We start from the raw sequence: 144,179 nt of genomic DNA on the forward strand, positions 1-144,179 counted from the left end.
AAGTTGGAAATTATTAAGACGTTGAGGCCAACATATGTACTAATCAATATTACATCAGACAGATGTGTGCATATCATTAGATTAATGAATAGACAGATCAGAAATATGTTACTGGCTAAGTGGTATTGGCCATTCAGTCAGTTTGTTTAGCCTTGTCAGATGGCTCTAAGTAGGATCCACTTCTGTTCCAAAATATCTAACTCTGGTGAAGTCCATATATTGAAACTGGGAAATAGCATATCTATATGAAGCCTCCTTCACTATGTGTATTCCCAAAGAAATGTGAAACCAGGCTTTCCTGTTGCTTGTCCTTATTATTTTTCCTCAAATATACAAGTTGCCACTTTTGCAGGATGCAGGATATTGCATTTTTTATGTTATAATGAGGTGCCTGGTCAGATTCCATTGTATACTTCCATCCAGGAATAGGACTGTTTTTTGTAAGTGCTCAGACTGAGCGCTCACCACACGATAGCCGACCTATAGTTAAGGTGAGTCAGACTTGCATAGGAACCCTTCAAAATTGTTAATAACTTTTAATTTGAGTAACAGATTTGACCAAAATTTCGAAAATGATTAAGGAATCACCGCCCGCCCCCCCAAGACTGCAAAGTTTCGTAAGGACCCTAAGTTACTAGGCGAATCCAGACGTGGAACCCTTGCTCACTATTCATAGAGAGGCACAGATCCACCCTACTGATGAGGTCCAACCAGACCGAAACACGTGTCTGGAGTTTCTGTTGGCACTCTTGTTCAGAGGAGAATTGCCTAGCATTTCGGTGCTAGACTGCCCCAAGGCAGGACAAAAACTGATATGTTTGGGATATTTCTTCTCTGTGAAAGCTAGTGAGCTAAAGAATCTGGGTAAGTCTCTCGTAACCAGGACTAATGTCTGGCAGAGGGACTCCCAGGACCCCCCTTATTAATTTTTATATTTAAGTAACTTTGGGTCTCACCCTAAGTTACTAGGGGAATCCAGACGTGGACCACTTGGTCACTATTCTTAGAGAGGCACAGATCCACCCTACTGATGAGGTCCAACCAGACTGAAACACGTGTCTGGGGTTTCTGTTGGTACTCTTGTTCAGAGGAGAATAGCCTAGCATTTCGGTGCTAGATTGCCCCAGGGCAGGACAAAGACTGATATGTTTGGGATATTTCTTCTCTGTGAAAGATAGTGAGCTAAAGACTCTTGGTAAGTCTCTCGTAACCAGGACCCCCTTGTTAATTTGCATATTTAAGTAACTTTGGGTCTCACACTAAATTACTAGGGGAATCCAGACGTGGACCCCTTGCTCACTATTCTAAGAGAGGCACAGATCCACCCTACTGATGAGGTCCAACCAGACCGAAACATGTGTCTGGGGTTTTTGTTGGTACTCTTGTTCAGAGGAGAATTGCCTAGCATTTCGGTGCTAGACTGCCCCAGGGCAGGACAAAGACTGATATGTTTGGGATATTTCTTCTCTGTGAAAGATAGTGAGCTAAAGACTCTGGGTAAGTCTCTCGTAACCAGGACTAATTTCTGGCAGAGGGACACCCAGGACCCCCCTTATTAACTTGCAAATTTAAGTAACTTTGGGTCTCACCCTAAGTTACTAGGGGAATCCAGACGTGGACCCCTTGCTCACAATTCTTAGAGAGGCACAGATCCACTCTACAGATGAGGTCCAACCAGACCGAAACACGTGTCTGGGGTTTCTGTTGGTACTCTTGTTCAGAGGAGAATTGCCTAGCATTTCAGTGCTAGACTGTTCCAGGGCAGGACAAAGACTGATATGTTTGGGATATTTCTTCTCTGTGAAAGATAGTGAGCTAAAGACTCTGGGTAAGTCTTTCATAACCAGGACTAATGTCTGGCAGAGGGACACCCAGGACCCACCTTATTAACTTGCATATTTAAGTAACTTTGGGTCTCACCCTAAGTTACTAGGGGAATCCAGACGTGGACCCCTTGCTCACAATTCTTAGAGAGGCACAGATCCACCCTACAGATGAGGTCCAACCAGACCGAAACACGTGTCTGGGGTTTCTGTTGGTACTCTTGTTCAGAGGAGAATTGCCTAGCATTTCGGTGCTAGACTGTCCCAGGGCAGGACAAAGACTGATATGTTTGGGATATTTCTTCTCTGTGAAAGATAGTGAGCTAAAGACTCTGGGTAAGTCTTTCATAACCAGGACTAATGTCTGGCAGAGTGACACCCAGGACCCCCTTGTTAATTTGCATATTTAAGTAACTTTGGGTCTCACATTAAGTCACTAGGGGAATCCAGACGTGGACCCCTTGCTCACTATTCTTAGAGAGGCACAGATCCACCCTACTGATGAGGTCCAACCAGACCGAAACACGTGTCTGGGGTTTCTGTTGGTACTCTTGTTCAGAGGAGAATTGCCTAGCATTTCGGTGCTGGACTGCCCCAGGGCAGGACAAAGACTGATATGTTTTGGATATTTCTTCTCTGTGAAATATAGTGAGCTAAAGACTCTGGGTAAGTCTCTCCTAACCAGGACTTATGTCTGGCAGAGGGACTCCCAGGACCCCCCTTGTTAATGTTATTAACAAGACAAAAAGTTTCCCATAAGTGTGGCTTACTTCCCTTTCATTTTCCCATTGACAAACAAGGTACATTTTTGTGAAAGCACACAGTCCAAACGGCTGGACGGATTTGGACCAGGTCAAAACAACTTGGGCACGAAGTGTTGACTTGCGATCCATTCATGGTTTGTGGTTATTCCGTCCAGCAGTAATTTAAATAAAGAAGGTGCCCCCTTCTCAAAAATAGATAGCTATATCTTTGGCATTTACCCAAAACTGGGTGTTTTTAGAAATGAAACAGCCGGCATATTGTTTTTTCTCTCGATGCAAGAGTTTACAGCGGCTTACAGTCAAGGATATGGAAAAATGAAACGTAGGAAAAAAGCTATTTGCAGGTCAAAAACATGCAAATGCCATCAGGCTACAGGTGGGGTTGGGTGGCTAGGGGGAACCAAGTGACATTTGGGAGTTGGACGGGTTCTAGGGAATGAGTTCGCAACACAACGCTTTCTGTAGCCTTGGCTATAGCCACAAATAACTGACATCTCAAAGTAAACTGTGTCATAGAAACAATGTGTCTGGTGGGGGAAGGGAAGGGACAGGAGAGGCCATCTGGGGCATGGGGGAGCTGGCACAGATGATGGGTGCATTTGGTGAGGGTCTGGGGGGTGGAAAGCACTTGTATTTTTTGGTCATTTGGCGATATAAGTGGTTATAAAGGACTATGGGTAGCCAAGGGTATGTGTAGTTCAGTACCCGCGGTTACAGGTTTTTAAAAAAATATATATTTGTACAGTTATAATGACATCGCGGGTGAAAAATCACTGGCCATGGCCAAATGCCATTTCCAGTGACATGATTGCCATTCAGGTCTTTCATCCATGCAGTGACCAGAACAGAGCCTATGTAACTAACTTCAAAGTGAGGAAGGGAACAGCTGCCTCAGGCCATGTTGCCTGATAAATGAGACAAAGTTACAAGACCATTCAGAGAAACGGGCAGGCCCTTTCCTTGCTTTGAAGCTAAGCAGGGTCATTCTTGATTTATAGCTAAGCAGAGTCAGTCCCGGTTACTGCATGGATGGGAGACAGTCCACAGTCTCGAATGCCAGGTGTTTTCTTAGTTTTAAATATTTCATAACAAACGGCATCCACATAATTTGTTTTTAAACTGTGCTACTATCAGTCCTTGAAAGTTTTTCACTCAGAGACCACTTTTTTGCCTTTTGCTGAATTGAATTCTCTTATTTGTAGTTTCACAGTCAAGATCAGGAGAATAATGTCACAATTTTACACTTTTTCCCTAACATAGTTGTATAAGGATTTATCTATTTGAGTGACACTATGGTATGTGTACTTTTCAATTTAGCTTAATAAAGCAGAGTATTGTTGAAAGCCAGACATCGGTGTGAGGAAGAGAAATTATGAGAGGTCAACTAAGTCATGTGAATTTGCCCATGGTGTGGCAAGAGAGATTGCAATCTTGGACACTGGTTCAATTATTTGCCCTGGATTGTGTCTGATTTTCAGGGTAAAAGTAATGGACACATGTGGGTGGACACACTTTTTTTAAGTGGGCCAATGCAACCCCTTTTGAGATTGACAAGCTTGCTCAATTTTTTGGCTGCCCAGGTTTCACTCAGGTTGTTATGTTCCCAGTTCAGACACTTACCAACAAGACCACAAGCACTTGTTTTATATTGAGATTTTGTTTTCCAGGGAATATGTCTCGACAGATTGCTGGGTTTAAAAGGTGAGCACCGTTTATACTTTGCCTACATATTTATTTGAACATTTCCTTTTCGGGTAATTTTTCTGGTGTTCAGTAATTATTTTAAACGTTCAATGCTATTTTGTCTTGCACACTTTCTTCTAAGGGGAAAGTCAATTGAACTACATTTGTATATTTCACTTTAAGATAGATGTTCACTTACTGTGCGTATATGTATGGATGCCAGCTTTTGATTTTCTCTATGGGGCAAATGTACCTGGGCATATGCTATTCTTGTAGCCAGACAATTTTTTCCCTTTTCCATGCTGCTTGAATGTGGTTAGTTGGGGCTCATGCGATGCATCACAAGAGTCACTAAGAGACGGTACATAAAACAATGGGCATGTAGCATGCTACTTAACCTAAGTGTGTGATCCGTGTTAAATAATTTATATCCACTGCACATTGCCTAAAACATTGTGATTTTTTAAAGTGTCTAACAACATTTAGAAAGGGTTCCAGGAGAGGTAGCCACAAAGTTATTCCTGGTATGGTATAGACAAACCTTGAACAACATCAGACTTTGGGCAAATGTATATTGCATCAGTATTTTATGATGCAGATCACCTAAATCTCATAATAGGGTAAAACATTGAATTACCCTAAACAATAAATTGACTATAACATTTTTATTATCAATCGTACAAAAAGGTTAAAAAGTAATAATGTCCTTCAAAATAAAAAAATACACAATTTTACCAATACAAAATGATTCAAACCTCAAAAGTGTTTTTCTCGCAATACTGACATTTGACACAGCTAATTTAATATATATATATATTAATATATATAAATTGTCACTTTGATACAAACAGAAATAAGTCATCAAACCATACACCACATCACCTAAACATCTCCTAAAAATAAACACATATAAATACAGATTGGAACGATGTACATAAAACCTACGTTTTGTTCTTCATTCATGAACTGCTCATACAACTTAGTAAAATACAAGACTTACCTCATTTCAACTTGCTCCACAATCATTCAAACAAAACTCAACATGTTTCTCTCTTACAAGAAAATTAATTTATTCTAAGGAAATTCATCAGGGGTATAATGGTGATTTTATGGATGGACACATGGCAGATCATCAGGGTCCACCACCTGAATAGAATGTGGGACATGTTTCTTTCCAACACAACAATTACTTTAGTCTAAGGAAATTCATCCGGGATATAATGGTGATCTTATGGATGGACAAATGACAGTTCATCAAGGTCCACCTCCTGAATAGAACTTGGTCAGTGACTTGTATTTAATAATTTGTGTTAATCCAATTCTCTTCATACAATCCTGTTATGGGTGGTTCACTGCATCACAAAAGACACAAAATAATAGAGAAACAGCAATTACTAATGCTGTTAATAGTCAACATCAGTGGTTAATCAATAAATGGTAAATGTGACATCAATGGTCAAATTATCATACACGTTTACCTCAGACTATATCAATTAGAAGCTTGGTGGGCACGTAAATGAAAAACCTTTGTAAAAACGTCCTGCAAAGACACAAGTGTGCCATAAGTACGTCCATTCATACCCTGAATTTGGGTCACGTATTTAGTTTAAAAAGATTAGCAGAATTTGGAAAGGTTATCCATAAACCATTATCTACTTACATTGTGGTGTCCATTGGAAACAAACTGTTCAGATAATCAACAGAATAGGACCCATATGCTGTTATGCATATTTCAAATTGAATTCGTATTAGCAGTATCCAGGGTCGTTAAATTGGGCTGTGTCATTCAGCACCCACTGTTGGCTTTAACGGGGACAGAGTGTGACCAGACGTGCATTAGTAGATGTTTGACGTTGTAATGCTTTTCTACTCAGATCGTGTTAGTCACTATTCATCTATTTAATAAGATCTCTGATCGGTCTAGAATCACCTAACTTCATTTTTCATCACACAAAACACGGTCTAATACAACAGTTAGTCGCAGCGCTATATCTCACACTTACACATAGACTCTCCATTACACGGTAACTTTCATAAGGCGCGCTGCACATCTCCAATGGCTGTGTTTGCAATATCATAGAGGTGCATATTTAAAGTACTCTATGACCTGGAGCCAATCTGACAATTTTATGCTCCATGATAATGAATGACTTGGAGGTCGGTCATCTTGATCTAGTCAAAAATACTCTGAACATAACACGTCTTGAGTTTAGTTACTGATAAAAATAATAATTTAGCATTTATATAGCTCTAGGAACCCTCAGGTATTTGAGCGCTGCTTTGTATTACTACCCATGGTGTGTGGTGCTCATCTATCAACCTCGGAAGGATGAAAGGCTGAGTTTGACCCTGCCGGGATTCAAGCCTGCATCAGCAGGCTCTGGACGGATGTCAAAGTGAGCGCTCTACTCGCTGTGCTATCGGACCGGCTTAATTCTTGTGCTCAAAAACTGTTCACACTATTAGATAAGTATCTATATGTTAGAATAGAGCCTGTCCTATCATGAACTTGATCAGAATCATATAACGTGGGCGGATGAGTAGGAAAGATGCGTTATAGCATTAGTATTTTTATATAGCAAACAAAAACAGCATATTAGTCGTATAGTATTCATGCAATTTCTAGAATAACATTACAATCCACTGTTATATCTTTTAATATATTGACGACCAAGCAACAATATCATTCAGACCGACCTCATGACTTTTGGTCAAAAAGTTTAGTCGAGTCTCCATTGATGAAAGTGTTTTTTGTTTCCGTCAAGGTTTTTCCATCTTAATTCATCACATGTGTGTCTGCATGATTTGAAATGGCTGGACAGAGGTGCTGTTAATACGCTATTCCTGATATAGCTTTTGTGTTCTGTAATTCTTAATTTAACTTTTCTTTCTGTCTTGCCAATGTACATTCTGTTACACGGGCAGCAGATCACATATATGACCCAACTGGTATTACGATTAGCTAGTTTCAGCTCTTTCCATGGATTCTTCAATCCAATATCGACCTATAATGTTCTATTCTTCTATTCATTTTAGCACAGCATTTACACTTATCGCAAGAGCTATGTCCCATAGGTCTTTTCATTCCCCATGCTCCCGTTAATATCATCTCATTTGTTCGCTTTAAATAAACATTGTTCCGAGTTAGCATTTCTTTTAAATTCCTTCCTCTTTTGAAGGCACACCTAGGTAGTGTCCAGGTGTTATCTCAACATCGAACAATACCTTCTTTTCGAATATTATAGACTCTGGAGTATGGCTGGTAGTAGGTGGACAAAAAGTGGAGGATTTTTTCAAACCTCTCCTTCATTTATATGTTCAGCAAAGGATTGTCTAAACAATTGTTCCAACTCGATCCTAGTTTGAAAACTGTCATATTTTTCTGTTGGTACAAAACCAAATCCTATCTCAAGTTCAGCTATTTCGTGTGAACTAGGATTGCATTTGGTTAAGATATGCAATAAGTAGTCCAGCTTCTGGTCTGACGTGGTCCGTAGTACCACACTGTTTGGTCCCCATCCAAAAAGTGCTGTTGGTTGGAACCTCTGCTCCTCTATCTTGTTTGTTGGTAGGGACTTCTTCTATTGTTCGCCTTTTGAATTAGAAGTGAATTATTACTTTTTAACCTCCTTGTACAATTAATAATACAAATGTTATATTCAATGCATTCTTTACAGTAATTGTATTGTGTACCCTACTATGTGGTTTAGGTGATCTGCATCATAAAATACTGATGCAATATACATTTGTTATTGTTATTGTTATTGTTATTTTGCACTTATATAGCGCCTTATATACCATTGGTATGGTCTGAAGGCGCTGGTAGGTTGAACGCCCTTGGGAACCGAAGTTCAGATCAGTAGAGAGAGAAGGGAGAGTCAAAAGGTGCGTGTGTGCACCGGATATGTGTGCAGCTCGTGCGGTACACATGTAATAGCTGGTTCTTATCGGTAGGTGTGGTGGTTGAGAGATCAGGAGAATGTGTTCGTTCTGGCAGGATTAATCCGGAACGGATGTGGCTGCGTTAGGCCTGGGGAAAACGCCTGGCTGAGGGTGTGAGACCAGCAGTGTTTACATAGAATGATGTGGAGTAAGCGGCGGATGTTCGTATGAGAACAGTTATACCGAATGGTGTCATAGTATCCCTGTGTTCTAGTTGAGTGGTGATGTAAAGGAGAGAGTAAGCGTGGGGTGTGGTATGAATGGTTATATGCTCTTTCAGTGTGCAAACTTCAAATGGAACTTTCCCAGATAGGGTACTGGGCGAACCTCTAAGTTCTATTTTCCACAGAGAGGCTACTAGGCAAACCTTTAAGTACAATTTTCCATACAGAGGCTATTGGGAGCATTTCTAAACTCAATTCTTCAGCGATGCTACTGGGCACACTTCTAAGTGTAACTCTGCAGAAGTTATTGGGTACACTTCTAAATGCAATTTTCGCACAGCGTCTACTGGGCACATTTCTAAATTCAATTTTCCAGAGAGGTTATTGGCGAACTTCTAAATGCAACTTTCCAGAGTGTCTATTGGATACACTTCTATAATCAACTTTCACAGATGCTATTGGTAGCACTTCTAAATGCAGTTTTCACAGCGTGGCTAATGGGCACACTTCAATGCAGCTTTCACAGAGGATATTGGGCGCATATCTAAATTCAGTTTTCCAGAGAGAGGCTATTGGGCGCACTATTAAAATCCATTTTCATCGAGGCTATTGGGAGTACTTCTAAATTCAATTTTCCAGTGAGGCTATTGGGAACACTTCCAAATTCAATTTACCAGGCTATTGGGCACACTTCTAAATGTAACTTTCACAGTTCTTTCTAAGAGTGGACATGCTAACTTTCACAGTTCTTTCTAAGAGTGGACATGCTAACTTTCACATTTCATTCTAAGAGTGAACATGCTAACTTTCACATTTCTATCTAAGAGTGGACATGCTAACTTTCACAGTTCTTTCTAAGAGTGGACATGCTAACTTTCACAGTTCTTTCTAAGAGTGGACATGCTTACTTTCACAGTTCTTTCTAAGAGTGGACATGCTAACTTTCACAGTTCTTTCTAAGAGTGGACATGCTAACATTATGGCAGTCTATGTTATTTGGAGGTAAAATAGAGTGGCATGGGCTTTCTGGAGTGGAGTGATTGCTCTACTCTCCCACCCATACCATACTCACGGTTTTGGTGGTGTCTGTTAGTTGCTGGCTTCATTGGCTTCCCCAGCGGACACCTGCAGACACATCTTGGAGCCGCCTCTGTTGGAGCCGCCCTTGGCCTTGGGGCCCTTAGCCGCTGGGGGCTGCCGGGCAGAGGGCTGCCCTGGGAGGACCAGTGATAAAGGACGAGGGGCCTATCAGAGGATGGGGCGGGAGGGATGGGATCAGGAAGAGGATTTAGAGGAGGGGAAGTGAGGTCCGACTCACCTGCTCCTAGGATGGGAAATAGGAGCAGGTGCAGGAAGCGGGTCGCTACACCGACGCTGCCTCGGCCGCAACAACCAATCAGGGGCGGGGGGCGGGATGGGAGGCGGGAGGGAGAGGGGAAGAGCCAGGAAACGGGGCTGGGGAGTTCGGGGCATGCAGGGGCCTGGGGGCACTATTTAGGTTTAAACACATGGAGAGGGGGGCGGGATGGGAGGCGGGAGGGGGAAGGGAAGGACCAGGAAGCGGGGCTGGGGAGCTCGGGGCACGCGGGGGTTGGGGGCATTTTGGCCATACAAAAAACACATGGAGAGGGTCGCGCGGGATGGGAGGCGGGAGGGGAAGAGCCAGGAAACGGGGCTGGGGAGTTCGGGGCATACGGGGACCTGGGGGCATAATTTAGGTTTAAACACATGGAGGGGGGGGTGGGATGGGAGGCGGGAGGGGGAGGGGGAGGACCAGGAACCGGTGCTGGGGAGCTCGGGGCACGCGGGGGTTCGGGGCATTTTGGCCATAAAAAAACACATGGAGAGGGTCGCGCGAGGGGTCCGACTCACCTGCTCCTAGGATGGGAAATAGGAGCAGGTGCAGGAAGCGGGTCGCTACACCGACGCTGCCTCGGCCGCAACAACCAATCAGGGGCGGGGGGCGGGATGGGAGGCGGGAGGGAGAGGGGAAGAGCCAGGAAACGGGGCTCGGGAGTTCGGGGCATGCGGGGGCCTGGGGGCATTTTGGCCATAAAAAAACACATGGAGAGGGTCGCGCAAGGGGTCCGACTCACCTGCTCCTAGAATGGGAAATAGGAGCAGGTGCAGGAAGCGGGTCGCTACACCGACGCTGCCTCGGCCGCAACAACCTATCAGGGGCGGGGGGCGGGATGGGAGGCGGGAGGGAGAGGGGAAGAGCCAGGAAACGGGGCTGGGGAGTTCGGGGCATGCGGGGGCCTGGGGGCACTATTTAGGTTTAAACACATGGAGAGGGGGGCGGGATGGGAGGCGGGAGGGGGAAGGGAAGGACCAGGAAGCGGGGCTGGGGAGCTCGGGGCACGCGGGGGTTGGGGGCATTTTGGCCATAAAAAAAAACACATGGAGAGGGTCGCGCGGGATGGGAGGCGGGAGGGGAAGAGCCAGGAAACGGGGCTGGGGAGTTCGGGGCATACGGGGGCCTGGGGGCACTATTTAGGTTTAAACACATGGAGGGGGGGGGCGGGATGGGAGGCGGGAGGGGGAGGGGAAGGACCAGGAACCGGTGCTGGGGAGCTCGGGGCACGCGGGGGTTGGGGGCATTTTGGCCATAAAAAAACACATGGAGAGGGTCGCGCAAGGGGCAATTTGCCCAGAGTCTGTTGTTGTTCAAGATTTCTCAAAGTGTGCAATCTTTTGTACATAACAATACCGTTGTCAAGACAGGGTGATTGATGAACGTCTCTGAGTGATGTGTTGTAAGTGTTTTAAAATATAGCGTGGTCATGTCCATTGACCATGGCCGGAGGCAATTGCTAGTGGTATGGCATTGTTTTAAAATTGATAGTGGGCACGATTGAAGGTTGTGGTCACTAGCCATGGGTGAAAGCCATGGCTAGTGGTGTGTTAGTGTTTTAAAATGGATGGTGGGCATTGCCAAAGTCCATGTCCACGGGCCGTGCCCAAAGGTCATGGCTAGTGGTCAGGTAGTGTTCTTAAATATACAGTGGGGACGACCAGTGGCCATGTGCATAAAAACTCTATGGAATAACAAAACCCTTGAAATTCAAGGAAAAAAACTTTAGTTGCAGGGTTGCTAGGGTGAGCAATACATTGTAACAAAACCTTTGAAATTCAAGGAAAAATCTTTAGTTGCAGGGAGCATAAGGTGAGAACTTAACACAACAAAACCCCTGAAATTCAGCTAAAGTAATCGTACCTTTGCACCCCCTACTGCGCAGCCTATGACCACAATGATGACATCACATATGACATCACAGATGACATCATTAATGACATAATCTATGACCGCATCTATGCCATCACTGATGACATCACCGGTGACATCGCCAGTGATATCACTGCTGACATCACTAATAACTTCAATGATTATTTAACTAATGGCATCAGACATAAGATCACTCTAAGTATTTGCCCATATTTAGACCACCCTTAAGTTTCTACACATGTGATATCAACATTTTAGAATTTAATAACTATGAGTACATTGTTTAAAACAGTAAAGAGGTACTCAGGAGTCATATCACTACATTTGAAGCATTCCTTTGTAGCACTTTGTTAAAAAATATCTGAATTATGAATAGTACATGCTGAAATGATGCTGTTTGTGCCAAATATATCTAAGACATGCTCACTGCAATATGATCTGTGTGTACATTTACAAAAGAAAATAGTAGAAATAGAGACACATGTTGAACACGAATTATTTACTATGTTTTAAAATAAACGTATGTAAATACACAATTGTTTTATTGTAAGCAAAATTTGCCCACGTATAATTTTCTAAATGACATGAGAAGTGTTTTAAAACAAGGAACAACTATGTATTAGGATATATTGTAAGATTTCCCTGCATGGGTATTGAAATAAATAAAAGTGACTATTACTCTAAATGTAAATATGAATAGAAAAAAAAAGTTTTAAAATTCAACATTTGCTTGAAAACATGTACATAGATGTATATTTCTTTCTTTGTGATCAAAGTGTTAAAATTGAAATAAAACACATAGGGCCTCATTACGACCCTGGCGCTGATAGAATGAAGGGGGCCGGTACTGGACCGGCCCCCTTCATTCCGTCAGGGCTGATTACGAGGTTCCCTTTGCGGGACCCGGACCCGGGTCCCGCGAGGGGAAGAGGGAGGTAACAACGGGACACTTGTATTGTGCCCGTTGTTACCTCCCTCCTCATTCCCATTGAGCCCTATGAGGGCTCAAATGGGAAAGGGGGAATGGTTCCTGCAAGGAGGACTTACTGTGTCCTCCTATGTTGGAATGACCCAGTAAGTCCCCATTGCAGGAACCAAGTAATGGAGCCCGGTTTGGAGGCAGCCATGGTGCTAATAGCACCATGGCTGCCTCCAAACTCCTAATGAGGCCCATAATGTACCAAGTAAAAGTGATCTTTAAATAGTATCCCATTTTTTAATACAATGGGCCTCATCACGAGGTTGGAGGTAGCCATGATGCTATTAGCACCATGGATACACCCTTACCGCATACCGGGTCCGGGTTCCCTGAATGTGGAATTACCGGGCCATTCCAACCTTGGAGGACACGTTATTTCCCCATTCAGGGAACCCATCCCCATTCCCATTTGAGCCCCCATAGGGCTCAATGGGAATGGGGATCATGCTAATAACGGGCCAATTAAAGTTACTAAATCAGCCCCATATATCTTTCTCTTTCAGAGAGTTACAGGGCTGGCTTATGGGATTGTTCAGCTTATCAAACATACAGGTTGAAGAAAATTCCTCTTTGAAGAACCTGCTCAGTTTGCCAGCCTCTGCTCTTACTGATTAGGTGCCAAGGCAGTAGGGATGATAAATCTTGAAGATGAATTGCACATGGAGCCTGTTAAGCTGTGACCTAAAATGTTGGCTGGTGAGATGCCGATTTTATCTCACTTAATTTTAAAACATGCACTTCGAAATATTTAACACTGATAACTGCTTTTGGAAGTTTTGATAATATTTTGATGGTAACTGACCGAATTTCACAAGCAATGCAATGAATTTTGAATAGTTATTTGAATTTGAACAAAAGCAGAACCAACTCATCGAGCTTTCATAATTTTATCTGCCAACAAGATTTCTGATTACTTGTTCTGGTCTAACTTTAAGAAAGAACACATGCTCATTACCAGGCCAAGGTTCAATCTGCTACCACCTGGGGAGCCCACATGCATGTGGCAGTCATGAGGAGCAGCTAATGCAAGGATGTGAACTGCCTGCTATTTAATGCCCCCATTTAGGATTTTTCCCTTACTTTTCCTTTGCCAGGCATACTCAGCTGGGATTATAACATCAACATGAAAACCCCTTTTAAAATTACATATTTTCGACAATGCAGGCTGACCATACTTTTCCTTCTGCATGCTGATTTCCATTTGGTAGCCTGCATTGTGCTAATGTATTTACGATGCGCTTAAATGAAGAAGAACGTGAATGAACTGTATGCCGTAATTATTTAACATTTACCATGGGTCTGTGTGAACGCAAAGAGTGCCGAGAATATTTTCTGTGCACGCCTCTTAGGGATATCCACCTCCACACCATCATATATCCTGCACTTAAAGTTGGGTATGTATCACTTGACAGACAGTCGTTCTCCTCATGGCCAATCTTATAATGGCGGGCCGTGTGGACAAATGAAGAGGAGTCATTAACAAGATTGCAGCTAAGGAATGTTCTAACACTGGGGAGTTATCAGACCATTGAATGGCTTGCCTGTGTAAAAAATAACTATTAGCACCATGGTTGCCGCCGGTACCATACCGGTACCACCATGGAGAAAAGGGTCATTACCACCCCACTCCAAGGTTGGCGGGCGGTAATTCTCCCTTTCTCCATGGCCCTTCCCCATTCCTATTTTTGCCGCATAGGGCATGATGGGAATGGGGAAGGCGGTAATTACGGTACCCCAAATTGCGGTACCGTAATTAGCACCAAGGTCCCTTTGAGGGTCCCAACTTTAACGGCTGGTCTACACCAGGCGTAAGGTCGGGTCCCGCAAAGGGACCTCTTAGTAAGGCGGTAAGGGTTAACGGTCACCGGAACCCTTACTGGTGACCGTTAACCCTTACCGCCTTCCGTGTAATGAGGCCCAGTGACTTCTAAGTGGTCCCGGCACTTAAATGGGGATAGGGTCTGTTTCTGCAGTGAGTGGGTATTACTTGTCCATTTTGTCCTCTTTTTCCGACTCTATAATGAAGTCCTCAAATGTTTGATTTTAAATTCCTTGAATTTGGACTCCGCCATTGGAGACCAGCATTTCTTAGGCTGCTGCCCCTGCCCGAAGTGGGAATGGCTGTTGCCCTTGCCAGCCCTTATCTTTATTCCCTGCCCTGTGAGCATGCTCTTTTAGTTCTCTGTGCTATTTGCTGTTGGATATGCCTTGGTTTTATTGATTAGTGGTGCTGCTCCATGAATTTTGTTGTATGCTCTGTGTATATTTTGGCACTCATTTAATGAACTGGATGATGTTTTTATTTAATGTGTGTACAGTTGTTTTTTTTTTTATTGACATTTGTGTTCTCAGTGACCAGTGGTGGTGCTCTAGTCTTTTTAACATATTTGATAATTATGATCGTGTTTTAACTGTTCACGTTGATGGACATGTTTTTTATACTTCACGTTTATTGTCACTTTTATATGTGTTGTTTATTGAATTGATACAATCCGAATAAACTTAACTACTACACTACCCATTCAAAGTATTTTTTTTAGGAATTATCTTTTTATGAAAATATGCATGCGTTTATGATGATTGTTTTTGGATGAACTTTTATGGATTATTTTATCTGAATAAAATATATTATTGATGGATATATTTCTCTTTCAGAGAGTTACATTCACTATAAATGAGTTATTGACATCACATTCTAAAGTTTCCTTTAATTCTGCCATATAGAAGTTTAGCAGTTTAGGGGCAAATGCCACCACCATGGCAGTACATTTAATCTGGACATATAAATTCTCCTTGTGTATGTGTAAGTATTTATATGTCAAGGCAATTTGCCGCTCCATAGCATCCCAAGATAGTGTACATGTTTCCTCTTTCAAGTTGCCCAACCTCCCTTCAGTACTTGTGTAGACTACCATCAATGCAGCCATTCATGTCTGCTGTTCAGTCTTTAGTCTTCCATGGAGCCAGGGGGCTTCAGCACCTCTGCCACAGGCTCTCAGGAACGTCCTCTAAACTAGGAGTCTGTCACCTTTGGCTCTCCAGATGGTTTGGACGACAACTGCCATCAGCCCAATCCATAATTGTCAATAGTGAGGGATCATGGGAGTCTTAGTGCAAAACATTTGCAGAGTCACAAGTTGCAGACCTTCCTAGACTAAAAACCCTGTTTGTGCCAGTGAAGCAGTACTGGAACCTGTTAAAATGGATATATGCTAGATCGCATACACATTAACCATTTACTCTTTTATGATCAGTGCTACCATGTGTTTTGATCATTCTCTCTTGACTCTACAGTCCTTGCAACTATCACAAACACAATCCCTATTTCTCTTTCCTTTCTTGATCAAATAATTCATGCGTGTGTTGCCTTTGTTTCTCTTTCTCCTCTCCCCATCTCTGTGGCCCCTATTCATTCTCTTGATTAAAAAAGTTCTGTATACCACTGGTGGGGGCACAATAAACCACTCTCCAATTAGGAAAATGTACTGTTAGACTACTATAGTGGTGACTGGCTCAGCAAGAACCTTTCTTAACATTACATTAATGGCAATAGGTATTAGGTTTGGTCCAGTTGCCAACTGTCAAGATAGTGAAAGTGAAATTTCTTTATTGCCCTGCAAACCTCTAGCTGGTTCCCCAATTAAATAGACCCCACCTATCCAAGTCAATGGTACCTCACCCTTGCATGACTGTGGAGAGTAGACATTCCTTTGAAAACCTTAAACATGTTCTAACTAGCGCCCTGTAACATAAAACACAATCTCTATCTAATGCCACTAATGGGCACCAGAAAGCAAAGTCACCCTGTCAGTGGTAACTGGTGAATTTTTCAATTGGAGGAGCGCAAATATTTCTTACAACTATGGCAGAGTGACCAAGAGTAACTACTGAGTACAAACCAAACAAAGGGCGATTCAGGGGGGATTCTCCTACCAGAGAAATTATTTAGAATAATGTGTTAAAATGGTGCATTGTACAGCACACTTTAAGTGAAAAGATTGTGTAAAAAGCCAGACAGTTTGCAATTGGCTTTATACAGTAAACAATGAAAATAATTCAATACATGCAATCACCAAATGTGCATAGGAGTATTTCCCAATGCATTTTCATGATGCCTTTGCACAAAATATATGCCAGTATAAAAACATGGCCATGCTGGCTTTGCCCATACGTTTACATGCTGTCTGCACCAAAATATTCCAGTATTACCTTAGAAGAACGCACTCATGTTTGCTTTGTGAATAATGCCAGGAATTATACCATAATAAAACATGTCCATGCTGGTTCTGCCAATATATGCCAGTATACCCATGTAGGAACATACTTCTGTTGGCTTTGCCATTAAAAATGCCATGCCACTATATGAAAACATGTCCAAACTGGCTGCACAAAAATGCCAGTCTAGCCACTTAATAACACGTCATTCTTGCTTTATTAGAGATGTCCTGTAAACAATTCCATCTCACAATTATACATAGCTAGACTGGCTGCATTAAAATGCCAGTCTAGCCTTTAATAGCATATCATACTTGTTTTTTCATAGAAGCCAAATATAAAAAGCCATGCCAAAGAAATCACTAGACTGGCTCCACCAAAACATCAGTCTAACCAGGTAATAACACTTATCATGCATTTAGTATAGAACCCAGTAAAAACAATTACCATGACAAAGAATTAGCAAGACTGACTTCACCAAAATTCCAGTCTAGCCACATTACATAATAACACATATCATACATGCTTCAACATAAATGCCCAGGAAAAAATACTGCACCCTCCCTCACACTTTCCCTCCCCCCACCAAAATCAACCCCGGCCCAACAAATTCAAGTGCATGCACACACATTTGCATGCAGCATGCAGCATTCCCTTGCTCATTTACACATGCACCCATACTCCATGCACTCACTCATTCACATGTGCACCCATCATCATACACTCTCTCATTACCAAGAACACAAACATGCATACTCTTATATACATGTTAATGGTAATCAAGCAGGAATCGGGAACCAAAGAGTGCTTCCGGTGTCCTTCCAGATGAGTGCAGGATATTGAGCACCTCTGGCACAGTGCCCCAATATGTTGTGTGTGAATGCACAGAACAGCCCAATTATACATTTGGGCATGTAGTTTCCCAACTTGCATTCCCAATGGGCTGAAAAGGTGGTGAGGAAAAACGCCCCAGCCTTGCTTGGTCCATTGGACATGTGTACTGGGAAACAAAACCTTTTAAAGGGAAAAAAGTCTTCCCTTTCACAACTTAAGTTGGATTCCTACATAATGGGCTGGGGTTCTGGTGAGTTCACAGCCCCTTGCCCATTATAAATGAGCCGCCCCTGCACCCTGTTAACAGTTTAGTCAATCCATTTGTGTGCAGTGATGAACAAGATGTGTAATTTGTTGTCATTGACGTGTCAGAACAATATCTGCAGCCAAAACAGCATGTCTTCCCATAACGAAGACAAGACTCTGTGAAACACAATAAGTGGCAGGATGTTGCAGCAGGACCAGTGGACTCTTGGGAAAAGGGACCCAGGAGAGGAAAGGTACTTCCCATCAGTTGGTGTCCATGCAGACTGGAAAAAACATCACATTACATGATATCACATCTATATTAGCAATGCACTGATGGAGAAATGAAAGTGAAGGGCACGCATCTTCTCAACTAGCTTGTTGGTGAAAGCCAACTCAGTGGGCCTCATTACGAGTTTGGAGGCAGCCAGTCTTTTAAGAAGGGTATGGCCGCCTCCAAACTTGGGTTCGGGTCTGGGTTCCCTGAATAGGGAATTACCGGACCATTCTGACCTCGGAGGGCCCGGTATTTCTCCAATCAGGCAACCCGGACCATTCCCATAGGGCTCATTGGGAATGGGGATGATGCAAACAAGCATGCTGGTCCCCTCGCCCCCTGACCAGACGTCCAGAGCAGGTCCCGCGAGGGACCCTCGTAATGACGCGGAATGGGTTTAACGGCGCTGGCACCGTTACCAGCACTGTTAAACCCATTCCGGAAGGGTAATAATGAGGCCCAGTGTCTTTCGCTTGAGTATATGTTATGGAGAATGTTTGTATCTGCCTTCCAAAGGAATATGTTATCTGCTTTGCTTAGTCCTTTAGCTTGTTACGCTATAATTCTAACTGTGGTATTATAACTGAATGCATGGTAACTGAATTTATAGAGTGCAAAAAATATTGCCTCGGTAGCGGCATCATGGAAATATCACTTCTTCAACAACTACTATTACCGAACAAACTATTAACAGATATTACTAGACTACAACTAATTGATAGTTATCTGGGGAACAGAATAGTCTTCAACGTTTGTCTAAACTGCAAATGAAGTTCCTACCAGTGAATAGCGTATGCCAGTGTGCTCCAGATCTTTTCTGATTGTACTAAAAAGGTTCGACCACCCCACCTCTGATGTCTACATTTAAATATCTCTGAATGGCCTTGGAACTTTGTTCTAATTCTTTATGTTAGCCGTGTTGCCATCTTAAACAGATGAGAGAAATACCTCCCCTCTGGCACCTGATATTATAATCACTCATCCCTGACTTCATGAAAAATAGAAATAGGAGGCAGACGCCCCCTGGCCATTAGGTCCAAGGACAATCACTTTCACTTCTGCAGAAAACCTAAAGCTCTTCCTTTTAGAACATCCTCCAATCTTGCTGTCTGCGTCCCTTAAGTCACAATGACCCTCTCTGGTGTATTGATCTGATTGCTGGTCGTTCTTTGCACCCACACCCAACAAGCAAATCACCTTGATCCTCCATTGCCTAACTGCTTGGTCGATGCATTGTCAATGCACGTACTGTATTGTTACGTTTATACACTGTATTTTTATGCTCCGGTCTATCTATTTTCAGTGCACTTATTGTATTGTTATGTTTCTGCACTGTTGCGTATCTCCAGATTCCCCGCACTGCACTGAACGGAGGCTGTGAAAGATCAAATGTCCTCCTCCCATTGTCTTTTTTTTTTAATACGTTTTTTTATTAAGGATTTATAATGAATGACAACCAAATGTTAAATTCATCAGTTAACATAGTTATACATATAATCTTAACACATGATCTTGAATAAATACAAAGACTTTGTTAACAATTTAGAAGAGTCAACGTGATGTCTTAAGGTTATGAATACAAATGAAACATTATTGGTAATGCAATTACAATTAATTGCAAAACCAATTAGAGTTAATAAAAAAAGATTGACAAGACACATATGGCCATTGAAACCAAAGGAATTTACAGCGAATAGAACATAAAGCACAATGAGAGACACAGAAGGGGGCGGGGGACATGCAATTGGTTATGTGATATATTAGAGAAGTCCCCTTCTCTTTTGCTTTGGGCCCGGTAGAAAAGCGCCTTGAGTTTCATTGAGGCCGCCACCTGACGAAACTCAAATAAATAACCAGAAACATCAATACAGGTGCATAAATGCTAAAGTGTGTACAATTGACACAACAGACATATATGTTATGCAGAATATTCATTTCCAATGCCATATTTACGTACATGAACGGATTAAGACCCTCAATGTAAGTTGTTCATTGATGTGGTTATTACCATTACTGCATGCAGCAGTCATGGTAACCTGCTTGATGCTGATAACGCTGAGGTGATGGTGGCAAAGGCTGTGGGTTTTCAGAAATACTGCACAGAGTATTTCCAAACATTCATATTGTTTATTTTCCCATTTTGTCGGCCATTGCCATCCTTGTTTTGGGGTGCATATGGATTTGGGACAGCAGCATTACAGACCTCCACTGTACAATTTTAATAATACAAAGAAGGGTCACTACCCATCTTTCTGAGCATTTTATTGTAAAAGAGATTGAGAAGGCGGCATCCGAGAAGTCCACTTTTCACTCCCTCCACTGGTCCATCTATAGAATTCTTTTGCCTGTAGAGAAGGGATGCGCACTAGTGCATCATTTTACTACAGAACAAATACGTTTTTAAAAGATCCAAGGAGTTGTTATAATTTTCACTTCCAACTTTTGAGTGGATGCACATATTGGAGGATTTTTGATAAGGTACTTAAACTCATGCAGTGCTCCTAGGTATCTGATCGGTCAGGACATGCTGGCTGGACACCTTAACTGTGAATATTCAGTGTATTTCACAAATTTGCTGTAATTCCAGTGCGATTAAGTGTGAGCAGAAACACTTTAGTGATAGTAAATCTGCATGCGTTCTTAAAGTGCAGACGTGTACGTTTTCAAGGAAAAGCTAATTTTTCATGGAATGTCTTCAATTCTGCCCCCTTTAAACGCTTTTGTGGGACTGCATTCCCAGGGCTGGCTGAAGAAGAGCAGGGGCCCATTTCAAATGTCTTCTTGGGGGCTCCCTGTCAAGACCAGGAATCAGGGCCAGCTGAAGATATTAAGGCCCTTCCCAGCTTAGAGCAAAGGAAAACAGTCTGAAGCACTGGTGGGGTGTATACATTATAGTGAAGACAAAGAAACATATTATCGATAGACTGCTATGGAGCATGTAGCTGGAACACTAGGGGCCCTATTCATAGAATATTCTGTGCAGGAAACAAGAGACGTGCGCGCGAAGTCATGCACAAATCCCCATTTGTCGATTCATGGAAAGCAATATGCAGGGCCTAACCGGGACTTGCAAGCAATCTGCGCCGGTCTACCACATCAATGCGACTTGATGAACACCTTGCACGATACTCCAAGAGGAGGGTTGGCTGCGCTTGCGCACCCACCTAAACACGTGGCGGAACATACGGAATAAAGAAAAACAAGCAAAAATGCAGGCGCTACGAGAGACATTCCACTGTCAATCGCACCGCCCATATGTGCGCACAACTAATGTATTCAAGGAAATGAACAGGGAACGCCGGGTCACAAAAAAGCAAGTGCAAATCCAGAAAACACCTACGCCGCGCAATAGCAGGTGTAAACGTCAATGCGCACACTAACAAATGCATAAAAAGCATGCTTGCACAACAAACGCATAAATACAGCCATGACGAAAGCACAATTTGTTGCACCAATCATCCTGGGACACTGCAGGAGGAGAAGGATGTCCAGAGCCCGGATCTTCCTCACAAAGACCAGCCTTTTTGGGATGCCTGATGACCAGGTCTATGGCAGGTATAGGTTCCCCCCATATCATCTTTGACCTGGTCAGAGAGTGAAGATGACCTCACACATGCATGCATGTTTCTCACAGACCAATAGACACTGTTAAAAAATTACAATGACAACCATTCTCACATCTACAGGGGAAAGCGCCTACTCTATGAGCACATACATGATGACGCCCCTACACATCCCCAACACACCTGCAGAGATGAGGCACAACACTGCCCATGTTGTGACTCATTCGGAGTGCTCAAGTCACGTTTCCGTTCCCTTGGCCACTCTGGTGGTGTGTTGCTATATGCTCCACCAGTAGTCTGCAGGATCATTGTGGCAGCATGTGCACTGCACAATGTTGCAACAAAGCGTGGCGTACCGGTGGACATGGTGGTGGCACACCATCCACACCCACATGCACACTGCTTGCGTATGGCTGGGCAAAGGGCACGTGGAGAGGCTACACATACCTAGCTTGTGCAATCTTTTTTCACCTAAATTCCTTCCCCTGTGGAGTGCACACGATCAAGAAAAATCCCAGGTGCCATTCAATGATGACAATGGGCCAATCCACTGTGCCCACAAATTCCCCCCACTCACCCTCGGAAATGCCCTTGGAAGGGCACATTTGTTTGCATCCCTTAGTACTAAAAAAGACATTGGGCCTCATTCTGAGGTGGGCGGTAAGGGGTTAACGGTGCCGGTAAGGGTGACGTGCCGTTAACCCCTTACTGCCGCATTACGAGGTCCTTTAGCAGGTCCCACTAAGGGCGGCTGGTTTTACCAGGCTCCCTTAGTGAGAGCCGCTAAAGGACCAGCATGCCAACAACGGGCCCGTTATTAATGGGCCCGTTGTTAGCATGGTCCCCATTCCCATTGGGCCCTATGGGGGCTCGAATGGGAATGGGGATGGGTCCCCTGAATGGGTAAATACCAGGTCCTCCAAGGTTGGAATGGCCCGGTAATTCCCCATTTAGGGAACCCGGACCCGGTATGTGGTAAGGGGATAGCCATGGAGCTAATAGCGCCATGGCTACCTCCAACCTCGGAATGAGGCCCATTGGGCCTCATTACAACCCTGGTGGTAAGGGGTTAACGGCGCCGTAAGGGTGCCAGTGCCGTTAACCCCTTACCACCGCATTACGAGGTCCTTTAGCAGGTCTCGCTAAGGGTGGCTGGTTTTACCAGGCGCCCTTAGTGGGCGCCGCTAAAGGACCAGCATGCAAACAACGGGCCCGTTATTAATGGGCCCGTTGTTAGCATGGTCCCCATTCCCATTGAGCCCTATGGGGACTCAAATGGGAATGGGGATGTACCGGGTCCGGGTTCCTTGAATGAGGAATTACCAGGTCCTCCAAGGTTGGAATGGCCCGGTAATTCCCCATTCAGTGAACCCAGACACGTTATGCCGTAAGGGGGTAGCCATGGTACTAGCAGCGCAATGGCTTCCTCCAACCTCGTAATGAGGCCTATTCTCTTTTGTGTTTCAAAAAGAACCACTTTGAAGAGGGAGGACACCACTACCACCATGCCAACCATTGAATAAAATCACCCCTTTGGCACCAAAATCATCCAATATGACTAACTAACATACCTGTCAAATGTTTTAGCAGTAATACATCCTGAAACTCATCAAACATCATGCCTGAGCTGCAAGCCATACATGGTCTCCAAAAGTAACATATCCACAAAATCCAAACAATGGCATATTGATGCACACATGTCCTAGAATGTGCGTGATGCACAAACACATGTCCCTATTTTGGGGTGTTGAAAAGCAGCGCAATAATAATCCACATGTTACAGAATCTTGCAATATGAACACAATAAACCCCATCCCAAAAGAACAAATGAAAAAGAGGTCATTGACAATTGCGACAAAGAGGGTGACACACCGGAATGGCCCCATCCTGACATGCAGCAACTAATGTAGCCATTCTATAAGGATCAAGATACATGCACATCTTACCTCTACACTCGGCATGCAGTCGACAGTCAAAATTCATCCCAGGAAATAGCCATCATTCCCTGACGGAAGGATCTGCAAAATGAAACAATGTGCAGCCAACACATCCATGCACCCAAATGTCCCCCTCAGTGACATACAACACGTGCATACAACAACTCAAAAGACAACCATCAACATATGTCCCAGCAAACATGCAGCAACACATGCACACTGCATGCAATTCAAACACACAAAACACACACACTGAGAACAACAACAAACCCCACACTGCCTGACCCCCTGAATGACATGTTGCAAATGTGCATGTCACATATCCCCATTCCCAAGCCGATGGCACATACACAACACACGTATCAGTCAACATGCTGCATGAAAATGAGAAGACATCAGATATGCTGATAATTGAGCCCCCAAAAAGCAGGGACATCCCTGGATGACAAGCAATGACTTGACAAGGCATGCCAACACCAGTGTAGTATTGGGACAGTGCAGTGACACAGTCATGGGCGCCCATGATGCAAAGCAGATGTCAGAGTGGAAGCTGGCTACTGAGGCAACTCTCATGGAAGACATAAGCAGGCATGACAAAGCAATGTGATACTGCAAGCAAGGATAAATGCAGGCAAAAGGTAGGATGCAATGGAAAAGTGCAAGGTCAATGCAGACTTAATTGTGACAGCATACAATTTGTCCATTTGTGCATTCAATTGAATGCATCTGTATCATGAACGCAGCTCCGGTGAACTTGAAGTTGCTAACACCATGGTGCAGCATGCATTGGACATGCATGTGAAAACACCAACATCGCACAAAGTAGTGTGCTGGTCCTCATCATAGCATCCAAAACATTTGCATCAATGGTTCCATGGTTGTGGATCGTAACTGGGGCTGCACACCATAATTGGGGAACCCTGAGCAAGGGAGGCCAAATATGCCGTCAAACCATTAGCCCACGCACATTGCAAGGGATGTGAAGTGTCACTCAATACATATGTGCAAAGTGCAATGAGACACACACCAGCACAACCATCAACACCTGTCACAGTCCGCAAACAGCTTGCGCTGCCACCCACTTCCAACCTCCCTAGAAAGGTTCACACAGTTGGAACTCCCACAATTTGAAATCTGAAACCTGTGGCATCACCAATCCATAGAAACAACACCATACCCAGACCTATGACCAGAACCACACTATGTGACACATGCACCCATGAAGTAGTACCGGTGCCCCACAAGACAAGTCAATCCCAAGTGATCACACACGGTGCATGACTCCTAGCCAAACACCATACATGTGTCTGCATATGCCCTTCACTTACCTGCACAGGGTACCCAGCTGCCTTGCATACGATGCAACCCACCGGGAGACACATCCCCTAAATGCTATGACATGCATAGTAATAACAGAAAGAACCTGCACATACATGACAACACTACATGACAACACATTAATGGAGCATGCAAATATGCTGAGACCCCCCACTGCAGAAGGACCACAGAGTGCAAGAGGGTGACAGGACATAGTTGTGATCTGCCCATGAGTGCAGCATAGCACAACAGAGAGAGAGATTGACAGCGAGAGGGAAGGCCAACTGAAATACACATCAAGGAGTACACAGCCTGGATTGGAGATGGCCAATGACATGCAGTACACCACAGTAGGTGTGAGCATAGCTGAGTTGATCGAGGGAGGAAGACAGTGACATGAGTACCACTTGAAAAAACCATCCTGGCATCGTAGCATGCAAAGCACAAATATAGGAAACTTCCACATGCAGCAAACACGTGGAACAATGATGCATGCTGAACATGCAAGACAGTGCTCATGCTTGCCCACTGACTGAGCCGGCATGGTGTGAATCACCCATCACCTTCACCGGGCAATGTGCCTCTGAATGTGTGACACAAGAGCTAGTGCCTTTCGGAGGGCATGGGGAGCATGGACGTCAAAGGGTGTAGGGTGTCTCTCCCAGGACAGACGTCACCACCTCATTACAGATTATTGAAACAAGATGGGACAAGGCATTACAGCAGGCAGAGTTAAGTACCATTCACACAACACACATGTGCGATGAAACATTGAACAAATAGTTACCTGCACATGCCATCCTGAGCACCACCATGCAAACATGCACCTCACTCTGCATGCCTGCATGTCCACCACTGCAAACGTCATGGCCTTGAGAGGGAAACTACCAACTCAAGTATAAAATAAAACACCCAAAAATTAAAATAAACCTGGAAAGGGCAACATAAAATAATAAAATAAATAAAAATAAAATAAATAAACATGCTAACATCCGGGCCCGGGGGCTACAAAAGGGGCAAACATTATAAATAAATAAAAAATATCCACCTAGGGGGGAGGGATAGGGGTAGGGTGCATGTCAATGTCCACATGGGTGGACATCCCAAAAAAAAATAAGAAAATAAAAATCCCCTCCATGGGCTCACGCACCGTATGGCTACGATGAACCGGGAGCAATGTATGTGCCATCCTGCATCTAATCTGCAGTTGAAAGTGATGCTGGAGGCTCACCATGCAGTGCCCTTGCTGGGTCCTCAGTGCGAGCCGCCATGCATGACACTGATGAATGCACCAGCAGACTAAGGGCTGTGAGGTCACTATGCACAACCTCACGAGTTGCACAGAGTTCCTCCGAGATTGTCTACCTCAATGCTAACACCTGCTGGTGAAACATTATTCAGGTGGCTACATGTTCCTCATGGATGGCATTCCTGTGGCACAACATCTCACACCTCAGGGCATCCCTGTGTGACCGACCCTCTGCAAGCAGGCATGCCTGAAGACACTGCAGACCTGCCCATCGGCCCCTGATGTTGGCCTCCATGCGTAGTCTGTGGAAGCAGCATGTGGATTACATTACCTGAAGCAGTTGCTCCACCTATGTTGCTGGGAGGATCATGGAAGTGGCCACCTGTCCATGCCCTCAGCCAAACTCTCAAAGGCAACACCCTGTCGGTGTGCAGAACTCAACATCTGCTACTCCCACTCTGTCTACCCATCCTGTACACGTCCCCCATGTGTGCGGGGCCCACACCTGCCTGATGCAATGGAGCATGGCCCTTGCTGTGATGCCCCTGTCCTTGTCTGCAGGTCTGCAACACTCCCTTGGACAACTGTCCCAGGACCAGAACCCAATACAATTGGAGGGTGGCCTTGCACTCGTAACCACCACAGACGGGCGTGCCAACACTGACTGGCCTTGTGAAGGCACCAGACCCCCTGCAGACCCACAGGCTCCAACTGCTCCACCCATTGGTAGACTCATCTCCACCAGCATTGCGGACTGTACATGCGGTTCAGCATTAGAGTAGGTTGAGTTCAAAGAGTCTGAAGAGTCTGCAGCATGGCTCATGATGATCTGTAGCACCAGTGGGTTCTCACCACGCCATGTCCTCCACTGATGGACTGACACACCACTGAAAAACAAAAAGGTGATGGAAGGTTTTGAACTAATCATAACCACGTGCATAGCTCTGGGCAACCCTCCAGGCCATCGTTTTTCAGCCTGCCAAGCCATTACAGAAGGGGGAAAAACATATGCAACTCAGGCTTGGTCCTACTCCACAAGGGGCGGTCCAGCCCGAACTACTGGTCACATCCCTTCTGCACAAGACCACAAGCATCCCCAGACATGTTTCAGCCTTGTTGGGCATCATCAGTGAGGAGTAGCCAAGATACCAGCATAGCCCCCTATGGACCAGTCCCACCCACAACGCCCCATCTGGTGGAGCTCACATCTCTGCCCGTGTTGGTAGTCCAAGGCACAGCAGCTGTGGTGATCACCGTGCCTACCCAGGCACCGACAGGGCACATGCAATGGAAGGACAGCAGGCAACTAGGAGCAGTGCAGGTGCCATACGTCCCCGGGGATCATCATCAGCTGGAGGGCATACCAACGTAGCAGGCACCGGGCACTGGGGCAGCAGGTGGCAATGAGGAGGAGGTGATTTTTGGCAGGGCAGACAACCCAAAGGAGGCAGGTGGAAAGAGTGAGGCAGGAGGCACACATGGACACAAGGTACATAATGTCTTCCGTTTTCCAGCGTTATGAAGGGCAGATTGTGGCAAAGAGGCAGTGGGCACGGGAAGCATGAGTAGTGATGGCCAGGGTTGGGATTGTGCTGCGTCGAGCAAGGAGGTGGACTGCCATCGTGGAGGCCACTTGCAGGGAAGCGCGAGTGATAGATACACAGATACTAGATGACCTGCCAGCCCTCCAGGCAACAAAGGAGGCCCACCTGTAGGGCGGGGGGACATGGCGTTGGACCCAACCCTGGTGGAGTGGACGTGTAAGATCAGAGAGGAGGACTAGCCTGCTTCCTTTGTACACAGTTATTTAGGTGTAGGTTTCCTTTTTTATTTATTATTTTCCCCGGACTTTGCAGATTTTTCCTTCCCAGGTTTTCATGTATATAGTTATTTTGGCGTAGGGTTTTTATTTCATTTCATATTTTCCCCTGAACTGCTTTGACCTTCATTCCCCGTTTTAATTTGTGCATATTTATATTTAATACATCTTTCATTTTGTTACATTCCATGCTTCATGCTGTTCATTTGTGTTTTGGCAAATTTGATAGTTCACTTTTCCGCAAGTGCACCTCTCCATTGCAAATCATGTGTCTTGTGGCGGGTATGCATGTGTGTTGCTGTTGTTGCTGTGATGGTTGTGGAAGAAGGATGCACATGTGCCTGACATGTGGAGATGGACCCATCATTTGCATTTAGCTGTGCAGCATCACTGTGTATTTTCCCATCAGTCTGGTTGGGGTATAGGGTGGTGGAGGTGTTCCATGGTAACATTAATGGCACTTTTGTGTGTCATTTCTGTGTTAAACCCATCTCAGGCAGACACACCCACCAGCATGTGCAGTCACACTTTCTTCTCTCTTGTGTTGCTTCAACTCAGAGACTGGAATGCAGTAGTGAGCCATGTTTGCTCTTTCGGAGTGGCAGCAAAATTCTCCAGTATCTGTGACTCATGCACTCTCTGACTGCCCTCCCATCACCCATGCATGGCCTTGTCATGTTATTGTTCCTTGACAGGTAATTTGACACCCCTTCCACCCAGGTCACTGATGCTCAGACGGTGATGCACATAGCCACTGTGTGTGAATATTTGAAATGTATTAGTAGGTTTACTTCTGTTGTGGGCACACATTAAGTTAGTGTGCTTTGATGCCTTGGCAATGTGCCATGGCCAACATGCACATGACACTTGCCATTGCATTCACTTGTCACATGTGTATGAGGTGGGCTGATTAAGGTCTTGAAGGGTTTGTCGGCAAATGCTCATGTCCTGGTGGGTCTCTGGTGCTTCCTGTTGATCGTGTTTGCAGTGGACATATTGGTGTTCCACTTCATGGTGCTGGCAGACCACAGAGGTTCAGGTGAGCTACAGACATGCATTGCACTGGTAGTGTGGGAGATTGTCAGGGGGCTGCCTGGGGTGGTGTCACAGGTGAGGGGGGGCTAGGGTGTGGTGTCCAGACTGGAAGGGTCTGCCTTCGGTGGTGTGACTGGTGAGAGGGGCTGGAGGGTGGTGTCCAGGCTGGAGGGGGCTGACTGGGGGGGTTCACAGGTGAGGGGGGCTGAAGGGTGGTGTCCAGACTGGAGGGTACAGACTGTGCTTGCGTTGGAGGGCCTGTGTTGTCCTGTTTGGCTGGGTCCTGGTCATTAGCTTTTCTTTTGATTCGCACAGTCTCTGCACCTTCCTGTTGCGTGGACTACCATGAGGTGATTTAGTTTAGTCCACAGCTGATTAAACTTACCTAGATTTTTTGGGTCTCTGATGAAAGTGTGTGTATCAGTTGTTCTCCCAACAAGTCCTGGGTACTTCTCGATTACTTGAAATAACAAATTAAATTCAAGTTCATCAATGTCTACTGGCGGTGGAAGCATTTGTGTCCTCTTCGCTGTGCTCGGGTAGCTCGGCGAAGGCTTCCGTGATGACAGTCAGCAGTTGTCTGATTACTGTTTTGTTAGCTGGATCTTAAATAAAGTCTGTGACACTGGTTTCTCTCCCTATGAGTGAATGATAAGATAATCCCACGAGTTGAAAATAAGTGAGTACATCCCACTTGAGACTTCTGCTGGAATATAGCATAAATTCTGTGAACAAAGTCTTGATACTGGTTGCTTCAGGATACTGTGTTACACTCTCAAAACATATTTTGTTTGCAGTCTATCAGAGTCTTGATTCTTTGTATTACTTGGGCATGACATGCTTTCAAAAGTTTGCTTTATCAATGTTGTTGTGACTTTGGATGCGCTTCTCTTTACCCTGCAACTGGAATGCACAGAGTGTTTATTTTATGACCTTTATTACCTTTCACTGGTTTGAGAAAATGTCTTGTTCATAAGCCACAATTTAAATCAGTGTTCCTTTTGCCTTCATTGTGCTGCTCATGCATCCTTCTTCCTCGCCATGGATCTTGTCTGCACGTGCTGAGGTTCTTCCCCGTTGTCTGTGGTTTCTTCGCAGTTGGATGCAGCAGGAGGGCTCTCCCATATATAGGGTTTAATGGCATTTATGAAGATCCATGCCCTTCTGCCCTGGAGCTTGACGGCGGAAGGGGTGCAGTTCTCTACGATGAAAGGTCCATTGAATCGTGGCTCATCCCACCTCTTCCTGGTAAAGTTCCTCACGAGCACGTTGTCACCAGGGAAGACGAGGGGCGCATGTAGACCTTGCGCTGAATCTGCTTCAGCACTTCCTGATGTGTTTTGTGCTGCACTGTCCCCTTTTCGCCGTTGCTGCAGTTGGCCTGAAATAACAGAGGCGCTGGATGTCATACAGTTAAGCTACTCCTGCATCTCTGTTCCCAGAACCTCTCTAGTCGGCTGGGCATCACATCTAGCTCTATCATGGGCGGTGGGAGGGGTCCTCATCCTTCTGCCTGTAACTATGTTGTGCGGCGTAAAATGATGGTCGGAGCCTGGTTGGTTCTGAAGTGCATACAATGCCAGTGGTAGACAGTGCAACCATCCCTTTCTTAATGTGAGCTTCAACTTGGCTATCCTCTCATTAACAGGCCGTTGAGCTGCTCGCATATCCCATTCCCCTCCGGGTGATACGCCGACGAGAACTTGTGCTTTATACCAAGTAATAAGCTGATCTATTTGAAAACTTCTTTAACAAAGTGAGCCCTGTTGTCTGATCTCATTACCTCGCACACCCCCCATCTAGGGAACACTTCCCTCACTAGAAATTTGGCAGCACAGGTAGCGTCTTGGTGTGTACAGGGACCTGATTCCATCCATCTACAGAATGGACACACCACCACAATTAAATATCTGTACCCGTTACACACTTGAATCATGTCGACTTAGTCGATATGCAAGTGCTGGAATGGGCCATTTGGCCAGGGATAACTCCTCTCATTACTTTTAATGTGTGCCCAGAGGTGAATTGCTGGCAGATTATGCAGTTCACCATGAAGAACGCAACGTGCTCTGCTAAATTCGGTGTTAACCAGTCTTCTGCAAGCGTTGCAGCAATATTTTCTTTGGACATGTGTATAGGGTAGTGTTGTTGTTCTAATGCTACCTTTAGCAGGGAGACAGGCATTACTGGTTTACCAGTGCTGTCTTGCCTCCACAACACGTCAGAGGGGTTTAAGGAACACCCTCGATGCTTCCACACATTTTTCTCCTCCTGAGGTGCCTCCCCTTGGAGTTCCATTTGCTGAGTCTGCCCCATGTTACTATAGGCCTCAGGTGTGGCTCGTGCTACCATCATCCTCTCATGGGTACGTGCCACCTCCACGTCCGTCCATGATTGTTTCATTTTTGGATGTCATGCGCTTGGCTTCCGTGTCCACTTCATGGTCTCCACGTGACACGAAATCTGTCCCCTTGGTGTGGGTGGTGCATTTCACGACCGCTATGCCCACTGGGAGCTGTAGTGCTTTTATCAACCTGTCCAATAAGGCTGCGTGTTGCACTGGCGTGCCGTCCGCTTGGAGGTAGCCCCTCCTTTTCCAGCATGCTAAGCCTGCGTGCACGGTAGATGTCACATAGGCAGAGTCACTGTACACTGTTACTTCCTGGTCTGCATGATTCTCAATGGTGAGTATCAGTGCCACTAGTTCTGCAGCTTGAGCTGAATAGTGAGATGGTATTCACGCACTGACGAGTACCTGAAACTTCCCATTCTCCAGGTGTTTCACTACGGCCACGCCCATGTACCTTTGTCCGTCCTGTTGGTCGATTCTTGATGAACCGTCAATTAACATGATTTCACCACCCGCCAGGGCGTTTTCCTTTACCCTGGGGATTTCATCATAGAATTCCTCATAATTTGCACAGTCGTGTATAGGTTCACCTTCTGTGACTGGCTCAGCTATGAACGCAGCAGGGTTAACAGTTTTACATCAAACTATTTTGATCGATGGGTTGGAGATAATCACCTCATAGGCAGATGCGCTCTGTGATGTCTGCGTGCCCTTTGTCTTCTCTAGTATGGCGAATAACGAGTGCTCGACGTACAATGTCATGGAGCACCCCATCACAATAGACGACGCTTTTTAAATGGTGAATGCGGCAGCAGCTAGATTTTGTTCTCATGGGAAGTGGCCCTTCATGACCGGGTCCAGACTCCCACTGTAATATGCTAGGGGCTTGTACCCCAGCGAGGTTCACTGCGCGAGCACTGCCATCATAAAATTGCCATCAGAGTGTGAGAACAAGTAGAATTCCTCTGCATAATTAGGAATCCCGAGAACTGGGGCCTTACAACATGCCCTCTTAAATTCTGCAAACCCCTTTTCCATTGCCTCAGTCCATTCGATTTTTCCCTTGTCGCCTGTGCCTTCCTTAGGGCCTGAAGCAAGGGCTTGGTATATGAGCTTTAGTCGAAGACCCATGGTCTGACATAGTTGCAAAGGCCTAAGAAGCTTTGCATTTGTTTTATCGTGAGTGGTTTAGCCATGTTCATGATAGCTTCAGCCCTTTCTGGGGTTCCCTTTTTCCCTTCGTGTGAGATAAGCTGGCCTATGTACAGCACCTCTCGCTGACAGTATTGTAAATGTTCCTTATCAACTTTATATCCTTTCTCAGCCAGGATTGTCAGTAGCTGGACAGAGTCGCGCCTGCATTGTTCCTCAGTGATGCTGCAGATCAGAATGTCATCCACATACTGCAAAACAACACTGTCTACTGCAATATTGTTTAGGTCCATCTGCAGGACTCTGTTGAAAATGCATGGAGACTCACAGTACCCCTGTGGCAACCTCGTACTTGCATTTGTCTGAAAGTAAATGACGTCAGGTCTTGAGAGTCACGGTGCAATGGGATTGTTAAAAACGCATTTTCAAGTCAATCACTGTGAAATATTTCGATTCACTGGGTATGTTGCATATAATGGTGGATGGATTAGGGACTAGAGGGAACTTGGCTTTGACTATATCGTTTAATGCTCTTAAATCTTGGATTAAATGCCAAGACCCTCCCTTTGATTTCTCGACAGGGTAAATCACTGTGTTGCAAGGTGATTCTGACGTCACTAGAATTCCCTGCTCCATCATGCGGAAATTGTCTTCTCGATTCCTTCATCTGCCTCTCTGGACATAGGATATTGTTGTGCTCTTGGTAAAATTTCTCCTGGTTTCAGTTTAATTTGCACTTCCCCTGCCCCTTTCAAAAGGCCTACGTCATAGGGCCTTGTAGTCCATACTGTGGCAGGCACTTGGGCCATGTTGTCATCAAAGTATTCTGGACGTATCAGCGCCAACATCATTATCTCTGACACCTCCCGTTTGATCATTTTGACCCAAAATGTGAGACTTACTTCTGCCCTCGTCTCTTCCAGGTCACAGTGTTCTTCGAACAGATCGTCATTGGTGACGTCAGTCACTCGATACCCTTCTTCGATGGCGATAATTGCACACCATTGTCTGCCTTCATCATCATATCCTTCGACCAATACCACTTTCCCTCGCACTACGGCAGATTGTATCATTAAGGGAAATACTTGTCCCTCATCTTTGTGCATAGGTATTCTGGGTCTGAATAGAAACTCATCGGGTGCCCTCATAGTTCTATCTGTGAGGCCTGGCAATCCCACCATGAGCACCCGCACCCCATATGCGAAGACTTCCGGCTCTAACAGTGTAGCTCTTATGGCTATGCGTCCTGAGTATGCTCTGATCATTTCGCACACGTTCGAATAATGCATTCCTGGAGTGGAGCACACTATACCATTCTCGGTAAACAAGATTGTCATATTCAACTTAGTCATTAAGTCCTGACCCAGGATGTTTACTGGGGTCTGACGTGAGTATAATAAGGGTACATTCATTTCGCGCTCTCCCACAGAAACTTGGAGTGCGTCTGTAAAGGTAACTCTACTGTGAGCTCCCATGAAACTCTGAGTATCTATGGCCTCGCCGGACAAGGAAAACTTGCCTTCTCGTATGCATAAGCGCGTCGCACCCTTGTCAACTAAGAAGGAATAATCTTTACCCCCTAGACGACATCCACCCTAGGTTCCCTATTAGGGTCTGGTGTCACTGATAGGATAGAACACATCATAGTCTCCCGTGAGCTGTCCTATTTCATATATAAGTTCTGCCCACTGTATGCTTGTTGATTTCCCCCAGCCCCAGGGTTGACTCCCCCTCCTGCGCTAGTGCTCTATGACATTTGCGGTGGTGCCTGCTGGGATTGTCCCTGCGGTACATTCCCCATGTGCGGGGGTTGAACCACTTGCTGTGAACCTTGCTGCAAGCCTGGCACCTGCTGCTGCACTGTGTGATTTTGTGCACTGCCCTACTGTGGGACGGCAGGCTGATTCACCCTGCCTGCCCCCATCCATTGGCTATTTTGCCACATGCCTTGGCTTCTGCACACGCGCGCCACATGTCCTGTCATTCCACACAGCCAACACACTGGCGTTGGTCGGGCCATCTGTCCATCTGGAGTAGCTGGACTGCCCATCTGCATGTTCTGAAAGTCACTTTGATTATTTTGAAAACCTCCCTGGTTACCTCGAAACACACCCTGATTACTCTGCCATCCTCTTCCTCCAAAACCCCTTCCCCTCGGGTAAAATCCTGCGCTACCTTGGTTATCCTGCGCTGGTTTAGTCGCCTGCTGTGCACGTGGTTCAGCTGGGCTTGTCAGCATGGCTCCCTCGAGAGCATACTTTGAGAGTTTCTTTTGCACCAGCTTGGCCTCCTCACCCTTATGGGTTGCTTCCTTTTTCCGATTCTTTTCTTGCAGCAATCTACAGTAATGTGCAATTGTCAACTGTATTTCAGCCCATGGTTTAGCTTCTATTCCTACCAATTTCTTGAGCTGTTTTTGCACTGGCTCAGGCAACCCTTGGCATAATATATGGTAGAATACAGGGATAGATTTCGTCCAAGACTCATGCGTTTCGAGCACCCACGCGTCTCGCAAATTCTGGATATAATTCAATGGATCCTCTGACTCTTTCATTTTCCGAGTCATTATAGCCCCCATATCAGACGTGTCTGGATATAACGTTTGCAGCGCTTTCCAGACTGCAGCTCTACAGTTATTAAATGGCGCTCCGTCATGGGAGGTGTTAGTTCGGGTTACCCTAGGGTAGCCTGCCCGTTTCCATACATCATCTGCCCTTTCACCAAGTATGGCAATTATGAGGCCCTTAATGTCCCCTTTTGCTAAGGTGACACCCCCCGTCATTTTCTCTAACTCATGTATCCACTTCCCGGCTCCCGATGTCAGCATTGGAAGCTTATTTTTTAAGTTCTCTCGGTCCATGTGTGGCCATGGAATATATTGTGGTCTTGCTCCCCCCTTTTCTAGTAGTGGGAATTGGAATACGCAGTCTTCCTTTTCTTTCCCCATAGCTCTCCGGGCTGTCACTAGGGTGGCATTTCTGCCTTGCCGTCTCCCTGGCAATGCCCTTAATCTATCAGCATAGGCAGGTGCTGAAGCCTCCCTCTGACCGTGGGGTGTTCCTGCATGTCGGCCGGACTGCGCGTCAGAATTCGGTGTCCTACTTGTGGACCCGCTAGCGTCGGACCATCATACCCCTTAGTCCCCTGGGAACCGTTTTTCGCACCGTCTTCCTTCCTCTTGTGCCATATCCTCCATTTCCCGGGAGTCAGACTCTGAATAGTCTCAGTTCACACAGCTCCTTGCATCTTCTTTATTCCGCCCAATCTCCAGCCTGTCCAGGGACAGTCCCCTGCTCCCACTACTTCGGGTGACATCCTCATATAGCTGAGTGCTCTCCAAGCGCTCATCTTCCCTTCCCCCATCAGATATCTGTTCTAGCCCCATCTCATCGTATATTTTATCAATCGTTTCCCTGATACTTCTGGTGTCGAAGTCATCTTCAATATTTGTCCCACTTATACCTTGCACCGAGTTGCGCACAGGAAGGGATTCTTCTATTTCTTCCCATTCTACAACAGGATTGGGTTTTTTAACTTCCCGCTCCAGATATTCAAGATCCCATGCCCTCTGTCTGCGCTTCCGTTCTGTTTCCTCATCTGCTTCCTTGCGCTTCCTCGCTTCTTCTCTAGCTTTGTCTACTTCCCTCATCCTTTCGTTTCTATGTTCATTTGCCCTTCTAATTTCCTCCTCTTCTCGTCTCTTCGTTCTCTTTTCACGTACCCTTTGCTCTTCTTCCATCCTTTGCTTAGTCTATCTGTACTGGTCGTAGGCTACCACTTGTTTGTGATCGAGCTGTTTCTCTTGCTCTTCGATATATAGTTGTTCTCGCTTTAGCCTATCCTTCGTTCTTGTCCTTTCATCCCTTACTTCCATCTCTCTCTCTCTTTCTCTCTCTCTCCTTTGCGTCTCATCAGACCTCTCTCGTGGCCTTATGTCATCACTTCCTTTTCCATCCAACTTCAATAATATCTGACCTCCCATCCATTCGTCTTTCGTGAATGCTATCTCATCAACTCTACTTTCATTTCCCTTTCGTTTATTTCCCTCTTTCTCCTTATCAGGAGGTGCACAACTCTGTGCCCGATCTTTTCCTTCATCTTCGTGTCTCTCCTTGTCCCTTGAGACCGCAGAGGCGATATTGTTTTCCTATTCCTTTCCCTTATTGTCGTCACTATTGTATGTAGGCGACTCACATGCAGGGTTGCTATACCCTGTGGCTGCCTTAAGTTCTCTTAGTGGGTAAAGCCCCTCTGTTTTACTCCCGTCAATGACTGGCTCAGGCGGGGCTGGTAGGCATCTCACCCCCCTCCGTACATACATTTAGTATCCAGTCTGTGGGTGGTTCTTCCACCTTTGTTTCTTCAAACATCTTCCACATTTCTAGAACAGCAAGACGTTTCTCTAGCTTCTTGCCTGTATATGTGGTATGTAGGAAGGTTGTCATATGCTGTAAAATGGTCCTAGAAAGGGACCCATTCTGTGGCCAAGGCATAAACATTTTGTGGGTGGTACCCTTAACCCACTCTGTGCTATACTTCTTGAGTTTTGGTGCATGCTTGGGTAGCTGCTTGCAGAAATGTGCAAGTGGCGTAGCTTCCTCCATTCTTCTTTTCGTCACGACAATGTTTATACATTATTTTATCCTTCCAATAGTATGAGCAAGCACCAAATACGCAAGCTCCAATCCAATCTTTTCCCACCAAAATTTTATAATATCAATTTGCTCAGAAAACTATCAATTCGTTGGTGATTCCCTCTTAGTTACAGAATCGCGTAAAGCCAAATTACATTTCACACAATCAATAATACAATTATTTTACATTCGACGTACAACAGAACACATATGACAGACACTTGACAGACTAGACGGACACCAGCTGGTCATACATATAACTGCCTTCTAATCAATACCCCGTCATGGAGTTCAAACAAACTCCTTTGATGCATCTTTAAACGTCACCGTAGTCTAATTGTCCCTATTATATGGGCTATGAGTTCACGTTTCTTCTGACCGCTGTATTAAAGCGCAGGAACAAGGCAAATCCTTACGTTTTTATCTCAGGTACCCCCCTGGTAATCCTTCGTTTTTATCTCAGGTGTCCCCCTGGTAATCCTTCATTTTTATCTCAGGTGTCCCCTTGGAACCCCTTGTTTTTCTCTCGGGTGTACCCCTCGTATCCCTTGTTTTTCTCTCGGGTTTCCCCCGGAATCCACTTGTTATCTCTTATGCTCGAGTCATTACTCCCTATATTTAAACAGTCTTCTCTACCTCTGACTATTTTAATTTTTTCTCCGCCACCCACTGTTACCTTTCCCTTACTTGCTCTAATGCCTACAAGACATTTGCCAAATTAACGAGTTTGTTGTTTCACTCATCGATTGCATATTTTCCTCTCTGGAGCTTCGGGATCACCGCCCCTTCCTTTTCCAGCCTTTTAAGGGTTTTCGTCCGATTGGCTGCCCGTGGGAATGAGAAGGGTTATGCTTGGAAGGCCGGTTCCTTCAGACCCACTGCAGTTTTTGAAGTTTTACTCTACCATTGTCCACGGGAAGCTTCTCAGTCTACTCAGCCGGAATGGCGAAAGGTCTCGCGATATTGCCGAAGGCCCCAGAGTTACTTCGTTCCGTCGGCCTAACGGTGTCTTAGTATTATATAATCAATAATTAATGGCCAAAACCATCCTCTACTACCAAGTGTACAGAGGAGCAGGGTTTCACTGATGGGCCCATAGATCAGTGCACACCCTCTAGTACTTATAAGACAAGATAGCTGCACCATGTGAGGACTGGGGGGTGCAGAATTCACTTACTCCAACACAATCCAATAATGAGGACTCAGTAGTTTGGCAAAGCGAAGTCTGTTTAATGACAAGTACATCAAACAGAGAAACAAATGGAAATCAGCTGCATTGCGATCACCTGTCTCGCTCCGACTTCCTCAAATTTCAGTTGAACAGCAATTCTTATAGCCAATATTCGTCATCATTGACGTCTAATTCTACAAAACTCGGCATGCAATATAATTGGTTAGGAAAGGTAACTTAAGTATAGGTGCTATATCTGTATATGATAATAGAGCATGCGGATTGGATAATTCTTATCGGGTGGGCGTCTACGCCCTTCCCACTACATCACACGTGATTGACGTCACTACAAGTACAATGTCCTATTGGTTCTACTATCTATAGGACTCCAGATAACTCGGTCCATTGTGATTGGGCAGGTTACACCCCTAGACATAAATCCCCATTTTAATTAGCAGCATGCAGCATGGACACCCATGTGCCTGGTGTCCCAAATTTCACCCTGCCTCCATCCATCAATCAGTATCTTAGGGCTATGTGTCAATTAGTTGGCTGGGTATGGCCTCGAAACTGTAGCCTCTTATCAGGAAAAGTTATGGCATCCTCGGGTCCTGGATGACATCAGGTGGTGGTACCTCTTTGCGCCTGGCTGGTCACATGTCTGTTCACCATGAATCTGCTTCAGTTTCCAGCTTTTCGTGTTTTTAATTCTGTTTCGGCCTCGCCACCTGCATGGGCCCCCCCCTTATCTTCACCTTCATGGGGCAGGCTGGTATGCTCTGAAGTCTGAGCCTTGTTAGCTGACGCTCTCCTCCCTTTCTCGGGTTGACCTCGATTTCCCCAGCATGAGCCGCTCTTTGTTGAGTTTCGATTCTGCTCCTTCTCTTGACTCTGGCTGGGTTCTAAAACTCGGCCAGTCAGGCCCCTGGCAACCTGGGTACATTTCTGCTTTTACAAAATGGAGTCGCACTTGTATACTGTGCCTTATTGAGGTAGATGTATGGTTGGCGCTTGCCGCTCTAATCGTCTACTAAGCATTGCAAGCAGTATCGATATCTTTAGCTTCTTGCGTTCCAAGCCTATTTACACACGTTTAACTTGTTGGTTGCTTCCATTTTGTCTTGTAGTAACGTTTCCTCCTGTTTTAACATTGTCTCTTTCCTGCGTCCATTACATATATTTTCACAGTTGCTCGCACTGGCGTGCTATCTTCAACAGCCATTTTTGTTCATTTGCGAGTCTGTCCAGGCTCTTATGTCATTTCCACTGGCCTTCCATTAAGGCTCTTTGGGTCGCTTCATGGACAGTCTGTAGGTACTCTTCATTTCGTCTCAGCGGCTGGTACGGCTGTCTGATAGGGTACGGTGCTGCCCAGGGTTGTCTGGTTATGGGCGCTTCAACAGGTATGGATCTTCTGATGTATACTGGGCAGAGTCCCAGTGCAGCTCTTTGTTGGTTCATTTGCTCCTCATACATCACATACCTTGGCGAGTACACTCCTGGTACCTCGAAATGAGGGGATGGGGTGCAGGCCATGTCTGGGACCTCCTCTACACTGGCATATTGACCTAGAGCCATAGACCTATGGCCTAAGTGCTAAGCGTCTTTGGGGAGGCAGAGCTAGGAGAACTCACCCTGACTCTATATGAGCCACAATGTTCCAACAGCATAGAGTTCTCTATACATTAGCAACCATTTTCTCCAAAATGAGGGTCTGGGGAAAGGAAGTGTAGAAACAATGTGGCGCTCCGAGAAGACACATACGTTCTTCAGCAATTAAAATGCACACTTTTATAATTCGGTGTCACCGATGCAAACTCCATTTCCTCTGTTACTCCACTGCCACTGGAGGATGCAAAACAACCCTCTCTCTCCCCGCAATTGCAGCTGCTCATTAAGGCCTAGCCGCATTCTGTGCTTCATCCAATTAATGCGTGGTGGATGCGAAATGCTGGTGAGGAAGCAGGTTTCCGATGTGATGTCTCTGGGCATTAATAAACTCATATTAGCGGAAGAAAACATGTGCGTTCAGTAAGAGCCGCTCTCCGGTTTTAATGTCATTCTCTGCTATTCGCCCGCTTTCTCCATGTAATTAAATATACGGTTGTAATAACGAGTCGGGTCCTCACTGCACACTCCAAAGACTTCTCTGCATTGTGATCGCAATTAGTGGGAGGAGTGGGGGCTGGCTGTTCCTATACACGCGCACTGTTATACTTGATTACTGTAATTAAGGATGTGCTGAATGGTACATATTGTGATATTAGGCAATTATATGCAAATAATAGGCTTCATGCATCAGGGCAAATGGTATAATTGTGAGCCGCAGCGATTTGAAAGCCGTTAACGGGGGAAAAGGACAAGTACAAATGTCAGGACATTGCCCAAGTCTTGTTCTGGAGGCTGACGCCAGCTGTTAAGGATCATAATGACGTCACAGCTGCACTAGCCAAGCAGAATTCAGAGCAAGTGGCTGCTACTCGATCTCTTCCAGTCGATTGGAGCCAAAGACATTATGGATCAATGCACGTCGAGTCGGATCAATTTATTTGGGCAGGTGGCAAATTGGAGGTTGTGCAATCTTTGCACCATTTCGGATAACATTCAATGGCCCTCATTCCGAGATTGGAGGTAGCCATGGCGCTACTTGCTCCGTGGCTGCCTTCAATACCCAGTGGCGCCCCCAGAAATGTTTTATAGGGGTGGCCTGATGATGCCAAAGGAAATCTTGGGGTGGCACACCAAAACAAACACAACTGAATTTCAGGAAATCTATTATGCCGATGCAGTATACAGTCTAGTTGAAAACTATGTATATATGAGAGTTAAGAAATTGCATATTGATATAGTTCCATTTATTATTTAACTGTTAACTAATTAATATACCCGATGTGCTTACACGAATACCAGTACGGCTCACATTTTGAGTTCCACAATCCTGCTTGTGCTATGTAAGGAATATGTGATGTGTATATGCATGTTGGGCAATTTATTGTTCTTCAAACAGAATAGTTGTTCAACTTTGACTTGAAAAGTCATATATACAGTTTTAAATTAAAGGAGCACATTGATTGTAAGGAAGAAAACATTTACTGAGAACCCGCCTACCACCTGACACCTTGCTGGCTGCACTACCTTTTGTATTGTTGTACCCTTTGCTCAGCACTTTCTACTTTTCCCATCTCCCTTGCACTTCCCCCCCTAAGCTCCACCCTGCACTTGCGCGTACTCAGTGTCACTGGGCCTAGTAAGATCATTATTTTGTCTTCCCTTGTTCCCCTCCCTTGCCTTGTCGTGCTCTGAAACACTTGTGTATGAGCAGGATACAGCTAAAATATCATATTGTATCATAGCCAGAGAATCCTCTAAATCCTCACTCACAAGTTTTTAATTACCAACATGCCTATCGAATATGGTGCACTCAGCAGGGTTTGACTTATGTAGAAATAGAATACTAGACATATCTTGTTTTTGGACTGCATTTACGACGTGAATACACCCAGTACATTTTACGCATTGTCTCCACTGGGCAGCCTTGAGGTAATTCAATTTAGGCTTCACTTTAAAGCAAGGAAGGGAAATAAAGTGCAACATTTCTCACCAGAGCCAAAAGGCAAAACAGAAGGTGTTGATTGAGCCACTCACAGGATAGGCTCTGTTGTAGCCGAGAAAAGAGAAGTGAGGGTGCGGGTGCTGTGTGTGCACCGCAGACATAGATGGGCGCAGGGTAACTGCTGTGCCACTGGAAGCAGGTCAAAACATCTATTGTGTGGTCTGCTGCTCGGACATGGTGCCTGCACGCTGCTACATGGGTGTGACGTCTGCCAACCCCAGAGAAACAGGCGGAAAGAACCTGGAGCCACTCAGCACTGCCCAACACATGGGCCACACACACACATTGAATACAGTGGGATACACGTTGCAACGACTCCCGTCCTGCAGGCTATATGTTCTTGGCATACATTTTTTATGTCATAATTAATTCTCTTGTCCCAGACCATCACAGGCTGTGGGACACGGCAAAAAAGGAAAAAAATAAATCCTTTTTTTCGCACTGAACTGGGAATGTTAATGTCTATGCACAATTCAGTGCGAGAAAAAACAATGTTTTTGTTGCTTTTTCACGGGGGTGGCCAATAAGGGGGCCAGCCTTTCTATAAGGGTGGCCGTGGCCCCCTTTCGCCACCCCTTGGAGGTGCCCCTGTCAATTCCGGGTCCGGCACCGGTCTGGTTGAATGGGGCCTTACCGGGTCATTCCGACCCAGGAGGATGCGGTAAGTCCCCATTCAACCAACCATTCCCCATTCCTATTTGAGCCCCCATAGTGCTCAATGGGAATGGGGAAGGCACTAATAACGGGCCCGCGAATAGCAGGCCTGTTATTAGCGCCCTGGTCCCTTAGCGGGACCCGTAAAGGACGTGTGGTCCGACCACACGTCCTTTACGGTTCCCGCTAAGGGACCTCGGAATTGGGTGGTAAGCGATTACCGGCACCGGTCTCCTTAACAGTGCCTGATATCCCTTACCGCCCAACTCATAATGACCCCCATTGTTTTGCTCTGTTTTTATTTTACAGAGATAGGAGATTGTCTCACATAAGACACACGCTGGCCTCTAGTTACCCCATCATTCGTTCATAGGTGCCAACGGATCCACAGAGGCTGTAGACATAACTCGCGGCACAGAGCCTGTGCTAGCCTTACACTTTCTATCTATCTTTCTTTTCAAGAAAGAAAGAATAAAAGAATGAGAGAAAGATAGAAACAAAGAAAGAAAAAAAGAATGAAAGAAAGAAAAAAGAGGGGAAGAAGGAAAAAAGGAAATAAAGAATGAAAGAAAGCAAGAAAGAAAGAAAACTGGAGAGAAAGAAAGAAAGAAAGAAAGAAAGAAAGAAAGAAAGAAAGAAAGAAAGAAAGAAAGAAAGAAAGAAAGAAAGAAAGAAAGAAAGAAAGAAAGAAAGAAAGAAAGAATAAAAGTAGGGAAGAAGGAAAGAGGGAAAACAAGAAAGAAAGAAAGCAAGAAAGAAAGAAAGAAAGAAAGAAAGAAAGAACTTGATTTGTTTCACATATCCTTATAGCGCATACACGTGAGGTACTGTGCAGAATGAAGTGCACCTGGGCGCAGATAGAAAGAGAAGAAGAGACAGAGAAGGCAAGAAAGTGTGAGATTATATTCTGACCAGCGGTAGTAAAAGAAGGGGGCAGGTTTCTTTGGTCTTTATGCGTCCTCCAATAGGCTGACAAAGGAGAAACGTACAATGAACAAACACTGTATACATCAAAACTTATATGGAGTTTCATTGAACCGACTACTCCAGTTCTACTTAATAAAACACAGACTTAAAAGATGACTACTGTATGAGGGGGTTGCAGATAACAGAATGTTATTTGAAACATTACTTAATCAAAAGTAAACATTTTGACTGAAATAGTACACTGACCAGAGATTGACTCCATGAAGAAGCAAGCATTTTAGGCCTAAATATTATAAGAACCTAATTAGTCTGAAACACGTGTTGGCCAGGTTTATATCGAGTGAAATAGGTCAGGTGTTTAGTGAATGAAATATATCTAATTGTCACTTGTTTTAAGTTGTAAAGAAGGGATAGGATGATTCCACTGGCAAAGAGGAGACTTGCTTCTGCACTGTTTATGCTATTAAGAAGTTTTGAATACAACGTGTTTTTTATTCGTCGAAAAAGTAAATATTGGAAACCTGGGGTTCTAATGGCAATGGGTGTTATTCCCATGATAGGATGTTTTCCTGTGCAGTTCATCTGGTCCAGCCTATGGTCGGTATGCGCTTCCATTTCATTGTTTCGTTTTTTGATAACTGCAATGATGCTGTCTGTACTGGTTGCTGTGTCACAACCCCTCTGTAAACTGTATGACTCAGGCACATTCATTTTCGATAACTGCTAGTCTATGTTATTAACTCTCTTAATACAGTGCTTTCTGTTTGTTTTACATTGTTATTGACATTGCCTCAATGTATGGAAAGTTTTTATAAAATGTGTGTGGATGATTTATTGTTGGGATTTTGAAATATTAGTCATGTTTTTACATATTTGCATCAAGGGGATCTCCAGCCATTCAAGTGGCCTGAAACATGGGCTTTACTATTTTTTTGTACATTCACCTAAAAAAAAGAATGTGGTCGGAAAGCCGTGGACTCTCACCTTTTTAGAAAGCACAGGCTTGCAGAGCTCATGGTACCATAACACAGGGATTTTGATCTGATTTTTTCTCCATGGTTAAATCTACCTTTATAAACAACCAACATTGTATAGAGCAAATTAAACCATGTTTGCCGGGCAATTCTCTCTGCAGTGTTTGGGAATGTCTAGGGAGTCAGGCTCTCTTTGATGGCACTGGTTGGGGTTATCTGGCACTGAATGATGCAAAGACGGAAGTAATGATGATAGGGACAGCTTCCCACCTGCGGAAACTGCCCCCAGACTACAGGGAGGTGGTAATTGCAGGATGTACCATAACTCCCCTAGCGAAAATGAAGACATTAGGAATGGTGATTGATCAAGAGCTGAACGTGAAGGCTCATGTGAGCTTCCTGGTTTCGTCCACCTCCTATTACCTTAAACTGCTTGCTCAGCTGAGACCTTTTCTGCCACAGGATAGTTGTGCATGCATTGGTAGGGCAATTATCGGTACCAAATTGGACTACGGGCCAGTCTGTTGCAGGACGAATGGCAAGGAGGAATTATGTGTCTCCAGGTGATTCAGAATAATGCAGTCAGAACAGTCAAATGTCTGAAGAAGCATGAACATGTCTCAGATACTAGGAGAGCACTTCACTGGCTACCTATACCCCGTAGAGTGACTTTCAGCCTATTGTCTACTACACACAAATGCCTACATGACTAAGCCCAGCCTACCTATCTAATCTCCTTGTGTGGTTGCCGGCTAGGGGGACATTAAGATCTAATAAAGTGGAGTTACTCAGTACACTGTGGTCCAAACTGGTAGAGGTCAACCAGAGGTCATTTGTTTACGATCCCCCTTAGAGTTGGAATGCACTGCCTTTCGATTTGAGGCTATGCCAATCTTTCGCTACATTCAAGATGGACCTGAAAACCAAGCTGCTTGGATTAATTCCAGTGTAGCGTCAGCTCTGCTGCTTGGCTAAGGGCCCTCCTTCGTTCTTAGGCACAGTTTTATCTGTTATGAATGTTTGTTGTACGTCCTGTTAGCCCTACTATGCCTTTGGGCCTATGACATGCGCTTTATAAGCAAACAAATAAATAAATAACTTGAGGCTGCTCTGACTCTCACTATTCTGTGTCTGGAGAGGGTAAAGGCTACCCAGAAATACCTGTGAAGACCCCCTGAGGTATGAGTGAGGCCCAATGCGGCCGAGGCTAGAGTTCTGTGATTGCCCCTTGCCCTGCTATGAGGACCAAAGGAATGTGGCTGGGGATTCTTCCCCTTTTGTCCCGGGGCCCAACATTCTCAGACTTCAGGGACACGCGGCCCACAGACTGAACCATGTGGAAGTCACTACTACCAGCCAGGGGACTTTGCATACACATTACTCTCTATCACACATCTCTATACCTTATAAAACAACTAGCAGGGAATGATCGTGGGTTGTTCACAACGACTGAATAGAGCCAATTTTAGGTTGTTTCCTGTATTTATTGTAGTCATTTCCTTCTCTTGGACCTCTTTATCACGAGTGCCAAGATCGGGTCCAGGCTCTGGTCCTTAGGCTGTGCGTTTGGGCAGCTAAGAGGTTAACTGCTGCGAAGTAGCTAATGAAGTGGCAAGAGGGACTAACCATTTGTTTTCAAGTTCCCCGGTGGTGGGTCTTGAATTATTATTGGGTCAAATATAGGTTTCAATGTGTCCCTTGCAGCTACCTTAGCTGCCTAGAGTCCACAGAGATGCCATCCTCGGGTTCTTGTTTATTTATTTTTTTTTCTTACCATTGTACTCAGGGAAAAAGCTAGTACAGCGAATTCTCCTTAACTATAACCCATTGGCCTAATTAAAAAACAGTGCTACTACAGAGCTGCTGATTAGTATCCCCATTGGAAGGATTTGAGCCAGTTTTATTTTATAGCACTGCCCACAGATCTTCTGTAAACCACCTGAGGTGCCATCATCAAATAGAATACATTTTAATGAGAAAGCAATACAGAAATCGTATTGACACAATTGCCAAACTGCGAAATTACAGGAAGTGCTTTGAGAAACATCGAGAATAGATAGGTGGTAGAAAAGTTCTTTTGTTGCTGGTATGCAATTTGTTGCATTGTACATAAGCCCTAATTTATTAAATCATCGTTAAAATACACTTAATCCTGGAAAGCGGTCTCTAAGCACAGGCCTAGTGTGTGAAACGGTGTTGTTCTGTGTTGTCTTGCTTCCAAGACAAATGCATTGCACCTGAGCTATCCCCCTAGCCCTAGCCAGCATAGTCAACAGTGAGGGTTCATGAGAGCCATAGACTAATACATCTGGAGGGCCAGCGGTTGCCTAGCACTGTCTTATGTATTACTAGGGGTTTTTTTTATAGATAATTTAGCGTGCACAAAAACAATATGTTCTTTCATGATCACCAGCAGGTCAGCTAAAAGAATAGGCGAGCAATGCTGCAAAGTGTAAGGTCATTGAGCAGGGTATGGAAGTATAGCTATTACACTGTCAAAATCAGTCCCAGCAGAGAGCCGGGTAGGCATCAGAAAGCAGCAGAAGCCAAAAGGTCTTTGCCATTTATCAGGTCAGAAGCAGGGGGTGGATCCTCTTTTATCGTAGGATTGGTTGGAAAGGTATCACCTGCTAATGTCCATGGTTATGTCTAGTATCGATTGGCACTAAAGAGGCATTGGTTCATAGATGTCCCCATTGCAAGACACTTGACAGAAAACATATCCTTGGGGAGTGTGCTCTTGGATCGCCCTTTCTTCACTTTGGATCCAGATTGCTTCCAGAGTGTATCTATTGTATCCTTAACATGTGTGTGAGGTTTATTCATTGGCTGTAGTTCTCATGAGCAGTGTTTCATGATGCTCAGAGCAGGTACGTTATTAGCTGTTTCCTCCACTGCACAGGGTCTGACATTCTCCTGTGTTGCTTTGATAATACATTCCAAAATCGACATTGATGTGCTGTGTGTTAACCTTGGGAAGCAAAGCTAAGTGTTGTCAGGAGATGATGTGTGTATGTGGACCACCAAGGGCAGTTTGTATCTTCTTCCTTTTCCCGGATCCACTTGGTCTTTGTCCTGTGATGTATTTTTCCAGTTTTTGGTATATTTTCCACTTCTCCTCTTGGTCTGATGGTCCCATCTCCTGTACCTGGTCAGGGGCAACAGTTCCCACTTACTCAATTGGTTGAATCTTGACTGAAACTTCCTTCTTAGACCCATTTGGGGGTTTTGTCTTGATTTATTCTTTTAGCTTTTAATGTTCACCTGTTAATGAGTGCTTTTATTTGCCCATATCTCCTATTGAACCACGGGAACTATAGCTCAGTGGCATCACGCTCATCTTGGAAGCAGGACGACACAGAGCAACACAGGTTTGATACCCAGGTCCAGGCTTAGAAACCTCTTCGTTATTAAGCGCATTATAAAAAACAATTATAATGATAGAATGTTTTATCCTTTAAGGACGTTGTCAAGCCACATAGTAGACAAAAAAACTCGAATGTATTTTGAAACATGTGATATCACTCAACTCATCAGTACACATTTGATCAATGTCGAAAGGATGGATAGCTGAGCCTTGTTGAAATTGGAAGATGTGACTCTCCTTTCGTTACAGAAAGTGAATTTGACATTTTTTTATTTATTTAAATTTATATAGCGCGCAAACAGCGCATGGGCATCGAGGCGCTGTTACATGTGATGATCTTAGCTACATAGTTACATTTGGGCCTCTGAGTGGCCTTTGGAATCAGTGCAGGCTAGATACATACATTATATTTTCTTTGCATACATTATATATACAGGCAGGTAATATTGACATTACACTGCCCGCGGTAGCGACCGTGTAGTTATGGTTATGGTGCTAAACTTATAGGAAGAGCAATGTTTCTGCGGTTTTGCCCGTGGGGGCATGGTTGGCGGAGTTATAGGGTGGGTCCCGAATATTTTTTTTTTCACTATAGACTGAATCGGGAAAAACTTTGCTACTGCTCGAACAGCTGGATGGATTTTCACAAAATTTGCACCAGGAGTGGTGGCTTTGGGCAAAAAGCGTGCTTTAGCGTGTTCGGTTGCAATCAGACCGGTAATTCTTTTCCTACACATTGAAATGTACGTCCCAAAAAATTGGACCGCAGACCCTTTTCCCTGTATGCTCCGCGGTCCGAAGTGTCATTGGCCTGCGGTACGCCATGCTGCCCGCGAACAGTGGACGGGGCCCATGGTTGGCTGGAGAAAAGCGTGCTGTGCGTCAAAGGTTTCGGGAAATGTCGCCATTGTGTATAGGAGGACAGTGTTGCAGTGTGTGTGGCAAGGGTCTACAGTGCTGTGTGCATGACTGGGCCTTTTATACATAGCCATGTGTGTATATTCAAAATAGTCATATGTGGAACCGATCCACCATCCTATTTCCCTGTTTGCAGCGTGGCCAACAGTTTGCTTGCACTGCAGTGTGCAGTGACGGGATATGTGAACAGTGTTCCATGTCGGCAGCCTGTTGTATAGGAAGGCAATGCGAAGGGAAAAGAATTTGAAAGTAGCACTGTACGGCATCTGGTGGTGGGAAGAAGGGATAGAAAGGGTGTGGGACTGGGAGACCCTTCACGTGATATCTTATCCATATATACAAGAAGACGGTGGTGTCACAGTGGTGTCTGGTGGCAGGCTCATTTGCTGAAAGGGAGTGCATTGCATGACACATGACGATGTACACATAGCGTGTACTATGGTGTGCTGTGTGAGGTAAGTCCGTAGGCGCTTGGCTACATGCCTGCAGCCGTTCTACAGAAAATGATGTGCAGTGGTTCAAAAGAGAACTGCACTGAGTCAAAGTAGGTGCCACATTGTTGATTATTGTGTCTCATTTGGCTGCAGTGCAAAATATGTTGGTTGCATGTCATGTGCACTGGTTCAAAATGGAAGTGCACTGGGTCAAAGTAGATCCCACATTGCTGTTCTTTGGGTCCCATTTGGCTACAACACAAACACTGTTGGTTGCATGTAGCATACATATGGAAGAGGTCCTGGTGCAAAGGTTTCTTGTACATGCGTGTGTAGTGTCCATTACGCAGATTAGTAGGTGTTGCCACACAGTATGCACCATTGCTTCTATGCACGTACTGCATTGGTGGAAGCAGGCTGAAAGCTGTGAAGACTATCTTATTTGGTTGGCTTGCTTGTAATGGTTTCTGATTGGAAGTGGGTAGCGGTGCACAAGACACTGGTATATTGCTGCATTACAGTGAGTTGAACACGTGTCCTTGTGTCTCTGCTTTATGGTGTGGAGGTTGGGTGGAAGTGCTGATGCGAATGTTGGCTTTGCGATATTTGGCACATGCGTAACTGGTTGCCTGCATGGCTCTGCTATGATGTGGTGACTGTGGCCTAGGCCTAGACTGTTAGGTGCATGGCCGAATCACAGCTTCCACTTAATAATACAGCAATGCAGTTCTTACTGTGCGTGCATGCTTCTAGAGTTGGTGAGTAGCACACAATGGTTGCGGAGGACATTGTGCACTTGGTGGAACAGCAGAAGGTAGCTGTTATGCATACATTAGCCTATGGTACACATGATTGCCCCAATTGCACAGTAACGAGCCACATCTCACTATCTGCATTTGCAATGGGTAGGCACTATAAGACCCTTCCTTGATGAAGGCTTTCACCACATTGCGCCATGAAAGGAAGCCATCAGAAAGTTGGGAATTGAACAATGTATACAACCACTCACATACCGGCATGCAGAGACAACACAATGTAATTGAGCAACGTATGTACATATCTGGCCAGAGTGAAAGTTGGTAGGGTGATTTGCAGATGGGGCCTGCATTACACATGAAATAAGAAGTACAACATAGGTTCAACTAGGGTGCTCAGTGTGTGGTGAGGCCTAGCAGTCAATGCTAGTACAGCAATGATAGAAGGGGAAAACAATGGAGAACACATGAAACGTGGAACCTACACTGCAATACAATGTGCTGTGTGTGCTAAGCCTGTAGACCTGTCCATGCATAGGTGGCCACCTTGCACTTGCAAAAGAGTGCTCTGGGGTGAAGTTGGTTTTACATTTTTTTTTTTTTATTTTCATTTAGTTTGTACAAACTTTTTGAAAAAACAAAATTATACACACAATTTCTCCCCTATCTATCTATGGGGTGCTTCAGAAATGAGTCAATCCGGTGCATTATTTCATAACAGAGTGTAGCGTTCCATGCCTTATTGCTTCCCCCCGACTTGGTTGATCCCACTTTTCATTAACTCTGTTCGCTACAGATGATTCATTGCTCCATTACCAATCCTTTGTCTGGCTTTGCTTCACCTCATCACCTCATCTCAACATTTTTGAAGCACCCATTACTTTTTAGATTCTTTCTCCAATTTAGTTCTCTTTTAGCAAACTTTCGAGTATTTCTAAGAAATATGTCGACCCGAAAATGTCTTTTTCACATGGGTTATGAAATTTTCGCCATAGATCCTCTCCGCTTAAGGTGGCGTATTTCCGCACTAGATGTCCCAAATGTACAGATCTCTGGTCTTTCAGAGCCTCACAATACAGTGTAAGATGTTTAAGGGTTTCTTGGTGTTTATTACAGAGATGACACCTGAGTAATGCTTTCAAATTCCGTGTTCTTATTGCTTGGCTTACTCTGGTGTTTATTAAGTTCATACGAAATTTCATATAGATTGCTCGATGTCTTGCATTAGCAGATCTCATCAAGTATTGAGGCAGTTTCTTTCGATCATTTGCCTCAATAGCTGCATCTTCCATAAGTTTGTGGCGATTGCGATCATCAACTGTCGAGCACCAATCCTGTTCCCATAGCTTTTTCTTCACATAATTCGGGTTGTTTCTCAGGGTATCTTGATCAGTTCCCAGTAGCTCTAATTGCTTTTTACACCCGACTGCCCATTTACATAGTAGGGTTTCTTTGTTGCCCTTCATGGCATTTTGTAAGATCTTGAACTGAGGAAGAGATTCTACTGTGATGATTTTCCGATATATGGATAGCATGTTCCATAACACTCGGGCATGCATGGATATTAAATTAAGTTCATATCTCACACATGCACTCGAGATTCCTTTCTGTAAATGCAAGACTCTCCTCCAATATTGATTTTCTAGTTCTGGCCATAGAGTGGCAGACACTCCTAAGGCACTTTCTGCCCCATAGATCAGTGATGGAATCACTTTTTGGTTATAGTGGGCTATTACTGGTTGTAGCGAGAATTTCCCAAACTTTTTATTTATTACTACTCCTTGACTTGCTAGTTGTCTACATTTTTGTTTAGCATTATCTGTCCAGGGTGCGTCATTTATGTTACTGTTGATCCAGACACCTAGGTACTTTGTCTTTTTCACACATCTTAAGATGTCATTTCTCAATCTCCACTTTGGGATGCTTTTTGTACTCCGTTTATTATTTCGTGTTAAATCTTGCAGGATTATTATTTCAGATTTTGCAGGATTGATTTTTAGTTTGTGTTGTTCTACATATCTCTCTAGAGCCGCTAGTTTTCGAGTTAGTCCAATCGGTGTTAGGTCCAGTAATGCAATGTCATCTGCATATAGCATCCAACTTATTGCCTGCCCATTTATTTTCAGTGGAAAGGAATTTACATCTGCGAGACTATCACCAATATCAGACATAAATAAACCAAACAGCGTTGCTGCAAGCGGGCAGCCCTGTTTCACACCTTGATTCATTTGAATTGGCTTGCTCAGCGTTCCACTTGAATCAAGTCTGATTTTAATGACTGTGTCCGTGTGGAGTTCCTTTATAGGTTGTAGTAGATTATCTGGGCACTTCCATTTCTTCATCTTTTCCCAGAGCATCTCACGGTCGATGGTATCAAAAGCGCTAGATAGATCAACAAATGCTACATAGATCTTTCTGTTTTGTCGGATAGCTTCCATTTTCAGAAAGTTCAGAATTGTTAGATTCAGCCCGCAACCAACCCCTTTCACGAATCCAGAGCTGGGAGGCAAAGATTTTGCCGACCACATCGAGCAGAGCTATCGGCCGGTAATTCTTGGGGTCAGTTCGAGCACCTTTTTTAAAAATTGGTACTACAATGGCACAACGCCAGGAAGATGGTATCTGTTTCATCTGGAGAATGGTCCGAAATAATGAGTAGCAGAAATCTGCCCATAATTCTGGGTGTTGTTTTAGGTGTTGATTTGTTAGACCATCTGGTCCCGGTGCTCTAGATGTACTTAATTTTAGAATATTTCTGTAGATGTCCTCTTTTTTTATTTCAATTGACCACTCATGCTCCGAGGATGGTAAAATTCTTATATTGGGTTGATTGTTGTTGAATGTTCCTGCGTAATGTCCGACCCATTGAACTTCCGGAATCATAGATTTCATAATGGCTCCTTGGGGTGTTGAGATGTTATTCAGCAAGGCCCAAAAATCTCTAGTCTTTCTTTTAGCAAGTACTTCCATCATAATTTCAGCATCTCTTTGTAACATGATGTGTTTGTGGCTAATTAGCGAGTTCTTATAAGTTTGTTTCAGATGTCTTATCATGCTTTGGTTATTTGTATTGGACTTGTTTTTGAGCATTCTCAGTGCTTTTTTCAGGTTTTTTTTCTTTTCATTAACTTCTGCATCCCATGCATGGAGCTGAGTGAAATCCGATCTTGCCTTAGTACGTTTTTTCTCCCGATGTATCTCTAATAGAGTTGTGTACTCAATTTGTTCCAATTCTGTTGTATTTTCAAGTGATTTCCTTAGTGAGATGATATTATTCTCACTCAATCTTAGCCTGTTACGACCATGACCTACTTCAAGTGTCAGTGCTTCATTGACAGCTGGTCTTCTAGGTTTGTTTGATTTCAAATACAGTTTTACTAGGCAGTGATCGCTGACCTTCATTTCAATGATTTTGAGAGACAAGACCTCGCTTCTTAGGGTTCCGTCTACGAACATGTAGTCAATTGTCGAACTTTGCCAAAGTCTTCGCCAGGTTGGATGGGCGGGAATGTCCCCTGGCGTGTTGCCATTCAACAACTGTAAGTTCCAAACTTTAATTTCTTGCATCCATCGCCTAGCTGCCTGTTCACCATTGGTTATTTTTTCTTCAAGGGAGTCGTTTATAATAGACAGACAATTTATGTTTAGGTCTCCACATACTAAGATGTTTGTATCCTTTTCATTCCTTTTGATATTACAAATTAATTCTGAAATGGTTTCCATGAAGTTGTCTAATAATATTGCTGCATGTTGCCAATATATATTAATCAGTATTAGTAAATTATCTTTGTTCACGTATCTCTCTGGAAGTTTCACTTTGCACACTTGTATATATGGTGACACAATAGTATGAGATAAGATACGTACACCACTTTTTACTTTTGTGAGCGTTACCATTCCTGACATGGGTCGGCCTTTTTCCCCTTTAATTGCTCTGTTGAAGGCTATCTCAAAGCCGTCTGCTACTGGCGATTTCAGTAGCCAAGTCTCTTGCAAACAGAGCAAGTCTATGTCCATCAATTCATTGGATGTATTTTCAAAGAGATGTGAATGCCCACGTGTGTTCCATGAAGCGATGCATATATTGCCAGTCTCCTTTATCTTTGGGCATTAGCTATGTGTTGTGTTATTGATAGTTTTAGCAACCCATGGCCAATCCATGTCTTCCCTTTGTGGATTGATGGTTTTCTTCATTTTGGAGTAAATCTGCTCAGTCGATACTCCGGCTAGCTCTGTTTCTGAAATTTGTGTTTCATTAATGATGTGGCACTTTGAGGGGACATTTTTGCTTCTTGAGTATTGTTCTTCGACACATTGCACACTTTTATTGTCAGTTTCAGGATTATAGGCTAGTACCAGTCCTTTGTTCATCGGTTGATCTGCCTTCTGTGAATTTTGGATTTCATGTATATCAAACCCCATAGAGTTCAGAATGGTTCCAGTGTCTAATAGTGAATCGCAGATAATTTTAGAAGCTATATGCAGGATCACGCAGTCATTATTTTTCTCGTCCTCAAATTGTACTATTAGGATGTCATCAGAAGCCACAGTTCTTAGTTGTGGAATATGATGTAGTAGCCACATCACATTATTCCTGTTTAAGAGAAGGCCATCTTTTTCTCTCACTATGCGTTCTAAGCGCAACAGATATTTCCCCATTTTCTTAGATCTTCGAGCTTGTAGGCTATATTCAGAGCCATCAGCGTCGCTTGCTCGTGCATTATGCTGTACTTTCGGGTATGTCGGTTTTTGCAGAATCCATTGGCTCTTTTGTAACGTTGATGGGGCTTTTGAAGACTGTTCCAAAGGAGGTTTAAGATTATGGGGAGATCCTACTTTAGGATCAACTTCTCTTATCGGATTAGGTTCAGTTAATCCTTTATCCATTAGCGCCATTTTGGCTTCCAAGATCTCAAGGTTTCGCTCATATTTCCACAAATCCGAGTTACTCGAGTTATGCTTTTCCTCAGACTGTGCGAGTTTCTTGGTGGCTAAAGTTAGCGCTCTTTTAGCCTCAATTGTCATACATTCAGAGGAGACATCCTCTAAGGCAGGTAAGATTATGCCAGAGTGTTTGGGAGAATCGCTGTTAGTGTCTCTTTGTTGATGTGCATGTGTCTCATGATCTGGGCAACCAGGTTTGGAGGATGGAATGGTTCTACTAGCTGGCTGCTTTGCAAGAATCTTCGTTTTAGGGAGTGCTTGATCTTTTTTCCCATATTGAGGTCAATGTTGATTAAGGCGTCTGAGGGTAGCCGATCCTCAGACGTAGCCGATTCAGGAATCTCAATCCAATCATCTTGATCACTTTCACGAAGCTCATATGTTGAGAGATCTAAAAGCTCTTCAGAAATGCTCACAGTTCCAACAGGTTGGTCGTTTGGTGCTTCTTTTGGGTTTAGTTGCTCAGCTGGTATGGAATTCTTCACTGTGCTTAGATTAGCCTTAGCGGCAGTTTCATCCACTTGCTTGATGTTTATAGTAGAACAAAGCCCTTTGATGTTCCTTAAAAATGATCGTACACTCGATCTACATGGATTTTTTCTTTTTTTCTTATTTTTGGATTTTTTCTCCATCATCTTGTCTCTGACATTATTATTTAGTGCTGCATATGATTTTTCTGATTCAAATATTGGGAACATCCCTTTTTGTATTGAATTTGACTTGGCAGGAGAGACTGTCGCACCAGGTCCCTCAGTCACAAGTATAGAGTTCATGGGATCCTGGTTCTCAGGCTCCTTGACGCCTTGTTCTGATTGAGAAGCTGAAACAGCAACGTCCATTATGCACTTGCTTGCAGAATTTGCTGACGTTAAGTCCTCATCTCTGTCCGAGGGAGTGTCCTGCGTTTGAGGTAGGTATGATTTCTTATTTACTTCGCACCTTTGTGGAAGATCTTTTAGCTGCCTGGTGAGCGTAATCGTTTTTTCGCTACTACAGATTCTGTTGCTCTCATTTATGCAGATGACGGCTTCTCATGATCGTTTTGATTTTTGTGTACATTTCCTCGGGGGAGCATTAGCACCTCTTTTTTCACACCTTGTCTCTTGCGTGATTATCTCTGCATTTAAACTAGTATCTGGGACCATGATTTGGGTCTCATAGTCTATTGTATTATTCGCAGCAGGTTCCTTTGCTTTATCATCATTCTGCACTATGATCTCTTTAGGTATCATTGATTTAAGAGTGGGATTTAATTTATGTTGTTGCAGTAGTGTTATGGCTTCTCTAGCTACTTCGGCGAACAGTCGTTTGTCCATCACACTATTTTTGGTTTGTTCCACAATGGTCTTAATATATGCATCAGCTCTTAGATGGTCATCAGTCCAAGTTTGTCTCATCCAATTTAAATCTTGATCCACATTGATAATTTTCGAGTTCAACAGAGCTATGAGAGTTGTTTGATCTTTAATATTCTCATTCAGCTGTTCGTATAGTTTGATATATCGCAACATCGAAATTGTATGAGCAGCCATTATGAGTGTGTTTAGTTCTCTCGTGATTTCTTTAGCCAGAAGTTCTGCCATGTTTAGAGTTTGGCTATTCTGTTTGTTACTTTTCTGAGATCTTATTCGAGAGAATCTAGATTTTTTCTTACGTAAATTCGATCTTTTCTTGGATGGAGCATCTGGCTGTATATCTACCACAGATGATGGACAATAGGTTTCAAGTCCAGTGAAAAGAGAGTCAGCTAGCTCCTTTTCCTCGGCGAGCCTTTTTTGTGATGTAATAAGTAGGTCACTATAGTCATCATCGATGGATTCTAGACGTTTCCTTTTCGTCACTGGTTTTAACCAAGGTTTAGGAAGTTCATTTGGGCTTAGTGGGCCAGCTGGAAGACTGCAGACGTTCTCCTCACAGGGCGAGAATACCTCCATCGGCATCACTTGTTCTGAGGGGTTGCGGGATCCAATCAAAGATATTTCCGTTCTAAAATCTGCGCGGCTCATGTCTACTAGGGCCAGCGGGCTGCGTCGGTCACAGCTCTTCCTGACACAGGGCGAGCGGTCCGAAGCAGATCCAGGACGAGGCCATGCCATCAGAGCTATTTCCCCGAGTGCAGCATCCATTAATGGTGTTTTTCTGAAGTGCTCACTGTGGGCCACGATCTCGCCAGTTTTTCGTTCCGCAAACGTAAGGACTTTATTGGGGCTATGCAGAGATCCGACAAGCCGTTTATCGCTAAGTTCACAAACATCACTGGCCATACCACTAGCACTGTCTGTAGGGTCTATGCAGTTGGTCATGTCTCCGCTAGTGGTATCACCGACAGCAATACTCATCTCCTGTGCGGCTTTGTCAAGGTCAATTACCGTTCCGGCCGTGCATGAAAGAGTCTTAGTGATCAGCAGTTCATTACCTTTCTCCACATTAACTATTGTGTTATCCAACCGGGTGTTTGTACATGCACAATTATCGATTGCAGAGTCCAAAGATGCCCCATGAGCATCTTCAAGCACAGCGGACTCTCCCTCCTTCGCCGCGTAGGTTATGTTGGGCTCTGTTTGTAATGTTTTTAATATAGTCGGATGCGGTGGAGTTGGCGATGCTAGTGGATATAAGTCAGTACTGTACGTGGCTAAAGTGCTGTACTGACAATCGAAATAGTTCTAAGAGTCTATGGAAGTAGAAGAAGCACAATTCTTTTTACAGAACTTACAACGGCTTACCGTTAGGTCCAAGCGCGGGTCAGTGGGAGCGCAGCCGCCTGCAACCAGGAAGCGTCATTGCCGCCGTGTGAGCGGGTGAGTGGCACCTTCTTCTCCTTGATACACCACAGCATCGTCCATGTTGACCCCCGAGGGGCCAGGGTCTAAGGTGTACTCCACAGAAGTCATAGGGGTCACGGAGAAATAAAGTTAAAAATTAAAAATAAAAATAAATGCATTGAAGGGCGCGTTCAGGCGCAAAACACGATTGGAGCTGATCCGAGGAAAAGCGAGCAGAGTTCGGCACAGAGGCGAGGGCGGGGGCCGTGGAGGCTCCCAGCTCCCCAGGTGCCCTAGGCACCCCAGGCAACACTGCCAACACTCAGCGTCACTCTGCGTCGCTCCGCGACCTGTGCTGGGTCTATGAAGGGAAAAGCAACTTCCTTCCACAACGAGGTAGTCGGGCAGCAAAACAGAGTTCCCAACACTGACAACACTCAGCGTCACTCCGCGTAGCTCCGCGACCTGTGCTGGGTCTATGAAGGGAAAAGCAACTTCCTTCCACAACGAGGTAGTCGGGCAGCAAAACAGAGTTCCCAACACTGCCAACACTCAGCGTCACTCTGCGTCACTCCGCGACCTGTGCTGGGTCTATGAAGGGAAAAGCAACTTCCTTCCACAACGAGGTAGTCGGGCAGCAAAACAGAGTTCCCAACACTGCCAACACTCAGCGTCACTCCGCGTCGCTCCGCGACCTGTGCTGGGTCTATGAAGGGAAAAGCAACTTCCTTCCACAACGAGGTAGTCGGGCAGCAAAACAGAGTTCCCAACACTGCCAACACTCAGCGTCACTCCGCGTCGCTCCGCGACCTGTGCTGGGTCTTTCCGCTGCAGATGCTGCTACTGCGGGAAGCCCTCTCTCCAATGTAATCAGACACTAAACACGCGAAATTATGACGCACGGCACGGGTTCTGACTCTTGCCTCCCACTTCTGGAATCGGGCCAATTTTGTCCTCAGTGTGCGGATTGTGATCAGTGCATACAATGTTGCTTTTACGGTTGTGGGATTGGTTGCATTTATTACACTGTGTAGCGTATGCTTGGACATGATGGAGTGCGGACTCCTCCAGTGTGTCCTGCGGGAGAAGTGTTGAAGTAGTGGATGCTTAGAAGTGGCTAGGGGTGACCTGCATGTACCTGGCTACTTGTTCACCTGCATATGTCTGTTATGGTGAGCTGGGTGTGGACAAGGCCAACACTTTTGGGTGTATGCCAAACAGCCTGTAGCCCGTAGGGTAGTCTCCGAAGAGGCTAGGCTTGCACAACAGTACGCCACCACAATGCTGACGTGCACTTTTAAGTAGGCATGTCTCTGCTGGTGGCGGCATTACAAACATGGTTGTGCAAGACCTCGGAGACGTGGCAGAACAGCACAAGTGACCTGACATGCATCTGGTACCATATGGTGCCCATTATGTCGCCACCTGCCACATTAGGGAGCTACATGGCACTGCTTGAGGTTGCTGTCAGTTGCCTTTAGCATCACTCGTCATATGTTACATTTCTGGATTGTGGTATGTGGGAAATGTTCTCTTTCATGAGTCCATTATGTTGTGCTGGGTGCAGGTAAGGCCTACAGTATTGGGTATATGGCCAAGGGCTGTAGGCTGTTGGTTATGCACCCAAGAGCCTATCCCTTGACGACAGCCAGCATAACAAACTGCAGCCATGTACAGTTGCCTCTGTTTGTCTCTGAGGATGGTGACCTTTGAATAATGGGTGTGGAGAGCATTTCACTCTTGGTGGAACAACCACAGTGAGGTGCGATGCGTTCGCAAGCACATGCTTTATATAATTCAATGTGCAGCACACTAGGCCGTAATATGCCCACAGCTACAGGTCGAGAGGTGTTTCATAAACAGAATCATGTGTGCAGTGTTGGGGTGTTCAGCACCGACTATGACAGCATTAAGGAGCAAGATTTGCACTGGGTGCAAGGAAATTGAATTTTTGTGCCGTCCATTGGCAATACTGTTTTATTAGACACTCTGCACATAGCATTGCATACAATCCTGTAGAACTGTACGAGAAGAGTTGACCTTCTGTACGTACAAGTGTGAGGAGGAGAAGGGAACAGGAGTACATCGAAAAACATAAGAAACAAAAACAAGTGTAAGCTAGCATGCGCATAACAAAAACAGGTAAAAAAAGAAAGTACTACAGACCCAACTCCTTATTCTGTTTTACAATTACCCCCAAACCCATTCCCTCACCCCTGCCTCCCTACCACGAAAAGTCAGCGGTTTACACTGAACGTTACGCTTTCATGTGGCATGTCCAGCCATTTTCTGGATGGGACCCATGGAAAGGAAAATGTGGAGCGAAAGGCACTGTTCATAAGGTTGGTGGGTAAACTGTGTACTGAAAAAGTGTACCAGAAGGATTCTTTGCACAAAGCAGTGCAGAAGGCTAAGGTGGAAGTGAGCAATGTAAGGAGCAGGAAGCCTGGGTGTATGCAGCAAATGTATGTATTTCTTTGGTAACATGCTAAGTGTGCTGCGTGTGCCCAATATTTGTTGACAAGTGTGCAGTAAGGGGGGGTAGTGTCAAAACCAATCTGCACCTTTGCAATGCACACAGTAAGTGGCAGGCATCCCACTGTTGTGCATGCATTGTGTGCATGATGTAATATGATGTGCAAATGCATGCTACGGCATTCTTAATGCACCTACACACAACAAAGCACAACAAAGCAAAGGAAGGCCCACAGAGGGGAGACAGAGACAATGAACCTACTAGCCTAGGTGTCACTTACATCCCCCAGAGCATGGTTGGAGGGAGGGGAATGTAGAGTAGATGGGAAGAAGAAGAAATGACAAGTAAAAATGTAGGCCAATTGTGCCAAGTGTATGGATAGGTGCACACACCAGGTGGTGGATACACTGTTAGGCATACATGAACCGGTTGTCAAGTGCGGGGTTTGCTTGAAAGCCAGTGAAAGAGTTTGCCTAGAAGGGAAAAGTGACATGGGTTTGACATCACAGAGTCGAAAGGTAAGTAGTGCAGATTAAGTGTACGTCATGCAATTGGCTGGTGAAATGAACAGAAACAGCAGACGCACAAAGAGAAAGACTTTGAGGTGCTTCCAGACCCGGCGTTGGTTCTCGTCTAGTGTCAAGGAGGCAGGGAGCATGTTGCAGAGGGAGGCCTCAGGTGAAAAAAGCACTTCTACCAACAATTGCTTTTTTGTAGAAGTGCATGATCCTGAGTGAGGTGGAAATGAATGAGGGAAGAGCTTGCGCACAGACATACATGAGGAGTTAGATTTAAAGGTATTGTGGTCCCAGGGGCTAGAAGGCCTTCTGCATGATGGATAGTCATCTACCTTTACTGCTTGCAGCCACTCAGAGATATTGGCGATATTTTAAAGTAGGACAGATACCATCCAAAGTCATGCACTCCCTTTCTGGATGCGTTGCAGAGGGCAGAGAGTGCAAGGGCCCACATTTACCAAGAGCCTTTTGTAATAGTGCAGCCTACCCAGAAGTACAGCTATACAGGCAATGATCTTTTGGAAAGTTGCTTTCCCTGGGTGCGATACAATCAATGCTGCTATTGATGCCATTTTTGTAAACTTTATGTAGGAGGTGGGTTACTGGGGAAAACATTTCATACCAATGTGGGAAGGGAAAAAAGCAATTCCTGTGTGGACAATATACACTATGATATGGGTCAATGCGAACTTTGGAAGCACATATCACTAACATGCTACTTCATGGTAGGGGATGGGAAAAAATGAGTATGGGCCTCATTCCAAGTACGGCGGTAAGGGTTTAACGGCACCGGTAAGGATGCTGGTGCCGTTAACCCCCTACCGCTGCATTCCAAGGTCCCTTAGCGGGTCCCACTAAGGCCGGCTGGTTTTACCCCTATGGGGGCTCGAATGGGAATGGGGAATGGTTTTCGGAATGGGGACTTACCGGGTCCACAAAGGTCGGAATGTCCCAGTAAGTCCCCATTCCGACACCACGGACCTGGACACGGATTTGGAGGCAGCGATGGTGCTACTCGCACCATGGCTGCCTCCATACTCGTAATCACCCCCTATGCCTCTATAGACTGAGCACAGAGATACGTATAACACAGTACTATGCATAATGCACAAACATTTTTGGTACCTTACATTTGTGGTAGTGGGTGCGCAGGTGGATAAATGTGGAAGCACACATTGTGGAGTGTATTACTGACATTTGTAGTGAGCGTGCTGGCAAGTGACAGTACAGTAGCAGGCTGATTTTCTAACGGTACCTATGACGTGTGGATAGAATCGTGTGTGGCCATTTACCTGTACCCAATGAGGTGGTGCTGGACAAAAGGCAGTGGAAAGATAAGAAGGACTGCCTCTTGTTTCCTGGGGTGTGGCCCTCGCAGTACTTTGGAAAGCGCACGTGCGAGAATCTGTGCTTTTCATGTTGTTGTCCAATGAACATGGGTTTTTCGGCATTATCCAATCAGGTACTGTGGGTGTGGTTCGCTGGAAGCGGCGTTCATCCAACTGTACATTATTCTCGTTCTGAGTCTGGTTGACATGGCGAAACGTATTGTGTTGTGTATAGGTGATGCCTTTCTACTACATCTGCATGATTATGCCCTGGAAAGAAACTTTGCTAGGAATGTCGGATTGGAAGTCGTGGTCGCATTGTGGAACGGCGTGTACGAGTGCAGTTTTGCCGACATGGATGCACTTTGCAAACACATGGCAAATTTAGGTAGCGGCGACGTGATCGTCATCCAATACGGCGGTATGCACATGGGTTTCATGACTTGTTTAGGCTTGATCCATCGACTAAAGAGGTTGTTAAAGCTAGTGAAGAGGCTTTTCTCCACTGCCAAGGTAATGTTTTCATCGCTAGTACCATGAAGAGTGTGGGCCACTGATCATGGGTGCTGTTTCGAACGAGACACAGGAAGGTCCCTCATCAACAGAAGCATGAATACTTTTTTGTCCGCTGCTAGAAAGTTCTTCTGCCACAATGACCTCATTAGTGGTGGAAATGCAGATTTTTCCCTACCATATGGCATTTCTTTGCCGCCCATTGGTAATGCTGTTTCCTTTGCCCGTCTACAAGATGCGGTGAAGAGTTTGCTTCACAAATGTCTGCACAAGGAAACAGAAACATTTTTTTTAAAAAAGGAAAAGAAGGTCTTCCGCTAAAAGCCTTTACAATACAAAAACTACAACTACAAAAGCTCTTTTAAGAGCCACCCCTTACAGCAAACTTCCCCTACCGTGGTTGCATGTTATGCCCCCATGCTTGCACGCAGCACGAAAGCCACATCGGGCATTTTCAGGATGGCGCAATGGAAATGGGACTATGGAGCTATCAGCATTGAGCAATAACATATCTAGGAGGCCTGTGTACACAGAGGAGTATTGTACACAAATTCTATTGTTACATGCAGACATCTTCATTGTCATTGGTGGAAGCGTGTGGAACATTTCAGCAGTACGCAATGACGGCATGCTGCAAAGAAGAAACTGGAACTGCTACAAGAAATGTTTGTGCTTCATTTGGGAAGGCTGTCGCCGGACTTGGGTGCAAGCACATGCGTATACTCCCTTTTTCTGGAACTTACCAATGACATTGCGCCATTGGGGACTATCGCTCCTGCGGGTGTGGGTGTCAACAAGGCTCATGCATAATTTTCGGAACTACTGTGTGTACCTACCTAGGCACAGTCACATGGCTGGTACTAGTTGCAGACGAACTGTAGGTGAGCAGATTTGGTGCCCCATTACTTGCAGGGCACACCTATGAGCTGCACAAAAGGTGGAAACACATTACAAAGCACTTCTAGGGTGTGTCGTTTGGGTGGATTGTTGTGGAGATTTTTCACGCAGAAAGTAGCCGTATATTGTTCAGAAAAATGCATGCATGTGCAATGGAACATAGTGATATGTTTGTAAGCCTGTCCTTTCCAAAAAGAACTGTGCACATTGCTCAGACATATGCTTTGCCACTGTCAGAGAGTCTGTCTCTTGTACCCGAACAGAGTACGCACGCGCACCGTCGGTGTGGTTGCCTGGTCAAGTTGACAATGGTGTTGTTACACATCTAGAAATGTACTTCTAGCGACTTTGCTGATGGCGGCTATGGCAATGGGAGTGTACACGCAACACGTAACACGCAATAAACCATCATAATGTCCAGAGATATCGATCATATGCAAAGTTCACTCCAACCTAAATGCTCATGTAGTCCTCCTCCATTTTAGCTACCCAGTGTGAGTTCAGGGGATTGCACTGCCTGTGTCTTGTCCATTTGGTATTGTCTATACGGGGGCCAGTAATCAAACGGCCGACTGGCACTCGGGAGTGTTGAAGCAAACATGGATTCCCTTCGTTCACATACACCCATACAGTCTAGCCACTTAGCAAATGTGGGGTGTCACCTTGCCCCATGCTCTAGCCTCAAGATATCTAGCTATCACTGATGCCATGCCCATCAGTTTTTTTTTCCACCCTCAATCAATGCTAAAAGCCACAGTTCAGGTAAATATATTTGTAGCGATGGTAACATTATCGACAATTTTCCCCCAGAAAGCCCTAATATTCGGGCAGCTCCAACACACATGATAGAAGTCTGCTCAATCTGCCCCACACCTTTTACATATCGACGGTCGGTTCGGGAAGCATCTGCTGAGAGTGAGTGGGGTGTAGTAGGCTTGATGGATATACTTGTAGTGGATCAGCCTATACCGGAAGTTTAGTGAGATTTGTTGCGTTTGTGTGCAAATGTGCTTCCATTGCTCCTCGCCCAGCGTTTTCCCCAGAGAGGTCTCCCAAGTGGCCCTATAAGAGCGTTCTTGCATAACTTTCCCATCTCTTAACAACTTATAAATGGTGGATACTACCTTTGCAAGGGATGTGGGGTGGACTATGTAGCACAAGGCCGATTGAAAGGTTGGGGCCTGTGGTAATCCCGGCCATTTGACCCTAAGTATGCTCCACAGCCTATAGTATTGAAGTAGGGTCACTGCGTCCGTGTCACCTCTAGTGTTTAGTTTGTCCCATTTTATGAACCGCCCATCCTGCACTAAATCCCCCAGTGTTTGTATTTCCAGCACCTGAAACTGATCCTTAAAGGATCTCTCAAATATAAGTGGAATTCCTATTACATTATGCACTGCCAGATCTGGTACAAAGTGGGATGCGGATTGCAGTAACTTGTTAATCCTTTCCCAGGCTCTACATGTTATCTCCACCGGCTGGATCTCACTCTTCGGCACTGTATCTCTGTCGCCCCATAGCGTACCCAGCAAGCCAGAGGGATGGGTGAGGGCCTTTGCTAGCATAGCATGCGGGGACTTAAGGTTTGCAGGCTCCCATCCTGATATGTGTTGCACTTGAGCAGCTAGGTAGTAAAGATATATGTCAGGGTATTCCAGGTCCCCTCCCCCATACGGTCGAGGGAGAGTGGCGTATGCAATTCTGGTTTGCTTGCCCGCCCACACCAATCTTGTCATCAATTTCCTAATACGAGACCAATAATTGGCAGGGGCCATATTGGAACAGTATTATATAATTAGAGAAGTTTAGGAAGTATCACCATTTTTGCCAGAGCAATTTGGGTGGCCTGGATAATGGAAGCCATATCCACGTCTCTACCTTTTGCTACAACCTTTCTAACGGTTGGAGATAGTTATCTTTGTACAGCCTATCACTGACCGTGGATAGCAAAATACCAAGGTAGCGGATGCCTTCTGGACACCACCGGAATTCCTTGCCCACATTCCTTCTCTGCACCACTGGGGTCAAAGGGAGCACCTCTGATTTCTTCCAGTTGATCCTGAGCCCGGATAGTTCCCCGAACCTAATCACCTCCTGCAGTAACGGGGGCAAGTTCAGGCGCGGATGCTTAGCATAGAGGAGAACGTCATAAGCATATAAGGATATAATGGACAGGTGTGTGTATGCATAAATACCCTGCTGCACATGCAATTCTCTAACATGGCATGCCAGGGGTTGCATTGCTAAAGCAAATAGAACCGGGCAGAAAGGGCACCTCTGAATTGTGCCACATGAGGGATATATTGGTGCTGAGATGGAGCCATTAGTGTATTTCGCTGTTCTGGGAGCCGAGTATAATAGTTTAACCCATTTTATATAGGTCAGTTCCAGTCCAGACCGCAGAAGGACTTCAAACAGAAAGAGCCATTCGACCGAATCAAACGCCTTTTCAGCGTCTAAGGCCGCCACCACCATTGGTATGTCTGGGTTGACGTTATGCAAAAGGGTGACCAGGCGCCATAGATTGTTTTGAGTAGAACGCCCAGGGATGAATCCCACCTGATCTGGCAAAATCAAGGCAGTCATATGGGGGAGTAAACGCCTGACAAGAATCTTGTCCAGAATTTTATTATCCATATTATAATCGAGGGTGGCCGATAAGATGAAAGGCACAGGGGGTCCTTCTCAGGTTTCAACAGTACAGTAATCAGCGCTGACCTAATGGACTTAGGGAGGGTACCATTGGCCATAGCGCTATCATACATGGCCAGGAGGTGAGGGGTGATCAGATCAATATAGGCCTTATAGAATTCGGCATTGATGCCATCCACTCCCGGGGTCTTCCTGTTAGGGAGCGATTTTATAACCTCATGAATCTCCTTTTCTGTGATAGGTTCATTGAGGGCACTGCCCTGCTCTGCGTCCAGCCAGCCCAGGGCCACTCGTCCAAATACTGCATCACAGGATCATGCCTAGGTGTTTGCAGTGACGTATATAGCTGCTCATAGAATTGTTGGAACCTCTCATTTATCCCCTCAAGATCTCGTATACGGGTCCCATCATGTCCCTCTTTTTCAGTTATGCTGATAGAGGGTCTCTCTTTGCGAATAGCCCAGGCCAGTGTCTTATTGAGTCTATCACCCTCACTCTATTTCACTGCTTGTATTGGATCCTCCAAATATCTGTCCTCACCAATTGCCAACTCCCGCAGTTTCTCCCTAAGCAGTTTCAATTCCTTACAAAGTTCGGGTGTATCCTGGGCACTTTGCCGTTTTTCCCCCTCCCTTATGGCGCCCTCCAACTTTCTCATGGACCCTCTGATGGCTTTCAATACTCCGCCCTCCTTGGAGATGCAGCACCCTCGTATGTAGACTTTAAATGTTTCCCACACTGTACCTGGGTCCGGGACCGATCCTACATTGTTCTGAAAAAACGTGTCTATGTCCTTTTCTATCTCAGACCGAAATGCCCCATCCTCGAGCACCGGCGCTCTAAAGCGCCAACACAATAACTTAAGAGAGCTTGATGTGATTTTGAACCTGACCACTACCGGAGAGTGGTCAGACAAGGTCCGGGGTAGGATACTCGCATCAGTGACTGCCCCTAGCATGGATGCCATCACGTAATCAATTATAGACGAGCTCCCATGTACTCCCAAATAGAATGTGTACTCCCTATCAGTGGGGTGTAAAGTACGCCATACGTCATGTAAGTCATGTGTCAATGCAATACTACCCCATGCTATAGCCGCCTGCTGCAGGTTCTGCTGTGTTGACATGGCCCTATCCATAGCCAATGTGAGCGCCAAGTTAAAATCACAAGCCCAAATAATTTCATACCCCGAAAAGATGGCTGGCTCATATATGAAAACATTCTGGGGAATCCACGTTCGATGCATAAACATGCAAAACCAATAGCCTAATTCCAGCACCTGCCCTACCAGTATTAAGTATCTGCCCTGCTCATCTCGTATCTGTTCGTGAAGTCTGTATTGTAGCGACCTGTGTATGTACGTGGCAACTCCCCTGGAGTGAGAAGTGTAGGACGAGGTGTATCTATGTGTGCCCCATCTTGCCAAGCTGGGAGGAGTGACACCTTTGGCAAGATGAGTCTTCTGCAAGCACATAGGAAGTGTACCAGCTTTCCCCCTGATGAGGACAATCAACCTGGGTGCAACATCTCCTTCACCTATTACTTTCCTCCGGGTCATAATGGACATCATGAACAAAGTTAGAGACTTCCCACCTACACTAACACAACATGTGGGGACTACGCCCATCTTGAACAACCCCCCGTCCCCTCCCATGCCCAAAACAATTACCTGCTGACTCCCATTCCCAACTCGCCCCGTACCCCCCTCCCCGAACCCACCCACGCCAGAAACCATAACTTACAGGCTCTCCCATCTCACCCCTATCACAACTTGCCCAAGAACTTAACAAACCAAACTGTCCGGCAGTGCCTGCAGGAGAAGGAGCGCTAAGGGCAGCCAGTGCGCTACAGGCAGCCGAGGCAGTGTATAAGTGCCTCCGGGACCAGCCATCAGAAACCCAGAGATCGCTAATGTGCGTTTCTTAATTGTACACAGTGGGGACAACCTCCATGACCAGGAAATCTATGGGTGTTGTGGTGAATACGTAGGGGATCCACCGGGCTCAGGGAGATTCGCAGCAAAGCACTGCACCGCCTCAGGGGAGGTAAAAAAGACAGTGGATCCATTTTGCTGTACTCAGAGTTTAGCGGGTACATCATTGGATACTTGACACCCTTTCTGCAAAGCGCGTTCTTAACAGATTGAAACATCTTTCTTTGGTCTTGCACCGCTGGACTAAAGCTGGGGAACAATTTGATTACAGCTGATCCCCAGCGTAGATCTCCTATTTCACTAGCGGTAGAAAAGATATTGTCCCGGTCACAATAATTGAAGATCTTTGCAATGATCAGGCACTCTGAGGAGCCCGTGTGGGGGTAGGAGGCGGCTCGCCGCCAGCGAGCCTTGGGCCCTCTCCACCATGAACATTGAAGTCAGTGGGGGTTGGTCAAGGATTTCAGTTAGAAGCGTTTCAGTACATTTTTCCATGTTATCTATGGCAGTAAACTCAGGGACTCCAAGTATATGTATATTGTTCCTTCTAGAGCGCCCCTCCAAGTCATCATTCTTTGCGGACACCTTTTTGACGGCTTGCTGTAGCTCCGCCACTTTCTTTTGTAACATAGCCACATTATGTTCCCCCTCTCCTATTCGTTGTTCGGCTTCTGCCATGCGTCCGCATAGTTTATCAATTTGTATAGCTGAAATGTCCATTTTGCATGTAAGGGCGTCTATTTTGGCACCCAAGTTATCCATGCTACTTTTGAGATCTAGGAATGTTTGGTTCAGAGCAGCAACATCTATCTGAGATGACTGTTGACTCAGAGAAGGGGAAGGTGGGGAGGAAGGATGGTCAGATGAGCAAATTGGTCGATTTTAGCCTGTTTTTTGGGATTACCAATGGTGGTGTAGCCCACGGAATCAAAAGCTTCGGGGGTGGCGTCGGTCAGATTCGGGAAGACGTCCCAGCCCACTAGTGTGGCCCGTGGCAAGAGAGCATGCACTGATATGATGGAGCACTAGTATCGACCCCCTGGGTCTGCTACCCGTATGGGCTGGACACGTGGTCAGGTGGGCTGTTCCCCTGAAAAAGGTATCTATGTTACGTCCCGGCCACACAGCCAAATCAGGAGACAGTCGTCCGTAGTGCCGATTCCGACTAACTCCAGTGAGGACAGAGATACCTTGCGGCCAATCTGGATGTACAGGTCAAATTGCCCAGTTATGGAGCCCCACACCTACCTTCCAGCCGACCAGGCATACAGAGTGACAGGATGCGCGAGGTAGAGGCAGCCGCCTTGTAGGGCAGGAACAAATTCATCATGTGGGTGTCATGACCCTTGCCCCTGACCCTCATAGGCAAGGCATTGGGACTAGGCTACAACCATCCATCATGGCCTTAAATGCCCTGCCATCTCATCCGAGACTCTCCTGGAGTCAGTCCTGCCGCCTTTGGCACCAGGCACATACATAATGTGAGGAAGACTTGAGAACTGGGCATGGCAATGGACTTTTGTACAATATGGATGCCCACGCATAGCTCAGTTCAATGAACCGAGCTATGCGGTCTAGTGTTTTGGGTGTGGTCAGGCCTAGGGATACCTGGGATACCTGAGGGCTATATAAACCACACCCAGGTAGAGAAACACGCTTCGCATTACTCTGCTCTCTGCAGCATGACGCTCACCACGTTCTGCTTGGATCTTCACCTCCCGGAGCTGCATATCTGAAAGAACAAGAACATCATCATCTCAACACTTACCTGTGAGTGAATCCTGTCGCCATCCATCGCTCCTTTGGTCCAGTGAACACAGCATCTCAACGTCTCCTCCTCCATCTTTGGAAATGTCGCAACCTGAGAGAAGAGAATGAAAACAGCATTAGTAAGAGTTCATATTCCAACTCTGAAATCAGCAGGAACAATCGCATGCTTACCTGGGTTGGCGTCACTCTTGGCCAACATCCATTCTAGGCCATAACAACGACCTGCAAAAGAGAGGAAACACAGATTAGCTCACGAAAAGTCAAGAAGGCGCCGCGTACTGCGCATTACTCACCGCTTACTATTGTCTCAGCCAGCATCCATTCAGGAACATTGCAGCAGCGTGAAAGAAAAGGATAAAGACAGGTCAGCACAATAAAGGACATATAGCGCTGCGCATCGCGCTTTCAGTTACCATCTCGTGCTCAGCCCCAAACAGCACGACATCACTAACGACCTCTTCCTGCACCTAGAGGAAGAAGAAGAGACATTAAAAGGGGCAATTGAAAAAGTAAAGGACAAACAGCAGAACCAGCAAACCAACCTTGATGGACTGGAGTCACAGCAGGTCTGGACTCCTAGGGCCTGTACCAGTGAAGCAACTAGGTCGCGGCGTGCCCACATCAACAACCCACCTCTGCACCGAGAGGCAGGATGGAGAGAACATCATACAAGAAAGCAAGGTGAGAAGAGCACATAAGGGGAAGGTTGGGTCCTCAAGGGAGGTGGGATCCAAGCAACAAGAGACAGTAAGATTAAACCTGAATTCCTGTATTATCGGCCCAATCCTCGGCCGAGCAGATTCCAAGGGAGGGGTTCGAGATTGCAAGCGGTCCAGTCAGACTGAGTGGCCTACCCGTGGATATCAGGTGAGCATTACAGAACGTGAAGCCTTAAAACCACAATCCACCTGGTCGTCATGGAAATGTCAGATACCGACCAGTTACCTCAAATCTTGGGGCAGTTACGTGCTGAGGTACATTCAGCCAGGCAGGAGACCAACGCCCTGTGGAGGGAATTGATAGTTTCTAAAGAACGCACTGACGATTTGAGTAGGCAACTCCTCCAGTCACAGGTGGGACAAGCTGCAATACCTTGGAACATCTCATCAGTGCCAACACCATCAGCCAATCCAGTACAAATAACCCTTCCTGGAGCAGTTCCTTTGGCGCCACCTGAAAAATTCACGGGAGATCCCAAGAAGCACGCAACATTTATGAACCAATGTTGCCTTAATTTCCTTTGTAGGCCTGGAGCCTTCCCTAACGACCAGTCACTGATTGCTTTTGTGCTATCTTATTTGAGTGGCAGTGCTGCGGACTGGTCTGTACCCTTTGTAGGTAAGGATGATCCTCAGCTACATGACTTCAGGGATTTCCAGCAGGAGATGGAAAAGCTTTTAGCTTGTTGTACCCATGGACAGGCATTAAACAACAAACTTTTGTCCCTTCTTCAAGGAAACCAAGACTTATTAACATTTATAGCAACCTTCAACAGGCTCGTGGTCAAAGCAGGGTGGTCTGAGGAGAAGAGAACCACGTTTTTCCATCGGGGCCTGCGGGGGGAGCTAAAAGATGTTCTTGCACACGTGTCCGATCTACCAAAAGACTGTGCAGAGTTCATTATCTTGTTGTTTAGCTAGATCATAGGTTGCAAGACCGAAGAGCAGATCGGAGTAGACTGAACACCCGCCCTGTGTACGTATGATCAAAAGACAATGCCCCATGAGCAACGGAAAATTTGGTGGAACCAATGCAGATCGGAGGGGTAAGAGCCCCTTCAACCAGGCTGAAAGGGACAGGATAAGGCATCAGCAGTTCTGTTTATACTGCGGAAATAGAGGCCATTTCCTTAAAGAGTGTCCAGTGAAACCGCTGAGGAGAACCGTAGGAGCCATTGATAAAGATGATGCGAACGAGGAGTCGGAAAAATACCAAGCCCGGAAAGTGTAGGGGTCCATTTGTTGAGCAAAGAAGGTGAACTACAGCCCTCCTATTTTGCATTACCAGTGATCTTGCTCAACCATCAGCAACCATCTCGGATGCATACCATACAACCACACATAGACAGCGGAGCAGTGGGAAACTATATGGATCTGGATTTGGCAGCAAAGATGGGGCTTCCTTTATGCCCTAAGTCGACCACTGAAACAGCCACCACCATTGATGGTACGGAAATAGCTTCTGGTCCAGTATCCCAATATACAGCGGTCTTAAACCTTCTGTGCCAGGATGGACACCAGGAATCTATTGCTTTTGACCTCATCATGCGCCCAAGTTTAGGATGATCTTAGGGATGCCGTGGTTGGTAGCTCACAATCCTCAAATAGATTGGCGTGCGAAAGAGTTGACCTTTTCTGAAAGTTGTGCTTGCACTTGATACCACAAAGAAAAGTAGTCAATAGATACAAGTACATCTGTTCATGGAACAGCGACAGTAATTCTGGGTGTAACCGGTACCCTATCAAGTGAATACCAGGACTTTCAAGATGTATTTCAGAAAGAACAAGCTAATACCTTACCGCCGCACAGGCCATATGATTGCCAGATTGACCTGGTACCCGGTGCACAAATCCCATGTGGCCGAATCTATGCACTCACAGAACCAAAAAACCTGCATTTGAAGACCTATTTAGATCAATACCTGACAATTGGTTTCATCTGCCCTTCGAAGTCACCAGTAGCATCTCCTCTATTCTTCGTACCGAAGAAGGAAGGAGATTTGAGGACTTGCATCGACTACCCTCTCATTAAACCAAATCACCAAAAAGAATCGCTACCCCCTACCGCTTATTCCAGAACTGTTAGATCAAGTTAAAGACTCCCAAATCTACACTAAAATGGACCTTAGAGGAGCGTACCATCTTGTTTGAGTAAAAAAGGGTGACGAATGGAAGACCGCCTTTCGTACCAAATACGGCCTATTTGAATACCAGGTAATGCCATTTGGGCTTTGCAGCGCTCCTGCTGCATTCCAGTATTTCATGAACGATGCCTTGAGAGAACTAATCAACATCTGTGCCCTAGTCTATATTGACGATATTGTAGTATATTCACGTCAAGCATGTTGGCTCCGTTCTTGCAAAACTCTGCCAACATCAACTCTATGCCAAACTCGAGATATGCTCATTTCATGTCACCGAAGTGGAATCCCTCGGTTTCGTCCTCACCCCAAATGGCATGCGAATGGATGTGCATAAGATCGATGCCATTCTAAACTGGCCATCGCCAAGTTCGTTCAAAGTGATCCAGAGCATGTTGGGTTTTGCAAATTTCTACCGCCGATTCATCCCGGGGTTTTCTCAAATAGTGCATCCGATAACATCACTATTAAAAAAAAGTAATAAGAAATTCCAATGGACAGAAGAAGCAAAGAAGGCCTTCCAAGAACTCAAGGTGAGGTTCACTTCCACCCCGAACCTACGACATGCTCGCCCAGACATTCCTTATGTGGTAGAAACGGACGCCTCAAGCATGGCAATGGGTGCTGTTCTCTCGCAAAGAGACCCAGAAACTGGTCAATTGCACCCTGTAGCCTTCTGGTCATGTAAATTCACACCACCTGAACTCAATTACGCTATCACGGATAAAGAACTCCTAGCCATCAAGTCTGCTTTTAAGGCCTGGAAACATTATCTCCTAGGTGCCTGTTAGGCGGAAACCTGTGCAGTTCCCTCTGGGACCACTGCAAAAGATTTAGGACTACAGGCGTTTGGCGGTGAACCCACTTGGTAGCAGTCTGTACCACACAGATTCACTTGGTAGCTGTGGCTGAGCAGTCAGACTTCCCTCAAGAAGAGTTGAGCAGTATGTGGAGTATACAATATAGGGCAATTCTTCGCAGTAAGACAAGCAAACACGCAACAAGGTTCAGTGTAAAGATATTAAGGTATTTATTTATAACGAAACATCTATCGAAAACACTATGGCACTATCACGGCAAACAAATCAATCACAATTACTCTATGAAGGAGAAACGATCAAACCCCCTAACAATATTTCAACAAGTCTAGGTTCTACCGGCACCACTTATTTACAGACAGAGGTGTATGCCTCAACCTAGATGGCACTCTAATATTAGTTAGGACGGGAGAGAAAAATAGGCAGGTTATGAAATCAACACAGTTCAATACTTCACGGGTAAAATGCAAGGCAAGAAGGCAAGAACCACAATAGATCATAAAGTTCAGAGGCCAGGCCCACTCGGAGAGAGGCAAGGCGATATGTCCCAAAAAGTCTCTAGTGGAAATGCGTTCGAGTCTTTGTAGCAAATTGTTATCGGCAGATTGAACTAGTTCAGAACAATAAGTGAGGAAGCTTGGAGGCGACCCAACGGAAAGGAGAGGATTAAGACACCTCACTCGAACCGATCGAAAGGGAAGCTTGGCGGACACGCTACCTTGTTGTGGAGGGCAGCTCTGGCGGGGGCAGCTGTTCCTGGTGGTGGATGCACGTTGGGTCTTTGCCAAGAGTAGAGATGTTCTCGTCGTCGAAGAAAAGTGAAGTCCGGTGCACCACCAGGGAAGAGACCAGCCGCGGAGTGCTCCGTCACAAGGCACCACCTTTTGGTCGCGGTACAGGGGTAGTGGCTATCCGGTTGCCGGGGTGCTCTGCACTGGCAATTCGACCACCGCGTCCTGAGGCGAAGAAAAAGCAAAAGGGGACTGGTTGTTCCCACCAGTCAGGGGAAGAGACTCTCCGGCAGGGATATCTCCTCTGTCATCGGGAAGTGGTGAGTCGGTTCAGCAGGGCTCCACCGGAGGTGTCATCGTTGCAGGTCGGCTCAGCGTTACCCTTGTCGGATTCTTCAGTCCTGTGGCGACTTCTGAAGATCCAGTCCCAAAAGCCCTGCTTTTATGCAGAAAACCCCCATTCATTCAGCCTAGCTGTCAATCAACACTGTTTAAGTGGTGAGCGGGGAGGCTCACCACTTGAGCCAATCACTCAAGAGTGCGACCGGAGTTCGCAAGGCAACTCGGTCCAGGGTGCCTAAACCCCCTCCCACACCCCTGTGGTAATCCAGACAGAATGGCACCACTTTGGAGGGTCTCTGTACAGAGGCCCGCCAAAAGTGGAACAAAGGGCTCAACCTTTGGTTTAGGAGTCACGGAGACGAACACAGACGCCATTTTACAAATCCCAGTTCTGGCAGAAAATACCATCCGATAACCTTATTTAAGATAAGTAGACCGGTGGTACGTTAGAGATTAACAAGGAAAAGCATCAATCTCCAACAATGGGACGAATCCCATAGGGTTATGTTCGGGGTCGAACATAACAAGTAGTTTCCACTGCCACCAGCCAAAACTCGACGAGGGGGGACGGGACAGTGCCCCCTCGAGTAACAGACCCAGGAGTAATCAAATTACCTCTACTAGCACGTCCACAATAAGATGGTTTGTACTAGTTCTGTTAATAAATTTAGGTCTAGTAAAGCCAATGGTGACTTTACATGCCCGGGGAGACAGTAGTCGGTCCCCGGGTATGGAGTCTATGGTGGGGGTCCGCTAGGATGCCCCAGTGTTACGGCACGTAGGGTGCGGTGTAACACACATAGAAAAACATATGAGACCCTATGGAGTAAAAGACCCCATAGCCCATAGAACACATTGACATTCAAAGGAATTATACACATTCATGTCCAAGAGTGGGAGGAAAAGAGTCTCACTCTTGGCAGGATGGAAAAAACAAACTCCCAAATCCAGCAAAGCTGCTGGGGGACTCACTAGGTTAGGAAATTCAGCCTAAACAGAGAATTCTCCCTAACAGTGCCAGGCATGCAATCACCATAACAACGGACCATCGAAACCTACAATACCTAAAAACAGTGAAGGCTCAATCCTCACGACAACTATGCTGGGCCCTTTTCTTCGTGGAGTATGATTACGTGATCACGTTTCGACCAGGGGTCAGAAACGGAAAGGCTGATGCCCTTTCCCGTATGGGAATTGATGAGCAGTTATACACGACCCCCGATCCATTGGCCATTATACCTAGTGACAAGCTCCTGGGCATTACGACAACAATGAGTCAGAATGAGCTACAAGAAGAGATTCAATGCTTGATGAGTCCTGAGCTGTTACAAGAGTGGAATACACAAGGAGAACACTATACCATTAGAGACCAACTATCAAATTTCAGGAACCGTTTATTCCCGCCAAAAAAAGAACTACAAGAACAGGTAATCTCGGGCTATCACGACTCTTTAATTGAGGGTAACCCTGGAATTGCTAAAACTCTAGCCAAGGTAAAACAAAGCTACTGGTGGCCCACGTGGTGTAAGGACATTATTCAATTCATACAATCCAGCAGCGTGTCTGCGCAAAATAAATCATCAAAGCAAAAACTAGCTGGACTCCTTAGACCATTGGAAATTCCGCCGGTACCCTGGCATACATTATCTCTCGATTTCATCACCGATTTACCACCCAGTCAAGGATTCAACACCATTCTAGTGGTCGTAGACTTATTTTCAAAAATGGCACATTTCCTTCCTTTTAAAGGTCTCCCAAATGCATATAGCCTGGCAAAGGTATTTCTTGAAAATAACATACGACTCCATGGGTTTCCTTCGGTACTGATCTCAAACCTAGGTACCCAATTTGGGTCCAATTTCTGGAGGGAGTGCTGTTCTATGGCCCAAATAGATATCCGTCTATCTACTAGCCACCATCCCCAAATGGATGACCAAACAGAAAGAACGAACCAAACACTCGAGCAGTACCTATGCTGTATGCTACATCAAGTGGAAGAAAGTTGGAAGGACTTGCTGTGGATAGCCGAATATGCCTATAATAATTCTTTACACACCAGTATAGGGCAGACTCCTTTTTATACAATATACAGCAGACATCCACGCACTGCCAAACTCGATGTTCCTACTACCCTGGAAATGCAGCAATTAAGACCTTACACACAATTATCTCTCAGACCTTCAAAAAGGCAGTCGAACATTTACTCTAAGGTAAGAACCGTCAAAAGAAATTCACTGACCAGCGTCGTGGAAAGGCTCCTAATTACCAGGTTGGAGACGAAGTCTGGTTGGCATTGAAGGATGTGCCTATAAAAGGAACCCATGTGTTTCGGCCACGATATTTAGGTCCTTTTACCATCAAATCTGTAATAAATCCAGTAGCTGTTAAGATGGCCTTACCATACAACATGCAAATCCACCCTGTGCTCCACGTATCTCTTCTGAAACCCGTCCAACCTGGAACTCGTGTTACAACACCACCCAAACCAGTAATGATCAATGGAGAACCGGAATTTGAGGTAAAGGACATTCTGGACTCCATGTATGTCAGATCTAAACTATATTATCTAGTAGACTGGAAAGGGTATGGCCCGCAGGACAGAACATAGGAACCTTGTGATTATATCCATGCACCACATTTGATAAGGCGGTTCCATCAAAATCATGCCACCAAGCCAGGACCAGACAGAAGAATTACCCTGAGAGGGGCCTTGGGGGGGGGGGTGCTGTCATGACCCCTGCCCCTGACCCTCATAGGCAAGGCATTGGGAATAGGCTACAACCTTCCATCATGGCCTTGAAGGCCCTGCCATCTCGTCCGAGACTCTCCTGGAGTCAGACCTGGCGCTCATACATGATGTGAGGAAACTTGAGAAATGGGCTTGGCAATGGACTTTTGTACAATATGGATGCCCCCGCATAGTTGATTTCAATGAACCGAGCTATGCGGTCTGGTATTTTGGGTGTGGTCAGGCCTAGGGATACCTGGGATACCTGGGGGCTATATAAACTATGCCAAGGCAGAGAAACACAATTTGCGTTACTCTGCTCTCTGCAGTGTGACGCTCACCACATTCTGCTCGGATCTTTGCCTCCTGGAGCCACGTACCTGAAAGAACAAGAACATCATCATCTCAACACTTATCTGTGAGTGAATCCTGTCGTCATCCATCGCTCCTTTGGTCCAGTGAACACAGCATCTCAACGTCTCCCCCTCCATCTTCGGAAACGTCGCAACCTGAGAGAAGAGAACGAAAACAGCATTAGTAAGAGTTTATATTCCAACTCTGAAATCAGCAGGAACAATTGCACGCTTACCTGGGTTCGAGTCCCTCTTGGCCAACATCCATTCTGGAACCAACACGGGTGACCACACTTGCACACCAAGGTAAATACACTTTAGTTAAGACTTAAAAGGAAAATTGACATTAATTGTTGAATTGTTTAAGGTGCGGGGGAGAAAAAACACAGCCTTGGTATCTCGGCTGGATCTATACAAAGAACAAAAGGAAATCCAATATGGATAACTACATCCCCTGCACACTTTCTGTAAGGCTAAGTTAGCCTAATGGAGATAAATTATATTAAATGAGGATCTAAAGGAATTATTTCCACTTCAAAGCAATAGTTTGAAAAAAGGATTCAGTAATACATTTGAGTTAGAAGAAACAATCTTTTTTCTTTTTATTTGTTTCTTGGTTGGCCCAACGCGCTTGGAGTTATATACACTCTTCATCAGGGGCAGGATATTCAACAAATATAGTCTAGAACAGAAAATTAAATGCAATTTGTTCTCAACATCCATTCTGGGCCATAACAACGACCTGCAAAAGAGAGGAAACACAGATTAGCACATGAAAAGTCAAGAAGGCGCCGCATACTGCGCATTACTCACCGCTTACTACTCTCTCAGCCAGCATCCATTCTGGAAAATTGCAGAGGCCTGCAATAAAAGGAGAAAGACAGGTCAGCACAATAAAGGACAGATAGCGCAGCGCATCGCTCTTTCACTTACCATCTCGTGCTCTGCCCCAAACAGCACATCACTAACGACCTCTTCCTGCACCTAGAGCAAGAAGAAGAAGAGACATTAAAAGGGGCAATTGAAAAAGTAAAGGACAAACAGCAAAACCAGCAAACCAACCTTGACGGACTGGAGTCACAGCAGGTCTGGACTATTAGGGCCCGCACCAGAGAAGCAACTAGGTCGCGGTGCGCCCACATCAACAATGCACCCCTGCACCAAGAGGCAGGACGGAGAGCGCATCATACAAGAAAGCAAGTTGAGATGAGGACATAGGGGGAAGGTTGGGTCCTCAAGGTAGGTGGGGTCCAAGCAACAAGAGACAGTAAGATTAAACCCAAATTCCTGTATTTCAGGCCTGATCCTCGGCTGAGCAGATTCCAAGGGAGGGGTTCGAGATCGCAAGCGGTCCAGTCAGGCTAAGTGGTGTCCCCGTCGATATCAGGTGAGCGTTACAGAGGACTGGCTTCGGGTGAGTCTCAATACTGCTAACGCCTCCCATGGCCACTGCTCTATCACCCCCAGTCGCGACTTCAGGTAGCCCACAGGTTGGTGACCAGGGTATTTTGAGGGTAGGGGCAGGCATACCGAGCTGCAAGTCTATGTGAGTTACAATGTCCAAGATACCTGGGCTAGCCCGTGGCCGGCATGTCCCTTCAACGTCCAAGCCAAAGAGGAGTACTGTGGATGGAAATCCAAGCTGCAAGGTGAGGGGGCCCGCACTGTTTATTTTAAGGGTGCTGCAGCACAACCGACCCGTCATTCAGCGTGAACCGGGCCACCCGTCTGAGCCCCAGGAAATTATGCAGGCTGAGAGGAGGGCTCCCGTGATAGCATCAGCCTTGCAATTAGAGTTCCGTTCAAGGTTATGGCGACCAGCTTAGTATAAAGCAGCCAATATTCCAGAGTGGTGTGTACATGGAAGTCCAGCTGGCCAGTGTCCCACTGCCAAACAACACACTATCAGACTAGGTGGGAGCAGGGTTTAACTAGAAGGGGCTGTGGGGCCTGCCCGTAAATGCAGCGGCTGGTTTCCTCCGCGTATTGTGAATAGCAGGAAGCGTCTTACCATTTCAATTATGCGGTCCTCACTTATAACCCACGTTTGAGGCAGGGCATCAGAGCACAGCAGTGAGATCTCTGCTGCAGCAGCTAAATAGCCTCCAATGTTGATCCACAGATGTGGTTGAGCAGGGACAATTCAAAAGGAGGGCCCAGCAAGTGAAGTTCATTGTGGCCAATATGCCTGCACCCCCGTGAATCTCAACTTCGGGCATCACAGTACAGGTGGGGGGGTGCAAAGACCAGCCTCCTTCCCTCACAATGGAGTCCACTCCTCTCAAAGTTAGAGAGCGGCAACGGTGTCTGAGTGAGAGGTAGGAGGCCCGGTATGGCCGGGTGCAGGAGCAGCTTCCTGGTCCACGATCCGTATTCTTCAGCTCGCAGGGGGTCCAGGCACTCGTCGGGTACAGTGGCTGAGAGGTCCGCAACAACCCAGTGCCGCAGATATCCCCAGATGCCGCACAGCAGAGACAGCGCCCACCGCTCTAACTGGTCTCCATATGGTATGGCTAGATCGGGCACGGGCCCAACAGTTCACATGGCCGCTCACTCCGCTGATGGGGGGCGAGGCCACCCCAGGGGTCGACCGCACTTGCAGAGATTGAGACGGCGGCAGCGTGTGGCCGGATATCAGGCGCCAGAAGTCCGCCCTTCCCCCAGTCTGACCGCTAGCACACACAGACAGGCAGGCCGCAGCTGGACCGCTTCCCGTTCCACTCCTCCCGGGTGCTGTTCCGAACGAGTTTTCAGTTCAGGAGATGCCCCACTTATGGATGATGCCGCTTGCGATCTCCGGAGGGGTAGCCGGACCCAGAAGAAGAAGGTAATTGTTAGGATGTCAGTGCCTCAGCCAGAGCTTCTTAGGCAGCGGCCATCTTGCTTAGCCGTGCCTTGACATGGAGAGCTCTTGAATGTTTTTCGTGGAAGAGTGTGTACGTTTTTTGAGTTTAATTTTTTTAAATTACTTTTAAATAAGAAAACAGTGATGTACAAGAAATAAGGGAACTGAGAAAAGTACATCGAATTTGCAAAGAACATGTCAAAACCAAGTACAACAGAGTCAATAAGCGTTATGTAAATCTAAGTCAATAATCATATTGTAATTGTGTAAAGGGGAGACAAATAGAGTAAGCAACGTCGCTGTGCTGCAAAGAAGACACTGCAAATGGAAGAAGTAATGTTTCAGCTTCATTTGGCGAAGGCCGTCGCCATCCATGGGTAAACGCAGTGCGTACATTATCTTTTTCTGCAAGCTATCTACGACATTGGGACAATGGGGACTGTTCCTGTTGCGGGTGTGGGTGACAGGAAGGAACATTCATATTTATCTCCCGTACTGTGCGTATTCAGCCAGAGTGAAATAGTTGGTGGTAGTTGCAGATGCACTGTAGGACACCACTTCTAGACATTCCACCATTGCGGAAAGTGAAATACACCCAATTTTTTCTAGAAATGGTTTCAAGAGACACTCTTGCACCCCAGCCTACCCAGGCATGTGACATGCATTTGTGACATACTGCTGAAGAATATTCAGAGGCCTCCTGCAGTGTTTGTGTACTGTGTGCGGCCTGACGCAATGTATAAACAACTGACTGATATCTTATGAAAGTCGCTAATGAACTTTGCACAGACCCCCACTAGTGTATGTGTACCTTGTGAGGTGTGAGTGACTGTGTACAAAAAGCCAGTGATGTGTTCTTTGAGCCTTTGTGCACCTTGCACAAATCCCCACTACTGTCTCTGTCCTTGTGAGATCACATTGCATGTGTAGGAAACTGAGTGATATATTATGTTTTTATTTAATCGTTAGAATTTCCAAAGCGCACTACAGCCAAAGGGCTTTGAGGTGTTGTTCCATGATATTGTCTTAATTACATGTATTTGTGTTAGTTGCATAGGGATACTTGGCTCTTGGTTACAGTGATGTGATTTTACAAAGACCTTACACACAAGCCAATTCTTTGGCCAATCCGAACCCACTAGATTACAATCAATGTGCAACAGAAAAGCCACTTTACAATATAAACTGTCCTAGCAAAGACACCCCTGCTCACGGCCACCAAGGACAGAAGTTGCTCCTTCTTCCTCTCTATGCAAGAAACATTGCATTATGAAACCCACTCCATTCAACTAGTACAAAATGCATTGCCAACTTGTCTGCTTGAAAATATAAAAGGAGCTGGGAAATCATACCTACGATAAATCAACCTAAGAGTACTTCGCACCTCCTGAAGATTCACACTTTGTGGTGAAACCTGTGTACAGGAACTATTTGCGAATAACTAAGGACTGTTTTCTGGAATTATTTTGATTTGATGTTGATGTGTCATACTGTTTAATTACAGATTGTTACATATTGACATACTTGTACTTGTTTGGCAGTAGTTGCTGTGGCCGTGAAATGTAGCTCCTGCTAACTGTTGACTGTTAAGTTGGGCAGTCCCTTCTCTGCTACAAGTAGCATGTACATTGCTCCCAGCTCCCCTGATTTTGAAACCCTGTATTGTATGTTTGCTCACATGATGGCTCCATTTCTGTGATGCTTACTTATTTCAATGTAACATTACAGTTTGTAACACCAAGTACAAGCCCCTACCACATTAACGTTTCTTTGCATATTCTGCAGAGTGCTGATGTTACCAGGACATAAAGGCACATATTCAGATGCCTGCACTTGCACTATGCCCAAACGTCTGTTCCCACACGCATTGCCAGGTGGTGGACAACATGCAACCATGCAGAGCCTGCTGTCGTCGTACGGATGCGTCATTTGTGATTGTGGGTATTCCAAATGCTTATTTGCAAGCATTTCAAGGAGGACAGTGCGCTGCTGAGTCTGAGCGCAATTACAGGAAAGAAAGCATATCAACCAAACATTTAGCAACACTATCATTATTAATGTTCACTTTTGCACATTCCTACAACCCATTAGGGAAGGGGTAGCAGAATTATATACTTAGTGTGTGGAAATGTGGATTAGCAGAACTTGGTTTTTAGGGAAGGAAGAGATTGCTGTGTCACCCACACGTCTCCCATGACAACGTTTTTGAGGGGATGGCGGTCTGCGACATGGGGAAGATGTATACATGCAGGTGTGCCACAGCCATTTAATTTCATACGAAACATTTGTTTGAACGCAATTTATCTTAAGGCTTCATATTACTATAAGTTAATAAACCAGCTACTGTATCTGTATATGTATATGAACAACAAATTTGTCATGTAGTAACCTCAAAGATTGTACTAAATGTTCATAGTGCTAAACCTATGAAGGCAAACTATTGCTCTTACCTATTTTTGTGTTGCTTCATGAATAAAGTATGTACTGTGCAAAACATAGCTGAAGCCATGTTTTCTATTTGAAATGGTTTCAGATAGTCAGCACAATACCTGTTGGCCTCTAATTGAGTGGATTGCGAAAGGGGTAGTTGATTTCACCTGTTCACTTTTCCGTTACGCACCTTGTAAGGGGGCACAATTGTTCTCCATTTATTTCCTCTTTGCCTTCCAGCCTCTTTTGTTTGCTATTTGCATAATTTCTTTCCTTTGCTATGTGCAAATGGTGTTGTGCAAGTATTGCGGATTGTACTGCCTTCCTTTCCTTTGCTTTCCTTTCTAATATGTTTTCTTATAGAAAACAGATTGTGCTTGCTGTACATGTAGGAATATATAGTACATAATGTACGCTTCACACTACAGTGCGTACCAATAGGGTTACTGTACAAAGTCATTCTGTTATGAGGGACATTTTCTTCCTGCAACTCGAAAGTCCTTGCCATAGCTGTGTTTCCAAAAACTCACATTACAAATATGTACTATTGCATACTGCAACACCTGTGCAATCATTACTGACTGTTATGCATCTTTACTACATTGTACCAATGTTTTGCTGTAAGCTCTTACAAGCTGTTACTCTGCCCCTTCCTTCTTTGTTCCCTTGTATAGTAGCATTGAGGTACGATTGGTTGAGGAAGGCATTAATTCTGTTGTTGATGCATTCCCTTATGGTGTCATCCCAATGTCTTTGTTCTGTTTGCTTTGTACGTATACTTTTGCAACACCTACTCCATTTTGTCTTGCCATTTTTTGCCATGCTGCTTTTTTCATACATTGTTTGTGTTTGCTGATTGGCACCACTATGTAGGGGAGCAGGTGCGTTCCTGAGCAGGTTGCATGCCACCCAATGTGCACAACTAGACGCATAGTTTGCGACTGCTGACTGCGTTACCAAGCTGCCAGCAGTTTCACTATGTTGGAGAGTTCTTCTTTACCCTGGAAAAAAACAATAACATTCACTGGCACAAAAACGTTGTTAAAAGAACGTTATGGTTAAGTTGCACTATTAAAAATCTATGCAATTCAATGGACAACCGTTGTTAAAGGGACATTATGGTTAAAGGTAAAACCGAAAAACAAAACCTAAATTTGCAAGCTATTGTAAGCTAAGCAACCATCACTCGCGCCACGAGTGTACACTGCAAGGACTAACACCGAGGACCTCAAAGATGCCATCACAAATCTCTTTCATGACATCACTGATGACATCACATGTGCATTTCGTTTTCATGGGAAGCCTCCACAGGGGACTGTTATTGTTATGGTGGCAAAAAACTATGCAACATCATTGGAAGAACTACCAATAGAGAAGTAGGTCATTGAGCAATGCAAACCTATACACACCATTGTATTACACACTTCTTTGCAGTACATGACCCAACTCGTGTGGGAACAAAGCCATTCTCTGCACCATGTCACATTGAGGTGTACCATTGAAAATGTTCTCATGTCACATAGTGGCATCATGAATGTTTTCCTTTTACAATTGCGGGTACTGTGAAACATTTAAGAAGTAGCTACCATTCTCTAAATAACTACATAATTGCACTACTGTACAGAAAACATAAAGACACCACAATGCATACCAATATGAGCATATACAGGGAAGTTTAATTAGGGGAAAAAGGAGCCCTATTATTAGTAACTGTTAATAACATAACTGATTACCTTCATCCACAGAAATGCTTCCTGTGTTTTACGCTTTCTTCATCACCTATATGTATATGTATGACATCATATCAGTGTACCCCAAGCAAAGAAGTGGCACATCATATGAGAAGGGTGCCGTACACAAAGACAGAACCTTTTGAACTCTTACTTACTGCCTTTTAGTATGATAAGATATGACATGATATTATGGCATTTATAACGCGCCTATACACAAGTGTTTCGAGGGATGCCTAGGCAAGGCAGGGGGACAGAGGGAAGACAGACAACAATCTTACTAGGTTATGGCAGAAAAAGTCACAAGTCCACAGCGCTTATACAGTGAATAAGAAAATAAACATCAAGGCTGCGGGTATCTGGGCGGTGTGGGTGTACTGCCAATACACATCCACAGGAATAGTTGAAGAAAAACAAAGATGTTCCCAGTCTCACTGCGCCAAGAAATTATAATTCGTTGTTTGTGCAAAGAAAAGCCTTTATTGTTTGTGCGAAGAGAAGCCTGACACGTGTTTCAAGCTGTGTACAGCTTTTCATCAGAGGCTTAAATTGCATAGTACATCATTTCCATACAAATTGGGTAAAGTTAAAAATAAAACATACACATGATTGTTTTGTGCAAAGAATTGTTACATAAAGAACATAGGCACAAGTTGTGAGCAAGCAGTCCAGGGCGCGATGCAACCACAAAAAATATAACACATGTACATCACATGTAGGAAGAGTAAAAAAGTAGAAATTAAGTTACCACAAATTAACCAATTTCATTCGTAGTAGTCCGTTGACAGACAAACAAAAAAAGAAGAAAAAGAAACATGATTTTAGAAACAAAAGTTGGCCATAGCAGCGCAATCAAGTTCCACTTAGTAAGCTAAGTCTTAAATCAAAGACTGTAATGTATTCCAAAAATAAGTACCTTAGGTTGCAGCAATAAGAACTCCACATTTAGAGTAGGACAATGCAAGATACAGTTCTGTAGGCAGATAGATTAAGTAATTACTGGAAAGCCAATTGCAGAAAAATATTACGTAAGTTACCAAAACAAACCGTAATGCTGTCAATAAAATCAATAAAAACATACCTCAAAATGCCTCGCAGTTGCGGAAAGCTAATTTAGCTAAAGAAACCAGGAAAAGAAAATAAATCTCAAATTAGTATTAAAAAAACCACCAAAGTACCCATTAGATTAACTCCAATTAACTCGTGATTTAGAAGGACTCTGGACAATTCCTGACTGGTTAACCAAAAAAGCCAATTAAAAGTTAAAACTACAACATGGGGAGAGCAAAATAAACAGACCTACCTCAATGACCGCTTGTTTCAGTCTACTCGTGTTACCATTGCACAATACACGAAAGAAAGGTAGGACTAAATATACTGGAATGCAGTATAGCACAATGCATGGCCTTCCAAGTAAGACAAACAGAAAGGGGCAAAAAGGATCGCCATGTTGGGTGAACTAAATGCACCTTTAGAAAAGCCTAACTTAGTGAAACCGGTCCATAAACCCAAATTAGCCAAAAAATAAAAAGGAGAATTTAGCAAACAATTATTACTCATGTTTTGCTGATGAAATTTATTTTTTGTTTTTTGTTTAAATGTATTTATTTATTTAAATATACATATATATTATTTTATTTAATATTTTTTTGTATTTTTTTTTGTTTTTTTTAGAGACAAAATTAATTTAAAAGTAACGAGCCACCGCTAGTCATGAATAATTGAAGTGGTATTTAAATAAACCAACAATTCCAATGCACTAAAAAAAGTGTGGGGCCTGAGTGCGCTGCTACTGAACACCATTACAAATAAAGGCACATTGCACAGTAATAATACACGTGGAACAAGAATATAATTACAGGAGGGGCTCCCCCCAAGAGGATAATTAAAGGCACTTGTCAACCCCAACAGAGGAAATATGAATTATAAAAATATGGCAAACTCATGATCTGAATTAAGTCCTTCAGAAACAGTGCGATATTTACAAATTAATTTGGCCTCCAATTGTCGTAATTTTAGTGTAAGGTTACCACCCCGTGGGAGCAATGAGATTTTGCACAGCCCCACAAAACGAATGTCATTTTTGCAGTCCATTTGATGAGATTTTTGCCAACGATAGGCAAGGGGGTATTTAGCATCTTGCCTCCCAATGGAAGCCAGATGTTCACAAATTCTAATTTTAAGTGGGCGAATAGTGCTCCCTATATATTTCAGGCCACAGGTGCATATAATGCAATACACTACAAACTTAGAATTGCAATTGATGAAAGACTTGATTTCATGATTACCTCGTAGCCCAAAAGAGACTGCGGACGTTTAAAATGTAAAGTTGCACATATTACAAACACCACATTTATGAAAGCCAAGGACTCTGGCGGAATTGAGCCAAGTCTTGGGTATAGATAAGGGGCTCATAAATGATGGACTCAATACATTTTTAAGGGATGTACCTTTGCTGTAAGTCACACTGACATTAGTGTCCAACCAATTTGAGATGTCTTTGTTGAGATGTAACAAGTGCCAATGTTTACTTAAAATAGCATGTATTTTGTGACTATCAGAGTTATATCTTGTGATAAACCTGATATTTTCAGAGTTTAATGATTTAGACCGAGTTTTCGACACCAATAGATCTGCTCTCTTAACCTGACGTACTGTGGCTGATGCTTGTTCGACACACTTCTTATGGTAACCTCTATTCAAAAACCGGGATTTGATAAGAGCACATCCTTGATCATAATCCACTGATTGGGAGCAATTTCTCTTAGCACGAATGAATTCCCCTTTGGGAATATTGGCAATGACATGTTTTTTATGGCATGATTCTGCATGTAACGTGGCATTCACTGAGGTCGATTTGTGAAAGGTTTTGGTAATTAGGCCGTTAGGGGTTAGTTCTATGGAAAGGTCCAAAAAGTCAATGTGAGATTGACTAAAGGTTGAGGTAAACTGTAATCCCCAATCATTATTATTTAAACAGGATACAAATTCAACAAGAAGATCTTTTGTACCAGTCCACACTAAAATAACATCATCGATATAACGTTTCCACACATAAATAAAAGGTGAATACATGGATTTAGAGAACACACATGTTTGCTCGAAACAATGCATAAAAGCATTCGCCAGTGCAGATGCAAAGCTTGCACCCATGGCTATACCAATCAATTGCTTAAAGTACATCTGATTGAAAACAAAAACATTGTTTTGCAAAGTAAATAATAATAATTCCTTGACCATTTCTAGATGCTCAAAATAAGAAGCATAAAATTCTCGAAACAAAAAATCAACACTTTGTAATGCTTTGTGGTGAGCTATTGACGTGTACAGAGCTTTGACGTCTAAGGTAACCAACCAACAGTCTTGGTTAAATTTGAGGTGATCTAACATTTCCAAAATGTGCATGGTATCTCTAATAAATGTTGGGGTCTGCAATACCTCTGGTAGTAAAAATTCATTAATGTAGATGGATATTGGCTCAAGTACCCCACCGCCTCCACTAACTATCGGTCTCCCCTCAGGTATATCTGAGAAAGCCTTATGGATTTTCGGAAGAAAATATACAGTGGGCATGATGGGCCCGTCAACTGTGAGGAAATTCCTTTCAACATCAGTTAAACAACCTAATTTATGCCATTTCAAAATAAGTGCATTAGCCATTTCATGAATAGAATGTAGAGGATTGTGCGGAATGATTAAGTAACAACCTGCCGAATCTAAGTGATGCATACCCACGGCAATGTAGTCACACCTATTCATTATGACCACATTGCCACCTTTGTCAGCCTCTTTAATAATCAAATCTTCGTTACGAGACAAATGATAGATTGTGATGTACATGTGTTATATTTTTTGTGGTTGCATCGCGCCCTGGACTGCCTGCTCACTACTTGTGCCTATGTTCTTTATGTAACAATTCTTTGCACAAAACAATCATGTGTATGTTTTATTTTTAACTTTACCCAATTTGTATGGAAATGATGTACTATGCAATTTAAGCCTCTGATGAAAAGCTGTACACAGCTTGAAACACGTGTCAGGCTTCTCTTCGCACAAACAATAAAGGCTTTTCTTTGCACAAACAACTAATTATAATTTCTTGGCGCAGTGAGACTGGGAACATCTTTGTTTTTCAACAATCTTACTAGGCCAAGTGTCATTCACATCACGCAAGTGCATGGTAAGGGGAGGGAGGAGAAGTGCATGGGGGAGGACAGTGCAGTACAAGGGATAAGAATAAATAACAATAAGTAAAAGTACGGCCAGCCGGTGGCAAGTGCAGGGTAAGTGCAGACATCAGGTGTTAAGTGCTGGAAGTGGGACTGTAGGGATACAGAAACAGTCCCCAAGTGCTGGGGTTGCCAGGAAGGTGGTGCAGGTAGTAAAGAAAAGTACCTGGCCTACTTATGTCAGTGAACAAAAAAGAGACAGCCACATATGTGATGTCATCAGTGATGTCATGAATTAAATTTGTGATGGTATCTTTGAGGTCCTGGGTGTTAGTCCTTGCAGTGCACAACGGTGGTGCGAGTTATGGTTGCTTAGCATACCATAATATATATAAAACAAAAAACATTGTTAAAGGGACGTTATGGTTAAGTTGCGCTACTAAAAGTATTTCCCCATCATTGAAAATACTAGCCTAAAGCAATGTTATGGTTAACGTTCCCTATTAAAAACCTCTGAAATTCACTAACAAAAAACCTTGTTAAAGGGACATTATGGTTAAGTTGCACTACTAAAAAACCTTTGAAATTCAATGGAAAAACGTTGCTACAGGGACGTTATGGTTACAGGTAAAACCACAAAACCCCAGAAATTCGCCAGTTAGGGTAATGTACGCAACCGTAACTTGTGCTGCCACTCTTCACTGCAAGGACTAACACCCATGACCTCAAAGATGACATCACAAATGTCATTGATGACATCACTGACCTCGGATAGTTTTGTGACAACATTACATTGACAATCTCTTGTGGAGCCTTGTTATTAAAACTAAAGGCACATGTAATGGCATGAGTGATGTCATCAATGACATTTGTGATGTCATCTTTGAGGTCATGGGTGTCAGTCCTTGCAGTGAAGAGTGGCAGCACGAGTTATGGTTGCGTACATTACCCTAACAGGCGAATTTCTGGGGTTTTGCAGTTTTAACTGTAACCATAACGTCCCTGTAGCTACGTTTTTCCATTGAATTTCATAGGTTTTTTTTATTAGTGCAACTTAACCATAACGTCCCTTTAACAAGGTTTTTTGTTATAATAGTATATAGTTAGCATGGCAATGGGTTAGCTGAAGAGTAAAGTCTTGACATTTCTGCAGAAGACTATGTGTGTGTTTTCAGCTCTAAGGGATGGAGACAGGGCATTCCATTGAAGGGCTGCTAAGTAGTGCCCTGTCTTACTATAATTGTGAATTCCTGATTGAATTACAGGTAAGTTCAGCCCATTTTCTTGCCAAATTCGACTATTTTTGCAGTTTTTGTGGATATCACTTTTCTTTAATTGAATTGAATTTGAAACATGCCACAGACAAACATTCACTCATCTTTGTCCAGAAAGATGTACGTTTTTATGGCTTTACGAAAAAACTGGAAGATTGTTAATGGAACAGATTTCAATAAAGAGACTGCTCCAGAAGTGAGAGGCCACGACTGAGCACCTTCAGTCACCTCTATATTTGAATTTGGATTTTGGAATCACCAGCAGCAAATTACCTTTTGAAAGCAGGACTCTTGTAGGAAAGTAAGGTTCAATTTCCTTTTACAAGTTGGTGGTGGGGGGAGGGTGAGGGCAGAACATGCAGGCATTTAGAAGTAAGGCATAACACCTTAATCTTAATCCTTGCTCTAAATTGGAGCCAATGAAGAGTATTTCAATAATAGGAGACATGATCTGCTCGTGACAGCCTATAAATCAAGCTAATAGCTGCATTTTGGATTTTTTGCAGATGTTCACTTTGATAGTCTGGGATCCCTAGATAGAGGGAGTTGCAATAGTCTATATTTGAGTGGATTAAATAACCAACTACTATAGGCACAATATTTTCTTCCAAAAAAAGATGGGCTTGTCAAAGGAGCCGTAATGCTAGAAAAGAGGATTTTGCGTAAGAGTTTATTTGGAATCCAAGCTCAAACCATGTGACCAAGTAAAGCCACCATTTTTACTTTAGGAACGAAAGACATAGGGACATTGAATAATAGCAGAGGGGGCATATGTTTGTTGACTCAGTAAACTTATGTTTTGGAACTAACAAAATGACCTCTGTTTTGTTAGGATTTAATTGGAGAGCATTTTGTAACATCCAGTTTTCAAGCTCATTGAGGCAGGCGTTCAGAAAGTCCAGGTTAGTTTTGGGAATGTCTACAGTTCAGTAGACTTCAGTGTCATCTGCGTAAGCATAGCAGTGTCAAATGTATTGAGAGAAAATGTCTTCAAAAGGTTTTACATATATTTCAAAGAGCAGAGAGGCAAGCGGGGAACCCTGAGACACACTATACTTTATTAACTGAACTGTGGACAATAATTGGCCTAATTTCAGCATGCAATTAGTTCTAATCGGTTAATAAGAATTTCAAGGTTGACTGTGTGGAAGACCGCCTATCTATCGAGCATACACAATAAGGTAATGTCCCCTTTATCCGCTTGCTGAAGAATGCCATCCTAAAAGTTAAGCAGGGCAGTTTTGGCCCATGGAGAAGGACAAAGATCTGATTGAAATTGATTCAAGATGGAGATGGTATCCACAAAATGTTGCAGCTGTGCGAATGCCACTTGTTCTAGTATTTTAGGGAGCCATGGCAAACCTGCAACAGGATGGTAATTATTCAGATCCCCTGGGTCCAACAAAGATTTCTTCAAAGGAGGACTAATGATAGATGACTTGAACTGCCTTGGCACAGTACATTCTGTGAATGATGTACTGACAACTATACATTCTGCAATTGGATCGAGAAAGGTTGAATGGCAGGAAAGAGCTTACTAATTCTATGGGCAAATTGCTCCACTGTAACTCCATTGAACTTGACTCTAGGCAGGCTTAAATCAGAATGAGAGTTAGCTACATTAATAGTAATCAGTGGAATACGTTTAGACATCAGCCATGAAAATATGTCGTTTTGAATGTCAGAAATCATAGACACAAAATGATCGCTGAGAGACTCACAATTTTCATGAGTGGTGGTTATGGCCTTATGAGTCGCAACAAGGTTCACGAAAGAGTTTAGTATTTGAAATAGTTTCCTGGAAGAGTTATTCTTTTGAAATGTGTTTGTTAAACAATTTCCTTTTGCCGTTAAACATGGCACATTTATATTTTCTTTGGGTATCTGTATTAAAAAGGGCGTCCATTTATCATGCATTTTCCAAAGGCGTTCATAACTATGTTTGATTTCTTTTAATTCTTGGTTAATCCACGTGGCCATTTTCTTGGCTTTATTCTGGTTCGCTATTTGTAATGGTTCCAGTTTATCGCACAATTCATGAAATGATGTGCAGAGTACGTCAGTATAATGGTTGCATGGGAGAGCACTTAATCAGAAATTATGTTTGAGATTGTTATAGTGTCTGGGGTTGCTGTTGGTACTCTTGTTCAGAAGAGAATTGCCTAGCATTTCAGTGCTGGCTTGCCCCAGGGCAGGACAAAGACTAATATGTTTGGGATATTTCTCTTCTGTAAAAGATAGTGAGCTAAAGACTCTGGGTAAGACTCTTGAAACCAGGACTAATGTCTGGCAGAGAGTCTCCCAGGATCCCATTTGTTATTTGCATATTTCAAGTAACTTTGGCACGGCTACACCCTACTGATGAGGTTCAACAAGACCGAAACACGTGTCTGGGGTTGCTGTTGGTACTCTTTTCCAGAGGAGAATTGCCTAGCATTTTGGTGTTGGACTGCCCCAGGGCAGGACAAAGAATGATATGTTTGGGATATTTCTATTCTGTAAAAGATAGTGAGCTAAAGACTCTGGGTTAGACTCTTGAAACCAGGTCTAATGTCTGTCAGAGAGTCTCCCAGGACCCCCCCCCATCTTGTTATTTGAGATTGTTATAAAGGCTGATATTGTTGTCTTGGGTTCTTTAAAGCCTTTGTAACCCATGCACAGCCATGGGGCACGGGCACCTTTCAGATAGTAAGTACAGGAGAAGCATCAGATTGTACATGGTCTTCCTGTGAATGACAGATGCATTCCTTCTGTTCAGCAACATATTTGCTTTCGATAACCAGACAGCAACATGGAATTGCAAGAGGACGGCAAGGGGGTCTGCAGTGAAGTAAGTAAACAGGACCGTTCCCGGGGCCAATTAGCAGCGTTCCCTCAGGAGCCAGCAATGCTCTTGGGCCTCATTACAACCCAGGCGGTAAGTTCCCTACTTTACCACCATGGTATAAACTGTGTTTACACCATGGTGGATGGCGGATTTACCGCCCCATTCCAAGGTGAGTGGGGCGGTAAATCCCCATTCCCAATTTACCCTTCCCCATTCCCATTTTTTTTGCCCCATAGGGCATAATGGGAGTGGGGAAGGCGCTAATTACGGCACCGTAAATTATGGTGCCGTAATTAGCACCAAGGCGGGTTAGCGCAGGTGCTAAAATGGTAAAGCAGGCGTTAAAATGGTAATCAGGCGTTAAGGGTTAACCCCTTAACGCCTGGGTTGTAATGAGGCCCCTTGTCTTCAAAGGAGGACACACAATCTATGAAGTGAACACACATGCATTCCCCCTCTTTCCCTTTACAAGAAAGGCAGGAAAACTGGACAGTATGACATCTCCTGCATACATTTCCTGTTAGCAGGGTTCCATGGAGTTGTATCAACATGACTTTGGGCCTCATTAGGACCCTGGCGGAGAGGGTTTTACGCCAGCGTAGTGCATGGCGTACCTCTCCGCCATACTACGAGTTCCCGTAGCGCCATGGAGGTTTTCTCCGCCTGGTTTTACCAGCCGGAGAAAACCATGGCGCTACGGGACCTCGTTGTTAATTACGCCACCGTATTTTACGGTGGCGTAATTAACTCCTTCCCCACTCCCATTATACCCTATGGGGCAAGAATGGGAATGGGGAAGGGCAGAATGGGGATTGGGGATTTACCGCTCCGCCGAGGTCGGAATGGGGCGGTAAATCCGCCAACCCCCATGGCGCTATCGGCGGCTTTCCGCCATGCTTCGCGGTGCATTTAGCACCGCGAAATCCGCCTGGGTCCTAATGAGGCCCTTTGTGATCATTTACTACGAAGTTATTCCTTCGATATTTTACATCAAATGTTTTATTTATTTATTTTATTTTGGGTGGTCGCTCCCATGCCTCTCCTTCCCCTTCATTACTACCCCTACTCAAAACCCTGCCACCTCCTTTTTACCACTTAACTCTTAAATACCCATATTTTTAAATGTAATTTCGAAGTAATGACTTCGTAGTAAATTACCACAAAGTAATTGGTGAATGTACACGATACCAGCAGAATAAGTTTAGTCTTGTTGAAGAAAACGTCTGTGCTGATGACAAGCTGCTCCCCCCATTGACTTCGACGCGTGGCATGTTCCAGTCCACTCGCCTATTTCAAGACTGTTAGCCTCTTACAACCTAATTTAGCCTTCTATTAACCTTATTCTGCAGCACGTACAACCCAAATCAAGCAGGTCCCTAACGTTCTGGAACTGCAAAGGCAACCTACAATGACTTTTTGATCCGTCCTCCCGCCCAGGAGCCCATACATGCCCATACATTTACGCTGCCTCACTCTACCACTTGACACCAGCGAGCTCCAACGCTCTCCTCTGAAGAGCATGAAAGGCAGCCCCTCGAGAAATGCTCTGGGTTCAGAACCACATAGACATTTTTGAAAGTGTCGCAGCCGACATTCACCGAAATCGATTCTGACTGACAGGATGTAGGGTTACAGAAACTGGAAGCCCTGTGCACCTAAAATGGCGCCCACACTTCTTCTGGCACCCAGCATATGCTCAAACATGTCAGTACAAGGCAATTTCCTCAAATATTTGAATCTAGACTTGAATATGGGTGTCCTATAGGAGTTATTTTCTCCCCTAAAGATTGGGAGTGGGATCGGAAAAGGGATGGGAGAAATGGAGGCGACGTCTGCTAATGTAAACTCAGGTAGCCATGAAGAAAGAAACGCGTAAAAGCAATTCATCACACTTGGCTTCTTGTCTTGCAGAAGAAAAATCGTTTTGAAAATGGAACACTACAGCGAAACAGCGTCCCCCCCGGCCCCCCGCCCCCCAGAAATGTTATGATTCACTGCAAGTCAATGGCACAATACAAATGACTTGGGAGCGAATGCACAATTATGCGGAGGCCAAGGAAGTGGTTGACAGAGCTGGTAGTGTATGCAATATTAAGAACCCGATCTGCTGCAAAGTGGGGAGGATTAACCCCTTGGTAGGCTTGTCACATAAGTGGGTGATGCTGATGGATGCCTCTGGTAGACAGGGGCCTCCTGGAATAGATATTACAGCCAATGAGGCATCTGTGTGGAAAATTCGCAGCGACGATACAAGTGGGGCACATTGATTTTTTTTTCACCTGTTTATCATGCACTGCTATTGCGCCAAATATGTCAGCCCGAAATAACCTTAATTCTACACAGACAATACAGAGAGCCAAGGATTTTGCATAAAAAGTGCCTTTTGGGGAGGGCCGTGGGAACGAACAGCTTGGGTTTTTCTCGCAGTCGGGAAATTGCTAGAATCAGGCACCATGTGCAGAAATGATGCTGACGTCAAGTGCGCTAATGCAGAGTAGTCGGTAGGAGGCAGTAGAAGCCCTCACAATAACTAAAGGACTCTTTGCTTTGAAAGCATTGGGTCCTTTCAAAGCACCTTTTCAAAGCCCTGGCACATTGGGGGCCGATGTAAACGCTTGCCATGGCACTTTCTCAAAATGCATTTGTGGGCCAAATAAAGATGTAAAAATCAGTGGGTAAAAAAACACCTGGGGCCAAATGTACAAACTGGCGGCCCATTTACAGTGAAACGTACAGGGGCTCATTTTGGGCCCTGAGTGCTGGAAATGGGGGTGGGAGGGGCTAAGGGGGCTATAACACCGGGTCTTTTTTTTAAAAAATGTGTTTAATTGTGTTACAATTTTTACAAAAAAAGAAAAAAGGCTTTTAATCCTATTCCATATGATCCTTGTATTCTTTCCCTCTTTGGGCTCATTGAACAGATGAGTTCATTGTTTGTTCATTATTCGTCATGTTATTCTAACATCAGAGAGTGGAAAAAAAGAGCTACCCCTATTGCCCATCTTGTGTTCGACCGGCTTGCCAAAGTATTCCACCATGTCTCTGCGTTATAGGAGTCTTTACTTGCCAACATTTTTGACAGATGTTGTTCTCTTTGTAGGGTGGTACCTGGGCATACCAGAAGCAGATGGCGAGAGGTTTCAGTTGTATCATTTCCTGTGCAGAATCGGCAGTTATTTGTAGCTGCTTGGTTCCTTCTTGCCTTCACTTCGTTTGTCAGAATCTGGTTAAATCTGAACCTCAAGAATAATCTGATTAACATTTTATCTGGAAATTTAGCCAAAAAGTTCCTTACTGTGTTCACTTTTGCAGGAATGGTTGGAATGTCACTTGTTGTCTTGTTCTGCTCCGCCATATCCAGGGTCGTAATCCAATCAATTTCCAGGACTTTCTTAGTGGCTTTGTTAGGATTTATCGTCAGTTCATGGATTGAGATTTTTATATCTGACACCATCTGCGTGTTTTTTGTTGCCCATGTACTCATAAGAGTGTTCTTTCTGCTTTCCATTTCTGCCTTGATGATTTGCATTATCTTTGTTTTGGGTTCGATGAGCGTTTTCCTGAAAAGCATCAATCTGTTTCTCGCCGCCAATGCCCTTAAAGATGGTAAACAGAGTCCTCGCCGGATTAATGTTATAGATGTGGTTTTCGATAGACCGAGGATCTTCCTCCAGAAAAAGCTCTCTATTTTAACCAAAATTTGTTCGGGGAGTTGTGGCAAAGCGTCGGTTCCATATAATAAGCTTGTAGTTACTTTCGATTTATAAAAATCAATCACTGGAATTAGGGAGAATCGGCCATATTTGTTGTCAATGGCCGTTGCCTGCGATGTTAGCATTTGTACTTTTGAAAAAAGGACTTCCTGCATTGGTTGTTCCAGAGCTCTAGTGCTGAGCGATAGGCTTAGGTATTTGAACACCTCAACTTTTTCCATGGCTGTTTCATTCGCAGTCCATCTCTGCTTTTTTCCTTTTTTTTATTTTCTCCAAAGACTAAAATTTTGGTTTTACTTTGGTTTATCTCTAGCTTGTTTCTTTCCAAGTACTTTATCAAGTTGTTTATTTGCCTTTGTAGGCCCACCGGTGTAATGTCGAGCAGAATGATATCGTCTGCATGGATAATTCTAGAGACCTTTATGCCACCTGCTGTTGGGGGAACAATTCTCAGCTCTTTCTCAGTGTCGGCCAAATCTGCGATTTAAGCATTGTATAATGCAGGGGACAACAGGCAGCCCTGATTCACACCTCTGGCCGTTTTATTTTCTTCAGATAGTTCCCCTGCTTTATTCAGTCTTACTCGCATTGAGGTGCTATGATACAATGCTTGTATTGGCCCTAAGATTTCCTCTGGGCAGTTGTTACTTTCCAGTTTTCTCCAAAGCCTATCCCTACATACTCGGTCAAACGCTTGCACCAGATCTATTAGCGCCAGATAAACAGTTGGGCCTTTCTGGAGTGTTTTTGCTTTAATAGCACTCACCAGCAAAATGTTTGTTGCGGTCCCTGTGCCCTTTATGAAGCCATATTGAAAGGGATCGGCCACGTCGGCTGCTTTTAGCCATGTCTGGAAGGCGTCCAAAGCCAGAGACCCAAACACCTTGCCGATTACATCCAATAGTGCAATCGGCCGGTATTGGGCTGGGTCGTCCCTTGCCCCTCTTTTGAAGAAAGTAATTACCGTGGCTTATCTCCAAGAGGCTGGAATTTCTCTTGTGTTGTTACATTGTTTGAAAATTTCACTCATTAAATTTGCCCAGACTTCCAGATTATTCTTCAATTCTAAGTTGGATATCCCGCCAGGACCAGGAGCTCTTGAGTTCGACAATTTCTTGATTTTTAGTAGAATTGTTTCAAAATCCTCTGGGATCCCCCATTTTGCCTTGCTCCGTGGCAAGGTTTCCTTTGTTCTTAGCTCTGGAGATTTGTATAGACTGGTAAAATGTGCGACCCATTTAGCTTCCCCAACAGTATTCATCAAGACGTCTTCTGTTGAGCTGTTGGTGCTTCTAATGAGCGACCAGTAAGCTTTCGCGCTTTTTCCATGTATGGCTATGAGCATTTCCTCAGCGTCTTTTTGATAGAGGGCATGTTTTCGCTGTGTCAACCAGTGTCTATACTGTATCTTGGCCTGCTTGAGTCTTGCTTCATTTTCCAACGTCAGAGATTTTTTGGTAATTCTGGTTAGTCTCCGCAAGATTTTTCTTTTCGCTACCAACTGCATGTCATAGCTATGATGGTGAGGCTTCGTTCTTTCAGGATGATTTCCTCTTTTTATTGTGTGAGCTTGAAGAAAAGCAGTATATTCAATTACTTAATTATCTTTGTTATTTTTCGTTTTGATTAACGAGTTTTCAAGATACTTGTTTGTTATAGACTGGATTGCTCTCTCGGAAAGCTTCACTCTATTGCCTTGGTTTGCCGGTTCTATTTCATATTGCATTTTTGCTTTCCTATCTCTTAAGGTTCTCCAGCATGTTTTTTGGATGTTATGATCGCTGTTGGAATTTCTGATGACTGTGAAGTTTTCTATAAGCCCCAAAATTTCTGTGGACACGTATGTATGATCTATTGTACTGATTTGCATATTACGTTCCCAGGTAGGCATGTTCGTGTTCGAGCTTTGATGGGTCCAATGAAGATTGTGGAGATCTTTTCCAGCCATCCATTGTTCTAGCAATTTGCCTCTTTCCAGAATTGGAGCAGTTCCTGCAAGGTGCTTTTTTTGATCTCCTATGTCTGCACAGATTGCATTGAAGTCCCCCGTCACAATAATATGATTCAGATGGAAATTTGCAGAGGCTTCATCTAGGCTATCAGTTAGTGTGGTTAGGTATTCTGTATTTGTGATGGCCTCCAGGTTCCAATATGTGTTTATTAGGGCCGTAGTTTCCATAGCCATAGATTCTTCCATATTCTTTCTTCTTTTCCATGAAAGTACTACGGCTTGGATAAATGGCGAAGATGAAATCTGTGAGCAAATTTCGAGGTCTGATCCTGAGCGGACTGCAATTAATAGGCCCGGCATTGGCCGGCCTGTCAGACCTTTTTTTGCAGGAGTTAGTATTGTGACACAGCCATTCATAGAAAGCCTTGTCATGAGCCATGTTTCCTGTAAACAGATAATGTCATTTGAGCCCATATCTGCATCGTTCGGGATTGTCAAGTGGCTAAATCCTCTTGTGTTCCAAGATGTCATTTGAATGAGTTTGGGGGTTCCCTGTTCAGCTGTACTTGTCGCTCCCTCCTCCAAGATTTCCCTGTCGTTGTCTGATGTCTAATTGCCTATGTTACATCTAATTTGTGGTGCAGTCCAAGTCCATTTTTTTGGATCGATCTTTTTTGAAAGGTATCTGTTTTCCCTTTCCCTTTCGACCTCGCTTTCCTTGTGTTTCCTTAAGTGTATGTCACCTTTTTCTGATCTTACCGGCCCTGCTGGGGCTTGCCTTCTTTCTTTTAAGTCTTCGCTCCTTACCCTCTCCCGTGGTATTTCCGAGCAATTTCCACTGAGCCTTCGTGAGTTGTTTATATTTTGTTTTCCGATGGGCTCTTGATTTTCTTCCGTCATCTTGTATCCCAAAATGTACAGCCTCTGTTCTTCCTCTTTTAATTGATTTTGTATGATTTTTGATTTAATGTGAAGGTAAGAACAATCTCTTCTGCCTGTTTGGCAAGGTTCGACTATCCAAATATCCTCGTTTTTCAGTTGTTGAAGATTTGGAACATGTTGGAATAAGCCCATAATAGTCTTTCTGTTCAGCGTCAGCTTATCGTCTGATTTTTTTATTCTCTGCATTTTAAAGATGCATTTGCTCTGTATTTTATTCGACATTTCAGCTTTTGGATTCTGACCCCTTTCATTCCCTTCTCTTTGCTTTTTAGGTGAAATGCTTCTCTCTTTGATGGAACGCCCTTTGCTTCTTACTCTCTCCTCACAAGTGGATTCATCTGGGGATCTTCTAGAATGTTTTCTAGTCTCCCTTATCAGTCTTTTTCTGAGCGGTGAGAGTTGTCTGTCACTGTTTTTTTCTTTACTTTTAGCTGTTTTATGGATTTCTTTTGGCGGTCTTGGGAAAGGGGCCTCCACCTTTCTTGGGCTCCTTCTAATCTCAAGAGCGCTTTTGACTTTATTTTGCTGCTTCACTTCTTTTTCAGATGGGGCTGGTTCAATTATAAAAACTTTCTTCTTTGGTTCTTCATGTAAAAAAGATTTTCCATTGGGGTTTGCTTTCCTTTTCAGTTCCGAAGTTTGGTCTTGTTCAGATTCAGCCTCTGAGATTGTGTACGTGCTTAAATTCAACAAGTCCCTTATGCAAGATGGAGAAACATCCACCATGACTGTTGAATGGTTTTCGTCATCATCTTTGTCTTCCAGGTCATTTTGATTCAAGCCCCCAGATTCAGCATTATTATTTTTTTTATTTGTTTGCTCATTTTTCCTATGTCTTTGGTCTCTTTATGTTTTTTTGCAAATGTGTCCGGTCTTTTGGCCATTTAGATCGACTGAAGATACCGTAGGAAAAAGGATTCTGCGTATTAATTATTTAATTTTTTCTCCGGTCTTCTAAGGTTTCTTCTGTCATCTTGAAGACCGCATCATCGCCCCTCGAGATACATTCGTTTCCTTTACTTGTTATCGCAATAGTTTTGTTTTTAGTCCCCATCTTGACGGGGCATTTTTGTTGATTTTTTAATCCGACCGTGCTTGCTATTTGGGGTGCTGAATTGTTCTCAATTCCTCCTGAGCTTACCGGTAGCATGCTCAAGTTGGGTGGAGGGACTAGAGTGCTCTTCAGGTTTGTTTGCGTTGCAACTTCGTTGGAATCTTTGGTTGTCTTTCCTGATGCATTCCGAGGGAGATTTTGTAGTGATGTTTCATGTCCAGGTTGTATAAGATTTTGATTTAGAATTTCCGTGGTGCCCCATCTTTTTGCCAAAATATAACCCTCGAGAAAATGCATCTTGGTGTGCATCAAGGCAATCATTGTTGTTTGGTCTTTTAAAGTATCGTTGATACTTTCATACAATTTGCTAAATGGCGCCAGTGCAATTGTGACTGTGGCCATTGTGTTAAGAATGTCTGTTTTTTTTCCTGGGGTATCTTTTAGTTGAGAGGAGTCGCTTTGTCCACGTTGCTTCCTATGGGGCGAGTAAAGATCTTCTTGTCTATGCAGAACTTGTTGCGTGTTTCTCCCTGATGGTTTTTGACTCAAAGGAGCAGTTGGCGGGGCATCCAATATTTTCTCTTTGGTCCGGGGTACTTTTTCCCTTGTCTCCGCTTGGGGTCCTTATTCCCCAGTTATTGTTGCCATGTCTTTTGCGCCTTCATAATTGTTAGATCCCCCAATGTCCAGCTGTTTTTGCCCAATCGTATGATTCCGAGGTGTTTCTAATTGTTCTTTTTGAATAACGTGGTCATCTGCTGTTTTACCCTGTTTTTCCTTCGAGGATGGCATAGTAACATTTCTGTTTGTGGAGTTTAGATGGGCCGAATGCTTTGGATTTTGTCCAAAGTGCCATTTTATCAGTGTTGATGTTGAGTGTAGTTGGCGATCCTTTCTTGATTCTGTAGCTGATTTTGTAGCCGAAATGTCCTGCTGATTCTGGTTATTCTCCAACATGTCGCTATCTGAAATATCATTGGGTGCTTTATTTGACTCAGAGATTTTCTTCTTAAAGAATTTCTCCATCATATCATGATTTGATGGTTTTGGTATGAGATTTTTCCTTGTGCCGCTTTGTTTTCTATGATTCATTGTTATTAAGCAACAATGTCCGGCCCGTCCCCACCTTCTTTGTTCTATCAATGTATTTGTCCGGGTCTTTCCTTGTCTTGATGTTGGGCTGGGTTTAGTTCCATTTCCTTTTTGCTGTCGAAGGCCATTCATCATCGCTTTCGAGGATTGAGGCGCCAGGTGAATCTTCTATGGGTCTTACTTTATCGGTTACTTGGGACTGGGTTTCTTTCTCCCTTCTCTCTTTATTTGCCATGGGGCTCGTTATATTCTGTGCTGATATGGTCCTTGCGTCTAAGTTTTGATTGCTCATCGCTTGAGGGTACTTTTTATGTGTTGGTGATGAATCTGAGGCTTCTTGTTTCTCGATGCTTTGATTTGTGGTGTCTGAGTGATGCTGATCGTTTATGGACCCTCTGCCAGACTTATCTGTCGCGGGAGACCTCAGATCTTCCACATCATTGTGTGGGTGTACATCGATCTGTAGATTTTCGATTTGGAGTGGGCTTTGCAAACCATTGTGGCAATCCGCGAGGGACACTACATCTGTGACCACTTGGTCAGAGACTATAGGCGTGTTGTTGTCTAGCCAAGGGATATGACTTCTAGCTATGCTGGTTTCGCTTGAGTTCCCCTCTTCCAAGAAGGAGGTACCCCCAACCTTCTCTCTAACCTGGGCCTGGGTTGATCCTGTAGAAGAGGCTCTTTCCTCCCCCTCTTCTCCTTTCTCTTCCCCCGTATCCCTGTCCCCCCGGCTGACTTCACATGTTTTCTTCAATTCTGATGATTTTTCACTTATTGCTATTGGAGTCCCGCCAATGTCCCTGGCTGGGGTCGCGGGGAGGGAGTTGTCTGAAGGTTCTTTCCCCTCAGCATTCAATGCTGGGCTGGGGCTACCTTTCTTGCCTGCTGTCAGCTTCCTTCCTTTCAAGCAGATCAATTCGTGCCCTTGGGTTATTGGGGCAGTGCAGACTCGCCTTCAGTCAGCTCGGATGCTGCACACTCGGGGCGCTTGAGCAGTATGTTTGGGTCGTCCTGTACATTCAGTGGCATGTTAGATTTTAAGTTAGGGGTCCTACCACCTGAGAATCGTTTAGGATTGGAATCAGCACAAATCTGAAGAGTGTCATTGTTGTCAATTCGTGCAGAATTTCGATATTTTCAATACTGGGAACCCTGTCCATGCTAGCCGAAAATCACTTACTGGATAGCTCAACTTGAGCCTGCATTTGCATGCAAGCTGGTGCAGATGTCAGCCGCTTTACTCGGGATGACGGTTTGATGGGACTGCGCAGATCCATTCCCCAGTCTTCCCGTGCTGGGTTGCTCCGCAGCCACCTGTCAGACAAATCAGACATTTCCGGGTGGTCACCCCGTCAGCGCACCACACCCTTGGTGTAATCTGGTTCCCGCTAGTGCAGTATCTCTGCGCCGCTAAGATCTACGTTGTCGGATGAATTTTGGGGAAAGTCTGCGTTTTGGGAAAAAGTGGAGTTCCTGGGGGGGCTGCAGTGCCCAGCAAAGCAGCAAACAGTGCCACGGATGCGCCCTTCACTAGCGCAGGCTTAACGCTGCATGGGTGGTTGGGCCGGCAGTTTATGCACCCAGATGGTCACATGATCAGTCACGTGTCTGCCACTGTGTCTGCCTCCTCTAGGAAGCGAATCTAACCTCTGTCACCAGCAAGAGCTTGGAACTGCTCGCAATGCTGTGGAGGAAAATGCTGCCGCCGGCACACAACACGTGGGTATACGAAAACGTCCTTCAGTCTCTGTTGGATGCGCCGCTCGTGCGGGTGGACTGGCAGTTTATGCCCCCAGATGGTCACGTGATCAGTCACGTGTCAGCCGCCGTGTCCGCCTCCTCCAGGAAGCGAATCCAACCTCCGTCACCAGCAAGAGCTTGGAACTGCTCGCAATGCTGTGGAGGAAAATGCTGCCGCCGGCACAACACACGTGGGTAAACAAAAACGTCCTTCAGTCTCTGTTGAACACCGGGTCTTTTGTTGCTAGGTCTGGAAAAGATTTGGGGCTATGCTAATTTCGGGACTGGCAGCACTCTGGGCTAGCTAGCATTTTGGTTGTAGCACTTGAGCTTCTATCCCGGGCTACAACCAAAATTCTAGCTAGCCCAGAGTCCCGCGAGTCCTGAAATTAGCATAGCCCCAGATCTTTTCCAGATCTAGCAACACCCCAGTGGATGGGTAATGCGTAAAAGTCTTAGGTAAGGCTTTTATACATTGCATTTCCAGTACAGCCCATCTGCGTCACTTTGTATGACAGAGAGGAGGGGCAAATTGAAATTGTGTTTCCACTGCTTCCTTCATTTCCAGCGCTTCTTTCCTGCATGTTCATGCCTGCACAAATGCTGGGGATCCTTACGGGGACTGCCGGATTTTTCCAACGGAAAAACCAGACTGACTCTTTAGGGATGCATTGTAAACGCTGCATGACATGTCTACATGACAGGCAGCGTTTACTCAATTTTCATGGTGGAGAGCAACAGACAGCATAAATGCCTGTACAAAGCCTTTGCCCTCTCAATTTGCCCCCTGCCATGCAAATGACAAAAATCTGGTAGCAGGGATCTGTTTAAGTTGAAGTGTTAACGTAACGCCCCCCCCCCCCCCCCCCGCCAGATAACTGGACTGAGGAAAATTATCTCCAAAGTGTGTTTGCATGAACCCAAACACGTTTGCAAAGCATGAGTGATATGAAACATGAAATACACAACTCTGCATTATGCTAGTATGCAACTTGCGTTGAAACCGATGCGGAAGCAGTCTGAACATATTAGCGATCCAGAAATTAAATATAGGCAAAAAAATCAAACTTTGCAAATCTTTTCTAACACGGCAGATTCGGAAAGAAAAATGGTTTCAGCACCTGCACCCACATTGTGAAAATACGACACCAGGGAATAAAATGCATCCCACAATACACACCACTGCATCGTATGTTGTTTTATATCCATGCATCTCCTGGTTGCAGAGAATGAGAATATGCCAAGGAGCGGATGCAATCAGGGTATTGTACTGTATGCAATATATAAAGAGCGAAAAAAACACAGGCGAAGGCATCTGGGTTCTAAAAGAAAAAGAGTGCAGCAGAACCCATCCCAGCAAACCCTCCTATCACAAAAGAAGCCTTCAAAACAAAAATGTCTTCAAAGCTTTATGAAACGTGAGAGATCAGATATCTCACGCAGATGAGAAGGGAGAGCGTTCCACAGCTTGGGCACAAGAACTGAAAAGGACCGACCCCCAGCTCGAGCTTTGCAAAACCTTGGAATTTCACACACATTTTGGGAACACGAATGCAGGGCTCTAGGAGGTATGTACTGGGTACTTTTCAGTTGAAGAAAAGAAGGCTCAGATTGTTGCACTGCGTGGTATACTATGTATAGGATCATAAAGTCAATAAGACTTTTGATGGGAAGCCAGTAAAGTTGAAGCAGCAAGGGAAGTGTATGCACAAACCTTGGTGCACTGAAAGCAAGGCGAGCAGCAGAGTTTTGAAACACCTCAAGGCGATTAATGAAAAAAACTGGTTGTCCTACGTAAATGCTGTTACAGTAATCAAGGACATCCTTGATTGAAGCAATAACTTCTACAGAATGTTGGTGTGGAGGGATGAAAGGAAGAATCGTTTTCATAAGTTTGAGTTTAACAAAACCCGAGTTTTGCAGACTGAGACATCTGTGCCGCTCGAGACCCTGTAAGTAACCATTTCACCGCCAGACTCTTGATCGACCCACTAGGGGCTGGACAAGGGCCAATGGAGTCTGCCCAAAAGTCATTGTTTCAGCAATGATTCTCATCTAGCGACCCCACAACCAAAATCTCAGCCTTCTCTCCATTTAGTTTGATCCAGTTTTGCGACATACACTCACTGATGAATGACAGACACGCTCTCAATTTGTCCAGGGGATCAAGAACTGGGTAATGGACAGGGTAACAATCAGGCTATCAGGCAGTATAGATTAAACAGGAAGATAATGCATGATCACATCAGGAACTAGATTCCATCATTGGACATTGCACAGAGCAGAGATAGACACCAGCCTGATGTGATGAGGTAATCATAGATGGTCTGTTGTAGATAACATTTTGTCAATGCCCTCACATATGGGCAGCAGTGTTGCTTGCATATCAGCTGATGCTTCAGTCATATCTGGACAAATATCACATAACCTCTGGCCAATGACAGGGCACACACGTTTCCCTTTCTGACCCTCCAAATCTTTGTCTTTGGAATATGGAACTACCTAAGGGTTTGTATCCCCGATCACGGAGTTGCAGGGCTGATTCTCCTCAATGTGCAATTGTATGCTTGATGTGAGGTGTGATGATTCCGTCATGAGACTAGAAGTCTCTCCCACTTCCATGTGTTGGTCCACAGCTAGCCTGTGGTGTAGGGATAATGTCCCTAAACACCAATAAGACAGTCGGGTGGCGCAGTTCCCTTGACTGCTGTCATCTGTAAATATAAAGGTTAGTGAAGGTTCCTGTGCCAAGATGTGTGAGGCATGTTTTCATTTAGTAAATGCCATGGCATGCTGTGTTAATGGTCCTGTTAGTATTCCTACATCTCTCCACCCAGATGTTTCCTAAGGGAGCAAGTGATGTGTACTCTGTGGGGCCCACAGGGAGCTTACCTAAAATAAATATTATCTGCTTAGGGCCCACAAGGCCCCCTGGAAACTTCCAGAGTCAGATATCTTTTGGGTTTCTGGCTTCACCTCCTTTTCACTGTCTTCAACACCTCCAACTCCCCCTCTCATCTATACATCCCTCTCCAAACTCTTCTTACATGTCCTAGAATATTCACCACCTCCTGCTTACCAACTCCTTATAGTCTCCAACCATCTCCTGAGGTGCCCCTCACTAATCCTGCCATTTCTCCACCTTCTGTTGCTCTTCTCCACCAACCTCCTCTTGGCCATACCCAACCTCTGTGGATGCTTTCTGTCAGACTCCTGCTTATGTTCCCCATCCTTGCTATATTTGACTTCCTCCTGATGTTTTTCATCAGCCACCACGTGGCACCTTCTGTCAGACTCCTCCTGCAGTTCCCCATCCTTGCTATATTTGACTTCCTCCTGATGTTCTTCATCAGCCTTCACGTTGCACTTTCTGTCAGGCTCCTCCTGATGTTCCCCGTCCTCACTATATTTGACTTCCTCCTGATGTTCTTCATCAGCCTCCATGCAGCACTTTCTGTCAGGCTCCTCCTGATGTTCCCCGTCCTCGCTATATGCGACTTCCTCCTGATGTTCTTCATCAGCTTCCATGCAGCACCTTCTGTCAGGCTCCTCCTGATGTTCCCCATCCTTGCTATATGTGACCTCCTCCTGATGTTCTTCATCAGCCTCCATGCGGCACTTTCTGTCAGGCTCCTCCTGATGTTCCCCATCATTGCTATATGTGACTTCCTCGTGATGTTCTTCATCAGCCTCCACGTGGCAGTTTCTGTCAGGCTCCTCCTGAAGTTCCCCATCCTTGCTATATTTGACTTCCTCCTGATGTTCTTCATCAGCCTCCACGTATCACCTTCTGTCAGGCTCCTCCTGATGTTCCCCATCCTTGCTACATGTGACTTCCTCCTGATGTTTTTCATCAGCGTCCATGTGGAACTTTCTGTCAGGCTCCTCCTGATGTTCGCCATCCTTGCTATATGTAACCTCCTTCTGATGTTTTTCATCAGCCTCCACGTGGCACTTTCTGTCAGGCTCCTCCTGAAGTTCCCCGTCCTTGCTATATTTGACTTCCTCCTGATGTTCTTCATCAGCCTCCACGTGGCACTTTCTGTCAGGCTCCTCCTGATGTTCCCCGTCCTCGCTATATGCGACTTCCTCCTGATGTTCTTCATCAGCCTCCATGCAGCACCTTCTGTCAGGCTCCTCCTGATCTTCCCCATCCTTGCTATATGTGACTTCCTCGTGATGTTCTTCATCAGCCTCCACGTGGCACTTTCTGTCAGGCTCCTCCTGAAGTTCCCCATCCTTGCTATATTTGACTTCCTCCTGATGTTCTTCATCAGCCTCCACGTGGCACCTTCTGTCAGGCTCCTCCTGATGTTCCCCATCCTTGCTACATGTGACTTCCTCCTGATGTTTTTCATCAGCGTCCACGTGGAACTTTCTGTCAGGCTCCTCCTGATGTTCGCCATCCTTGCTATATGTAACCTCCTCCTGATGTTTTTCATCAGCCTCCACGTGGCACTTTCTGTCAGGCTCCTCCTGAAGTTCCCCATCCTTGCTATATTTGACTTCCTCCTGATGTTCTTCATCAGCCTCCATGTGGCACTTTCTGTCAGGCTCCTCCTGATGTTCCCCACCCTTGCTATATATGATTTCCTCCTGATGTTCTTCATCAGCCTCCACGTGGCACTTTCTGTCAGGCTCCTCCTGAAGTTCCCCATCCTTGCTATATTTGACTTCCTCCTGATGTTCTTCATCAGCCTCCACGTGTCACCTTCTGTCAGGCTCCTCCTGATGTTCCCCATCCTTGCTACATGTGACTTCCTCCTGATGTTTTTCATCAGCTTCCATGTGGAACTTTCTATCAGGCTCCTCCTGATGTTCCCCATCCTTGCTATATGTAACCTCCTCCTGATGTTCTTCATCAGCCTCCACGTGGAACTTTCTGTCAGGCTCCTCCTTATGTTCGCCATCCTTGCTATATGTAACCTCCTCCTGATGTTTTTCATCAGCCTCCACGTGGCACTTTCTGTCAGGCTCCTCCTGAAGTTCCCCATCCTTGCTATATTTGACTTCCTCCTGATGTTCTTCATAAGACTCCATGTGGCACTTTCTGTCAGGCTCCTCCTGAAGTTCCCCACCCTTGCTATATATGACTTCCTCCTGATGTTCTTCATCAGCCTCCACGTGGCACTTTCTGTCAGGCTCCTCCTGAAGTTCCCCATCCTTGCTATATTTGACTTCCTCCTGATGTTCTTCATCAGCCTCCACGTGGCACTTTCTGTCAGGCTCCTCCTGAAGTTCCCCATCCTTGCTATATTTGACTTCCTCCTGATGTTCTTCATCAGCCTCCACGTGGCACCTTCTGTCAGGCTCCTCCTGATGTTCCCCATCCTTGCTACATGTGACTTCCTCCTGATGTTTTTCATCAGCGTCCACGTGGAACTTTCTGTCAGGCTCCTCCTGATGTTCGCCATCCTTGCTATATGTAACCTCCTCCTGATGTTTTTCATCAGCCTCCACGTGGCACTTTCTGTCAGGCTCCTCCTGAAGTTCCCCATCCTTGCTATATTTGACTTCCTCCTGATGTTCTTTATCAGCCTCCATGTGGCACTTTCTGTCAGGCTCCTCCTGATGTTCCCCACCCTTGCTATATATGACTTCCACCTGATGTTCTTCATCAGCCTCCACGTGGCACTTTCTGTCAGGCTCCTCCTGAAGTTCTCCATCCTTGCTATATTTGACTTCCTCCTGATGTTCTTCATCAGCCTCCACGTGTCACCTTCTGTCAGGCTCCTCCTGATGTTCCCCATCCTTGCTACATGTGACTTCCTCCTGATGTTTTTCATCAGCGTCCATGTAGAACTTTCTGTCAGGCTCCTCCTGATGTTCCCCATCCTTGCTATATGTAACCTCCTCCTGATGTTCTTCATCAGCCTCCACGTGGAACTTTCTGTCAGGCTCCTCCTGATGTTCGCCATCCTTGCTATATGTAACCTCCTCCTGATGTTTTTCATCAGCCTCCACGTGGCACTTTCTGTCAGGCTCCTCCTGAAGTTCCCCATCCTTGCTATATTTGACTTCCTCCTGATGTTCTTCATCAGCCTCCATGTGGCACTTTCTGTCAGGCTCCTCCTGACGTTCCCCACCCTTGCTATATATGACTTCCTCCTGATGTTCTTCATCAGCCTCCACGTGGCACTTTCTGTCAGGCTCCTCCTGAAGTTCCCCATCCTTGCTATATTTGACTTCCTCCTGATGTTCTTCATCAGCCTCCACGTGGCACCTTCTGTCAGGCTCCTCCTGATGTTCCCCATCCTTGCTACATGTGACTTCCTCCTGATGTTTTTCATCAGCGTCCATGTGGAACTTTCTGTCAGGCTCCTCCTAATGTTCGCCATGCTTGCTATATGTAACCTCCTCCTGGTGTTCTTCATCAGCCTCCACGTGGAACTTTCTGTCAGGTTCCTCCTGATGTTCGCCATCCTTGCTATATGTAACCTCCTCCTGATGTTTTTCATCAGCCTCCACGTGGCACTTTCTGTCAGACTCCTCCTGAAGTTCCCCATCCTTGCTATATTTGACTTCCTCCTGATGTTCTTCATCAGCCTCCACGTGGAACTTTCTGTCAGGCTCCTCCTGATGTTTCCCATCCTTGCTATATGTGACTTCCTCTTGATGTTCTCCATCAGCCTCCACGTGGCACTTTCTGTCAGGCTCTTCTTGATGTTCCCCATCCTTGCTATATGTGACTACCCCCTGAAGTTTTTCATCAGCCTCCACGTGGCACCTTCTGTCAAAATCTTTCTGATGTTTCCCAAACTCCTTCTCACTATCACCAACTGCCTCATGACTTGCTTCCCAAACCACCTCTGGATGATTCACTACCTACTCCTCTGTATCACCAACTGTGAAGGCTTGCCATCTGGCAAGGGTGTAAAAGACTTGTGTTTTTTTGATTTTATTAACAATAAAATGATGCAGGTACTCCATCTGAGAAAGGATGGTGAGCTAATCAGACCCACTTTCATTACATTCCATGTCAAATACGTAGAGTATCCTGTTATGAAAAACCTTTTATTGCAAATGCAATGGTGGTGGCCAAGCAAAATATTGCTAAAATGTGGGGAGCTAGCGACTCGTTTAAGATTGCCCAGTGAGAGCATGATCTCGACTATTGTATGTCGCTGGATAAGCATATATATAGGAGCTTGGGTTTTTCACAAAAAATCTCTAGAATGTGGGGTGGCTAGGGGAGCTAAGGTTGAATCACCGGGTGGAACAGTATTGGATTGTGAAGGTCGTGGTTGTGTTTCATTATTGTCACTCGTTTTATATGTACACATGTTGCTGACAATTGCACTGGTCAGGGTGGGAGGTGGGGGGGCCTATTGTGTGTTGTTGTTGTATACACCTAGTGTTGGTTATTGCTTTGTTGCTGTTATTGTAAAATCAATAAAAACGGATTTAAAAAAAATAAAATTAAAAGCATTGTGTGCCCTGCTACTTCAGTATCCTGAACTGCAGCTCTTGCTCTCCGATAGCACAGAGCAGGTTTAAAGGGCACAGTTGAAGACTATAGGCCGAGGCAATTACCACAGTGCCATTGTTGTAATGGAGAAGGGACACCCAGTGATGGGGGGCTGCAGGGCAGAAACAATAGTGTATGTATTCTGAACACTGTGCCACCCCAGTGTTGAACAATCACTCTCTCCACTCTTCTCAGTCTTCCTATCAGGATCCGTCTGCTTGAGTTCCTTCCCCCATAATCCCGAAAACAAGGGTATATGTGGAGGTGGCACATATAAGGCTGGATTTTGGTAAAGTAGAGAACAATCCTTTGAAAGTCCGGAAGCCCAATTATTACCAAGACACATATGCACAGGGGTTCCTTTCCTTTGATTGTGGCAGTCAGAACACTTCCAGGCCCTCTCTACCAACTGGACCATTGATCTTCCTTACGTGTTCAAAAGGTGATGTCCATTTCAGCATGACAGAACAATAACATTTGGTACTCATTACATCCATGGCCACAGTGGAAGCGATACAATCCAGTTACTTCAACAAAGAGGAGCACCACAGATATTGCAGAAAAAATTGTGATATTTATACAGGACATTACCTTCAGTCCTGCTTTCATTTGGGCACTCCCAGTGACCGCTGCTCCGCGCTAAGTCTCTTGAGTGCTACTGAGAGTACCCACCACTCCCTGACTCTAGAAACATCTGGTACGATAAACATGTAAATTTGTATTGATTGTCTTTCAATTGAATTGATTGTTTATTCATTATGTGCCTATACAGCAAGTGTTTCAAAGCACAACATGCATGGGAGGGGAGACATAAGGGAGAACATTAAACACGCTTGCCCAGTGTAATAATTCAGGTCATAGTCCATAGACAGGAAGTGCGAGGGGAGGGGGGCTTAAAGGGGATCAAGTGCACCCAGTCCGGCCAGAATATGGGTTAAGTACTAAGGGGTACCATTCTCATGGGTTGTAACAGAAAGTGCAGAAGTGCTGTGGCATAGCAGGGCCCAGAGTCAAGTGCAGAAGACTGGCGAGGAAGCTTGGGACCTGTGAGGCTGTGAAGGCACACCAAGCAGCCAGTCGGCAAACTGAGCACAGAGTAGCGGCTAGAGGGAAAGAAAGTGGGGCGAGATGGTTAGCAGGGGAGAGGAAGAGAAAAGGAGAAGGCAAAGAGGGAGGTATTGAGGAGTTTCCAGAACTTGATGTGATCCGGTTCAAGACAGAGAGAGCAGGGAGGCTGTTCCTGAGGGAGGCACCTGCAAAGGATAAAAATCTCACCCCAAATCTCGGCTTGGAAAAATGGCTCAATCGCAGAACGTTGGAGGAAGACAAGTGGAGGGCTCAGGAGGGAGAGTATTTAGGAAGACATTGTTGCAGGTAGAGTGGACCCAAGCCCCAGAAAGCCGTGTAGACAATGCAAAGGGTCTTGAACTTGATCCATGCAGCCAGAGGGAGCCAGTGGAGTGATTTCAGCGCCAGAGAGATGCGGTCCCTGGGCTTGAGGCCAAGGATAAGTCTTGTGGTTCTGTTCTGGATGAGTTGAAGAGCATGGAGAGTAGAGGCATTGAGGGTGAGAAAGAGGCTGTTGCAGTTGTCCAGCCTAAAGAGGACCAAGCTTCTGGAGAAGGTGAGAAAAGGTAGAATACCTCTCAGAAGGTGCAGTTGATATGGTATGGTATGATATGATATGGCATTTATAACACGCCTATACACAAGTGTTTCAAGGTACAACAGTGGGATTTTGGTAGTGGAACTTTTTACAGATGTCCAAGATTTGAGACGAGAAGGAGAGAATGGAGTCAAAGATAACCCCCAGGTTTTTTGCCTCAATTGTGGGTGGAGGCACAGGGAGGCCAGCCAGAGAGAAAGATGGAATGTGGGAGCCGGTGTCCCGATGAGGACAATCTCTGTCTTACTGGCATTGAGGCAGAGGTTGTTTGCAGCACACCACAACTGGATTGTGGGCAAACAGTCAGGAATGAGCAAGGAGGAGGAAGAGGAAGAGGCTGAGGGTAGTCTGAAAGAGAGCTGGGTGTCATCCGCATACAACGAAAATTGGAGGTGAAAGTAGCTATCTTGCGGGCCAGGATGGCCATGTAGACAGTGAAGAATGAGGGTGATAGGTAGGAATAAGGTATGCATTCTTAGCAATATTGCCTTCCCAACACGCCCCCCTCACTCATCTGAGATGGGTCTGGCATTCTTGGGGTGTTCCTTATGAAAATGTTCCACAACCAATTAACTTGAATATTTTTGGATGGTTTATTTTTGGCCCCAAGTTTTTTTTTTCCATCACATGCTCCTTCCACTCCACTAGACATTGTATGCTGTTCCCCGCATTGAGCAGATAAATTATCATGGCCACCCCATATTCCTCCTGCGGACCAACTGCAGGAATTGGCATACCAGAAGGCCTAGAACAAGTTTCAGAAGTGAATACCAGTTTAACCCGGGAAACATACCAAAACAGGTGGCTCTTGTAGCTAGAGGTAAAAGGTAACTTAATAGCAAATTGATTAATGATACACTTGGCCTAGAAAAGGGCTCTTTAGGGTAGCTTAAATGCCTTGACCATCAATGATGGGGGTGAATGGGGATAGCTCACGGGCAACACATTTGTCTTGGAAGCAAGACACCTCAACGCAACACAGTTTGGAATCAACACAACACAGTTTTGAATCCTGATCCCGCGCTTGGAAACCAATCTCTGGTATTACGCATGTTATAAAATAACAGTAATAATTATAATGGCTTTGAAATTCTCGGTCGATAAACAAACATTATCCCATGTTTATATGGAGAGACAAGTCATCTATTGCGATTTGACTATCTTCTTAGTGCTCCTTTGAAATTCATTTTAGCTTCAAGAAATGCTTCCTCGATAGAAGATACAAGATACCTCTGCAGGTAGGTAACACCCTCGGATCAAATCCACCAGAACTGTGAAATTGGGTGTCCTTTATGGACGTATGAACAGATATTTTAGGGTCAAATAACGTCCAGAGAAAGTAGGTATGCCCACTCAGGAGCGTTGAGTGGTTTCCACAGCTTAACAAAAGAGATACTGCCCTATGTTCTGGATTACTCTCTGGCTTTTGTTTTGTGGGTGATATGCAGTGAAATAGACGAGCTTAATACACAACCCCTTACTAATGGTTATGCAAAAGAAGTTCTATAACGTCATTAAACACATGGGATGAATTCTGTGGCCACGGAGTATATGGAAAGCAAGCATTTGAGAGAAACTAAACTGGCCTACTGGCTATACGAATCCACTGTAGTCCATACTATTATGTAACAATGTTTATTAGTTCCTAGATCCGTTTGTATTTTGTTTTATCTGGAACATCAAGCCCTCAACAACATTATTTTGCTCATGATTTCCAACATCATTTCGATTTTCAATTAATTGCCAAGCTCAGAGAGACAAAACAAAGAAGGATGGGGGAGGTGGGTATTGCAATTCTACCAATAGGTTTCTGTATTCTCTGTAATGTCCCTTAGATAAAATAAATGTGCACATATTACAATTGTTGGCTGTTTAATGAGGGGGTTTAGCCGCATGCCTAATTGTATCTATAAGATAACTTCAGCCACAATCAAATTATTTATTTTCTTCTGTTTTATAACGTTATCAAGCTAGATAACTTACAATTAAATGAGCCAGTCATTGTTTATAGAACAAACCCTCCTATGATCAAGCATGTTAATCTTAAATATTCTAGACAAACACACTAAAAGGAGATTTAATAAATACGCAGACCCTACATTGTTTAAAGACGAAAGGGTGCATGTATTGCACGATGGAAATCCAACAGTGGGCGTTTGCAGGAGGTGAAGTCTTAATACTCAGTCTTCCTGCTTTTTACACATGAACATCAAAAATACACTCGTTGTTCAAGGAGGAGGACATTACTGTTGTCAAGGTACGAAAATAAACAAAGAAGGGTAGGCCAAATGTTCATGCTAGTTGGCCATATTGGAATGGACATGTGAAAATGGAGAATAATTCCTGCCTTGATGGGAATAATTATACAGAGAAATGCTTCCAATTTTCTAAAACAGTCTTTTTAATTATAACTCTCTATCTTGTACCGTTTTTGGATTGAACACTTTTCAACATTTTACCATGCTTCATACGTTTTTTTTTGGTATCCAGTAGTCCCAAAGCACATTTTTTAAATAATTTGACAACTCCAGGGAGCGTGTATAAGTGATAATATATGACAACAGTGCAGCATTTTTTCCACGTTTATGCAGGGACGTTCTTACACCATAATGTCTGGGGTAGCGGAAGTGACATCACACGACCCTTGACCTCTGATGACAGCACAGGATGTGATGTCATTTGACCCCACCCTTAAGTGACATCACAGGACGCGATGGAACACAACCTTTCACCCCTTGACAAAACAGGAAGTGGCATCACATAGCATTGTTTCTAATTCCAATATGATAAATATGGTTTTGATATCACTGTAAAGTGATATATATTTCATACAAGAATAGATCACCATATGTATCGTTAATATCAGCGCGTATAGGCCCATGTTACCAAATGACTGTGAATGCAAGCAGACATTGAAGGCCAAATTATAATGATGTGGCATTATATAGCACTTACACTTAAGCAGTTCTTATATAAAATAATATACATACAATAGCACTCAACCTGTGTTGGTACTCATTTATCAACCTGAGTAGGATGAAAAGCTAAACTGGCCTCGCCAGGAGTCAAACCTGCAACCTGCAGATCACACACAGTGCAGCAGCGAGCACTCAACCCAGTGAGCTATCTTACTCACTACAGCTAACAGAAAACCAGCCACTTGCAGAAACAAAGAGTCACATGCTGCTGGCCACAGCTCAGTAGCCTCAATAAAAAATAAAACATTATTTTTTTCATTTTATTTTTAGGTGTAGTAAGGGAGACCACAGGGGTAGCAAGGGAGTCCTAAGGGGTTGCAGGTGCGAACCCTGTGGACCCCTAAATGACTTCCCTGTGTTTATCTAATTTGTGAGCTCCCAAAACATAAAGTAGTAATGCTGTGTTAAACAACATTTTCTCAATGCGATAACCCTTTTTACTAGTTTTTCAATACAGCTTTGAAATGCTGTGACAAACATTGCAGAGTCAGGTAAATTGAGAATAGGGCATTATTTATGTTGTCCATAATATATTCTCTAAACTTTCAAACGTTTCTCAAATACATTCCGTAACAGAATGTTTTAATTAGAAGCTATCGAAATACATTGGCTCCTAATTGTTTGGATTATTAATGTCATTGTTCATGGTCCTGGTAATGTCCACCTGTTATCGAATGATATCTAAAACATTAAACCCCCTTCTCATTGCCTGTGATAAAATGTTTCATTTCCTAGGTGAAGGTGGAATTTGCTGTAATCCAGTTGCCTGTTATAGTTGACTGACGTCATCTTCCTGCAGCTTTTCCTGCCAATACACAGACTTTGATGAAATGACTCCTCCTCAGCACCTATACAAGGATGAGTAGAGACCAAAGCACTTACTCAGCACTCACACTTCTACAAAACACGAATGATCCCAATCATAAAGGTAAAACAGGAACAGCTAAGCTATATACCGCCTTCGCCTATTATGATAATGTGGGCTGAGGGGGGGGCTACATTCTGAGAAGGGGTGTGGATGGGAGCCAGTAGCAATCCAAACAGCAAAGTACAACAGTTCCAAAATAATGTAATGTGCCAAAAAGATTCTATACAATATTTTCATTGAATTACACAAATCAATTGCACACTAAAATATCAATAAAACCCCAACTCTGTAGAGGAAATACAGAGAAATGCAGAATTTTTCAGCAGGGAGGAAAAATAGGCAAAACATGTACCAATGAACTGAGAAATGATTTGAAGAAAAAGGTTCAAAGGGGACTCAGCCAATATCTACTGCCCCAAAATGTGTACCATAGGTACAGGGTCATTGCAAAGTACCTTATTTCAATGTTCAGCGGTTCAACTGTGCTGAGCTCAGCTTTGAACTGGACTGCGGCGGGTGTTATAACAGATGCAGGTCTGGCGAGTCGTGCTGTGTCAAGCTGCAAGATGGCATATAGTTGTTTTGAAGCGTGAGCTCAGTGTGGTTCGGATGGCTCACCAGAGTCAGTTTGAGGGGCAAATTGGTTCTAGACATTGGCAACCACTAGTGGTAACCGAAAAGAGTGGCATGCCCTAGTCCTCAGCAAGAGTCACCACAAATGCGCATTGGGAGTGGGTAGCGAGCAGAGTTTGCCTCTGCCTTGGAGCACTCTTTTTCACCTTAATGGCTGATGGATTTGAAAAGATCATCCCTCCCAAAGAGGTCCAGATTAAATCTTTCATACGTCCTGGATGGTCAAAAAGTGAATCAAAGTCTTTTATGAGCAATAGTCCACAAGTGGTTAGACAAAAGCAAGACTGCTTTAAGGAGTGAAACAAGTGGTCTTTGCCTTCTTGCATCATTACCAACGTGATTTGTGTTAAAGGAAGTGGGAGAGCCAGGAAGGAGAGTACAGAGGGACAAAAGATGGTGGAATCATTCCCCAATTGTGCTGAACTTCCTCTCACTACACTAACCCTGCACCCTTATTAGATCATAGCATCACTGGCCCTTTGGTGTGCAACACCCTTTTGTGAGTGTAGTCCCTTTGTTTAGGTTGTGCCCTCTGACTCCTGTTTTCTAGAACAGCTCTTGCTGAGGGGCTATCTTGCTGGAACAAGGTGTTACATGACCCCAAAAAAGCAAATGATCAAAAGTGAGGCATGGTTTTTGGGTCTCTCATCCTGTTGGCTGGCAGAGACATGCAGTTTGACTAGAATATACACAACTCTTCCACAGCTGGCCTGAGATCACAGTGTTTACACCTGTATGATACAGAACAGGTGGGGCTTTAATAATTATGTGAACTACTGGCCAACATACCCCAACTCAGATATAGCTTATGTTTAAAGATTCAACTGGCACGGGATAGTAATTCCTCATGATTATGTGATTTTGGAATCAAGGTGCAGATTTAAATGCTACCTTTGTGGTGAATTGACTTTGGTGTCCCCCCAGCTGTCAAGAGTGGACCTGGGACCTTTGAATCTTCTGTGTGCCACTGGAGAGCAGGTGCTGAAGATCAGGAGAATTATGCAGCAAGGAATGTGTGTCACTGCACTTTTTCCATTTAGGTTTAGGTAAAGGGCTGTCTGGCTAGCAGACCACCTTAGTGAGATGGAATTCATCGCATGATTTGGTATTTAATAAAAAGCAAAAAATCCAGGGCCTATACACCCTTGTCACATGACAATTTGTCAGACAATAGTTGAATTGTTGAATTGGATCGTATTCTTGAAACCTCAGACCTACTCTACAGTCCATATGTTAACTGTTTGATTGAACTGACAAAATATGGCTTATTACATCGACAGACAACTATACACACAAGATATGTATTTTTAAAGATAATAAAGCTTGAAATCTTATATTTGTGTCCTATTATGAAGCCATAGAGTTTATTGATAGAACAGACTCTTCTGTCTAGTATGGCAGAGATGATTTGCAAGAATTACCTTTTTCTTGGCAGTTAAGTAAAGAGGTATTTTTAGAGCCCTTAAACTTAAATATGTTTCATCCCTTAAAGCGATACTGGGATGTTTCAACCCACTAGTCCAGGTCCTGCAACATTCCTGTGCGCTGCTTCCATCAGGAACACCATAATGGCTGCCAGAAAGAATTTTTGCGCGCTAAAAATCACCCAGAAGTGCGCAGGAAAATCATGTGAAAAATAGGCCGCCATCCACTTTTGTCTATGTCAGTGGTAACACAGGAGACCACTGCCAAAACCCATCATTTGGCTGCCCAAAAAGCAAGGCTGATTGCAAAAGAAACACAGAGCTGTGTGAAAATCAGTTTTTCTTGGTTGTCAAATTTGCAAAAATCATGGCTCACAAACCACCCAAAAGACCCAACCTCCTTGTTGGGTGTTAAACATCATTCTACTTCAAGAATTCACATAAGTACCATGTCCACAGAAGTACACTTATCAGAAGAAAATCCATATTGAAGATTGCTTGCTTGGAAAATTATGTTGAAAATGGGTGTAATACCGTTACTCACCTCTGTCAGAAGCTGGCGATTTCTAAAACATGTCATGTGTAAAGTTGTACATTGAACTCAAAGTATGCCAAAGAAAGACTTGCTATCAGAAGCCTAAGAGGTGGATACAATTCAAAACTATATTGTAAAAAGGCTTGAAATAAGAAATTGGTTGATGTATTTGTTAAAAATGTCATTTATATTTTCGGACAAGACAATTTCAGACATTGGGCCTCATTACGAGTCCGCCGACCCGGACTTAATGCCACCGGTAAAACCATACCGGCGTCGTTTCCATGACAGTGCAATTATGACCCGAGGACCCAGAAAAACCACCACCACAAACCGCCGCAGCGGAGTTAAGGGATCCGTAGAATGTGACGGCGGTGAAACCATCCAGTTACTGGCAACACGAAACACCATGGGCATCACGAGTACCACAGACATGGAAACACCACCACAAAAATAGCGTAAAAACCATGTACCGCAATAGGAAACAGTACCACTCACTGAATGTACAGATGGTATGTGATGCCAGACTGCTGATTACACATTGCTGCACACGTTTTCCGGGGTCAACACATGACTCAATGGTCCTGCGGAATTCCACATTGCCATGCTACATGGAACGCTACGCTGGACAAAGCACATGGCTATTGGGTGAGTACAACTGCCAATGCATAGGCCCTGTTGAAGTGTGTTGAGTGCCCAGGCCAATGACCTGTGTAAGTGGGTTGCTACAACTGCACATGCATCACCCCCTGGCACATGTTATGGACGGTCAGCATAACCCAAACATCACATATCTACACATGACAGGTTGTCACAGTACACACCCTGCCTAAGGAGACATACGACCAAAGCTACCAACAGGCCATACAAGTTGATCCACTCAATCCAGCCACCCACACCTAGGACCACTTCCCCCCAAAGCACATGCCGGCTGCACATGAGACATCCTGCAACAGCCAACTCATCACAGGCCATGGAATGACTCCCCCATGTCTGCTTGTCATTGCACAGTGCCTTACTTACCAACCACTATCGTGTATAAGGTCCACTTCATATGCACAGCAAGTAATAGTGCACTGTCCAAATGCCACCATCTACAACAATTACCCATGGATGGCAATCACCCGCCCTTCCGACCACGGCTAGGCCCATATGGATGAATGTATGATGACACAATATTGCATTGCATCAGATCGTGAGATGAACCAGAAACACTGACATGTCCCACACATTTACATCCCATGTAGGTGATGCTGGGTATGCACTCACGCCATGGCTGATGACACCTGTACGGAGGCCAAGGAACAGGCATGAGGAGGCATACAACAGGGCACACGTCCACACATGTGGCATGATTGGGAGGACATTTGGCCTACTGAAGGCCAGGTTCCGCTGCTTGAGCAGATCTGGAGGATCACTGAAGACGGGTAAAATTGTGCTTGTGTGTGTCATGCTGCACAATCTGAGCTTGCACAGGAACATTCCGCTGCCCCCAGACGCAGAAGATGAAGATGGGGATGGAGATATGGAGATGGGGATGGGGATGGGGTGGCAGCACAACCTCCCAGGGGTGCGCAAGATGGCCAACAAGCATGGGATGCACTCATTCGCATTTACTTTTGAGAGACTGCACATTGACAGCAAAGCATGGATATGACGATGCCAGTGAATAAATGATTTTTGTCTGATGATGAAATGACAGATGTCCACTCATTATGGTAGTTTTCAAAGGTCTTGTATTATCAATTAAACAGGGAATAAAGTGCATTGGTTAGGGAAGCTGTACACCCATGCCCACCCAACACCCAAACCACCCAAATGTTCCCACCCCCCAACCAGGCCCCTAACAACTAACCACCTAATGGGCAACCCCCACCACTCCCACCACCCAAACGTTCCCAACCCTCCAACACCCATGGTGTCCCCAAATGTCATGTTGACTGGCATCCCCACATGCCACTATTTGCAGGGGTGCTTGTGCGCAGGTGTGTCCTTGCTGGCGGATCCAGTCAACCGACTTGAACGCCTCCGTGGGCTGCCAGTGGCAGAGTTGGATGGGGTGGTGCTGGTTGAGGTGCCTATCGGTGTAACTATGGGCAAGCGTCCTTGAAACGCCTGCTGGGCTACCAACATTGACTCGGCAATGCTGGACTGCACACTGTTCCCTTTCCTGACATGGCGTGCCAGGGTGAAAATTGTGACCGCAAATCATCCAATCGACCTGGTGAGCCGATCCTGGCCTCCTCCCGCTGCAGCCTGGCCTCCTCCTGCAGCCTGGCCTCCTCCCGCTGTTGCATGGCCTCCTCACACTGCAGTCTGGCCTCCTCCAGCTGTCTTTCCACCAGCTGTGTCAGGGTGGCCTGTTGTTGCTCGATGTGCTGCAATCGTGTACAGAGCTCGGCCATGGATGGAGTTGGGGAGCGCATGGGGCTGTGCAGTTCTGGGGGGCTGAACTGTAGGCCATGGATGGGTGACAGGCCATCCCTGATGTCCCCCTCACCCTTTTGTACTGCTTCGGCCTGCATGGCCGGGGCACACCCATCACTTGATGCAGCCTCCTCAGCTGTGCAGATGGGTTGCGAATAATCATCCGGGGCCAGGGTGGGTGGCTGCATGTGGATGGTGATGTCTGCTGGTGTGCCTGCTGCAGCCGGTGTGCCTGATGTTGCCGGTGTGCCTGGTTCTGCCGGTGCTTGTGTGCCAGAGCAGATCGCATCATCCTCCTGGACATGAGTGCTGCATTGTGCGCCTGCAGGTGGCTGTTGTGTAGCCTCTTGTCCGTCATCGCTGTCACTTGTCACGACTGTGGGGATACAGAGGGCATGCGGTTAGTTGTGTGGTGTTACGTAATGTGTCCATCACGTGCATCAAACATCACAATCCATGTCCACTTGCAATTCAACACATTTGACTATTGATACACACAGGTGTGTGTCTCTGCTTCCAGTCACACACGCATTGTGTGAATTTCGAGGGGTCATGCTTTGGGGATGTGATACTTGTCGTTTGGCCCGTCAGTGGGTCCATTGGGTCACTCCTGCCCTGTTTGGGGGGGGGCATTGGGAGTGGGGGCATTGGGAGTGGGTCCATTGGGTCACTCCTGCCCTGTTTGGGGGGAGGCATTGGGAGTGGCTCCATTGGGTCACTCCTGCCCTGTTTGGGGGGGCATTGGGAGTTGGTCCATTGGGTCACTCCTGCCTTGTTTGGGGGGGAGCATTGGGAGTGGGTCCATTGGATCACTCCTGCCCTGTTTGGGGGGGGGCATTGGGAGTGGGTCCATTGGGTCACTCCTGCCCGGTTTGGGAGGGGGGCATTGGGAGTGGGTCAATTGAGTCACTCCTGCCCTGTTTGGGGGGGGGCATTGGGAGTGGGTCCATTGGGTCACTCCCAATCACACGTATGGCTTTGTACTCTGTGCACTTACCAGCATCTGCAGGTGGGCTCACTCCTGCCTCTGCCTCTCCTATGCCGTGGATGCCTTCGAGGTGCATGACACTGCTGCAGCACTCCTCCCATGGTTGCAGCTTCAGAGGGGATGCAGGGCCTCCACCAATACCAGTGCTGTCTTGGCGGTGTGCTGTGATGAGGTTGCGCACCCTGTCATCCCACCTCTTGTGGCACTCCATCACTGAGCGTGTGGTCACGCCAACCGCTGTGCACTTGCGTGCTGCCTCTGCACACACCTTTTTGCAGCGTTGCTGAGTAGCGCACCGCTGATCTGCACTATCATGCTCAACAATGTGCTCCACCAGTACTGTGAGCTCAGCCTCACTGAAGCGCTGCTTTCTCTGTCTGCGTGCTGGTATCCTGGATGCCATGATGGTGTTGGATGGTTTGTCGGTCTCAGGGAGGTGATCTGACCTGTGGTGTCTGAGGATGGCAGTGGATTGTGCTTTATATAATGGCCGCCTATCTGTTTCCGTTTTTTTCCCTGCGGTCATGGTATTTACACCTCTGGTGTTTTCGTGTCGGCGGGGGTGGACACGGTTCTAGCGCCATTTTCTGTGGCGCTAAAACCGCATGCGTAGGTGTTTACGTGACGGCGGTGACTCCGTTTCCGCCTCGGTGTGTTGCACGCGGCCCACGTGCCGTAATCGGCCCTTCTTTCCGCAACCTTGCGGTCGTGGAAACGGAGTCACCATCGACACGGAATCACCGCATTCCAGCAAAGCGGACTCGTAATGAGGCCCAATGTGTTTAAAAGTTAAAGTTAGCCACACTGAGCTTCAAAGACATTCCACACCTTCTCCCAAACAAAAGAATCTTTTCCACTGTGCTTTGCTGAGGATCTGACAGGCAAGAGTGAAAGGAAATGGGAGGGGCACTCTGGCATGTTGCTCTGAGTGAAGACAAAGGACTCCCTTGAGCAGAACGAAAACACTAATTCGGGTTTGACTGACACCAACTGCCCTGGCAGGAAGAAGCCGATGTGACTCTCTGACTCAGCCAAGCTTTGGAGGCGGGTCAGACTGAAAATGTGGATTTGAAACTAAAGTAACTGTATGTTTAAGAAAAAGACTTATAGCAAATTGTACATAACTGATAAAAATATGGAATTTATAGGTTATTAAAATGAAAACTTTGCTCACAGTTTAAAACTAATCTGGAATCTGTGCGATGTTCTGAGACTGAACTATCAAAATGTGGACTTTGTATCAGTTGTGATTATGTGAAAAATATAAAAACTTACAGGAATATGCCCAGATGGGATGTGCATGTATGTGTAAAAAATTGTACAGATCCGAAATAGTGTAACCAACCAAAAGCACGAAAAACTGTCATTTGTGGACCAAAACTCGTAGGAATATGAGACTTTGACAGAGCGTACCTTAAGTAATCTGTAATGTAAATATGTATTATGAACCAGTTGTGCATATGGAAATGTGTTTTTTGGGGAAAATAGTTTTTCTGGTTAGACACAAAGGGGAGTTTTTTTTTCTGGACCCTAAACACAGTGTCACTCTGACACATGATGACACATCATGACACACTGTTCCTTTCTCATATCAGGAGAGGGGGAATTCTCTGACCTATCAGATCCAGGGTTGGGCATTGTGTAATCAGCCTCCCCACCCCTTTGGAAAATGGATAAATAGGGACTGTTGAAGACCCAGAAACACACTTTCATTCATCACTGATCTATCGGCGAAGTGCTCTGCAGGAATCCAGACTTCAGAACCTAGATCCAGACTCCAGAACCTAGATCCAGACTCCAGAACTCTGAAGCAGAAAGGCCTAACCCAAAAAACTGAACCCTTCTCAGTGGGCCCTTTAAAGAAATCTTGCAACCTGATTCAACCACTAAACTTCCATGGGGCCTAACCTAACTGATCCAACAGCCTGGCTGAGCTGTTTTGCTGCTTCTGGCCAAGAACCCGTGCTAGAACCAGAGATCCAAACCGGTAGAGAAGTGCTGTAACACAGAACCCGTCAGATCCAGTCCAAGAAGCTGTGCAGACCAGAGTGCCTTGCTGGGAGCAGAACCAAGCGCCTGAGACCTGTCCGGTGGCGAGCGAATCCCAGCCAAACCCTTGACCAGATCTTTGACGGGCCCATTCCATTCCACAGCCATAGTAGTGAGTATTTAGTAAAGAACTGTCCATAGTCATCTCTTAGTTTAAAGTAATTCTATTCAATCCATTTCAACCTATCGAGAACTGCATTATAGAATCTCGTATCCTTCTCATTATATAGTCTGTGATAATTGTAGTGATAATCATCTGTGCGCTGATATTTTTCTGAAGAAAGTCAAGTGTCCTGGCAGACAAAAGTCAGAGCAGAAGGCGCCCTGTTCTGGTGGCTGTCCCGTTGGGTATCTCGCACTTTCATAGCCCCTTAGTATAAGTCCATCTTGGTTCCTAATCTTTAAAGCACATCTTTCAATTTGAAATCTTGACTCTTTTGAGAAAAATCTACCTTCACTAAAACCTCTGTAACTTTTGAACCATACGTCCTAGAAACAAATTTTTCATTTTTTCATAATCACGTTTCTCGCACGCGAAAAAGTTGCTGCAAATTTGCATTTGGCTCAATTTCACCCCAGGTAAAAAAAACAGCTATTTCTTGATTTCAACTTCTGAATTTCGTTTTCCATCTGCTAACCATTCAACAATCATAGCTAGTGTTGACCTGAACCAATACGAAGCCACTCTCACTAGTTCTGAACCCTAGTTAGCAAATTAAAATCATTTTTAGCATTTTTCCCATTCAATTCAAACCACATTTCAAAGCAATTGACCTGTTTAAAATCATTACTGCTCTCTCTAAGCTCTAGAGAGAGCAGGGGGGGGGGATCGGGATTGAACTGCAATTGTTGATTGTTATTCCTGAAACCTGTGTTCCCTCATTCTATCTCTTCATATTGCATATCGGGGGGAGTGAGTAGTAACAGGGGGAAAGAGTGATCACCTTGTCTTTGACTGAATTCATATTTCTTTGTTGCATTCTTTCCTATCATTGCATTTCCTTGAACCCATACAAAGTTATTCTCTGCTACATTATTCTTCCTATTCCTACTCCTAATCGATTAAAGAGGTTGTTGATATTGTAATATTACCCATTGCGAATCATTGTTCACATTCATAAGTGTGATATTCAGATATTGTTCATATCTATATATATATATATTGATCAATTCTTCAAATAAATCTTTTAATTTGCAAAACAAACCTTCTCCTTGGTTCAGTGAGACCGGGGGGGATTCAAAGAGAGGGGCGTTATACAAGGGTACATCATCCAGAATTAAAAGAACTTTTGACATAAAAATATATAAATAAGGGTTTCCATTGGGCATCCCATACTAGGCATTGACTTAGTTGGAGTACTGGGTTGAAACCGCTTACAGATTGGGGGCTCGTCCGGGATTTCTGGATTAGGGCTACCACTTGTGCAGCTTAATACAGTGTGTTAACTGACAGGATACATAAATCCTGTTGGGCTACCATGTTGTGTTACACTGTAAAAGCTCCCCTCAAAAGTGAACGCTCTAAAGAAACAGTCTGTTTTGCAAAAATAAAAAATAAAACTTCTGTAAGTCAGGAAGGAAATCAATATTTCCAAAATGGCGACATTGGTAGACATTAAGATGGCTAGAGAACACCTTTTACATAAGTTACTTGTGAGAGGTGAATGGACTGAGCAGGATCAGAATGTGTGGTTGCAGGCAATCACACAACAGATCACTGCAACAGGGTTAGAATTCTGGAAAGACCAAGGTCCCTTACATGTGGCCCTGAGTGAACTATATATTGCCCCTAAGGCCAAGGATGAGCAAAATAAGATTGCCAAGATAGCAACATATCTATATTTATCTATGAGAGCCATACAGGATAAATATGCTGATGGCCAAGATCTGGCAAGTAGGCAACTGATGGCATTAGAAAAGGCCCAATCTGATGTGGACTCTTCTGAGCAGAGGCTGCAGAGGAGCCAGGAGTCAGAAAATGAAAGCAGGCAGGTATATAGTTAAAATAAAAGAGGATATGGGTATCCTGCAACAGGAAAAGGCAGAACAGGATACCAGAATTCTGGCCTTGCAGAAGGAGTACCAAGAAGGTTTGGACTCCCTATTGCAGATCCAGAAAAGGCTGGAGCAACAACTGGATTTCAACAGGGTATGCACAGAGCAGTTAGTCACCCTGCAAAGCCACCTAGATAGAGAGAAGGCAGAGAGCAACAAATTGATTCTGAAAGACCTGGACACCCAGGCAGAGTTTGAGGAAGAGTGCCAGAAAGCTGGTACCCTTCAAAGACAGAGGGATGACCTGGTGGCACAGAGGCAGGCTCTTGCACAGGAAAGGGAGACCTTAGGCCAGGAAGTCTGTCACTTAAAATGGAAACTGGAAGAAAATCACTGGGCCCTCCAGGGACTGGGTGACCTCCAAAAAGAGCATGATAGATTGTTAGAGTACACCAGGAGGGTGGAAGATGCTTTGGCAAGGAAGGAGCAGGCCAGTATGAACAGGACTCAGGAGGTAACCCTCCTGCAGCAAAGACTGGCCCAGAATTCAAAGACAAACCAGGAAGCACAGAGAGAAAATGAGGCTCTCTGTCAGAACAATGATAGGCTCCACAGGCAGGTAGCCATGCAAGAGAGACTGATAGAGACTAGTAAGGCCTTGATTGGGGAACAGAAAGCTCAGGTTCTTGCATGGCAATAGGGACCAGGTGCTGATGGAGATGAGGTTCGCTGGGAAAGGGAAACACCTGAGCATAACCTCAGGAACACTAGTACCAGAGGCCTTCATCTCTCCCTGTCCCTGGAGTCTGCCACCCCCATGTCCGCTGGCGCACATGAGCCCAGGGACACGGGGATGGCAGATTACTATCCAGTCAGAAGTATGGGACTTATAGACCAGCACCTCCCAGGTATGGATGGGCGGGCATCTGGGTATGACTACCCAAGTACTGTGAAGTTTAGTGGGGAACTCCATGAGGGTAGGCCCACTAAGGACATCCTGAAAACTTCTGCCCAGCTAGGACAGTGGGGTGGGGGGTACCCATCAATTCCTGGGAGCAAGGAGGAATCAGAAGACTCCTCTGAGCGCCCGGGGACACAGGAGACTAGGTCCCCACATTCTGCCAGCCATTCCCAGGCTCTCAGAATCCAGGAGAACCTTAGAAGACCAGACGGGCACCTCTGGGAGCAGTGCCTCTTGTTTCAGAGGAGGATTGGACCAGGGTTACCCAAACCAAGAAGGACAATAAGGCAAAAAGGGCCTTGCTTAAGGACCCCTTAAAACAAATAGGCAATAAGGAGCATCATCACACCTTATCATAAGAACGCTATGCATTCTTTTTGGGATCACTTAGAGCTCTTTGAGCAGTTGATGGAAACCTTCCATCTGAAAGACAGCAGTAGCTGCATTCAGTATGTGAAATGGACCTTCTCACCAGAATACTCCAATTTCTTTGCGGGGCGGGAGGACCAAAATCATTCAAGATCGTCCACATATAGGGTGGCCATGTTGAAGCACTTCTCTGTTCACAGAAATCCCCAAGAGGCTCGCAAGGCAGCCTACAACTTGCAATGTGGGGAGGATCAGGCCCCACAAGAATTTGTGCAGGAATTAAAGCGTGCCTTTGCGCAGACTACCAGAAGGGTGCACACGGACAGCAAAGAATTTGTCAATACTTTTTTCCATGCTCTACCAAAGTACATCATGACCCAGCTAGTGAGAGATTTTCATGAGAAAAGATCACTAGACTGGGTCATTGAACAGGCCACCTGGATCTATGAGGTGCAAAAGCCCATAGACAACAAGAATACTCACAAAATCCCCAAACCAACCAACACCCCTGCTGCTGCTAAGGTGGCAGAGGTAAAGGTTGCCCATATTTTGGATTTGGAGATGGGGGGCCTAAAAACCCGCCTGCACAGCAGAATACTCCCAAGCCAAGAAGGCCCTCGGGCCAGTCACAGACAGGGTGCCAAAGAGGTAGTCCCACAAATCACAAAAGGGATCCCTCACTCCCCTGACTATATTAGTCCCCGCTACAAGGGAAACAGGCCCATCCTGTGTTATGTGGGGACTCCTCCATAACAAGGGGGGGATCCAACCAAGCAGCATCTAAACCAGAAAACTTCCCTCCTCACTTCCACCAGGAGGGCAGAAATTCCCCAAATCCTGGGCAGAACTTTTTCCCCAGGTACCCACAGAACTTCCAACCCCAGAACAATCCATCCTTCTTTCCCCACTTTCCTGATCCCAGACAACCTAATCTGGGAGAGGGGAGGCCAAGGGTGGAGGGGTACCCAAATCTTCCCATCCCGGGGTATGACCAGAGAGGAGATTGCTACCCTTCCCAGGATCAGCCCAGGGAAGAAATGAGGACCCCGTATTAGCCTGAGCGGGTGTCACAGTTAGAGTGCCAGGTCCAAAACATGGCACAGCAGATGGGTCGCATGCTGAGGGCTCAACAGAACCGTCACATGGGCATGCCGGCACAGAATACCTCCAACTCTGGACCTGGTGCTCCAGAACAATGACGGGGGCAGCACCCCGACAACCCACCAGTTCCCAGGGAGGAGGCACAAGGGTAAGGGGTTGTAAAGCCTAGGAGAAAGCTTCCATCCCTGCTTGTAAAAAGCCCCTGGAAACCCAGGAACCAGAACCAAAATCTCCTGCCCCCGAAAGTCTGCCACCCAAGGAGCAGATGGGGGGTAGGAGAAACAAAGAACCCAAAAAGACCCATATTGAGAAGGAGGTACAGATCTTTCAATTTGAAGGAGAGGGATCCTCAGAGGATCATGGGTAAAGGATCTTCTCCTTCAGAGATGGGGGAACTCCTTCCAAGGAAAAATGGGTCCCAAAGGATTCAAATCCAGACTGGGTAGATGTGGGGACTGAGCTAGCGCCGCCAATCATCCAATCCCAGAACCAACAGCATCAAAATCCCCTGGTTCAAACCATCCTGGTGACTGCCTCCAAAAATGGGGGGGCAGCCCAGAACCGGGACCGGGGGAACTCAAAACTTCTCCCATCTCTAGTTGTCACCTCACCTTTTCTTTTCAGATTTCCTAGACTCCCCACAGAATTCTGCCCAAATCTCTTCTCTCTCAATGTCCAAAACCAAAAAACGAACCTGCCAGATGTCCAAAAATGTGCATTATCTGTGCCCCCTTGCGGAGAAGGAGGGAAGATACTATGCCCCGGTTCAAGTACAGGGGCAGGGTACAATTTTGGCACTGGTGGACATTTTTTCCCAAGATACCCTTCTGTCCAAAAAGGCCTTTAATAAACTAAATTCAGGAAGGTGGGAGAATTACCAAATTCCGCTCACCTCTCTTCCTGGACAACTTCAGAACTTTGACGGGAAAGAAATTCCCGTTGAGGGGACTGCGGATTTGGACATTAAAATTGGGTGACACAAGGTGAAGCACCCGGTCATAGTTGTGACTCCAGAGGGCACCCCAGGTTTACTAGGGAATGACCTCCTGAGAAGGTTGTCACCCCTAATAGATTGCATAAACAAGGTCCTCTGGACCCACACTAGCCGACCAATAAAGTTAAAACAGAGTGTCAACCATGTTAGTTTAAACGGCACATGCCACATGGTTGAACAAAAATCTGACCAAGTAAAATTTCACTTTCAGAACAACCAAATCCCAGACGTGACAGTTATAGCATTAGGACAACAGACTGGTGAAGAGGGGTCCTCTCTATTTCTGAAAATCAACCTTCCTTACAGTTTAAGGTGGCATTCCACAATGGAAGGAAACACTCTGAAATTCTTTACCAATCCACAATCAGACATTCCCACTCCTATAGTCCAGAAGGATGAAAAATCAGCTCAGAGCCTGGCTGATATTCAGCAAATTGGAGAGCAGTTGATCATCCCAAATCAGTTAAATGAAGGGAAGGACTCTGTTCTCGCCCGAGTGTGTGTGAACAACGGTAAGAGCTTGATCAGCGAAGCCATGTTCCGCCAACTCCCAAAAGATCCAGCCATTCCCACATTCAGACTGATAGACAAATGGGAAATGGATCTGAAACACCCAATTCCAAACATCTCCTTCCAAGCAGGTGTATGCTCAAAATCTCCATAGGCAACAAGAGCATAGTCCATAATTGTTGGGTCGTGCGAGACGTCACCGCCGCCTTTTACTTAGGCAGTGACATTCTCAATCGCTTTGCCATTAGTTTGGACCTAATAAACTTCAAAGCGTGGTCCCGATTGGCGGACAATCCCATGGGCTTTGATGACCCAGAGAAAGCATTTAGGTCAGCTCATTTGCTACCTTATGCAGTTGAAATTCAGATTGGAGAGGAAGTCACCATCCCAGAAAGGACCCGACAATTCTCCCTGGAAGTGAAAGTTAAAAGAGGACAGAAATTGAAAAACCCTGATGCCTAATTCATCTAAATGCTTCTCTCCTACACCAAGGGATGGGGGTAAACCCAACACCACTAGTCAACATAGAACATGACACCATTCCAATAGAGGTGGATAACAGCGACTTAAAGAGTATCACTCTAGCCGCAGGCACCATTATTGGAATGGCGGTTGAGGACTGACATTTTTCCATTGATTTAGGCAATGAACTGTTAGGACCAATCCCCAAGGACTGTTTTGACAGTGGCAGTGATGACAACACAACACCAGACAGGATCTTTACCCGGCATGGGGGGGAACTTCCTGGTGTACACTTCCTGCCCTTATGATAAGGAAGATGTGACTTGTGACTTCAGGAGGGATGAGGTGATTTTCCAAGTCTGCGAGGACTGCCTTCCCCACCTGAAGCCACCTGTCCGTATAAGCACTGCGGCCAGGGACTTCTCCACCGAGCTGGAGCAGGCTGCTGAGATAGCGAAACCAGAAGTCTTTCCAGGCTTCAGGCAGATGGCTGAAGAGAGAGTCAACCTAGCTGATGCCTGTGAGACCCTAGAGCAGAAGCAAAAGTTGAAACAAGTTTTCTTGGATTTTCAAGATCTCTTTGCGGTGGACTCATATGACTGTGGTCACACCGACATCCACACACCAACAATTCCCATGGACCCTGGCATGACTCCAGTGTTTGTGAAGCAATATCGCTTGCCTCTCGCATCAATGGAGTCCCTTACTGAAATAATTAAGAACCTTGAGTCCCGTGGGTTAATCCGTCCAGTCCACAGCATCTTCAATAATCCGGTGCTAAGGATATTGAAGCGAAACGGCCAGTGGAGTCTCTGCGCAGACTTTAGGAAGTTCAACAAACAGGTCCATACTTCCCGATGGCCTCTTCCCTACATTGACCAAGGGCTGGCCCAAATCCAGGGGTCACAGGTATTCACTACAAAAGACCTGACCAATGGATACTGGTCTGTACCTGTCAGTAGGGAGGACAAATACAAGCTGGCCTTTACCTTTGGGGGGCAGAAGTACACATGGTCCCGGACTCCCTTCGGATACATCAACTCCGGCAATGAGTTCAACTTTTTCTACATAAGGCCATGCCCGATCTGGGTGAGAGTGGTCACCTGGCCTATGTAGATGATGTTCTCATCAAAAACTCAACTGTGGAGGAACACAGAGCGGAGATCCGTTATGTTCTGACACAGTTGAGGGCTGCCGGAGCAAAACTTTCCTTTCAAACGGCACAGTGGTGTAGAACCCATGTCAATTTCTTGGGGCATGAGATTACTCCTCAGGGTCTCTGTCCCCAAGAAAAGAAAGTGGAAGCACTCCAGAAATTGAAAGACCCCACAACTCTGTGGGAACACAGGAGCCTCCTTGGACTGACTAATTACAGTAGAAAGTTCATTGAAGGCTACGCAGAGATCACAAGACCCCTGATTCATCTTTTGAAGGAGGGGGTCAAGTGGTAATGGGGTCCAGAACAAGCCGAGGCAGTAAGACAACTCAAAAGAAGCCTCTCACAAGCGCCTTGCCTAGCTTACCCGATCAGAAACAAGGAGTTCTTCTTGGAGACAGGGTTCTCTAAAACATGCTTGACTGCAGTATTATACCAAAAACATGACAAGGTCAATAAAGTTATCTCCTATGCGAGTAAAACATTATCCTGTGTGGAGAAAAAATTCAATGACTTTGAGAAGGCACTCCTGGCAACGATGTGGGCATTGAAGAATTACCGCCCGTTTATCCAGGGGAAACACATCATAGTGGAGACTCCACACCAGCCTCTGCAATATCTCCAAAGTGACAGAATCCGGGCCGGAAATGTGAGTAATTCCCGAATTACTTCCTGGATTCTGTCAATGCAAGGCTTTCCTGTGGAGGTCAGATATGGCCAAAACAAGAAGAGTCCCCTCGCGCAAGGTCTGGCTGACGTGCATGATTGTGCCAGAGAAAACTGTCTCGAGGACGAGAGTCTAAAAATCAAGGACAACATGGAGGCATACCTCAATTTCCCACACAAAGTCTTTGAATAAGACAAGTGTGAGGGAATGCCCAGTGTCTACGTGGATGGTTGCTCTTACCATGTTGACAACAACGGGGAAAAAGAACTTGTGGCCGGCGTAGGGAATGCATGGGTGAATGAGATCCCAGAACCCTCCGCTGGATACAAGATTGGTCCCCAAAGTAGTCAAGTGGCAGAGTTGATGGCTGTGCATCAAGCCATCCTCAATGCTATCCAACATCAACTCCACGAACTAGTCATAATTACTGATTCAGATTATGTACGGAACGGGTTTGTAGAACACCTGGTTAACTGGAAAACCAGAGGCATGTTATGTGCTAATAATAAACCTTTGAAACATGGGAAATTTATTCAAAATATTGATGATTTAGTCACCTTGAAGGGGATGACCATCTAATCAAAAAAGTTCAAGGGTCATTCCAAAGTAGAGGGACCAGACAAAACTTGAAATGACAATGACTTAGCTGATCAGCTGGTCAAAACCGGGGCCATCCAAGGGGATCTACTTGAGATCAAGGCCCTGTTGGGGAAAATCCAGGTCACTGCTACCACTAGGTCCCAGACAAATGCTCACAATGATCTCTCAACTGCACAATGGAGTAAGGAGACCCCAGATGCTGATTTGATAACGGCTCAAAAAGGGGATCCAATAATTTGTAAGACCCTGAGAACTTTCCCCTGACGGATACCGATTACATAGGGAAAGAGGACCTCAGAGTTTTGATGAAATGTCCAAAAATGTTCTGAATCCAAGACAGTTTGTTGGTTAGGAGATCCCTAGCTGGCCATGATCAGTGGGTGGTCCCTACCTCATTCCGAAGTCTGATGTTAAGTCACGCCCATGATGCGGCCACAGCCGGTCATAGGGGGTTTCATACAACACTTGAAATCTTAAAAGAGTTTGTATACTGGCCACACATGGGGCAGGACCTCAACCATAACTTGAAGGGTGTCTTGTGTGTGCACAATTTCAGCCAACATCCCTCACACACCGTGCGCCACTCCAAAAGAGGGGGATGACACTGCCATGGTCAGATTTACAAGTCAATTTCAATGGGCCCGTGATTCGCTCCTGTAGGGGAAACGAGTACATGTTGACCGTGACATGCTTGTTTACTAAATGTGTGGAATGTCTCCCGGCCCCAAACTGCAAGGCAGAAACAGCAGCTGCCCTGATGATCAACCACATCTTTTCGCATTTTGGACTACCCCAAAGGATCGAGTCAGACAGGGGGAGCCATTTCACCAGCGAAGTAATGACAAAGATGTGGTAGATACTTGGGGTTAAAAGGTAGCTACACATTGCTTACCGGCTAGCCTCTAGTGGTGCAGTGGGGAGATACAACAATATAATTGTGAGCATATTAAAAAAGTTTGTGGCAGATTCTGGGCCAAGTTGGGATATTCGATTACCTCTTGCCCTAATGGCCATCAGATCTACCCCTTACTCTGCAACTAAGATGTCACCGTTTGAGCTGATGACTGGACGCAGGATGTTGCTTCCCCAGCATCTGCTCTACAGAACCAAGAGCAGACATTGATCAATGCCTCGACAACTCATGAGTATGTTGAAAATCTAAGAAAACAGCTTCAACATGCTTTTGCCTATGCTCAGCGAAATCTAGAGAGATCTGCAGACAGCATGAAGAGCTACTATGACTTAAAGACTACCAGGAAAGAATACAATGTAGGAGACTGGGTCTACTTATACAATTTCCAAAGGAACAAGGCCAAACAGCGCACATTTTTGCCTACCTGGAGGGGTCCTTTTGAAATTGTAGACAAAATCTCACCAGTCGCCTACAAAATCTGCATCCCAAAGGCAGTTTGGCAGAGGGGGAAGATAAGTGGCTCCATATTAATTAACTAAAGTGTTGCCATCCTAGGCACACTCTACAACAACTGGAGGAGTCTTCTGGAACCCCAGAGGGGGCCACTCCAGTTCCATAAAATTCCAACTCTAAAATATTCCACATATAGCCTATAAAATACAATAATACAAATGTGTCTCGATTTATCAAATGGATGTGTCCGCCCCACTACATTAATAGTGGTGGGGAAATGTCTACAAATATGTTTTTGCTTTGTCATCCTAGGATAAGCCATAGTAGATTGGAAACCAGGGAAACTAACCAAGGAGGACTACCTGGGGACCGGGAGGAAAGATCCGAGGGGCCCGGAGTCTCGCTCAATACTCACACTAGGACTGGCGAGGAGAACCGATCGATCCACCCCTGATGGGGGAAAAGAGGATGAACTTTGCCATTGGTAGAATCAGAAGAGATGAAACTGACATTCCAGTCTTGCGAATTCCCATTGATGGACGAGCAACGCCAAATCACAAGAGGGGGTGCTTGTGGGATGTTTCAAGCGACTAGTCCAGGCTCTGCAACATTCCTGTGTGCTGCTTGCATCAGGAACATCTGAATGGCCGCCAGAAAGCATTTTTGCATGCTAAAAATCACCCAGAAGTGTGCAGGAAAATCATCCGAAAAATAGGCCGCCATCCACTTTTGCCTATGTCAGTGGTAACACAGGAGACCACTGCCAAAACCCATCATTTGGCTGCCCAAAAAGCAAGGCTGATTGCAAAAGAAACACAGAGCTGTGTGAAAATCCATTTTTCTTGGTTGCCAAATTTGCAAAAATCATGGCTCACAAACCACCCAAAAGACCCAACCTCCTTGTTGGTTGTTAATCATCATTCTACTCCAAGAATCCACATAAATACCATGTCCACAGGAGTACACTTATCAGAAGAAAATCCACACTGAAGATTGCTTGCTTGGAAAATTATGTTGAAAATGGGCGCAATACCGTTACTCACCTCTGTCAGGAGCTGCCGATTTCTAAAACCTGTCATGTGTAAAGTTGTACATTGGACTCAAAGTATGCCAAAGAAAGACTTGCAATGAGAAGCCTAAGAGGTGGATACAATTCAAAACTATGTATTTAAAAAGGCTTGAATTAAGAAATTGGTTGATGTATTTGTTAAAAATGTAATTTATAGTTTAGGACAAGACAATTACAGACATTGGGCCTGATCACGACTTGGGCGTTACCGCCGGCGGTATGACCGCTGGCGGTAATAACCCTACCACCGAACTCCCCGGCACTAATAGTGCCGGATCACGAGTTCGGCGGTAAAGTAATTCCCCATTCCCCCTTGAGCCCATTCGGAAATGCCCCATTCCCCATTGGGCTCAATGGGGAAAATTTGCGCTCTTACCGCTGGCGGATTTCCCGCCGTGGTAATAGTACGAATTTTCGGCGGATTTCCCCTCAGCTAAGAGCTGGGGCGAAATCCGTCGAAGTCCTGATTTGGCGGACCCTTAAATCCGGCGGTATTAGCGCTACTGCCAGATTTAAGGGTTACCGCCAAAGTCGTGATCAGGCCCATTGTGTTTAAAAGTTAAAGTTAGCTACACTGAGCTTCAAAGACATTCCACACCTTCTCCCAAACAAAGGAATCTTTTCCACTGTGCTCTGCTGAGGATCTGACAGGCAAGTGTGAAAGGAAATAGGAGGGGCACTCTGGCATTTTGCTCTGAGTGAAGACAAAGGACTCCCTTGAGCTGAATAAAAATGCTAATTCGGGTGTGACTGACACCAACTGCCCTGGCAGGAAGAAGCCCATGTGACTCTCTGACTCAGCTAAGCTTTGGAGGCGGGCCAGACTGAAAATGTGGATTTGAAACTAAAGTAACTGTATGTTTAAGAAAAAGACGGATTGATAAAAATATGGGATTTATAGGTTATTAAAATGAAAAATTCACTCACAGTTTAAAACTAATGTGGAATTTGTGCGATGTTCTGAGACTGAACTATCAAAATGTGGACTTTCTAGCAGTTGTGATTATGTGAAAAATATGAACATTTACAGAAATATGCCCAGATCTGATGTGCATGTATGTGTAAAAAATTGTACAGATCCGAAAATGTGTAACCAACCAAAAGCGTGAAAAACTGTCATTTGTTGACCAAAACTCATAGGAATATGAGACTTTGACAGGAGCGTACCTTAAGTAATCTGTAATGTAAATATGTATTATGAACAAGTTCTGCATATTGGAAATGTATTTTTTTTGCAAAAAATAGATTTTCTAGTTAGACTTAAAGGGGAGTTTTTATTCTGGGCCCTAAACACTGTGTCACTCTGACACATTATGAAACATCATGACACACTGTTCCTTTCTCAAATCAGGAGAGATGGAATTCTCTGACCTATCAGATCCTTATAGTGTTGGGCATTGTGTAATCAGCCTCCCCACCCCTTTGGAAAATGGATAAATAGGGACTGTTGAGGACCCAGAAACACACTTTCACTCATCACTGATCTACCGGCAAAGCGCTCTGCAGGAATCCAGACTCCAGAACCTAGATCCAGACTCCAGAACCTAGATCCATACTCCAGAACTCTGAAGCAGAAAGGCCTAATCCAAAAAACTGAACCCGTCTCAGTGGGCCCTTTAAAAAAAATCTTGCAACCTGATTTAACCCCTAAACTTCGACGGGGCCTAACCTAACTGATCCAACAGCCTGGCTGAGCTGTTTTGCTGCTTCTGGCCAAGAACCTGTGCTAGAACCAGAGATCCAAACCGTATAGCAGAGCTGCAACCCAGAACCCGTCAGATCCAGTCCAAGAGGCCATTCAGACCAGAGTGCCTTGCTGAGAGCAGAACGAAGCGGCTGAGATCTGTCCGGTGGTGAGCGAAACCCAGCCAAAACCTTGACCAGATCTTTGACGGGCCAATTCCATTCCAGAGCCATAGTAGTGAGTATTTAGTATCGAACTGTCCATAGTCATCTATTAGTTTAAAGTAATCCTATTCAATCCATTTCAAACTATCCAGAACTGCATTATCGAATCTTGTGTCGATCCTGAATCCTTCTCATTATATAGTCTTTGATAAATGTAGTGATAATCATCTGTGCGCTGATAATTTTCTGAAGAAAGTCAAGTGTCCTGGCGGACAAAAGTCAGAGCAGAAGGCGCCCTGTTCTGGTGGCTGTCCCGTTGGGTATCTTGCACTTTCATAGCCCCTTAGTATAAGTCCATCTTGGTTCCTAATCTTTAAAGCGCATCTTTCAATTTGAAATCTTGACTCTTTTGAGAAAAATCTACCTTCACTAAAACCTCTGTAACTTTTGAACCATACGTCCTAGAAATGTATAATTTTGAAGCTAACATCCTCAGCTTTCAAACAAACCCATTATAGTTTTTCCGTAATCGCATTTCTCGCACGCAGAAAAGTTGCTGCAAATTTGCATTTGGCTCAATTTCACCCCATGTAAAAAAGACAGCTATTTCTTGATTTCAACTTCTGAAATTCGTTTTCCATCTGCTAACCATTCAACAATCATAGCTAGTGTTGACCTGAACCAATCAATTCAAAGCCACTCTCACTAGTTCTGAACCCTAGTTAGCGAATTAAAATTGTTTTTAACATGTTTCCCATTCAATTCAAACCACATTCAAAAGCAATTGACCTGTTTAAAATCATTACTGTTCTCTCTAATCTTTCTGGTGGGAATCGGGATTGAACTGTAATTGTTTATTGTTATTCCTGAAACCTGTTTACCCTCATTCCATCTCTTCATATTGCATATTGGGGGTAGTGAGTAGTAACAGGGGGAAAGAGTGGTCACCTTGTCTTTGACTGAATTCATATCAAGTTTTATTTCTGTGCTGCATTCTTTCCTATCATTGCATTTACTTGAACCCATAAAAAGTTATTCCCTGCTACATTATTCTTCCTATTCCTACTCCTAATTGATTAACTAGGTTGTTGATATTGTAATATTACCCATTGCTGATCATTGCTCATATTCATAAGTGTGATATTCAGATATTGTTCATATCTATAAAAGTGTGATATATATATATATATATATATATATATATATATATATATATATATATATATTGTTCTATTCTTGAAATAAATCTTTTAATTTGCAAAACAAACCTTCTCCTTGGTTCAGTGAGACCGGGGGGATTCAAAGAGAGGGGTGTTATATAAGGGTACATCATCCAGAATTAAAAGAACTTTTGAAATAAAAATATATAAATAAGCGTTTCCATTGGGCATCCCTTACTAGGCATTGACTTAGTTAGAGTGCTGGGTTGAAACCGCGTAGATGATCCACCACTATTATCTTTTGCAAGGAGACAAAAGGGATTCCCTTTGTTTTTGTAATTTTCACTTGAGACACACTTGATAATGAACTTCCTTTCATGCTCTTACCAGCATGGTTAAAGGTCACTTGTGTAAAAGAGCAAATCCAGTGCAGCTGACACTGGTTAGTGGCTCTGGCTGTACAAAGAAAACCTACATTCCTATGATCTACTCTAAGACTAATGGACGTTTTTGCCCCTTTGAGGAGATAGTTTGACGCTATAAATGATTCTTTGCCACCTCCCTGAGCCAATAGACACAAGCTACTTTGTCCCAGAAAAGGAATAGACTTGGTTTTTGGAACCCAAGTACTAATCCTATTACATCCCGATTATGCATAATACCAAAAGGTCTTCACAATGCTTGTCTCTGTGAGTCTCCAAACTGCCATCCCATCCAAACTAGTTCTGGTCAATTGGGTAAAAGAACAATGGCCAGCACACATTACCTGTATGCATGGGGATCATGACGTCTACTGAGAGGCACGCTGAAAGTTCTGTGTGGGTAAAGAGTGATGTGAAATGGAGATGGATCCCCAAGTTGCCGGAAGAGGTGATCCTATGCATGAAGCTGCTGCATTTCCTTGTGTGGTGTATGGTTGCTCAGGTGGAAGACAAATTGGGTGCAGAGAAGGACTTTGTTGGTTGGTTGGTTGGTTGTGGGAACCCCCAGAGAATACATACTTCCTCAGAACCTCCTGGCATTGGAACCACCCCATCACTCCAAAGCCTCAATCCCCTCCTCACATCCATCTACAGAGGGGTCAGAGGGATAAAGGGGATACATGTGACTCACTCTGGTGACGTTCAGGGACCTGACTAAGAGTCCAGTTGCCTCCTCAACCACTCCACTGATTGACCCAAGGGTGATTAGGAGGAGGTTACTAATAGAGGGGAGGAGGTTTTTTGAAAATCAGAAGGACATTGGTAAAATGCATCAGGTGGATAATTGTTGATAGTGAGTAGGTTGTTGGTAAATATTAATTGGTTGAGGAAGTGGGCCAGGAGCAGGTTGATATGATGAGACGTCATTTTGCTCTGCAGGAGTACAAGGGTGAGTAGTGGTGTGCTTAGCCCTCACACTTTTACAAACCAACAGTGATCCTAATCATAAAGGTAAAACACACACAGCCAAGACCTTCTCCTATTGTGGTAGGTAGCGTTGAATGAGGCAAAGCTATACTCTTAGAAGAGGTGCGATTGTGAGACAGTAGTAACCCAAAATTCAACAGTTCCAAATTAAGAGAATGTCCAATAGAGGTACTCTGTACAACTATATATTTAAATAGCGGCCGTGTAGTTATGGTTAAGTTGCTAAACCCATAGGAAGAGCACTTTTTAAGCGGCTTATAACTTCGCTCCGCCTGGAGGAATCCTCACCAAACTTTGCAAAAAAAGTATATGGCTCGCTTTGCCAAGTTTGGTGAGGTTTTGTCAAGAGGGTAAAAGTTATAGTGGGGTCCCACATTTTTTTTCCATAGACTGAACGGAAAAAACCTTTGCTCATGCCTACTGCTCAAACTGCTGGACGGATTTTCACCAAATTTGCAGCAGGAGCAGCGGATTGGTCCCGAAAGAATGCTTTTGTAAATTTGGTGAAAATCTGTTCACTTGTTTTTTTTAAAACAGGCAAAATGAAGGTCCCTAAAAATAGTGATATCTAGGTCCGCTCCGCGGACAGGACATCGATTGGACATAATGGTGGCGTAAAGTCCATGGACATATGACATGCCCACCGATTGGCAGGAGGAAAACGTGATGTGTGTCACATTTTCCTGATTCACCCGCCAAGTTGGATCCGCGGATATCTGCAGATAGCTGGGCGGCGAACAGAGCATAACACCAATTTTGGGGAATCTGCTGATCGGGAAGAGGGGCTGGAAAGGGTGGGGGAGTGAAATATGGCTCAAATGATGTATTTGTTTGGGTGGAAGAAGGCTGTGCTGTGATCGCCGTGTCAGCAGACACCGCTGTAGTTCGCAGACAGAACCTCGGGTGAGCAGCTTATGAGTGACTGCAGGTAGGATTCATTGGGATGGGGGAGTGTAATGTAGATGATGTGAGGAAGGGTATAGAAGTGGACAGGGCTTCAGGTGGATGGATTATGTGTGTGGCATGTGGCCAGTGTATAGATTGTTGGGTGCAAGGGTGTGTTTTGATGTGTTCATTGTGACCAACTATTACAGTCTTGGGTGCATGGCTGGAGGTGATGCACTGAAGAGTCCATTGGTATGGGCACCTGTTACAGTACTGTAATGATATATGTTCAAAAGTGTGGAGGGCCTCAGTTGTCTGGCTTATTGGACTGAAGAGTGTTCTGACTAGTTGCATGTACTTGAATGCTATGTGTACTGTAGTAGATAGGGCATCAAGTGGATGCGTTATGTGTTTGGCTTATGGCCACTGGGCAGATTGTTGGGTATTTTACTATATTTCTCAGGAAAGTCTGGTGAGGTTTTGTTAAGGGAGGGGCAAAGTTATAGGGGGGGGTCCCAAAAATGTTTTTTCTCGATAGATTGAGTGGAAAATAACGTTCTCACGCCTACAGCCCAAGCCGTTGTACAGATTTTCACCAAATTTGTAGCAGGAGCAGCAGCTTGGTCCCGAAAGTGTGCTTTTATAAATTTGCTGAAAATCTGTCCAGTATTTTTTTTAAAAAACAGGCAAAATGTAGGTGCCAAAAAATGTGTGATATCTGTCTCCACTCTGCTGACCCATTTCCCGGTTTGTTCTCAGGATAGGTCCATGATTGGTCCTGAGGACATGTACCAGGGGTGAGTTCCCAACCTCTATCTACAAGTAAAAAAGAAATGCTTCAAAACAAAACTGAAATTTGGGCTGAGGTGGGAAACTCCCCCATCCTCTGCCTTCAAAAGAGAACAGGACAATTGTAGATATATCAATTATCTGAACCATTAAATAGCTGACAAAGTAATCAGTCTACACTATTGCAATTTTTTCAAAACAGAAATATTCATATTTAATCCAAACATTTTTCCACACATAATAATGCTATCAATCATTAAACATAATTCATACATTTATACATAAACTCAATTTTGAATACTGAAAACCAAAATCAACAACAAAGGACAAAAAGACATTACATAAATATGCAAATAAATAAAAAAAAGCAAAAAACAATCATGTGAACAAACCAACATTAAATGATTGTAAAATACCATTTTCATAACATACATTGCATAACTTAAGAACTCTATGTAGATGAGTTGAAACTGTACAAAGAGTGGAGCATTAGACCACTGTTTGCCAGCACAACATGAACCTAATCTTTCTGCGGGTCTACGTCAATAGGACCTAAACTAAAGGAAATATAAGATGTATTGCAAGTCCTTATACAGTGTCACGGTTGTATATACATGTACTGAGCAACCAATATTAATATTGGGCGACTTCTTCATTTGATGGATTGACGTTTCGTCTGTTGTCTAGAATTCTATGACCGAAGCCTTCTTCAGGACCCAAAAACAATTGCTTTGTGAGGACCCTGCATATAAACATAAACCTCTAATGAGTATGTATATGCCTAAATGAAAACAACACTAGATGGTGTTAAAAAATAAAAATAATTGCAATTCAAGGAAACAAAAGGGGAAAGATTGAAGGGCAACCCCTTCACAGAAAGAGAATTGGAGCAAAGTCTATGAGCAAACAAGAAGCTGACCTTTACACATATCTGAACTGGTCTGCAGACATTCAGAAGATTTCAAAGGAATACCAAGGGTGAGTGACTGCAACTGGAATAGAATCCAAAAAATTAGATCTATCTCCAGAATGCCTCAAGGTGTGATCAAAAAGCTAAAAATAGCCATGACTAAAAACCTTATAGTCTTCAAGGCAACAACAAACCATAAATTAAATGCCTATGCATACATAAAATGGGAGAAAAATATTTTCTTTTTATAGACTCGGAACGTTAAGACAAGAAAATAAAATCAAAAATATGTTAAGCCTACACCTAACAGAAATGACCTAGCAGAACAACTAAGAAAGATAACTCACCCGTGAAACAAATCCAAAGAGACAGATGAATCCACAAAATGGATGGTTGTTCAAAAATCCAATTGTAAATTTATACACAGTCTGCCCTCTGTCCTAACCCTATGGGGCAACAATTCTCTGCATTGAAAGGCAGGTGGTTTACAGTGTTCATAAAGCATGATTTGGCAAGTCTATGCTTGTAAGAGATCGTGGAGCAGTACCCCTGGACTTAAATACCATGCGGCATCCAAAAAATGAGTGCCTGCAGAGACCAAAAGGACAACGAATAATGCCAGGGATAGGGACATATGAGAAGGCAAGGAAATGGAGGAAAGCAGTGAAGGCACATAAAGAGCATCATTAAAAATGAGTAAATCACAAATAAAAAAAAATAACTAGGACCCCCAATGCGGAGTCCTAATGCGGAGCAGAGTCATGTTTATACATTTATATGACATATACACTATACATGTCTGCAACACAACAAAGGTACAAAAATTACATTCACCTTAGGAGCCAAATGAATGGCGTTCTCTCCGTGTGCTAAACGAAAAGCAAGGAGAAAAAGAAAGGCCACGCCAACCAATGAAAATAATACAAATGCGTCCCCGGCGCTGGCGAGTTAGTAACATGAAGCCTAGGGACAGGAGCGTTACTATAGGAACAAAAGCATGTTCCTGATAGGTGGAACGTCAGGTGTGCGTCATGACTCTGGCAAATAACATTACAAGGAACAGTCATCAAAAAGATGTCACGCCAAGGAAGCCGCGACTGGATAGAATGCCGTCAGCAAGGATGTAAGTGGTAAAAATCGAAAAAGGACAGCTCTGGGCACTAGAGTTTACGCCCGATTGGTTAAAGAATGATGAATTGAGAGGTTATTTTGAAATACATAAAAACAAATAACCCAATGGTTGCAATGAAAAACGTGTAAATGAATAAAGAGAAAGAGAAAAAAGGGTGCCATAAAAAATGGTGAATAATAAGAATAATGAAAATGATGATGAACAGATGCAGTTGTAACATCATGGAAGTCTGCAAGTTCTAAAAAGATCCATTAACCAGTACTAAAATCACTGTAAAAAATATATACAACCTAGGCTTAAAGGACAGCAGTGGCCAGCCATGGGGTGATACTGAAATAGC

The sequence above is a fragment of the Ambystoma mexicanum genome, chromosome 8 (genome assembly GCF_040938575.1).
Source record: "Ambystoma mexicanum isolate Mex_15411 chromosome 8, UKY_AmexF1_1, whole genome shotgun sequence".
Classification (NCBI taxonomy): domain Eukaryota; kingdom Metazoa; phylum Chordata; class Amphibia; order Caudata; family Ambystomatidae; genus Ambystoma; species Ambystoma mexicanum.